General features: G+C 43.5%; 3 protein-coding genes and 1 long non-coding RNA gene across 6 annotated transcripts in view; all 4 read left to right on the top strand.

Annotated features, from left to right (window-relative positions):
- LOC306931700 overlaps positions 1-11,665 on the top strand; it is a 14,248-nt gene extending 2,583 nt beyond the window's left edge. The window contains exons 3-4 of the long non-coding RNA XR_013791039.1: positions 6,466-6,642; positions 8,297-11,665. This is a non-coding gene — a long non-coding RNA (uncharacterized lncRNA). The remainder of the gene's footprint in view (positions 1-6,465; positions 6,643-8,296) is intronic.
- Positions 11,666-25,999: 14,334 nt separating this feature from the next.
- Positions 26,000-73,466, top strand: LOC306931617 (uncharacterized protein). Of its 3 annotated transcripts, none has more exons than XM_079513076.1 (11): positions 26,000-26,761; positions 40,691-40,867; positions 44,127-44,306; positions 44,945-45,337; positions 45,430-45,507; positions 45,655-45,723; positions 57,031-57,096; positions 57,287-57,349; positions 57,482-57,547; positions 57,641-57,715; positions 72,390-73,466. In XM_079513076.1, exons 1-11 carry the CDS (start codon positions 26,104-26,106, stop codon positions 72,806-72,808), a joined length of 2,244 nt encoding a protein of 747 aa, XP_079369202.1. In that variant the 5' UTR covers positions 26,000-26,103; the 3' UTR covers positions 72,809-73,466. The 3 variants fall into 3 exon arrangements, with proteins under 3 accessions (XP_079369202.1, XP_079369200.1, XP_079369201.1); XM_079513074.1 differs by lacking the exon at positions 72,390-73,466 and adding an exon at positions 58,460-60,948; XM_079513075.1 differs by lacking the exons at positions 57,031-57,096; positions 57,287-57,349; positions 57,482-57,547; positions 57,641-57,715; positions 72,390-73,466 and adding an exon at positions 50,295-51,994.
- On the top strand, positions 64,167-68,281 carry LOC306931430 (piggyBac transposable element-derived protein 4-like; the record flags this gene model as incomplete). The annotated part of the gene is made up of 5 exons (XM_079512831.1): positions 64,167-64,212; positions 65,111-65,176; positions 65,515-65,580; positions 65,674-65,748; positions 66,382-68,281. The coding sequence occupies 5 exons, from the start codon at positions 64,167-64,169 to the stop codon at positions 68,031-68,033; spliced, it is 1,905 nt and encodes a 634-aa protein (XP_079368957.1). The 3' UTR covers positions 68,034-68,281.
- A 9,297-nt stretch (positions 73,467-82,763) lies between the features above and the next one.
- On the top strand, positions 82,764-142,088 carry abcc2 (ATP binding cassette subfamily C member 2; the record flags this gene model as incomplete). The annotated part of the gene is made up of 32 exons (XM_079512170.1): positions 82,764-82,811; positions 89,712-89,885; positions 90,211-90,357; positions 91,708-91,848; positions 93,194-93,319; positions 93,543-93,598; positions 95,101-95,347; positions 97,468-97,646; positions 98,948-99,125; positions 99,782-100,036; positions 100,548-100,613; positions 102,194-102,331; positions 103,252-103,398; positions 104,786-104,870; positions 105,744-105,810; positions 106,735-106,861; positions 107,495-107,671; positions 108,188-108,355; positions 108,750-108,933; positions 109,836-109,980; positions 111,413-111,515; positions 112,090-112,309; positions 114,289-114,443; positions 115,220-115,375; positions 126,689-126,888; positions 129,242-129,368; positions 129,543-129,644; positions 133,000-133,143; positions 133,465-133,623; positions 137,138-137,304; positions 137,684-137,878; positions 141,156-142,088. 32 exons carry the CDS (start codon positions 82,764-82,766, stop codon positions 141,289-141,291), a joined length of 4,719 nt encoding a protein of 1,572 aa, XP_079368296.1. The 3' UTR covers positions 141,292-142,088.
- Positions 142,089-144,179: the final 2,091 nt, after the last annotated feature.

Below are 144,179 nucleotides of genomic sequence, written 5' to 3'. Positions count from 1 at the left end.
GCTGTTGTTCCGTGGCTGTGCACACATATGAACGGGTGAAGATCATAGGAGGAGAAGAGTCAACTTCAGGGCCGGATTTAGCCAGCCCCACTCAGGTGGGCAGACAGAATTGTAAGGGGGGCGACTCCGCCGGCGCGGGTGGGGTGTAGGGACAAAAGTATTATCACGATATTTTTTCAAGCCGTATCACGATAAACGATATTATCACGCTATTTTTTTGCGCGTTTTTGAGGGGCGCTAGCCCCTCCTATATACGGATTTAATGTTTGTTTTTAATTCAATGTTTGTTTTAAAAACGCCATTGACAATGAAGAGAAATTAATGTTTGTTTTGTCCCTAACACAAACATTAAATCCCATTAACAATAAAGAGAATTTAATGTTTGTTTTGACACAGTTTACATTACAGCATTACATCACATCATAGCAATCAGAGCGCCCCTCACTTCACACAGGTGTGATTTACACTAGTACAATGTAACACAAAACTAAAATAAATACCATTTAGTAGACCCTCCAGAAAAACGCGGGCAAAAATATTATTATTTAATATTGATTATGCGATGGAATATGCAGGGTTTTATGTGAATTTATGCAGCAAAATATGATATATAATATAATCACTTTTGAAAAAGTGATTAACCTACACCCTATGGTATTGGTTCTCAAAGTGGGGTCCAGCAGTTCCAGGAGGTCCCCAGCTAAATTTATGAATATCATAAATATCTATTTAACCACTTTAATCATACACATTGGCTACTTGAAAATAGCCGATCTACAAGCTCACACACAATATTTTTTCAGATTGGGGTCCACAAATACATATTAATTTAGGGGTCCTTGATTGAGTGAGCAGAGCCATGCAAAACGTCTGCCTTTCATAATTTTCAAGGCAAAAAAAGCAAAGCTTTGTCAACACTCTGCCTTAATTTACTGCTCTTCAAGGCAAAAGGAATACCTCATGTCATTCCTTAGATAAGTGAAACTCCGGTTTATGTTGTGGTTTTACTCTCTATTAGGGATTTAAAATGTTATGCTTGCAAGTGTTGATCCCATCTGCTTCCATGGAATACTATAAGGTTTTGCTGAGTTGGTTTGCTGGATAAGTTTTTGAACGTGGCGACTGAGTTTACAAAGAGTAGGCTATCATCAATGGACGCACGTCGCATAAAGTAGGATTCACTTTAAATTGTCATGAAAGTTTCTTGAGTTTTGGCGGAGCTACATTATAGACTGAGCAAGGGAGGAGAAGACTGACGGAGTGTACAGCGCAAGTCAGCACACACACACACACACACACACACACACACACACACACACACACACACACAGCGTGTGTTTTGCAAACTATGAAGTGGCTGTCGGCGAAACCGTAGGAGTTTGAAAATATTTCAAAATAATGTTCGTCCTTGTCCCTTACGGACGGAGAATCCGAAATAGTTCCATACCACTGCTGTACAGTTCTTTTTGGGAACTAGCCCTTCCTCAACCTCCACTCGCTCGACATCTGAGTATAATTGCCTGTCCATTTCTTTCGTCTTTCTTTACACATTATTCTGTGCGCCGTGTGCGGAGCGCAGTGAGTGTAGACAAACTCCTGCAGTGCTTCCCTCTCTGCTCAGAAGAAAGGGGCGGGGACTTTGGGAGTGCTCAGAACCCACCCGATCTATAAGCAAACAATGCCTTGCATTGCGGTGCAGTAGCGAAGCGTTGTTAGCTTGTAGATTTGTTATTTTTGGTGAACGAAACCGTCGTACTGCAGAAGTATAAATTACACATCATAGAACGTGCATGCGCTGCATCTGATGGAGTGAATTTATCGTGATGGAAACGATAACTCTAAAAAGCCGTATCTCTGGAGACGTTGTATCGTCCCGACGATATTTATCACCATATCGAACAAACCCACATTGGGTGGGCAGGACGCACGTTTGGGTGGGCTATGCCCACCCCTGCCCCCCCCTAGAACCGGCCCTGAGTAACACAAAAGGTTTTCAAAGAACCTTTTGCCAGACGAGTAGGATACAAAGGCTGCCTGAAAGGCACACATTTGCATTCCAAACACAGGCAACGGCCAATCCGCTGCCTGTGTTTGTCCTTTCTTTTTTTGTTGTGATTCCCTTCTCGCGTACCAGCGGCATATCCGTGGACCGGTGGCTGGGAACCTCTGCTTTAGAAGAGTATACTCATCCTATCAAATGAATACACTCATGACAAGTAGGCTCGTCTTAAGAGAGGGCAGGCTACTTGCTGCCACCAGGAATGCGGGGGACATGGGCTGTGATGAGCTTCCCCCTGTGGACAGGGCCATGGCTGCTCTGATCCATTCTGGGGATGGAAGGTGCCCCCAGTAAGAACTGTCAGGTGATGGATCCCTTACTGGCTAAGATGCACAAAGCCATGGCTGCTCAGACAAAGCTGGCCAACACAGGGGCTATTCTGTCTCTATCAGCGCCAGCTCATGCGGGGGCATACGTGACGATCGGCCTTGACCTCGAGGAGCTGCAACAGCTCGCCTCCATGTTCCCCAAGCTGTTCAAGGAACAGGCGGTTGCAGCGGGCAGGGCGGCGGCAGCCCTCTGTTCAGTGAGGCGTCATCTACTACTGTACCAGTCCCAACCAGAGAAGCCATGTTTGGCCAAGGGGCCAAACATGGCTGATGGCCGAAGGGGTGTGCATAGGGAGCCGGAGGTTGCACACACAGAGCAGACTGAGGACCTTCAGGAGGAAGAGCCCCCTGAGGACTTAAGCAGGGCCTATACCTGAATGCCACTAGGCGGGGTAGTGGAAGGCACGCTGGTCGGCGCGGAGGAGCTTGACGCCAAGCCTCCCGACAGCCACCGCCTTCTTCCTGACGCCTGCAGGGACCTGGCCCTCCACCTGGTCCCTGCAGCCTGCCACAGGGCCTGTGCAGCTGCGGACCAAGGGGTGGTCAAGTGCGCCTGTCTTCGAATCCCTATACAGCCCCTAGGTCTACCGTCGGTTTTTAAAAGCTGTCACCTTCACCAGTCAAGTCAGTCTTGCATCTGGCAGACTTGAGTGGCTTGAGTGGCCATTTACCCCTGTGGTCTCTGGCCCTGGCGTCTTGCGGGGCCAGGCTCTGGGTAGCATCTGATGGCATCTGGCTGTCCGGCTGCTCCAGGGGTTGTAAATATGTTGTAAATATTTATAAGTGAACATAACTGTACATATTTTAAATTGAACATACTTGCAAATATTTTAAATTCAGTATGTGCTGGGTCAGCGCTGGGGCTCTGGGACTGTGGTACCAACCAACCTTTTCAAGCCCAAGAGCCCATTTTATTCCCAATTGTAAGCCAAGATCTACCACTAAAATATGTTTAAAAAACACGCTATTTCTGACGGGCTCAATGCATGTGCACACATCCACACAGACTAGTTGTTTAAATAATAAACACTGATAGTTATATAATCAATGCCTAAACGTATTTATAAATATTAGGACACAAATACACGTCTTTGTTGCGATTCTTTTTAAATAAAACAAAATGCAAAGGACATTAAATAAATTGCTTACAGATTTATTCTCTTCAATGAACAATATTTAGTTTCTCAGTTTGATAAATATTCACATTTACAGATATTCTGTTCAAATGACAAATGCATATGAACATTTATGGTTCTTTGAAGGGAGCCGGATCTCTGGGAGCCATTCCTTTCAAAGAGCCGTTCAAAAGACTGGCTCATTTGTATATTTATATATTTTTAAGAAGCATTTGTTGTAAGCATTCTAAAAGGTGGCACCACATCCCTCTGCTCTGACAGTGAGATCACAATTTTCTATTTACCCTTTTCATAAAATATGTTTGTAAATTAAGCTACCTGTACACTGTACACAATAAATAAACCCTAAGAGGGACCAGTGAACTGCCCTGGGGTGCATATAGCTGCTTACTGGTTGTTTAACAGTTAAAGGACCACTTTTCAACCTATCTTCATAATGTGTCCTCAGTAATAATCATGATACAATGGCACAATTATTTTCTACTAAGTCTGTGTCTCATAGGAGGGCTGTGGGCAGTTCAGAAACCCGTCCACCAGTGACATCGTTAGGAAGAATTATTTTTAAACAAGATTTTATTATCGTGAGAAAGATGGCTTCCATTTTTGCACTGCAACTTTTCAGGACTAGAAAGCCTTAGTTTCTATTAGCTTGGGTTCCCCATCGATGATGTCACTGGTGGACAGGTTTCTTAACTGCCCACAGCTCTCCTATGAGACACAGAGTAGAACAAAAAAAATGCCATTTTATCATGGTTATTAGTGAGGACCTATTATATGAAGATAGGTTGAAAAGTGGTGAAGTGGTCCTTTAAACCCTGGAGAGGCCTGAACTGTCCTTGGGTGTAATATATCCCAATTAAGTGTTAATTTAACTGTTCGGGATGAAAAGCAGTTGTCTATGACTCTGAGGTTTTATTTTAGCCACAGGCTAAAAAACTATGCATGTGACAACTAGAGCTGGGATCGGGTCGACTTTATACAGCCCGACCCGGGCCCGACACCGACACCTTTGTGTCCGACCCGAAACAAGCTCGACCTTAATTATTAATATATATGCGCCCGACCCGGGCCCGACACCGACGCTTCCCCCCCCCACAGCTTGCCTTGCCTGACTGTTACGTTTAGTCATACCCCACTGTCTTGTAAATTACCATGAAATGGGACCAGATTGATTTGACATCGGCAATTCTGCATTGGCAATATTTAATCCACACAGCGTGGAGCGGGCAGCTGTAGGCTACTTTTGGACTGTTCGTGCAAAGTTGCAAACTCTTAATAAAGTGCTATTCAATCAAACAATCAGCGCCAGCGGCAGGCGATTATTGGTACCCTAATTTGCCGTGGTCCATGGGCACGGATCGAGTTATTTACTCATACTCAACTGTTCACTGTTTAACAGCTAATAAATCAAACTATATTAATCCAACCATCGCAGTTTACATGTTGTCATGGAGGAAGAGGATCACATCCACCGTGGGTGAGTTCAACCTAGGCTAACGCCGCCCTCCTCTCTTCAGTGGTTCTTCCAGCTGCGCCCCATATGTAACCTCAGTCCCTACGCTCATTCTGTAGCTCCTGACCTACAGAATTAGTGTAGGGACTGAGGTTCACATGGGGCTACGTTCGCTGCTGCTGCTTGCGTTGCAAGCTTGCAACAACAAGCGGTGTTGCTGCTTGCGTTGCAAGCTTGCAACAACAAGCGGTGTTCCTGCTTGCAGTGCGTTGTCACACTGCACCACGCGTCCTGGTTAACCAGGAAACACATAGAGAGACAGACTAGTCGGATCGTTTTTTTCATATTTACACTTTTCTATATATCAACAGCATGGCCGACCCGAACCGAATCCCAACCACCAATTATGGTAATGAGCCCGACATGTCGGGTCCCGACAGGAGGAAAGGAGGAAATACAAGGGGGAAAAAACTGTCCGGCGATCGGACAAAAATGCTTTTTATTAAACAATGCGGAATGCACAGGTGTTAATAGCCGAACCAGGACAATTATATGGTCCACGTGTAAACTGCAATAAAAGTCTGTCCAAAACAACACACCTTATCTCGCGCAAAGTCTTTTTAAGGCATTTACCAATGCACTGGATTTTACTTAGTGTGCTCTGTGCACACATACTGTAGCAGCCTACATTATACGATGGCCATTGTACTTCATTTGTAGGCCTTTATCGGCACTGCACCGCTGAGCCTGCTGCCTACCACACACAGTCCGGTTCCGTGCGCTCCGATGATGTGCTGCTGGGCTGGCTCTGGCTCTGCAGCCGCGTCTGTGCTGCTGCTGCCGATGTCTCGCCTCACTCCCTTGTAGCTCCGGGTTATGGTCGGTCACCCAAATGACAACTTGCAGACTGTCTGCCATATGATCCACTCCACGGCAAACACACATGCCCTGTACGTGCGTGTCCACTGTCTCCCTGACCCCCGCTGGTTCAACTTGCTTCCCAACAGTCGTAGCCTTTAAACCGAGCCGATGCCCGCAAGCAAATACACATTCTGTTGATGGCTGTGCGTCTGCCAGGCTCCCACTGCGTGATTGACTTTGATGAAAGCTTTGAACCCCTGGTTGGTTACATTGTAATCTTTGTTCTCTGAGCGAAGAGGTCCCCCGCAGGGTTTTGAGTGGTTAAGTATGTCCAGTAGTACATTTTTCAAATTTGCCATTGCAATAGAAAAATTATTAATGGCAATAACAAAACACTACCAAACTTGATGTACACTTGCTGATCCTTGCTTCAAGAGGCTTGGGCAGCCTCCTCTCTACTCTCTCTTGGCTCCTCCAAAAGCAAATTAACATTTGAGATGCAAGACATTTCCGGGTAATGTTGGAGGACAGAGTGCAGAGGAGGCCACGTGGCAGAAATTAAGGTATTGGAATTGGGCTATTGAGTTGCTCTCTCCTGATGTTCTCCCTCCTCTCTCTTCCTTCTAGACATCACACTCCTTCCTGTGTGTACAGAGGTTTCATCTGAACAGCAGGAGAGGAACCCCAGTCTGGTACAGGAGGAACCAGAACCTCCACAGGTTAAAGAGGAACAGGAGGAGCCAGTTCAAAGACCAGAAGATGGTGATGGGTCAACATTGGCATTACTAGATGGGACACTCTCAGGTAAAAAAAAACCCAATCACTTAATTAGTACTAATGTAAAAACATTGGTGATGTTTTGGAATGTGGACCTTCATAAGATAAACAACACATGTAATGGGCTAAACTTCATTAGGATGTCATTGTGCCTTGCGGAGGCATTTTTACTTGTAATGCTTCTTGTGTAGTTATTCACCCAATCATTAGTTTCATATCCATTTGATAGTTTTGGGTTAGTAAAGTTGGTAAAATATTTCCATTTTGCCATGAGCTTCAGCAAGATTAAAACGGATAGGCATTAATAAGCTTTGAGCTTCAGCCTATGCCTTTTCGATCAACCAAAAAATGTTCCATGTAATGTCAATTGCAGACCTGCCAACCTGCACGCATTTTGTGTATGAACCACGCAATTCTAGGTGTCTATACGCAGGTACGAACTGTGCAATAACAACTACACAATTTCGGGGGATGCAGGGTGAAATTCTGTGAAATTAGCCCCCAACTGCTTCTGCCAGAAATATGACATTCGGCTCGTAGTGAACTCTTGCAGCCTGATTGAATGCATAGCTCTGCATGAGCTCATAAGCTCAGCTCAACACTCTAACACAGTACACAGATAGATAGATTAATATATTAATATTATTTTACAACTTCTAACCGCGCAGATAGGTTCTGTCTCATAGTGCCTGTTTTTGCTTCGGTGTAAACTGTCGTGAAGGGAATGTGCACAGCTGAACTACAAGCCCACAGCGCATTGCATCAGCGAAGCATTGTAGGCTTGCAGATCGGCGGGGCTATCTCAGCTTGCTTGCCTGTGTCTGTATGTGAGTCTGTGTGTCAGTGTGACAAGAAGCAGTCAGGAGCTAGGCTAGGCAGCTAGCTCCTCTCTGCTTCAGTGCTTCTACGGACGGACAATGTAAATATTACATATAAATCTTCGCTGTTGTCATAATCAAGTGAATTTTATGGGGGGGAAATTGTAAGGGAGAGAGTGTCTGACTGAGAGGAGTCAGTCAGTACTCCAGCCTTCCTCTGTGCTAAATCAATGGTGAGAGAGAGCGAGAGCGGTGTTGGGTGTCACAACATAGATTTCTGTGTAAGTGTGTGTGCAGTGCAGTGAGAGTGCATGCCGTAATGTAATATGTGAAATGAATACATCATAAATGTACTGTATGGTCTATCTTATCAACAATGAGCAGCCTATGTGAATAGTTATACAGACTAGGCTATATAATACACACTCAATGAAGTAAATTAATTAATTCACATGCATGGTCTATCAATAGCCTATGTGAATGAATATACAGACTAGGCTCTTTTCCGCACGCGCAAGTGGTATTCATGGCAATATCCCAAGGTTGGCAGGTCTGCAATTGTAATGATTTGTTGATGATGATCGAAAGAAACTAAACTAAAGATATTATTCTGTATCTGTATCTCTGTATGTTACGAGGCCGCATTCACAGCTAAACACATGTAAACGTCCTGGTATGGGACACAAATTGAAAATTGCAGGATAATTAATCAACTCCATGTCCCATACATAGGAGCTCATTGAAGGAAGTTTATGTAAGAAGATAGATAGATGGATGAATTATTTCACTAGACATTATTGCACAATCGATTAGAAAACACAATGAGTTTTTCTCTACTGATGTTACCTCTCCTCTCCTCCTAGATTTCCTTCTCCTCCCTGTATGGAAGGAGTTTTCTCCTGAACAGCAGGAGAGTAGCCCCAGTCTGGTCCAGGTAAAACTAGAACCTCTGCAGATTAAAGATGAACAGCAGGAGAGTAGCCCCAGTCTGGTCCAGGTGAAACTGGAACCTCTGCAGATTAAAGAAGAACAGCAGGAGAGTAGCCCCGGTCTGGTTCAGGTGAAACTAGAACCTCTGCATATTAAAGAAGAACCGCAGGAGAAGATGCTCAGTCTAGTTCAAGAGTATCCAGAGCTTCCACAGATTAAACAGGGACAACAGGAGAAGAGACTCTGTCTGATCCAGGAGGAACCAGAACCTCCACAGATTAAAGCAGAACAGGAGAAGCTACTTCAAGGACCAGAGGAGGGTGATGGGTCAATGTTGACATCAGTGGCAGTGAAAATTGAAGATGAAAACAGAAAGTCGCCTCTAGCCAGCACCTCAACTCGACACGTGAAGACACAATCTAGTGTAGAGCACAGTGGAACATCACAACCAACTAGGCTCTTGTCTTCACACAGTTCTGAATCTGACACTGATGACAGTGATTACTGGGAGGAGACAACAAAAGATCAGTCCGGATTAAACGAACTGAAATCAAACAAAAGAAAGACCTATAGTTGTACAGAGTGCGGCCAAGTCTGTAATTGCATGAGTAATCTGAAAAGACACATGAGGATTCATACAGGTGAAAAACCCTTCATGTGTACAGTTTGTGAAAAATGTTTCCGTGTAACTTCAAGTCTGAAGACGCACATGAAGACTCATACGGGTGAAAAACCATTTCCTTGTACAGTTTGTGAACAAAGATTTAGTGATAAAGGAAGTATGAAGAGACACATGAAGACTCATACAGGTGAAAAACCCTTCACTTGCACTTTTTGTGAACAAAGATTCAGAAACACTTCACAATTTCAGGCACACATATGGACTCATACAGGTGAAAAACCATTTAGTTGTACAGTTTGTGAACAAAGATTCAGAAAAACTTGTCATCTGAAGACACACATGAGGACTCATACAGGTGAAAAACCATTTGCTTGTACAGTTTGTGAACAAAGATTTAGTCGTACCTCAAGTCTGGAGGACCACATGAGGACTCATACAGGAAGTGAAAAACCATTTCCTTGTACATTTTGTGAAAAAAGATTCACTCGAACCCCAAGTCTGGAGGCACACATGAGGACTCATACAGGAGGTGAAAAACGATTTCCTTGTTTAGTTTGTGAAAAAAGATTTGATCAAACTTCAAGTCTGAAGGTGCACATGAGGACTCATACAGGAGGTGAAAAACTATTTCCTTGTTTAGTTTGTGAAAAAAGATTCGATCAAGCTTCAAGTCTGAAGGAACACATGAGGACTCATACAGGAGGTGAAAAACGATTTCCTTGTTTAGTTTGTGAAAAAAGATTTGATCAAACTTCAAGTCTGAAGGTGCACATGAGGACTCATACAGGAGGTGAAAAACTATTTCCTTGTTTAGTTTGTGAAAAAAGATTTGATTATACTTCAAATCTGAAGGTGCACATGAGGACTCATACAGGAAGTGAAAAACCATTTCCTTGTTTAGTTTGTGAAAAAAGATTCGATCGAGCTTCAAGTCTGAAGGAACACATGAGGACTCATACAGGAGGTGAAAAACGATTTCCTTGTTTAGTTTGTGAAAAAAGATTTGATCAAACTTCAAGTCTGAAGGTGCACATGAGGACTCATACAGGAGGTGAAAAACTATTTCCTTGTTTAGTTTGTGAAAAAAGATTTGATTATACTTCAAATCTGAAGGTGCACATGAGAACTCATACAGGTGAAAAAACTAGGGATGGGGCTCGATTAAAAAAATCTAATTAGATTTTAATTCGAAATTTGTAATGAATTAATCTAAATTAATCGTATTTTAATCAAGTATGAAGAGACACATGAAGACTCATACAGGTGAAAAACCCTTCACTTGCACTGTTTGTGAACAAAGATTCAGAACAACTTCACAATTTCAGGCACACATATGGACTCATACAGGTGAAAAAACATTTAGTTGTACAGTTTGTGAACAAAGATTCAGAAAAACTTGTCATCTGAAGATACACATGAGGACTCATACAGGTGAAAAACCATTTGCTTGTACAGTTTGTGAACAAAGATTTAGTCGAACCTCAAGTCTGGAGGACCACATGAGGACTCATACAGGAAGTGAAAAACCATTTCCTTGTTTAGTTTGTGAAAAAAGATTCGATCGAGCTTCAAGTCTGAAGGAACACATGAGAACTCATACAGGTGAGAAACCATTTGCTTGTATAGTTTGTGAAAAGATATTCGATCGAGCTTCAAGTCTGAAGGTACACATGAGAACTCATACAGGTGAAAAAACTAGGGATGGGGCTCGATTAAAAAAAATCTAATTAGATTTTAATTCGAAATTTGTAATGAATTAATTGTATTTTAATCAGATGTCATTATTTGACCTTTTAACTATGAAACCTTGCGTTTCATAGTCACTCACAATCCACATACATGGGGAAAGCCCCCATGCATATATTGTGCCCAGGTCTCGTGACATCATTAGGGATGATAGTAAATCAGGGATCATATAGATCCCTGACATAGATCCCTGACATAACAGATTTACCAATACCAACATTTTAGTTAATAGGCCATAACCGTTTAGTTAGAAACCAGTCATCTGGTGGAGTGTGGGTTGGACGTGGGTCCTTGTTGAACTCCTACTTGGGAGTCGGACTAACCGAATGTCAGCCCCATATGGCCCCTATGCTATGTTTTTCAAATCAGCCTCATGGTGGCAGTATAAGAGGCCCAGTCACGTCTTTACCTATAACTGCACGATATGCATACAAGTTTGTATGCACACTCCCTAGAAGCCAAGGAAAAACATCTGCCCTGCATTTTTAAAATCTGCCTCTTATAGCACCACCAGGAGGCTGACTTATGTGAAACACATGTTTTTTTAAATAATTAGTCCTTCAGATTGTATCCAAATATCAAGCTTAATTTTGAATGCATTCACAGGATATTAATAGGCCTACACCTGAAAGAATCAGTCATACAAAATGTAAACATATACTGTATTCAGGTGCACTGCTGGTTTCATCGCAATGCATTAATATAACAACTGCTAGAATAGATTGCTTGTTTTGTTGTTTAAGTTACTGTTTTCCCTAGTTTGTTTCTTAGTATGTTTATTTGATTGTATTGATTTGCATTGTATCTTTTTATATGGTCACTTATGTGTTTACACAGTATGGTTTTATCAGTTTGTATATCATTGTGGACTGTAGATGTCGGACTCCGTGTAAAACTGCCAACAGATCCTGCTTATTAAAAAAGCCATTAAAGATAATTTCAAACAGAGGGTGTCAGATCATGTATTCAATACAAATATACAGTATTTCATACTAGAGAAAGAAAAGGTAGCGATCCAAGCACTCAAATGTTTTAAAATGAGGAGAGGGCATGGCAGGGAATGATAAAGACTCCTGTGTGAGTCGAAACATTCCCTTTTCTCTAGCATTCCAGTCCCACTGATCTTTGAAGCACCAGTCTACTTTACTTTTATACTTTGATTGCACCTTGATCAAGCAAGCACCTGGTTGATTCTCTCTTTGTCACAAATATACTTCACCTTCACATGTTGAGCCAGTGTCATGCACTGATCTAAAAGAGATTGAGAGATGTGTTTTGAGCTTTTATATCTGCTGTGTTCGGTGCATGACAGGCACACCCAAGCCCTAACTCAACAAACCAGTTGAAGTTCACTGCCATTGGGCTCTGCTGTAGAAACATGCTCTCAGTTTTCACCGCATCTCAGCAGGTGAAGATCATACTCTTTCATTTACAGAGATGCAACAATAGCCCGATATGCAAGACCTTGGTGACCGTACAAAGGTAAAAGTCCCCTTTAACAAGAAGAAACCGTAAACAGAACTTTGGGGATCAAATTGCAGCATTGCTGTCACAGTATTGATGGGATGTGAGATGGAAAGGAGGAGATATTGGAGCTTAAAGGGAAACTTCACCCTTTTTGCAAAATACATTTGAATGGAGATTTAGAACACTTTCCTGGGGGTGTTCCTGTGTGTAGTATGTGGTTTTAGATATTTTAGATTTTTTCACTTACTTCCTGGACTACAGCAAGGACTGTCTAAAGAGGACGAGACACGAAGACCGTACGGGCGACGCCATGTTGCTTATGGTGCTCCATGGAAGGAAAGAAACATGCGCAATGGGCTATATGCAGCCAACACTTCCGCGTTCAGCTTCCTTGGTCTTAACTGCGCATGTTTCTTTCCTTCCATGGAGCACCATAAGCAACATGGTGTCGCCCGTACGGTCTTCGCGTCTCGTCCTCTTTAGACAGTCCTTGGACTACAGTATGTTGTCTCAGTAACATCAGAGACAGCTGGGCTCACTACTAAAATCTAAAATGTCTTACACCACATATTGCACACAAAGGCCCCCAGGAAAGGGTTTTAAAGAAGAGAAAAAAATGTACATTTAATATTAGTGTTACATTATTAATATCTTAGTCAGTGTTTTGGGGGCCCATTTGCAATATGCCACAGCCCACCCATCTGAACACCCATCATTGCAGCCTTTCGGTTGCTGTGTTAAGGGACACTTTTGCAACCAGGTCTTATTTTAATGATATTTGGGAGAAAATAAACACGTTCCTGTGGTTTTTATGTGGGTAATATGTGTTATTTTAGTATTTCAAAGTGTCCATGATGTCATGGACACTGGGCTCCCTTCCTTCCTGGACTAAAATTCCCATAATGTGTTGGTGCACTGCTCCTCCTTGTGGATAGGGGGAGGGCTGTCTTACGGTGTTTCCAGACCGGGGCAGACAGGCGTGGCCGTTTTCTGCTGTCTGCCGGTGTCTTTTCCTGGTTTTTAGACAGCTGGTGGATGGAAAAGCCACCCATGCGGCACGCTGGGACGTTTTTCTGGGAATCTGGCCGTTGTGGCATTCAGCCGTGTGGGTGGAGCTTCTTTTCCATCCACCAGCTGTCTAAAAACCCGGAAAAGACGCAGAAAACGGCCGCGCCTGTCTGCCCACGTCTGGAAACACTGTTAGACAACATGTAGAGTAGACCCTCTAAGAGTAGACCAAGGAAGCTTTGAGAGAAGGAAAGGACGTGGTCACGTGCCTGGGCTGCACCATGGCGTATGTCTAATTTGCAGCTGAGCATTCTTCACTTGCACAATGTAGGAGGTGGGACTAAGGGGGACTTCCTGTTGGGATATCACCCCTGTGTTTGCTTCCTGTCCATCGGGAGTGCATGTAAGTCAGTAATTTTCTACGGACAATTATAGTATTTTCTCGTCACTTGTAATTTTTTAAATTACGTTTAAAAAAACCTTTTATTCATATGGTTCATTCATTTACCATTCGTTTTTATCGTAATGTTTTATTTAGGGTTTTTTTCTCAAGGGGAAAGTTGTATGCTCCAGTGCCTGTCTGTGCTGCTGCACTATACATACAGTACAGTGGAATACAGTACGGTACAGTACAGTGGAATACAGTACTCCACTGTACTGTACTGTATTCCACTGTACTGTATTCCTGTATGTATAGTGCAGCAGCACAGACACTGGAGCATACAACTTTCCCCTTGAGAAAAAAACCCTAAATAAAACATTACGATAAAAATGAATGGTAAATGAATGAACCATATGAATAAAAGTTTTTTTTAAACTTAATTAAAAAAATTACAAGTGACGAGAAAATACTATAATTGTCCGTAGAAAATGACTGACTTACATGCACTCCCGATGGACAGGAAGCAAACACAGGGGTGATATCCCAACAGGAAGTCCCCCTTAGTCCCGCCTCCTACATTGTGCAAGTGAAGAATAGATGTGGTAACGCCCTGCCTGCCTCTGATTGGCCTACCGACACTGCCCGTCTTGACTGTCCTCCGAGATGCAAGGTTACTCCGTGGTGGGAAAATAATACAAGAGAATGACAGCTTGGCACGCGCGAGAATGCGAGAATGCAGCCTTGTAACTAACTTGTAAAGTTTTATTTTTGTAGAAGAGCAAAACTAATATTGTTTATGCCGTTTGCTTTGATTGAATAATTGATTCTAAATAAAGTGTTAGTGTTCTAAGTGTTGATTATCGTGTATTAATCTAATTATAGTAAACTAATACTATCATACTAAAAAGGATAAAGGTGAAGGGACAAGAGACATTTTTACAGTACAATAATTGTAGGAGCAAAATATACATACAGCCAAAAAATATATTTTTTTGTTTATTATATTTATTTATTTTTTCCCACGCTTGGTTTTCGATGTTCCACTTCCCATTTGATGAGCTCCTGCTGTGTGTCTGCTTATCAATTTACGTATGTCAGCTGTGTGTCTGGGCAGTGGCATTCAGTGAAAACAATGGGGGTGAGCTCTAGGTTAGATGCTTAAGCCATTTAAACAGTGTTTTTTTAAGCATGCGCTTATACCGTATGGGAGGATTTGCGCTGCCTGTCCTGGAATAGTTAACTTTAATGACATGGATCGAAAGGCATTTGAGGGAGACTGCATGCTGCAGCTATATTCAAGTCTCCCAGGTAGGCTACTGCAGTGCAATCTACAGCAGGTCGATGTCTTTCTCGAGTTACATCTCGTCCTTTTAAGGATAAACCTGATGCGTCGCTCGAATGCAGGCCCGGTTCTTCCTACAGGCCGACGAAGCAACGGCTTCGAGCGCCATGGGGGAGGGGCGCCAAAAAAAAAAGAAAAAAAACATTTTTTTTTTTTTTTTTTACATTTTTTTTTTTTTACTCTGTCCCAACTCTGTCTGCACCGTGTCCCCCCAGCGCCCCCCCAGTGCCTCCCCAGTGCCTCCCCAGTGTCTCCCCAGTGCCAGTGTCCCGCCAGTGCCTCCACAGAGCCTCCCCAGTGTCCCCACAGTGCCTCCCCAATGGACCCCCAGTGTCTCCTCAATTTTTGGGACAAAGTAAAAAAGGTAGGCTAACCCAGCCAGCCCACCACCACCAGTAGCCTACCACTGTACCACAGCATTCATTGACAGCCCTGCAGGGAGGCAATCGAATAAACGTGCATGGTCACCACAGAGACAGACAGAACAGGAGGAGGAGATGCAGCTATTTGCAAAACAGCATTTACACGGGCTGTGCGCGTCCAAACTCATTCCAATGACGTGTTGTTATTTAATTCATGCTTCACAGGTTCAGGTTTTCGTTCACTAATCTTGTTGTATATAACACTGACAGTTGCATGACTTGTACTGCGCACGAATGGGTAAAATTAATATAGTAGGCCTAGCCTACAAACGTATTCCATGCAACTGTGATGTCATGTAGCCTTGGTGCGTGTTCGTGGACATGACAGCCAGACAAGCGAGGCGAGAGGGAAACCGTGTAGGGTAGGCCTACAGCTATTATTTAATTTGTGTGGGTGTTCGTCCTTTATTTATTACAAGTACAACACACCAGTTGGTCTTGCAAGTTGCGTGTGCATGCGTGCGTCTGTGTGTGTGTATGAGAGGGGGGGGGGGTGAGGCCACCTATGCCACCAAAATGTGGAACGCCCTACCAAGACATGCGCATCCCTTGACTCCTTCAAATCCGCTCTCAAAGGGCACCTACGGACAGCTGCAATTCGAAACTGGCCCCGTAAAATCTGAATCGCCCCCTACCACCCACCCCTTTACCCCTCACTGTAGGCCTATTGGCTATATTTCTTTTCCCTTTTTTCCGCCTTTTATGATGAATTCCCGTTCTGCTCTTTGGCTTTATAGAAGTGTATATTTCTACGTCTCTAAATGTTTTGATGAATTGAACAAGGTGGACCCTCTTGTAAACAAGTGTAATGCTTTATTGGGTTGTCCACTCACAGTTAACAGTCTTTGTATTGAGTTGTGCTTGAATTGTACTGTAATTCTGCAAACTGTTAATAAATATTTCAATCAATCAATCAGAGATTGTGTCGTTATATATGTAGTGAGTTGAGCTTTCCTAGACATGTGATGTGACTCCCCAATCACCCATATTCAGGACAGCTGTGACACCTGGCTGCTGACTGAATAACGGCCAAGCTACACCAGGCGATTTTGCGTGCGTGCGTATGCGTTTACTGCGCGCGTTTACTGCGCGCGTACAGTGCGTTTGGATAGGACCAATATATGTCAATGATACCAGCTACACCAGACGCACGGATACCGCGGGCCATCCTACGCGTGCTCTAAAAATAGGATCGGTTCTAATTTTTTTACGTGCGTATGCCCCCATGCGCGCGTATCTATATATCCTCCCGGAAGGTCCCGCACGAATCCGTCGCGCGCCACAGATCTGGTGTAGCGTGCAGTGCGCTTACGTCAAACGCACATGCCCGGTGTTAGCCTGGCTAATTAGCCAGACTAATATCACACAACACTGTCGCTGGTAGGCAACTTTTTTTTGCCAACGGCTGATTCGGTCTGGTTTATTAACCAGGCTAGCCCGGTGTAGCTTGGCCGTAAAGGGGAGCCACACCCGGCCATCAGAGTAGCTGGCTGGCTTGTTGTGGTTGCCTGGTGGTGTGTTGGGTCTAAGAGACTCATTGATGGTATGCACGGTTTCATGTGTTTGATAAATGTAAATAAGTTTTGAGCAAAATATGAATGTTCCTTAAATCTTGCAGGGCAGGCATTGACAGTGGGAATCCCAGATTCCCTGGGATAGGCGGCTGCTTCCCCCCACATGTCGTAGGCTTAAGGCCTTGTCTGCCATTAGCTGCTGATGGTTCAGTGGCATGGCGCCTCAAGTCATGGCCTCGTATGCCGACTGCATGCGGCGCCCTTCAGCTCCGGTTCGGTGTCATGCTGCGTTTATGGACCAGAGCACTGACGTCATGGCCTAGTGTGGCCCTCTTAATTCGAGGTAAAGAGCTGCCTATTGTATTTGTATGTTTTAAATTGTAATAAGTATTGGTTATTAATATTGTCCTTTTTGTTTTATTAGGAGGAGCTCTTTACCTCTGCTGTTTTTGTCCCTATTATTTTGGTTATATGTTTTGTTTATTGTTTGTGCAAACCAGCTGTTTTAATGATTTAACTTAACACAGCTGACGCGAATCGCGTATCAATACGTTATCAATTAATCAAACGTCGGGTGCGGATCACGTATCAATACGTTTCAATCACTTTTTTATAGAATACTTTCATTCAACTTTCTATGCACCCGGACAATATATAAAGTAGCTCCGATCGCACCTTCAAAGACCCGGTCACGTGATCAAACCAAAACTTATAAAAAGCCCCGGATACCTCGATTTCGCTGTGGGAGTTGGAGAGTCATTGAGACAAAGCGTATACGTATTTTGAGCAGAGCAGTTGAGTTGATTTAGCGATTTATAGTAGCATTTAGAGTATAGCCGTCCGATTTAGTAGTAGTAGTAGTAGTAGTAGTCTTTAGTGGTAGTATTAGTAGTAGATAGTAATAGATTAGTTTATTATATAGTTATAGTTTAGTTGTTTAGTCCGTCCGTTTAGTTAGTATAGGCCACACGTTAGTTTTTTTCCCCCCCAGTTAGAGTTTCCAGTTAGATTTCAGTTAGTAGTAGCAGTAGGATTTAGTTATTTAGTTTGGATCAGTGTTCAGTGTTGAGTGTTTTGTTTCGTCAGTCTAGTCAAGTGTAGTGTTAGTTTACTGTTTGTCTCTTGTCTCCCATTTCCCCTGTCCCCGCGTCTTGTCGCCATTTTGCGACATGCCGCCTAAACGCCGCGTTCCCCTCCCTGGTCAATCCTCGATCGCGTCTTGGCTTCTCAAGAACAAGGTCGAGGACGAGACTGACTCGGAAGAAGAGGCTTCTGCTTTCGAGGAGGACGATCCGATCCAGGCTGGGCTCAGCCTGGATCAGGCTACGTTGTGTCCTGGGACCAGTACACAACGTGGGCAAGCAACCAGCGTTGTGGCGCCGCCACCTCGGCGGAGTTCTCGAGTCGCAGCAGCGGCCGCCGCTGCATCTCGTCCCCCGACGCTCTCTCCCTGGGAGAAAGTGATCAGGAGGAAGAGGAGCTCGTCGACCTCCATGATGAGTGGAATCCGACTAGAGAGGACCTCGCTCAGTTTGCCGAAGAAGGCGGTAAGAACCTCCAATTTGCAATTTTACTGTAGACGTTAGTCTACTGTGCTACCTACTAAGCTAATACTGAATCGCGTTTTGTTACTGTACTTTCTAATCTACTGTAAGTGTATCCCACTGGGAGAGGAGACCCTGTTGCATCTGAATCAATTATAAGACGAAAATATCGAATGTATTGTTGGCGTGCGTTATACTGTAGCTGCATCATGTCCCTTATCCCATAATGATGAAAGAACGTGTGTAGTCTAGATGAATCAATTATATATATTATGAATACATTGTAATATTGAATACGTTTTCAGACAGGTCAGGGTCAGAGTCAGACCCAGGCGAGTGGGTTAGAGACGCGTGGTCAGACGATGACATGGATGAGTTTGCCCAGGCACCCCATGGAGGTATGAGAACAGCATTTTCTAAATGTTCAAACACTTAGATTATAGCACTATATATGTACTGTATGATATGATGTGCATGCGTGTTCCTGCTCATTCTGTCCTTATCGACTTAGTGTTATTATATGGCCTCAGCTGCCTGACTCAGTGACAGCATTTCTGCATAAGCATATTGATAACCATGACATGATTGTCTGCATCAGAAGGACTGACTATGTACAATATGATATGATGACATCACTACTGCATCAGGGGACTGACTATGTACTGTATGATATGACGACATCACTACTGTATCAGAGGGACTGACTGTATGTACATGATGATATGATATGCATGCGTGTTCCTGCTCATTCTGTCATGGTTATCATGGTTTGCATGCAAACCATGATAACCATGACAGAATGAGCACAAAAATAGCAGATCTACAAGCTCGTAGCGCGCCACTGGTGGCGCGCTACGAGCTTGTAGATCTGCTATTTTTGTGCTCACAGTAGTGTGAGCACAGTAGTGATGTCGTCATATCATACAGTACATAGTCAGTCCCCTGATGCAGTAGTGATGTCATCATATCATATTGTACATAGTCAGTCCTTCTGATGCAGACAATCATGTCATGGTTATCAATATGCTTATGCAGAAATGCTGTCACTGAGTCAGGCAGCTGAGGCCATATAATAACACTAAGTCGATATGATACAATAGATTTCATGTACACATTTTGATATTTTACTGTGATTTCATTTCAGCCCTGTCTGATGATGACCACCGGCCTTCAACCAGTGCTGCTGCTGCTGCCGTTTCACACGGATGGGGTGAGTTTAGAATGTGATCCTAGTTTACTATGCACCACATCCAGTACAATGTAAATTCAATTTCACAATGCAAACACATGTACTATTGTACTGACATTCTATGCAGGCTAACAATATCTGCATTTGATATCTGTGCTTATTGTAAGTCGCTTCGATAGAATTGATAAAATGATGTACATATTTGATATTTTACTGTGATTTTTATTTCAGCCATATCTGATTCTGATGACCCGTCATCACAGCCACTACTCGGGGCTGCTGCTGCCGTTTCACACGGATGGGGTGAGTTTAGAATGTGATACCAGTTTACTACGCACCACATTCAAGTACAATGTAAATTCGGCCCCCTGACCGCATTCCTGCACCACTCACTTCACAAGGGTGTGATTTTTTTTTTTTTTTTTTTTAATTTTTTTTTCTTTGATTTTTTTTTGTGACTTATTTATTTTATTTTAGATTTTTTTTTTCTATCTATACACTAAATGTCAATTGTAAATTGTAGGTCCCTGCCGAGGTGGCCCACTCGAGAGTGTGGCAGTGGAGAGAGGTCACCCTGACGGAGCTGAAGAACTTCTTCGCCCTGTACTTCCTGACCGGTATCCACATATTGCCCAGGCTGGAGTTGTACTGGAGCATGGACGAGGTGCTTTCCACCCCCTTCTTCAACAAGACAATGTCCCGTGACCGCTTCCAGTTGCTGTTGCGGTTCATCCACTTCTCGGAGAATGGGGCAGGGAACGAAGCGGACAGGCTGTATAAGGTGAGGCCAGTGTTGGACTATTTGTTGGCCAAGTTCAAGGAGATGTTGACGCCTACAGAGAACATCTCTATAGATGAAGGAATGATGCTCTGGAGGGGGAGACTGGCCTTCAGGGTTTACAACCCTCAGAAGCCAATAAAATACGGCCTGAAGTCTTATATTCTCTGTGACAGCAAGACAGGTTACTGTTATAGCCTCAAACCTTATGTAGGGGAAAAGTCCCAGTTGATTCCCACAGTAGAACTCCTAATGGCTGACTTGACACATCAGGGTTATCGACTTTATATGGACAACTATTACAACAGTGTCAAAATGTGTAACCATCTCAGAGGGTTGGGAACACACGTTTGTGGGACTCTTAGAAAGCACCGGGGAGAACCTCCAGTAATCAGAGACGCCACCATCAAGAAGCTGGCACCTGGAGAGTCCATCATGCGCCACAACAAGAAGGTCATGATCATTGCTTGGAGGGACAAAAAAATTGTCAAGGTTGTGTCTACCATGCACAAACATGAAATGGTCAGAGTCCTGGAGAGGGAAAAAGGGAAGGCGGTCAGACGAGAGCTGATCAAGCCTGCATCCATTGCAGAGTACAATAAGTACATGAATGGGGTCGACCGTTTAGACCAGATGATATCGTACTATCCCTTTACCCGGAGAAAGATGAAGTGGTATAAAAAGTTTGTGATGTATATGTTCTCCATTGCTATGTACAATGCATTCGTCCTCTACAAAGATGCCAAAAAGGGGGAAGCCAAGTGTCTGTTGCCATTCCTTCTCAGCATCGTGAAGTCATGGGGCAACTTGCGGGATGTGGGGGTGGATCAGGTGGGTGCAGTGGGGGAGGATCAGGTGGGTGCAGTGGGGGAGGATCAGGTGGGTGCAGTGGGGGGAGAGCAGGTGGGAGAGCAGCTGGGTGCAGTGGGGGGGGAGGAAGCCCCTAGGGCCCGAAGGTCAGTGGGGGGGGAGCAGGTGGGTGCAGTGGGGGGAGCCCCTAGGCCAAGGGCACCACGCCAACCACGCCAAGACCCTGGCAGCAGGCTCCATGTGAATCTTGGAGACCACGAGCTGATCAAAATTCCCAGAACGGGCAAAAAAGTGTTGCCCCAAAAGGTGTGTCGGGTTTGCAGCGTTGGGGGTAAGCGGCATGAGACACGCTTTTTTTGCAAAGCCTGTGGTGTGCCCATGCATAGAGGAGCGTGTTTTCACAAGTACCACACCAAGAAGTTTTACAAGAAGTAATTTTGTTTTGGTTTTTATGTTTATTTTGACTGTGAACTTTATTTTATTTATATTGTGTATTTTGTATGATTATTGCAGTAAGGGACCACTGATATAGTGGGCATGTTGTACTTTCCATGATTATTGCAGTAAGGGACCACTGATATAGTGGGCATGTTGTACTGCTCATAGAAGCACTTTTTTTTTATGATTATTGCAGTAAGGGACCACTGATATAGTGGGCATGTTGTACTTTGTATGATTATTGCAGTAAGGGACCACTGATATAGTGGGCATGTTGTACTGCTCATAGAAGCACTTTATTTTGTATGATTATTGCAGTAAGGGACCACTGATATAGTGGGCATGTTGTACTTTGCTCATAGAAGCACTTTATTTTGTATGATTATTGCAGTAAGGGACCACTGATATAGTGGGCATGTTGTACTTTGCTCATAGAAGCACTTTATTTTGTATGATTATTGCAGTAAGGACCACTGATATACTGGGCATTTTGTATTTAGCTCAGACGCACTTTATTTTGTATAATTTTTACACTAACTGTATGATTACTATTTACTACAGTAAAAGCCACTGATATACTGGGCATTTTGTATTTAGCTCAGACGCACTTTATTTTGTACACTAACTGTATGATTACTACAGTAAAAGCCACTGATATACTGGGCATTTTGTATACTAACTGTATGATTACTACAGTAAAAGCCACTGATATTCTGGGCATTTTGTACAGACCAAACTGTAAATAAAAGGTTTACATGACTTTCTGCCTCTGTCCGTATATAGCGAGCTGTAGAGAACAGAGTTTCACCGCTCACTTCACAGGGGTGTGATTTTTATTATTACAGTAGAAGTTTACAGACCAAACTGTAAATAAAAGGTTTACATGACTTTCTGCCTCAGTCCGTATATAGCGAGCTGTAGAGAACAGAGTTTGACCGCTCAATTCACAGGGGTGTGATTTTTATTATTACAGTAGAAGTTTACAGACCAAACTGTAAATAAAAGGTTTACATGACTTTCTGCCTCAGTCCGTATATAGCGAGCTGTAGAGAACAGAGTTTGACCGCTCACTTCACAGGGGTGTGATTTTTATTATTACAGTAGAAGTTTACAGACCAAACTGTAAATAAAAGCTTTACATGACTTTCTGTCTCAGTCCGTATATAGCGAGCTGTAGTGAATAAGTAGAGAAGTAGAGTTGCACTGCTCACTTCACAGGGGTGTGATTTTTTTATTATTACAGTACAATTTTTTTCCTTATGAAAGCAGAGAGTCTTCTGTTTCATACGGTATATAGTATTTATATGTCGCTATAGGCCTTATTTTGTGAATATTGAGGAGTTCACGTCCATGTCTTCTCTGAAGTTATCTGGTGGGCACAAGCTGCATTCAATAACCAATTACTGTCTAACTGTAGATGGGATCAATGTTTACTGTTTTCCTCGTAAAAGTACACATTCAGGGCTTTCATTCGGTGTATAGGATGTATAGGATATTTATTGGGTTCAATTTTATATCTGCCTGTCAATGTCTCTGACTTTAAACCATCCATAACTCTGCTCGCTGTTCAAGATAACCACTTCCAGGCAAATGCAGGTGTTGCAAAAAGGTCAATATCTCCAGAATGGAACATGGTAAAATCAAAATGTATTTTTTTAATTGAAGTGGACAAGTTCAGCTTTCTTTTGATGTAGGCGTGTGATTCTCGCTATAAGAGAACATTTTACTGTGGGCCCCCGAACAAGGCCTTTGTGCAATGTTAAATGGCAGCAACATCCAAATAGGCCTGTTGAGATCTTCCAGCAATCAAAGTGTTAATAGTAGTTCCTCATAACAGTGTACATTTGGCCCAGATGTGCCAGTATAGCAGGTATCAGATAGCAGTCCGACAGGTGGTAGGCTGTGTTTGGGATTTAGTATAGTCTGCATGCTTATTCCCAGTTTTGTAGTGACTGTTTAAAAGTATCTCTTGTCTTGCAGTGATTGAAGAGTGATGTGTGTCTTGCCGTGTGTGGGCTCTTTGGTGGCGGTTAGACATTTCCCTTCTCTCGCCTCACTCCCTGCCTCTCTCCTGTGTCAGGACATTTAAAACCCCTGCTACTGGTATAGTATAGCATATAGGCCCATAACTGTCATATTTGTAATCCCTTTTCATATTTGACTTTGATATTGATTTTAGTAATGAAGTCACTTTTAACTAAATGGCATTTTGCAACTGATAAATGGATATTCTAACCTGATATTTATGCTGTCTTGAGTTATAAATAAAACAAAACGATATATTTTGTATAACTGGAAATGCATGTCTCTGCTCCCCTTTATTTCAACCCTGTGGGTATTCATTATGTATCATATACTCTCTGGGTGAAACTCCCAGAGTGGCGTAGTCTGGCTCTGGTTCCGGGCCTTAGTGCCCAGGTCACATATACAGGGTAGCCTATACAATTATATACACTTTGGTCGGATAGGGCATAAAATCACAGTGGTGGAAGACGCATTCATATTTTTGTCACCTATTCTTTTTGAGCGGTGCAGACACACACACACACACACACACACACACACACACACACACACACACACACACACACACACACACACACACACACATTAACTATTAACTGTAGCCTATATATGATGATTTGGTACAGTACAGTACAATAACTGTCATTTCTCGACCGTTTCGGACGTGGGGCGGCTCGCCGGAACTGGGCCGGCACCTTTTGATTCGCATGTCTTAATGACTGTTGATAGGGCGTTCCACATTTTGGTGGCATAGGAGAGAAAATAATGTAGTCCCTTGTTTGTGCCGAACCTGGGATGCACATGATTTGTTGCACTCCCTCTGGTGTTGTGGGTGTGGACTTCGTTAACATTAAGGAAGTATTTAGACAGGTACATGGGTGTCTTGGTGGTGTAGCGAATCTTGTGGACCAGACCCATTGCAAGATGCTGTACTCTGTCATCGACCCTAAGCCATTCCAGCCTGTCAAAGTGGGCAGGGGTGAGGTGGGTTCGGGGGGTGAGGCCAAGTAGAAGCCTGACCAGTTTGTTTTGGGAAGTCTGGAGCCTTGTTTTAAGGGCATTTGAGGTACCAAGAGGTGCATGCATATAGTCAAAGAAACCTTGTACAAGGGCTCCTGTTAGGGTCTTCAAGGTGTTTTTGTTGACCAGTGAGGAGATCCTGTAAAGGAATCTTGTTCTTTGGTTGACTTTTTTGATTACGTTTGTGGCCATTTTATCACCGGAAAGGTTAGCCTCCAGGATGGAACCTAGGTAGGTAATTTCATCTTTGTGTGAAAATATTGTCACCAACTCTAACCAAGAAGCCATCTGCCTTGCTGAGGTTACTATTTGATTCAAAGAGAATGGATTCAGTTTTTCCCAGGTGTAAAGATAGTTTGTTATCAGCGAGCCAGGTGCGGATTCTACCGAGTTCAGAGCTGAGGGCCTTTTCAACATGCAGTTTGTTCCTGTCCGAGACTAGCAGTGCTGAGTCATCTGCGAACAGGAACAAGTTGCAGTCTTGTTTAATGTAAATCGCTCTGGATTAAGAGCGTCTGCTAAATGCCTAAATTGTAATTGTACACACACACACACACACAGAGTTGCACCACTCACTTCACACAGGTGTGATTTTAATTTATATATTGATCTGTCGAAGCAGCTGAATATGCTTGTAACACGTATGCTGGGTTACGTAAGTAAACGTAACATACAATATAAAAAGTTAAGGCCTACATTCAAAATGTGACTTGAGTAAATAACTCAAATTTAATTTTTTTTAATAGGCCTACCCATTTTTGTTTTGTGTTTTCACTATATACAAAGCACTTTGTGAGATCTCTGATCTCTTTGAGATGTGCTATAAATAACATTTACCTACTCTGTAGATAGACCTATTTCTTCACTCTTTTTTCCTTAAAGTGGATTTTTTATAGCCGTTTTGCTGATTCACTGCCTTTCTTGCTATTACTGTTGCCTTTCTTTTCTTTTTTGCTTTATGGTTACATTATGTTTGCTTTTACTTTCTATTCTTGCTCTGTAAAGCACTTTGAGCTGCATTTCCCGTCATGAAAATGGCTTTCGGTTGCCTTCAGAATAAGATCGACGTAATGTTTTATTTAAAAAAAAAAAAAAACATTTATGATATAGGCCTATGTCCTTTTAAATGGCTTACAGATTTAAATTGCCTATTGATCCCCATTAAATGGCACTATATTTCCGTTTAAATACCTAATGCATTGTTTTAATGTGCAATTAATCGTGTTTGTTTACTAGAGGGTACTTTTATTCTGAAGAGATCGGCCACCGGAAGTCTTATCCGTGCTCCCATGTCCGTGTTTGAGGAACAACCGGGAACAAGTTAACAACTCTAAACACAACACGTGTGGCGCCTGGCGGACATGGGCTCAGTTCTGTTGTTGCTATTCTCCGTGAAGGCGAGCTATTATTAAAGTTCTCTGGCAGCCTGTGTCATGGCAGGATCATTCACAAACACAGCATTGGCGACGGCTGATTTTTTTCTCCCCCCACCTAACTCCTTCCTGGAATTTCCGGGCGAGCCTCCAGTACCATGGACTCGCTGGAAACGGGGCTTTGAAACATGGCTAGTAGCTATGGGGCTAACCGCCGTTGGCGCAGCCCGCAAAAAGGCGCTGTTGCAGCACTGTCTGGGAGCGGAGGGTCAACGGGTGCTCGGGACGTTGGAAACCGGTCCCGATACCGCCGACTATGACGGAGCCGTGGCGCTTCTGAAAGGCCACTTCGCGGCCGCACAATGCGCCCTTCTCCGCCGTTTCTTGTTCAGACGACGACGCCAGCTTCCCGGTGAGTCTGTCCACCAGTATGTGGCTAACCTGCGGGACATGGTGAGCTCGTGCAAGTTCGGCGCGCTGCAGGATGAAATGATCCGCGACCAGTTGATTGAACACACAAACAACGCAATGGCGCGTGAGACACTGTTAATGGAAGAAGACGAACTGTCGCTGTCCGAGGCAGTTACTATTGCCTTTAAAGTTGAGAGTGCAACAGCTGGGTGTGCATCTACGCTGGCCACATCCAGCCGGGCAGCCTCGTCGCATGCTTCAAGAGCCCAGAACTGCCCTGCCTGTGGCGTGTCGTGCCGTAACTGCGGTAAGCAAAAACATTTAGCTGCTGTCTGTTGCTCCGGCCCAGGAGCCAGTTGCATCTTGCTTTTTTTTGCATGGTCAAGCCTCTCTCATCAATGAGAGAGTGGGAATTGTACTCTTTTACTCTCGATGTATGTGCATTAGGCCTATGTCTGGATAAACTAGTCCAGTAGCGCGTACAGTACATACACATATCTAAATTGTAATTTAATGCAATTATAAAGAGTTACTTTAAAGTAATTGTGGTTATTATAATTAAAGATGGCTCTTGTATTGTCAGTCGTCAAATCAATTTCTGTAGGCCACTCACCTACTGTACTTTTAGCTTTTTAATTGATCCTATGTTAGTAAATCTCCCCAAATCTACCAGAATACTGGAAATTACATCTACTTTGTTACAAATGTTCTGGTGGGGGACCCCCGACCAGGGGCGTAAGGTTCTTAAAACGTCAGGGGGTGCTCCCCAGCCCCGCCTCCCAGCCCCGCCTCTTCCCCCCCCCCCCCCCCCCGACGCGGGGAAAAACGATTTTTTTTTCGTTTGGTACTTTATTTAGTTTGCTATTGAACACAGTGCGCTTTCAGTTCACAACAAACACATTAAATTGTTTCAAGGTTCAAGGTTCAAGGTTGTGCTTTATTGTTACATCTTGTGTACAGGTACACGTACATAAGAGTAAAACTTATTTTTGTTTGGCTTCCTTCAGACAATGCAGCAGCAATAATATAATACGACAATATAATACAATATAATACGACATCAAAACAGCAACACACAGTCTTTCGTAGAGTTGTACGTGATCCAGGTAAATGTCTCTTTCCAGATGGGTTGATATTTGCGCCCCCGGACTGCTGGCTGCTGCGGACGACACCTTTCTTTTTTAGAATTATTAGCTCTTAAAAGAGCCGTTGTGTTGGCGCTGACAGTGCTGTCCGCCTCGGCAGCTACGTTGTCGGCGGCGGGCATCGTGATCTTGTCGGCCGGGGTGGCCGCGGCGGCGGGCATCGTGATCTTGTCGGCACCTTATTAGCATTTGAATGAATGAATACCTGTTCGCCCAGACAGTGGCCCAAGCACCTAAAGGTGTGTGGAATGTGCCTACGTGTCTTGTTTTTGTTTTGACTTCAGTGTTGCCACATTGTGTGAGAGAAATAAGCCAACCCACCTCCAAAAACCAGGGAAGGGGATCTTCAGCCCTTGATTACGTGACAAAATGAGGGGATATCTCAGTGGGTGCTATTTGGCTTATTAATTTTTCAGGGGGTGCCCAAGCCCTCAAGCACTCCCATAGTTGACGCCGTTGCCCCCGACCCCTGCTTGGGGACGTGGTCGGTGTCACCCCCGAAACATCCCCTCCCCCCCTTGAAAAAACAAGAAATGATCACATAATGGTATTTGTCAGTTGAAAGAAGTGCTGTCTCCGTTGTGTTCTCCCCCATATTACTAGTGTCACTCCCAGTGATGTCTTAAAAACGAGTCAGTTCTGTAGTACGGGTGCTGCAGGCTTTATTTCTTGCCTTCTTTCAATAAGCCATAACAACAACGTCAAAACTGTCAAATACAAACACAATGCACAGTGATCAGACTCAAAACAATAAAGCATAAAGCACATACAGATAATGAACACAAAACGCACATAAAACAAGTATTCACCTCACTGGCTGCACGTAGGATCAAAGGGAATGAAGTGGTTTCGAACCCATATGAACATGAACAACCATGCAAACTGAAAGGAAACAAAACGATCAATAAACCTCATCATGATATACAACATATAACTCAAATATTGACAAATAACTTAAACCATTGATGCAGAAACAACAAAACGAACCTTAAACTTGTGACACGCTGTCTTCAAACATTCCGTCTGCCTGTAGCACAGACGGAAGCATATCATGCTTGTGTGAGCCTTGTCAAAGATACCCATATAAGGGCAGGGCAGCGGAAATGACGCAACCAACTTCCGTAAACCAAAACAAAAATATATTTTACCCAAATAATTAAATAGTAAACAAAAACATAACATTACGGCAGTTACAACTAGTATGATTGTTTATCAACCTCCGTTGTTTGCGTGCGGTCTGTTTATTGTGAATTATTGCACATAGCCAAAATGCATTCATAATATTAGGCCTGCCTATCCTTTCAGTTTCATTTTAGGGAGAGAGTGACACACTCACACAAGCAATGATAATGCATTTGCAGGCAGCTGTTGTTAACTACCTGTCTTGCGCTAAACACTGAGCAGCGCTGGTTACTAAATGTTACACTGTCTGATGTGTGGATTAAACTGGATTTTTGTTTGGTTAACTCAAGATGATAACAGAAAAGCGTGGGCACTGGACAAAGTGAGTTGTCTTGTCTTGGTTGAGACTGTGTGTGTGTGTGTGTGTGTGTGTGTGTGTGTGTCGCTGTTCTGGGAGGGGAGGGGGGTCCTGCGGTTAAGAATGTCACTGTACTGACACGGAGGTGCTCAATCAATTATATTCAAAGGAGCTTTATTTGCATGAGAAAACAAACGTTTACATTGCCAAAGCAAGTGTCACAATACAATAAAAACAGTTGAAAATGGGTAAAGTATATACAGTTGGAGTTACAGCATTTTGTAAACAGAGCTATGTCACATTGCATTGTTCTATACATGTTATAAGAGGGTATAAAGCTTTTTTTTAGCAGCATTTTCTTTGCAGTCACTTTGGGACAAATGGCAGCATTCTTACTCAGGATTTAAATGGTATACAGAAAAATGTAAGATCTGTTTAAAGGTAGCAGCTCTGTTTACATGTGCAAGGTCCAGCGGTCTACTTGGTACAGATGGTAGTCCTTAGGGTGGTTGTATTCCATTGGCTAAGCAAAGCAAAGCAAAGTTACTATATTTACCCAGGGTAACTGGACTAAGCATCTGGACTAACGCGCCAGTCCGGGGATACGAACTGGCGACCTTCCGGTATCAAGACCGCTCCGCTCCGCAAACCGTTCGGCCACCGGCTAACCTTTAGCACAACAGTTCACAAATCTTGCTGCTGTGTGCACAATGCACATTGTTGTATTTCTCCCAATAAGAGTTTTTGGTCATAGTTTCAAACTCACGTTAGGTGTGTAATCTGTGGGAAGTAGGCCTATGTGTCTCTGATGTATTGGTATAGTGGGCAGTTGGTTAGAAAGTGTAGCTCTGTGTGCGGGGTCTGTCTGTGGTGGCCTTTCTCTATATATTAAGGGAAAATTAGCTTAAGTGATGGCAAATCTGGAAAAAAAATGCTTACCACTAGCTTTCTTCACAGATGTGTTCATAAAGGTGTCTACTATCACAGACAAATTTGTTCCAACCCAACTCCCTTTGGAAACTTTGTGACAGCTGCTGAAAGTTGGGGTACCATACAACCATTATAAGGCAAAATGTTATAAATTTCATTATGCTTTAAGTAGCATGTGACGTGTCAAACTAGGGGTTTTTCATCATTCTGAATCCATTCCAAGCATTAGTTTTGCACGAAAAACACTCATTGGGCTAAAAATGGCCATAGCCGTCATCACAAATGTGATGAAATCAGCACATTTGGGCATATTTGGGCAAGTGGCTATGGCCAAACTAGGGGTCAAACTAGGGGTTTTTCATGATTCTGAACCCGTTCCAAGCATTCGTTTTGCACGAAAAACACTAGTTTAGGCTAAATTCAGCCATAGAACTTGCCCAAATGTGCCCTAATGTCCCCAAATGTGCTGACCTCATCATATTTGTGATGATGGCTATGGCCTTTTTAAGCCCAAGGAGTGTTTTGTGTGCAAAACTAATGCTTGGAATGGATTCAGAATCATGGAAACCCCCTAGTTTGACCCCTGGTTTGGCCATAGACTCCCTAGTTTGGCCATAGCCACTTGCCCAAATGTGCTGACTTCATCACATTTGTGATGACGGCTATGGCCATTTTTAGCCCAAGGAGTGTTTTTCGTGCAAAACTAATGCTTGGAATGGATTCAGAATCATGTAAACACCCTAGTTTGACACGTCACATGCTACTTAAAGCATAATGAAATTTATAACATTTTGCCTTATAATGTATTGTATGGTACCCCAACTTTCAGCAGCTGTCACAAAGTTTCCCAAGGGAGTTGGGTTGGAACACATTTTTCTGTGATAGTAGACACCTTTAACACATCTGTGAAGAAAGCTAGTGGTAAGCATTTATTTCCCAGATTTGCCACAACTTAAGGTAACTTTACCTAATTAATAGACCGATTCAGAAACGGGTCTCATGGTCGCAGGAGATCAGGATGAACCTGTGTAGTTTATGGCTGCTCCAACAGTAGTGGCAACATTCCAAAAAAAACTAAAACGGAATGTCAAAATATCTACCGCGGTGGCTGAGACCAGAGCCATGGAGTAATGGTTGAGACCTCATACTTTAAATGCTTAGTATGAGGTATAAAGTACAGCAGCCTTGTGTTTCTAAAAGAGAAAGATTGGGTATTGGGTAAGACTGATGTTATGTATTTTTCAGGACCTTTCACTGCTTTGTCTCAACCATTACTCTATGGCTCTGGTCTCAGCCACCACGGTAGATATTTTGACATTCGTTTCTTTTTTCTTTCTTTTTCTGAATGTTGTCACTACTGTTGGAGCAGCCATAAACTACACAGGTTCATCCCGATGTTCTGGGCATCTTTGTAATGTTAGTGTTAGTAAAAAGCAGGTAAAAGAGTAACGTTTGAGGCAGACCAACATCAGTCACTTTTCCACTCACTGTAGTAGAAGAGGTGCGGGTTTAAACCGCAGATATGTCGTCTCCACCTACAGGAAATACGTTGCCTGCGACCATGAGACCTGTTTCTGAATCGGTCTATTGCAAGGCTGTGTTCACTGAGTCTGTACCTAGTAGGCATGTAACGATTCACTCAACTCACGATACGATTCGTATCATATGAGGTTCACGATACGATTTTTCACGATATTAAAAAAAATCACACCCGTGTGAACTGAGTGGTGCAACTACACATTTATTGTTATAGTTACTATGCCTAACATCTGTTGAGGAATAACTATAAAGATTGATTATATAGAGATTGATTCACTCTTACGTGATATCTGTGATGTCAGTGACGTCACATACTAACTATAGCAACCATGCTCGTTTTTTTGGTTGCTAACCATAGCAACCATGCTCGTTTTTTTGGTACGAACAATATATATTTTAAAGAAATTACCGTTTTTTAAATTTTATATAATTTATCTCCCCCCTTGAGATTTTTTATTTAACTACATTGCAAAAAAGTAGCATTACTTTTGACAGTGCAGAAACATAATTGCCTTACTTGATGAGTATCAACGACCATCATCACCTGGGCACAGTCACAGACACACAGCTCCCCTCTAGAGTGCTCTAATACTGAAAGTGACTATCATTTCTCTCAAAGCACTTGAATATGATGGAATATATGACTAAAGCTCACATTTCACATCACACACTAGCCCCCCCCCAAAAAATAATAATAATAATAATAATAATTGAAATGAATCAATTCATATCGTCGGGATTAATATCGATATATATCGATATACGATATATCGTTACATGCCTAGTACCTAGTCAATGCTTTCCTAAGTTTTGGGTAATTTACCGTGTTCAGGTTCTATGGTATTCAGTACCTGAATGGCGACTCACAATCTCTCACAGAACAGCAGTATGGCTCCATTAGTCTACTGCTTCTGTGGTGTAATGTATGCAACAAGAATGCTTCCTCCATCGAAGAACGAATTCATGCAAAGCAAACTTTTTTGGTTTGTTACTGCAGCGCAGTAAAGAAGTTGTTTGATTTAAGACTACTTTTGTGTTTGTGTGTCTAAAACTCTCATACACTATAATCACAGCTGTTCTGTGTGCATGCACACATATAGGCGCGTGTGCATACAATGTAATTAAAATGCTGTGGTACCGAAAAACTATTCGCCATTACACCACTGGTGACGGGCAGATGAAAAGATACACAGATGCAAAGCTACACAGCGTATTTGTAGCTTTGTGTCTTTGTAGCTGAAGTAAAACCAGCTCAACATTTTTGTAGCTTTTGCAGCAGCTACAAATGGGACGTCGGATGTATCTTTGTATCTTCATGTCCCTGGCTTCCGTTGAAAACAAATGGTAGACTGCATCTTTAGCCTATACATTACAAAAAATGAAGCTGTTGCACCACACATTAGTACTTATAATGTATCTCAAGAATGTCCCTGCTACCACCCTTAGATCTCCATATACTGTATGGAGCATTGCAGCTGGCCTGTTCTGAAATTCCATATGTTGAATTGTTGATCTGACCTCATCAAACCCTGTACACTCAAGACAAGCTCCTTATATGGCCAGTACAGAATTCCTTCCATGTTGATCTGACCCCCCATGCCAAAGTGCCAGCGCTGGCCCGGCAGTCTGCCGTCAATGAGGCGGATGCATGCCCTCAGTCTTCCCTCAAGCGTCTCACGTGCCCTCAGGCGCCTTACTGGTGACAGACATGCAAAAGTGTAGCTTTTCGGCGAAAATCGCCGTTTTTATTCCAAATAAGGCACTTGTGTGATTCATGCAAATCCGTTAAAAAAATGTTTGGGGGGGGTGAGGGGGTCTGTGGGTGGGGGTGGAGCCCGAGCCCGCTGCCCGGAGCATTCTCTGACGGACTCACGAGACACGAACTGTAATGATTCTGAACGATATTCTGCTTGTATCTGGGCGGCATCATGATCATGATGTGCGCCACCGCTGGCCGCTCCGCGAAAAAAAACCTGTTTGTGTGGACGCGGGACTCGGCGGGACTCGCCAGTCAATCCCATAGTTTAGCTACTAGTTAGCATTAGCAACGTTAGCACCTTGCGTTATACTGTCTGTGGTGTGGACCATGGTGTGGACACGCCGGCGTCAGTTTCTCTCGCTGTGTGTGTGTGTGCTCGTGTGTGTGCATACATGCACAGTGATGTAAATAGGGTGCGTTTTGCGTCCCAAAACGCACTTTATAGTTATGGGACGCAATAAACCATCAGCCTCTGCATCCTGTGGACGCAACTTATCCTGGCTGCACTGAAGACTATGGCACTCTCTCGGTCACACACTGTTCTACGTGGAAGTCTAGCACTCTTTCGGTCACACACTGTTCTACGTGGAAATCTAGCACTCTTTCGGTCACACACAGGCTGCAACATCGGGTCTCATCCATAGAGTATATCTCATCACAACCCAATGCGCGACCCGTGAAGTCGGGGGGAAAATAATAAAAGAGAGAAAAGAAAAAGACGGAGTGACAAATCGTTAGCAACAAGCTATGCTAACAGACTGGTGGTGGTGGTGGTGTTGGCTATTAGCTTGTTGCTGCTGCTGATTCAACGCACTGATTGAACTTCACTTCATGTCCGCCTGTAACGTGAACGAATCCTGACACCAGCGCTGCAAAAACAGACAGATCTACAAGCTCTCAACGCGCTGCAAACGGCGCTGCAGAGATGGGCGCATCTGCGGGTTCTCAACGCGTTTGTTTTTGCAGCGCTGGTGTCAGGGTTCGTTCACGTTGATCTACAAGCTCTCAACACGTTGTAAACGGTGCAGAGACAGGCGCATCTGCAGGTTCTCGCGTCGCGTCAGCGGCGCGTTGAGAGCTTGTGAATCTGTCTTTTTTGCAGCTGCCATTCTTCCCTGTAGACAGGGACTCAAGTGACTTCTAAGTTCCACTTTTCCAAATAAATTATTTTACATCCACAATGGCAAACCTATTTGCATTTTGGCTAAGTACAATAATTGCAACTGCAACTTTTGGTTGGTATATTAAGCTATGTTAAATCCACTGTTGCCCACTATTAGTATTTCTTACTGAGTCGTGCTTGCTAATACTACTAGCCTACATACAAATATATACTGTATAGGCCTATTTGATATTTTTATATATTTTTTTTTATAAAAAAAAAATATTATTTTTGAGTGGTGCAACCACTCCCTTACGGAGCTATGTAGACGAGTGCATATATGAAAAAAAGGCACCTTACCCTAAAAAAATTGCAACAGAAGGTTTCTCAACTGTTTTTTGTAGTAGTATGTGTCCTTAATAACATACTAAAAGTTTACCAAAGTTTGACCATGCGAAAGGTGTTATTTTCAAGGTGGCGTCCAAGATGGCGTCCGGAATCATTAAAATAGCCTAACTCCTTCATTATTCACCCTAGACAAGTAATTTTTGTGTCTAACCCTATGTTTTTGGGGTCTAGGAATCCATTGAACTTGTCCAAATTGCAGAGATACATTTAGATAATTAGTGTTCTTTACCATACTGTACTGTACTATACCGTACTGTACTGTTCCATACTGTACTGTATTGTTCCATACAGTACTGTATTGTTCCATACTGTACTGTATTGTTCCATACTGTACTGTACTGTACTGTACTGTACTGTACTGTATTGTATTGTTCCATACTGTACTGTACTGTATTGTTCCATACTGTACTGTACTGTATTGTTCCATATTGTACTGTACTGTTGCAGACTGTACTGTTGCAGACTGTACTGTACTGTACTGCACTGTACTGTACTGTACCGTAATGTACTGTACTGCTGCAGACTGTACTGTACTGTTGCAGACTGTACTGTACTGTAATGTCCTGTCAGACTGTACTGTACTGTACTGTACTGTACTGTACTGTACTGTACTGTACTGCAACACACTGTATTGGACCATACGGTACTGTGCAATACTGTACCATACTTTTCCGTACTGTACCATACTTTTCGGTACTGTACCATACTGTGCTGTACTGTAGCAGACTGTACTGTACTGTACTGTACCATACTATACCGTTCTGTACTGTACCGTACAATACTATACCATACTGTACTGTGCAATACTATACTGCTGCGGTGTGTGTGTGTGTGTGTGCGCGCACAGTGGAATGGGGTGTGGCCTAAAATGTGATGTGATTTGCAGCACTGTGAAATGTTGCGCAATAACATGGTTTTTCATGCAAATGCAAACTGTACAGTAATTATGACAGTTGCATGGATGCAAAGTAGTGCGTTATGTCTGGACACGCATGCCGGTGGTGTTATGCATGGTGAGATGTGGGCAAACGGTGTGGTTTGGTAGGAGAAGGCGGACAAAGGCAGCCGGATAAACGGGGTGCGTGTGTTTTAATTAGGGTGGCAGGATTTTTTGGACAACTTTTTAATACATTAGGAAGGCAATCAGTAGGAGTGTGCAAAGAGGGTGATTATGGAGGTTGGTGCAGAGCTGTCAGAACCTAAGTCTCTCAATAACCACATTATCAAAATACTCCTTTGAAACAGGTTGATGACTATTATTTGGGTTCATATCTTCTTCCCAAAAGGACTTTCAAACTAAAATGGTAAATGGTGCATTTATATAGCGCCTTTATCCAAGGCGCTTTACATAGATTGTGCATTACATTCACCCATTCACATGTACATTCATACACCGATGGCGGCGGAAACCATGCAAGGCACCAACCAGCACATCAGGAGCAATTAGGGGTTCAGAGTCTTACTCAAGGACACTTCGACAGAAACTCTGGGGGAGCCCGGGTTCGAGCTGGTAACCTTGTGGTTACCAGTGAAATACATTTTGCACTTAAACCCCAAACTAGTACAGTTTCGGGAATAAGAAGATGCCTGTGACAAGTACATCTGAACCCTATCCGTGCCACACTCCACCACCATCCCTGCGCCTATACACCAACTACATACATTATGATAGCTCTGTACTGACTTGAACACCCTCTCTGGGCCCATAAGGGGGCTTTTCTCTCCACTGTATCCCCACTGAGGAGTCCCATCTTCCCCATAGACCAGACAAGTGGCCATTTGTTCCTACTAAGTGTGTTTGCTGCAAAGACTGAGCTTGTAGATCGCCTATTTTCACAATGTTTGTCCCGACCCCCAGTTTGGGAACAACTGCCCTAGGGGACTTGGATTATTATTATTTTGCCAGACACCTTTACAAACAATAGTGAAGACATTTCTTGTTAAGAAATTTCTTCCAAGATGTGTGTAATATTCCCAGTCTATCACTTGGCAGCCATGCTTTTACAAATGTCACAGTACCAACCATTAATAATGAATGCACTCCTTATTGGTATGGAATCAAATCAAAATAAATCTCCTGAAAGCTTCAACAAAATGTGAATTATGTGTATAGGTGATGAATTCACCAATCCTGGGCATTACGGCATATAGAAAAGGGAGAAATGTCCTATTACACTGTTATAACCTTATAACCAATTGCTTTATTATATAATTGTACTTGTAATTGCTTGACTATAATTTAAATATGCTAATTGGATTCCTAGATCACCAAAACATGGGGTTAGGCACCAAAATGACTTGTCTACCGTGAATAATGAAGGAGTAATGGCCTTTTATGGAACTGGGGGCGGCCATCTTGAAAATCTGACCTTTCGCATGGTCAAACTTTGGTAAACTTTTAGTATGTTATTAAGGACACCTAATACTACAAAAAACAGTTGAGAAACCTTCTGTTGCAATTTTTTTAGGGTCAAACCATAATTGCACCCGACTAATGTGTGTGTGTGTCTGGGTATGAGCACAAAAATAGCATGGTTGTTTTTCACCATCTGTGCGCAACCTAACGCACACACAAACACACACGCACGTATTAACTGTATATATGATGCTTTCGGGGGGTGCCAATACATTACAGTGACAGTACAGTACAGTAGAGGGACCGCCACACGGTAACTGTCATTTCTCAACCGTTTCGGACGCGGCACGGCACGCCGGAACCGGCCCCGGCCCGGCCCCCTGGGCGCATTCCTGGGGGTCTGGAACTCCCCCCCCCCCCCCCCCCCGCGAACCCCCTCACGGAGTTGCACCACTCACTTCACACAGGTGTGATTTTTTTTGGGACTCATAGGAATTTTTTGGGACTCATTTGAATGACCACCTGTGCATCCCGGGACCCATTACATTGAAAACCTATTTACATCACTGCATGCATGCGAGTAAATTAATAAAGCACGTGCACGTGTGTGCATGCGTGCGTGCGTGCGTGTGAGTAAATAAATAAAACGCTTGATACATACAACTTGTAGTCCTACACCCCCCCCAGGGCTTATATATACTAAATAGATATATTAAAAAAGAAAACATGCAGCTCAACTGTTGAATAAGGAGAGGATGTTACTCTTATCTACATGTCTTAAATTGACCACGGCTAAAATAATGAAGTAAACTGACCCTGTTCCAAAACTATTTTTATTATAATTTATTATTTTGCCAGTGAATATAATTTCTATTTGACATGATGTGAAGAGTGTAACTATAAGGGATTTTGAGATGGGAGTGTTGGACCTGTTTTTAAAAATCACACCTGTGTGAAGTGAGCGGCACTCTTACAGTATCATCATACATCATCCATTCATTGTCATTTTTGTGACAATGAATGTGTAGGACAAAAATAGCCGATATATGACAATTATTCTCCATTCATTGTCAATGGCATTTAGGAAAAATCTACACTATAGCTGAATATAGGAGGGGCTAGCACTCCTCAAACTGTTGGAGTAAATTAATTGTTCTATGACTATCAGGAAATTAATGTTAACATCTTGCTCAATACTGACTATAGATTTGTACTGATTTAGTAAATAATCATCTGTCATTTTTGAGTGGTGCAACCACTCTACAGACAGCTACAGTATGTGTGTGGCTGTGTCCCTGGGTCTGTCCCTGGCTGTGTCCCTGTGTCACTGGGTCTGTCCCTGTGTCCCTGGCTGTGTCCCTGTGTCATTGGGTCTGTCCCTGTGTCATTGGGTCTGTCCCTGGCTGTGTCCCTGGGTCTGTCCCTGGCTGTGTCCCTGGGTCTGTCCCTGGCTGTGTCCCTGTGTCCCTGGCTGTGTCCCTGGGTCTGTCCCTGGCTGTGTCCCTGTGTCTCTGGCTGTGTCCCTGGGTCTGACCCTGGCTGTGTCCCTGGGTCTGACCCTGGCTGTGTCCCTGTGTCCCTGGCTGTGTCCCTGGGTCTGACCCTGGCTGTGTCCCTGGCTGTGTCCCTGGGTCTGACCCTGGCTGTGTCCCTGTGTCCCTGGCTGTGTCCCTGGGTCTGACCCTGGCTGTGTCCCTGTGTCCCTGGCTGTGTCCCTGTGTCATTGGGTCTATCCCTGGCTGTGTCCCTGGCTGTGTCCCTGGGTCTGACCCTGGCTGTGTCCCTGTGTCCCTGGCTGTGTCCCTGGGTCTGACCCTGGCTGTGTCCCTGTGTCCCTGGCTGTGTCCCTGGGTCTGACCCTGGCTGTGTCCCTGTGTCCCTGGCTGTGTCCCTGGGTCTGACCCTGGCTGTGTCCCTGTGTCCCTGGGTCTGACCCTGGCTGTGTCCCTGTGTCCCTGGCTGTGTCCCTGTGTCATTGGGTCTATCCCTGGCTGTGTCCCTGTGTCCCTGGCTGTGTCCCTGTGTCATTGGGTCTATCCCTGGCTGTGTCCCTGTGTCACTGGGTCTGTCCCTGGGTCTGACCCTGGCTGTGTCCCTAGCTGTGTCCCTGGCTGTGTCCCTGTGTCCCTGGCTGTGTCCGAGCACGAACATAGCGTTATAGTGTTTGTTCACCACCAAGTGTCACTGTTGCACAGCCTAACACACAGACACACACAGGCCGGGGAGGAGGGCTAGTACAGTACAGGAAGTAATTAATTTGAACATCTTTCTACATACTGAGAGCAGGGCTGGACTGGCCACAGGTCATACCGGGCATTTCTTTTTTTTTAAGATCAGGCCGCCAGTTGATATTAACCTGCGGGCCGCATTAGGTGAAGGTGGGGGCCACATGTGGCCCTCAGGCCGCCAGTTGATATTAACCTGCGGGCCGCATTAGGTGAAGGTGGGGGCCACATGTGGCCCTCAGGCCGCCAGTTGATATTAACCTGCGGGCCGCATTAGGTGAAGGTGCGGGCCACATGTGGGGGCCCAGTGTGGAGGGATGGTATGACAGACTGACTGGTATAAACAGTGCCCCCAGTGGGGAGGGATGGTACGACAGACTGAATGGTATAAACAGCGCCCCCAGTGGGGAGGGATGGTATGACAGACTGACTGGTATAAACAGCACCCCTGGTGTAGAGGGATGGTATGACAGACTGGTATAAACAGCGCCCCCAGTGGGGAGGGATGGTATGACAGACTGGTATAAACAGTGCCCCCAGTGGGGAGGGATGGTATGACAGACTGACTGGTATAAACAGTGCCCCCAGTGGGGAGGGATGCTATGACAGAGAGACTGGTATAAACAGCGTCCCCAGTGGGGAGGGATGGTATAAACAGCACCCCCAGTGTAGAGGGATAGTATAAACAGCGCCCCCAGTGGGGAGGGATGGTATGACAGACTGACTGGTATAAACAGCGCCCCCAGTGGGGAGGGATGGTATGACAGAGATACTGGTATAAACAGCGCCCCCAGTGGGGAGGGATGGTATGACAGGCTGACTGGTATAAACAGTGCTCCCAGTGGGGAGGGATGGTATGACAGAGAGACTGGTATAAACAGCGTCCCCAGTGGGGAGGGATGGTATGACAGACTGACTGGTATAAACAGCGTCCCCAGTGGGGAGGGATGGTATAAACAGCACCCCCAGTGTAGAGGGATGGTATAAACAGCGCCCCCAGTGTAGAGGGATGGTATAAACAGCGCCCCCAGTGTAGAGGGATGATATAAACATCCCTCAACTGTAGGCTGGGGGCCACATGTGGCCCCCAGCCTACAGTTGATATTAACCTGCGGACCGCATTAAGTGAAGGTGGGGGCCACATGGGGGCCCCAAAGTGGGTTTAGTACTGATAAACACTTCGCCCGCGGCACAGCGCCGTGCCCCGCACACTGTCACCTTTTTCACCTTGGGCCTGTTTGCATGCCTGTGGTGAATATGTCTTAACATATTTGTCTTTTGTTCTTCCCCAGAAATGAGACAAACCGCAAAACGTGTTTTGGATGATGTCCCATCGAATGGAGTTGGAGAGACGGTCAAACGGCGAAGATGCTCGCCAACATCCACCCAAAGCTCTGTACCTAGCAGCACCATTAAACAGGAGGTGATCCAGGAATACCACGCCTACATCAAACTCTCTGGACATACTGGTAAATTCTGACACTGGAACACAACGTTTTTGGTCCTGCTGTTTATACCAACTTTGCTAGTATAGTTATTATATTATAGTTAAATTCGAGGTTTGGGGCACGGTGGCACAGTTGGTAGTGCTGTCGCCTCACTGCTAGAAGGTCCTGGGTTCGATTCCCGCTCGGGACGCTGTGGGTGCTGGCGGCGTGTTTCCTCCTCCGCGTCATCAGTGCCCATACCCGAGGCGGGGTTGGCGAAAGGGCCTTTCTGTGTGGAGTTTGCATGTTCTCCCCGTGTCCCCTAGGGTAGGTACCCTCACAAAAAACATGCTGTAATCCTGGTCTCCAAACTGCCTCCCCCTGGCCAGCCGGGGCGCCTGATGGAGGGGAAAGGAACTGGTTGGAATAACGTGTTCCTTCCACACGCTACGTCCAATCAGGGAAACTCCCCCATATCAGGTGTAAAGGAGCAACTTGGACACTCAGGCATGAAGGAAGCATGAGTTCAAGTCCGTTGCTCTCCCCATGTCCCCCATATATTGGGGCTAGGTTGGCGGAGGGTGTGTAGAGCCCAGGATCACATTAGATAATTGACACAGGGGTGAAAAATGGGTTACAAAATCGTGGGATGAAAATTATAAGAGAAAATAATTTGAGGTTTGATTATCGATTTGAATCTCGCAGTTAGTTTATACTGAAAAAGATTAATAGAAAATTGTCGTTCACATGTGTTTCATGAGTTTGTATCTATATTCATGTGTAGCGGACCGGCTGGATAATAATTGGGTAAAGCCGACTGATGAGTCTGACGTTTCTCTTTAATCAGAACCCAACATAGAAACTGGAAAAATGACATAACATACATAGGCTACATCAATATAACATTCCATAATCAAAAGGCATAATACATTTTCCATAACATCCATGAGCATATACATCACAAAACTATACAATATTTAATCCATCATATCAACATGCAATATAGAAATAAATAACCCTCAGACAATACATACAAACAATAAGACTAATTACCAATATCCCTCATACAAGATTGACCAACAATAAAAGTATCACTAACTAGTTGTACGAACGCTTGTTTTCTATTGTTGTATTGTTTATTGGATCTTGTTTAGTCGATACACTTAATTGTTTTAGCTCATGCTCATTTGATTTAGCTATTTTGTCTCATCTGTTTAAGGAAATAGGTAGCTGATATATTGCACTTTTACCTTAGCGCTAGGTATACTCTTGGTTGCTTGTTTTTGCAGAAAATGCACTAAAGACTTCTGGTGATTAGTAGTTTTTGTTCCCTACCTATGTTGAATACACTTATTGTAAGTCGCTTTGGATAAAAGCGTCTGCTAAATGACTGTAATGTAATGTAATGTAATGTATCACCTTTTCCCCCCTTTAGCTCGGTGCTAAAGTGGCTTGTGCAAAACAGTCTGTTCCAGGGCTCGTTTGGGCCATCCGTCCTTCCTTTGCGGTCTGACCGTCCGTCCGTCCTTCCCTTCCTCAAATAAACTTCTCCATGTTTGCCATTACCATTCCTCTCTTGTGGCAAATCTGGCAATATCTGTTCCTCTACCAGCGAGGTGGGCAAGTGACAGTTTTATTTAGCTAATGCCTCCTTCTAGCCCCATACTGGGTGTCAGCACCACAGGTGATCTTGATCTGTGTAATCAGTACCAGTTTGTGCAGGAAACAGTCAAAATAAGGCCTGAGACCTGACATTTGGACAGGAAGCGTTTCAAAATAAAAGCCTTAGTAGGGACAACACATTGTGACAATTGAAACCCCCCCATGTGGGTCCGTTACATCATGTGCATGCGTCACATGTACATGTGGGAGAGAGGGAATGCAAACTGACCCAGTGCAGTTGTTTGTCATCAAGGTCCTTTATGCAATACAGTCTCTCAAGTGTCTAGAGACTCACCCACACATAAGAAGGCCTACGTAAAATAATCACACAACTTGTAATGTTATGCAAACCATCCAGGTAGAGGGCTTTTGTTTGTTTTGATCGCTTTTGTTCTAGGTGTTGGTGCAGCTTCAGAACTAGTGGAGCTCAGCTGCAATAGGCTCCGCCTTTAGCTTACCCCTGGTCCCCAGCTAAATGATACCAAATGGACCCTTATCAGGGTCTGTAACTCTTCGCTCGCATTGGAGATACATTTTCTGTGACTACCTGAAAGCTATTGAAAAAATATGCTGCCCAGGGGCTGATTTATTTGTTTACTCTGGCAGTAAAATTAATTACAATAACAAAACAGTCACTCAACTCTTCCGCTGAGGAGACATGAATGCCGCTGAAGTCAGACCGAGGAAACTTGTCCAGACTAGTCAAAGTAAGACTACTTAAAACACTCATATTGCAACAGACTAGCATTTTTCATCTGCACAAAGATAGTCTGCCGACGAAACATTATTTTCCCCCATGAAAATTGCAGAAAGCGCTGGTTTGCAGTGTTGCCAGTTCAGCTTATTATAAGCGACTTTGGGCTAGTTGTAACATAGCTTAATATTCACAGTTGCCTGTTGCTTTATAGTTTGGGCTTATTTCTGAAGTGTAGTTGCTTATTTGGGCTTGCTTTCATGTTTCTTAAAACAAATAATTGCTGATGTAATAGGGCGCAAGTAGTGATACTGGCTGCTTCTTTTGGATTTGTTTTCATAGACATGGTCGCTTGTTTCACTCACAGAATCTGGCAACACGGAGTTGATTTGGAGACTGGAGTTGATTGATTGGTATTATATATATATTAATTGAGAGTTGATATTGAGAATATGGTATCTAGTTCACACTACACAGCCCTGAAACATGACAAGCAGACTACAAGTCCACTCTACAGTGGAGTAATTTACCCCCCTCATCACTACAACATGGATAGGGTCGCTCCCGACATCGGCAACCGACCGGACATGTTCGGTTCTTCATCAACGGGTTCCGACGCGTCGATAAGGCGATATGGACGGCAAGCGACAGAAGCTTCTCGTCGGGAGTCTCCTGCCGACACGCTCACGACTGGCGACAGCCGACCGTCGGGGCAATGTGGAGTTGGCTTTACACTCGCTCCAATCAGCTTGGGGAGCATCCTCCCTATAGGCCAGTCAATCTAGGCCAAAAAGGGGCATGACCCAGAGGAAATTGCAATAGTAATCGTTCAAGTTATTTTTTTAATGATCCATAGGGTCATCCCTATGGATCCCTATCCCTTATTGGGATTGGGCTATTGAGTTGCTCTCTCATGACATTCTCCCTCCGCTCTCTTCCTTCTAGACCTCGCACTCCTTCCCGTGTGTGAAGAGGTTTCATCTGAACAGCAGGAGAGTCAGCCCAGTGCGGTCCAGGAGAAACCAAAACCTCCACAGGTTAAAGAGGAAAAGGAGGAGCCAGTTCAAAGACCAGGGGAGGCTGATGGGTCAACAGCGACATTACTAGATGGAGACACTCTCTCAGGTAAAAACAATCACTTTATTAGTACTAATGTAATAATCATTGGGTGTTGTTTTTGTATTAGGACCTTCGTCAGATAAACGACACATAATAGGTAATCAGTGTTTCCTGCAGGAACTTTGCCTAGGTGCTGGCCGGGGGGGCGGGGGGCTCTCTGGCGCGCGTGCTGACATTTTTATTTATTAATTAATTTTGATTAATACATTTTTTGCCCTAAAAATTTGAGAAGAGAAGTTGCTTCAACGCATCAAAAAGAAATGACAATGTATCCTTGAGCAGCTGTTGTTGTGATCACGTGGTCTATGGTTCACTTTGATCGGCATTTTGTTTTGATATCAAGTTGTGTTTGTGTGTTTTGTGCTTTTTAAAAATCACACATTTTGTCACAGGTTGGGGAAGAGTGCCACTTAGCATAAGCACAAACACAAAAAAAAGAAACTTGTGTAATTCGGGTCTGGCAAAAAAAAACATTTAGGGCCAAAACTCGGGAAATTCGGGTTCGGCAGAGAATGTGTTACTTAACACGACCCTGGCCTGTTAGGTTTAGCCTTGTAATCCAAAACAAGCACCCACAAGCCATCCACATGAAAGGAATTAGCAATCAAAACAGAAGTTTATATAAAGGAAGTCTGCCTTACTAGTCCCTACAGTCCCTGCCGAGCCCATCCGTGGATGCGGGCGAGTCGAGAGCAGACGTCCACCGATCCTTCCGGGCCCTGGCCAGTCAACCCTGCATGATTCTTTTGCTGCTGTTCCCGAGCCTGACACTGGATCGGAGATATCCGACGACGAGGCGGACACATCACTAGCTACTCCGAAGACTGCAAACCTGCTTTCCAGACCCGGTCGGACTCGTCGCAGTGGCAGAGCGGTGACCAAACGGAATGTTTTGGAGAGTCCATATAACTCCCAGATGTCTATGTCCGACCTATCGGACTCAGATGGTAATGTCTCTGATAAGAGTTGGAGAGCTCCGAGCGAAAAAAAGACCCCCGGGAGACGGCACAGGCGTGGTGATGCTACATTTATTACCGGTAATTAGTTTTCTTTTTTTATCGTGTGAGATGACTGAATGTAATTTTATTCTAAGTAAAATCGATTTGTGTTTTCTTTTTGTACGTCATAGTATTTTTAAGCTCTGGAGACTCTGAGTCCTCAGAGAATGGTGGTGATGAAGATGATGCTTCAGGTGATGTCACTGGAGGTAAGATTATTTGTGTATATTTGTTGACTTTGTTCCTTGCTTTTCACACCCACATGGCATTGACTGTTTCATTCAAGTTCGGGTGTAAATATATATATATTTTTTGTTTTTGTGCACATCATATAACTATTTGATATGTGTTTCCAGATGCTGAGATGAGGGAGCCTGCCTCACCGCCCAGATCTGTTCCTATTCCTGCAACAAAGACAGGCAGAGGTAAAAAAAAGAAAAAGGCTACTGCTTACTTTTTCACTTACACACAAATGACAAAATGGCGGCTTCACACTTTCCATCATAACGACTCGTGACTAGGGTTGGGATTCGTTAGGATTTTAACGGTTCCGGATCCTTCCCGGATCCCTCTTAACGGTTCCGGTTCCTAACGGTTCCCTTAACGGATCCTAATATTATTTTTTCCCCTTTTTTTCTGACATAGATTATGCTTATATTATAACTAACCTAACCAAGTACATAATAAACACACATTCATTAATTCAATTATTGAAAATACACTTTACAATTATGAGGTGGCAGTGTGGCACTATTATTTAAACTTCACCACCACCACCACCACCAGCTAGACACCACAACAATATCATTGTTGCAATTTGTACTGTATATTGCAATTTGTACTGTATATTAAATATAGCCTACAGTACACATTGCAATAATGATATTGTTGTGGTGACAAATGTTGTCTTTAATGTTCAGATTAATTTAATATGAAGGACCCCTTACCCTAATGGAAACAAGCCATAGTGCTTTCTTGGATTATAAAATCGTTTTAGCAGACCTTGTATTGAACTGTAGGCTACGTTCCTGTGCTTTTTTTCTGCAAACTGTTCATAAAGTAATCAATCTATGGAGGTATGCACCTAAACGCTGGGCTCTCAACAGCCACGCGATTAATTTAGAACCAAATCAAAAGCAGTTGAGTTGCTTATAAGTGCAGACAAATTGATTTGGCTCTATACTATAGTGAACGTGATTCATAAAATATCAGACAGAAAGACGTCGAGTCATTGGCGTTCTAAATTAACACCATTAACAACAGTTGTACAATACGCCGCGGCCTAATGAAAAGCTCTGTAGACGACAGTAGTTTTTATTTTCTATTACGTTACTAGCCTGGGGAAAGTGAACGAGCCTTGCATCATCCTCGTCCCCCGCCGGCTAGCTGTGGTGGAGTTGCGGGGAGAGCGGGCACGGCTTTCCGCATGGCTCACAAACGCGATGCTCCTAGATTATTCTCGTGAGTTGTGGACTCGTGTAGGCATATTGATTTTGAGATGTTTCCTCAATGTGGACGTGGTGCAAAACTGCAACTGGTACAAGTTGCAACAACCTTTGCAGCCAGGGAACTATAGCATCGCATTTATTGCACTTGCGTGCTCAGCCTCAGAGTAATTTCCCTCTCTGTTAACCACACTTTGGAGATCTCTTCGACATACTGTCCCAGTCGCTCCGCGGCGGTCGCTGAATGCACAGAATAGTGGGCGTATCCTCCCCGACCCCACTAACTCACTCATGTAGGTTGGGTGACGTCACCCCAGTAACTTGGCTCTGCTTGCATGCATGCACAGACACAGCGGAGCTAAATGACGACTGATGAGATCCGTTTGGGGAACCGTTAATAAAAAAACGATGGAACCGGCTCCGGACCCGCAATGTCGGAACCGGGTCTGAAATGGACCCGGTTCCGAATCCCAACCCTACTCGTGACCACTTCTGGTATGTGATGTTTCTATCTACAATGAAGAAACTGGGTTCTTGCACTGTCACTTTATTCAAACTGGTAAGAGTTGGCAGCATACACATTCTATCTAGGGTCTGGAAATGTTTGTGTGGTAGGGGTGTCGCGGTATACCGGTATACCGGATTTCGGTAGTGCCGTGGCAGAAACAGCCACGGTGTGATTTCCGAGCTTACGGTATTTTAATGCAGCGTCGGCAGGCGATGCATGCTGCGCATATGCAGCGCAACTTCACTCGAGTCGCAGACTAAGGTAAAACATTTTACCACACAGCTGCGGTAGATTGAAAAGGTTCTTCCTACCTGTGAGTGATGCTGAAAGAAACCCATATCCAATTTAAGAACACCCCCCCCCCCCCCCCCCCCCCCCCATCCCAAACAGTTGGTATTGAGTTGTGCTTTCATGGGAAATGTACCCATTCTGCAAACTGTTAATAAATGCTTCAATCAATTAACAAATCAGTCCGACGGGTCCATTGCAAACAACGGAGAGCTCAGCCAACATGTACAAAGTGTCAACAGACGAACATACAGTACATAGCGTTGTGCACATGCGCACCAGAGCATGTGAGCGGCGTGGAGCGGGAGCGGCACGAGGAGTGGAGTGGGTGCATTTTTAATTGAGCGCTGAGCGGGTTTTAAAATGGGTCAGAACGGCTTCCGGAGCGAGAACTGTCCTCCGTTCCGAGCCGCTCAGTGCACACGGCACACGTGTAAAAAGTGTTACAAATAAGTGTTTAGAACCTAAACTTGGATTTAGTGTGTGCAGACTGCAGAGCGCATTTACCAAAAGTATGAAAGTGTGCTGAAAAATTGGAACATTCATCAACGCGTGATTCGTGTGGTGACCGGCAGTGCCAGCAACATGATCAAGGCATTTAATCCCTGACGTTGAAGGAGAATGATGATGAAGTGGTCGTGGAGGAAGAGGAGGATATTGCGGAGGAGGAGGAACCTGCACTCTCACAAAACCAAGTGGACGCGGTTACTAATAATGTAGATGCTATGGTAAACCAGTACTTAATCGTGTCAAGTTTACACCTGCGATGTCCAATTCATCTGCTTCAGTTAGCTATCAAAGGCGCAGTTAACAAGCATGATATCAATCGCCTGTTGGTTAAAGTGGGAAAGCTAGTGAACGTGTTTTTAAACGTGTCAGTGTTTAGATTATAAACAGAATAAAATGTTTAATCGCCGGCAACACTTTTTAAACACATAAATGTTTATGCTCCGACGGCCTTCAGGCAATAATGTTGTTTAATTGGCCAATTTCAGGAAAATGGCATTTTCTTTTTTTTCGACATTTTTTGCTGCCGAGTGGGCGTATCTGAGCGGATCGTGGAGCGCCCGTTGCGCAAATGAAGGTGAGCGCTGAGCGAGCAGAGAGTGGCGTGGGGGGGATCAACATGAGCGAATGAACGAGCCGGACAAAAGCCGCCGAGAGCAAAGAGCGGATTTCTCGCCCGCTCCGCGCCACTCACATGCTCTGATGCGCACTAGCCTGCTGGAGAGTGCAAGGTGCATGTACCATAAACGGTAATTAGGGGGAGCCATAGTACAGTGTAATACAGTGGGGAGTAGTTATTGATTGAATTGAATAATTTATTGGCAGAAATGTAATCAGTACAGGGTAAGCCTACAGTCAAACACACGTCCAAAGGGATCACCGAAAAAAAGTCTTGTTTCCATTCAGGTCCTGGGTATTAAATTCATAATCATGACATGAAAAATAACAACAAAATTCAAATCATCATAAAAGGTAAAAATAAGATATGTACAAGTTATTATAAGGAGGTGGCGGTAGTCACTAGACTAAGGGAATCATTTGGAATTATGGAACAGCTAAACTGATTTCATCAAAGTCTAACTTCACTACAATATTTTAAATGGAAGCTCAGAACCATTTGATGAATCAAATCTAACAAACACATTTAGCTTTTTAAATGCCGTTGCATGACTAATGTGTGGGGACTGGAGATAGTCATTATCATCTAGTGGTTGTTATAAATCATAGTTGCGCGTATATAACAGTAAGTAATGCATTTATTGTAAATACATGTAGGCCTATTGTAAATATATATGTATTGTATGGTAATTATGCATTTCTATTAGGGCTGGGACTCGTAATTAATTTAATTACAGGCTTTGTAATTAATTAATCGCATTTTAATTGCATATCATTATTTGACCTAAGAACAGTGAGAATCATTTTTGAGGGGTGCTAGCCCCTCCTACATCCAGCTTTTAGTTACCGTCCACAAACATCCAACAACTTTATTGGGGGGGACACTAAGCAACACACTAAGCAATACAATTGGGGGACACACTAAGCAATACAATCCAATAAGAACAGTGGAATGAGCTATCTGGGGACTGGGGAGTACATTCCACAGGGCTGGGTGTGAACTAGACTAGTCTCTTGAGACAGACTGTTGACTCCGTCAATAAAGGAAAAGAGGGAACTGTATTTCTTGACGATGGGTTCTCAGATTGTCGAACGTCAGCCCCATATGGCCCCTACGCCGGCTATGTAGCTCTACATAGCAGAGGGAGAGGTTTCATATGGGGCTAGATTCATGTTAGCTTCTACATGTTTCATTCACATCATGTACACCGGAGGCTTGATATGCTGTAGTGATATGCAAAATCACCACAAATGCTAACGTAACCACATTAGCTAACCAGCTAACGTGAAGCTTACGTTAGTCATTCCCATATGGAACCCCTCTCTCTGCTGTTGCACACAACCATGCTTTTATGCACACTTCCATCCGTTCGCCGTTTAAATCTAAATGTCCTATCAACGGGGCCAAGCAACGCGTTATCTGGTTCTCGTTTGCGTGTGGAGTTTGTTATTAACACTGCTGCCTGCTGCTTCTGTGCCTTGGTTGGTGCATCAGCATAAACGGTATGTGAAACTCGTCCAGTAAGAAACGTTCCACGTAATTTTTTTGAACGCGATCATTTTTCTGTAATGAATTCATCATAATTAACCCGTTTTAAGTAGTCCCGGCCCTAATTTCTATAATTTTCAGGTAGGGGACGGTGGCCTGTGCGTGAGGAGCCTATTTCTCCTGGGTGGCGGGGTGTAGAGGAGGTGGCTTGGCAGCCTGAAGACATCCCCTTCACAGCTAGACCTGGGCCGATCAACAGTGCTGCAACCCTACAGTCAGACCAGCCAGTGGACTTCCTCAGACTGTTTTTGACTGATATGTTGCTGGATATGATTGTGGTTCAGACCAACCTCTATGCGGAGAAGAACTTTACCAAGATGACACCTATGCCAGTAATGCCAAGCTCCAGATTAAATGAATGGGAGCCTGTCACAAGGGAGGAACTCAAAACCTTTCTTGGTCTGTTTTTTCTGACTGGTATTGTTTGGAAGCCTCAGCTGGAGCTCTACTGGGCTCAGGAGGAAATTACAACAACCCCATACTTCAGCAAGGTTATGGCTCGCAATAGATTCCAGCTCATCCTTCGGTTTCTTCACTTCAACGATGCAGTAGATGATGATGACAGGCTGTACAAAATCCGCCCTGTCTTCAGCTATCTTGTGAGCAAGTTCCAGGAGCTGTATCAGCCATCACAGAAGATAACTATTGATGAGGGAACCATTTTGTTTAGGGGACATCGCGGTTTAGAGGGGCCATTGAAGAGAGGGTTAAGGTCTTATATTCTGTGCGACTCAGAGACTGGGTACTGTCACAACATGCGGCCGTACTGTGAAAAAGGGTCCACTTTAGTTGAGATAGTTACCTCGCTCCTAGGAGGCCTAGAAAATCACGGTTATAAACTTTTTATGGATCATGTCTATAATTCGTTTGACATGTGCAAACTGCTGCTTGAAAAGAAGACCCATGTCTGCGGGACACTCAGAGGAAACAGTGGCGCGCCACCAGAAATCCAGAAGGCTTCCACTTCAACCCTGAGTGTGGGGGAAAGAATTGTTAGACACACAGACAAGGTGATGGTGATGGCTTGGAGGGACACCAAGGTGGTCAGGATGGTCACAACTTTCCACCCAGATGTGATGGGAGATGTTCGGGGGTGGAAGAAAGGTCATGGTCAGGTTACTGTATCAAAGCCTGCTTGTGTCACAGAGTACAACAGTGGAATGAAGGGAGTTGGCCGGCTTGATCAAAACCTTTCATACTATCCCTTCAACAGGAAGTCTTACAAATGGACAAACAAGTACATTTTATATATGTTCCAAATATGTATTTTCAATGCATTTGTCCTGTACCAGAAGAAAAATCCTGAGGGAACCTTTCGAGACATGCTGTCCTTCATCGAAAGTCTTGTCAAGGCATGGACTAGCCCGACAAAAGCAAACAGAGCACCAAGGCAGGACCCTCGGTCCAGGCTCTCTGCACACATCCCACCTCTGCCAACAAAACATGTTGCTGTGAAGATTCAAGCGGCACCCGGCGCCCGCAAGCAGAACCCAATGAGGGAATGCAAAGTCTGCAAAGTGAAAGGCAAGAAGCGGAGTGAGACGCGATACCAATGTGCCGCTTGTTATATGCCATTACACAGGAAGATCTGCTTCACAACGTACCACACAGAGTTTGACTATGCAAATCAGAGCTGTGTAGGGTCGACCTGAGAAATGTATTTTATCTCACACACACACACACACACATACATACAGGGGTGAAAACAAAATTCTGACCAAAAAAGGCACTTTGTACTTTGTTTGAAGACAAATACTGTAAGTATTGAAGTCAGAAATAAAAAGATCAAGTGAGTTCCATTCCATTTGAGCTACTAGAGTGGTGCCTGTTGGGCACTGGCCTACTTGTTGGAAATGCATGCCCCACCCAGTTATTAGGTCTGTGTCCCTTTTTATGCCCATATATGGAGTTATTTTGTCAGGCATGCCCAAATATGGAGTCTATGCAGATTTCAGAACATCATTGTGATGTCAGAACAGGCCAGCTCCATAAATGGAAATCTAGGGGTGATCAATTGGCTAATTTGGACCCTGTCCAGAGCCTGGTCAGAGGCTTTTGTGCTGTTCTGGACAACGGTGTATCCCACTCTAGGCCGTGGTGGGGAAATTATGAAGTCGGTGGGGCGAACGGTTTTCAAGTTTTTACTCCTGGGATTTTATACTGGGGATAGTGGGGGAAATTCCGGGAGGAAAAACGGGTCACGGAGCGTCCATATATCATGACAGTTACTTATTACTACCAGTAGGTAGAACCAAGGTGTCTGGCTTTACAACCCAGATACCTTGCATAGCTTTACCAAGACCACCATTCCAATTAGCTCCGTTAAACATCCCGGTTTAAGTTCGGATCGGACACCACTGCAGCGGGTCCTAACCTAGACAACCAGCACTTGTTAGAGCTACCAGGGGCACGGTGGCACAGTCGGTAGTGCTGTCGCCTCACAGCTAGAAGGTCCTGGGTTCGATTCCCGCTGTGGGCGCTGGGGGCGTGTTCCCTCCTCTGCGTCATCAGTGCCCATACCCGAGGTGGGGTTGGCAAAAGGGCCTTTCTGTGTGGAGTTTGCATGTTCTCCCTGTGTCCCCTAGGGTAGGTACCCTCACAAAAAACATGCAGTAATCCTGGTCTCTAAAACTACCTCCCCCTGGCCAGCAGGGGCGCCTGATGGAGGGGAAAGGAACTGGTCGGAATAACGTGTTCCTTCCACGCGCCACGTCCGGCCAGGGAAATTCCCCCCCGTCGGGTGAAAAGAAGCAGCTTGCACTCCTCATGCATAGGAGGCATGAGGTCAGTCCGCTGCCCCCCCAGGTTGGCAGAGGAAGTGTAGCGCCCAGGATTAGATAATTGGCACTGGGTGAAAAAACAGGGTTGCAAAATCGTGGGATAAAAATGAAAAGAAAAAAATAGTTAGAGCTACCGGCTCGAAGGACCATATAAAATAGCTCTAACTAGTGCTGGTTGTCTAGGTTAGGACCCGCTGCAGTGGTGTCCGATCTGAACTTAAGGCGAGACATGGTAGGTGAATAGGGAAAAAAAGTTAGCTAATAGCTATCACAATGAAACTTCTCCAGTTGATTACTTATATTAATACTAAGATTTCTTGTATTACAAGTTTTCTGAAATTATGTTTAAATTAGGCATTATATGCACTAATTTGCATACATTTCGGGACGATAAATCTGAAGATCGGATAAAGCCAGGTTCAAAATGATTGTTTCATTTGGTTGACATATTAGAGACAAAGAAAATTACAGAAGGGATTTTAGATATATCTAATTATCACTCCACAAATCAGAAAATAGTGTCAACAGGCATAAAAAAACCAATTTTTGGCATGTTTTTAGGTATAAAATTTGATGTAAATCAGGCTCTGAATGATATATCAACAAACCCATCTGTAAATATATGCAGAATATAGTTATAAATAAGACTGGAAAGTTTGGTCTATGTGAGTGCAACTGAAGTGGAGATTCTTTGTCCCAGGTATGAGGAAAACCCATTTTGAGCAAACAGCCTTTAAAGAATTGTATTGTAAAATTCCAAAACGTTTTATTTGAAGCCACTATTTTGAGACAAAATATCTCATCCAAACCTTGGCAACAACATATAATGCCATATATCATTGGAAAGGTCTGGACCTCGAGCTGACTGTGGTTTGATCCAAATATGGTCACTTCCTTTGTACCAACAACCAATCATGAAAATTGAGAGGGTGGATTTTCACCCAGCAAAACGAGCTGCCATTGGCTAAAATAAACTACTAAAATAAACATCTAAATCTTTGTTTTGAATGTTTATTTTGCTTTAGTTTGAAAGAAAACATGTTTAGGGAGCAAAAAAAGAAAAATCATGATTTCACCTACCATGTCTCGCCTTTAACGGAGCTAATTGGAATGGTGGTCTTGGTAATGCTATGCAAGGTATCTGGGTTGTAAAGCCAGACACCTTGGTTCGTATGTGTTGAGGGGTTCTTGATCTTGGATCTTGTGTCTTGAGCATGGTGTCTTGAGTCTTGTCCTATGTGCTGTATCCTGTATCCTGGGTCTTGCTTGGGTCTTGTAGATTTGAGATCGTTGGAGATACCGTGTGCGTGGCTTGGTATCTGAGGTTTAGAGGCTGGGATCTGCCTTTTATAATGCGCAAGTCTAGTGTCACGATGATATCACCACTGTGTATATCCATCTTTGGGGTTTCTACATTAATCTGATGTCAGCACTGGATATCGCCGTTGTCTCCATATATGGGACTATAGGTTATCCCCATATATGGAGTTCTAAGTGAAAGCCTTCGTAACACTAATGTTCACTCGAATGCCTATAAGTAAAAAAACTGAACATAATAGAACCTTAATTTGAGCTATATTGTGACATTGTCATCATAATACAGAATAGTATATGGGTCCTGAGAGTGTTCTACACAAACGCAAATATCTCTGAATATTGCTTCCAGATTTTAGATTTTAATAGTATTTTAGTTCTCTTTTAACTAGCATACTAAAAGCCAGTGAAACGACATTTCTTTATGCATTTTATGTATCTGCTGAATGACGACAAAGTTATCTATCTATCTAGAAGGCTGGTTTGGGGGAAACCAAGCTGTATTGAACTGCCTATAACTAAAGAATGGGTAAAGAGGAAAGACTCCTTTCATTTGTGTCATTGTCATCATATCACATAATATTGTATGGGCCTTGAAAGATTGGTGAAAATGGCCAAATGGTCTGGCAGGGAAGGGCCATGGACTGAAAACGATGCCAGCCGTCAATGTGTTAACCCTTAAAGCGCCAAATACGTAAATCTGCTTTAGTCTGGCCGTCCGCCAAACACGTAAGCTACGTAAAAGGGTATTTTCACCGTGGTAAGCTGCATTCAACTCTCACGCATCCATTACTGTGAATTACAAACGGCTACATCAAAGTATACCCAGATCACATGATCATATCACACCAGGTACAAAGTAGCCACTTATATCTGGTTATTTCAGTAACAAGTCAAAACTAGCAAGCAGCAGAGAGAGCGAGAGAGAGGAGATGGAAGAGATCAGAGTTAGTTATTTTGTGTTTTATTTAGTTGATGTGTAATTATAGTTGAGTTTTAGAGTTGTTATAGTTTTAAAGTTGAGTTTATAGTGTAGTGTAGTGTAGTTGTCGGAGAAGAGAGAAGTCAAGGCGTGATCACGTGTTGGCTCTGATCCACACACACATAGTTTAGTTTTAGAGTTGACTAACTAGTTTAGTTTTTTAAGTCGACAGTCGGAGAGGAAAGAAGTCGAGGGAGAGAGAGAAGGGCGACAGAGGTGTGTTTGTGTCCGATAACACTGTAAGATAGGAGGATAGCAGAGGACTGTAGCAGCCATGTCGGGTCGCAAATTACCAGCAAAGCATAAAACACACCGTTGGATCCCCGCCAGAGAACGATTCATGATGTGATGCAACTGATAAACTGACCCGTGCTTCGGAGCGGGAGAGAAGTCCCAACGAACCAAGACATCTCCCAGACACATCTCCCAGCGCCAGCGAACCCCGTCGTCCTCATCCCATGAAAGAAGAGAAAAATTCAGCCCGTCCTCCCATTAAAGAAGAGAAAACGTGAGCTATCCCGACTGCAGCTGTGGAGCCAGCGGTGTCGCCGGTGTGTGAGCAGCCTCCTGTTTGCCTATCTGTTGATGATGTCCCCAGTCTGCCCACAGACAAGCTCCGGAGAAGTAAAAGAAAGTCTGCTGTCCGTCGGCCGATCATCCATGATAAAGAAAACAAAAGTGAGATAGGTAGTGATCGTGATCCAGATCCGAGTCACGATGCAACTTAGTCCCAGACCTCCGTGCCCCTCGCAGTATTCCACGGGTATGTACCATTTGTTTATCGTTAGCCTACATAGTTTCAGAATACAGATAAAGTATCTTCAGTCACATCATGTCATCATGTGCATGTCTGCCTGCACGGCACGGCTAGTCCCATACGGCTGTGTCCCATAGCCAGTGTAGATCGGTAACCATGCCGACGATCCCACGGGCAATGGGATAACCTTTACATATGTTGCAGCCTGTCCAGTGTTGCCAGTGTTTGTGGGAGAAATTAGCAACCAGGTCCAGGAAAGCAAGGCAGAAATAAGCAACTATACAGTATATAGGTTTAGAGTGTCTAGTATAGTTCAAATACATCAGCTATTTCTTGAGGAAATGAAATAGTGGAATATTTAATGGATTGTTTTGAGATATTCATAATCAAACACCTCAAAGCTGGTACTGGGGCTCCCTGGTCCCCTGGGGTAAGGAAAACATTGTTGGGTTTCTTGACATGAAAATGAATAAAACAAGCCAAAGGTCGCTTATGAAGAAGCGAACATGGCAACCCTGGTAGTTATGTGAGTGAGACGTTCCAAGCATTCTGACTTTTAGGGGGAGTGTGTGTGTGTGGGGGGGGGGTTATTTGATTGCTGCAATTGCTGCTTATTGTAAGTAGCTCTGGAAGAGCTTTGATACAAAAACATAAAGGGATACAGCCCTCTTTAGGACACAATAAAAACATTGATCATTTTTATTTCAGACTGGGTACATTTCAAACGGGCAGCAGTTTTTGGCACGCGTCAATACAAAAACTGCTACTTTGTGGACAAAACCATGATAAAGCACTAAGACTTGTTTACAACAGGGTCCACCATTTTCAGTTCATCAGAAAATAGACCATTTACAGCATGAATGTAATAGTAGCAGCATAGCAAAATCACATGATTGCAGTATATAATAAAGAAAGTAACTACAACATGATGACAGAAGAGGAGCGTTTTGTAAATTGTTTTTATGTACTATGATTCTATTTCAGATGAGGTGGAGTTCGCTGGTGGGGAGCTCACGTCACATTCTTTGCAATCTGTTGGCCGTTGCAGAGGTAGGAATCTTTTGTACAATACAAACATTTAGACCATGATTGAACAGGATATAAAGAATTTTCAAAAGACACATGTCACAGTCACATGATTGCAGTATATCAAATATAAAAGATTTACATGAGAGAAGAGCGTTTGCTAAATGCCTACATTGTAAATTGATTGTGTACTATGATTTATTTATTCTTTCAGATGAGGAGTTCGCAGGTGGGGAGCCCACGTCTCATTCTGCCCAATCTGTTGTCCATAGCAAAGGTAGGAAAGGAACCTTTTGTGCATCGTTATGTCTCTGCCTGTTGGGTTCTCACCCTGATGTGATCAGGGTGAGGGAAAAAAAGATTTTCTGTTCATCATACCAACTATTTGATCTATTACTGTCACATCCAGATCCAGAGGATGGGGAAGAGGCTTCCATGTCCACCGCTGCAGTGCCATCTGCTAGCTGTAGCAGAAGTAAGAATTTACTTTTTTTAGTCAGACATGTAAACAGCACAGAATACAGTCAAACATTTACCACACAATAAAATTTATTTCTATCATTTTCAGGTGGTAACAAGCGAGCTCAGATGTCCACACCTTCCACTGCAGTCCCACCTGTTCGCCATGAAACCAGTAAGAAACGTAAGAAACTTTTCTATGCATCACACATTTAGCACAAAATTGAGTGGTGCAGCCACTCCAAGGAACAGCAATGCGTTTCCCTATGCCCCTATGTCTGTCCGTTTAGGGTACCAACAGGTGACAAAGTGGCACTGTTGAGCTTCACAATGTGCACGGGTCGGAAGCAGAGTTTTTAGCAGGCATTACGTGATGTCGGGTGTGACATTTCAGTACAGTACAGTAGAGGGACCCACACGGTAACTGTCATTTCTCGACTGTTTCGGACGCGGTGCGGCTCGCCGGAACCGGGCCAGCATCCTGGGGGTCTGGATTGGGACCCCCACACGGTAACTCTGTCATTTCTCAACCGTTTCGGAAACGGACCAGCACACCGGAACCGGACGAGCCCCCTGAGCGCGTTCCTGGGGGTCTGGATGTTCCGGGGACCCCTACATTGTAACTCTGTCATTTCTCGACCGTTTCGGACGTGGGGCGGCTCGCTGGAACCGGGCCAGCATCCTGGGGGTCTGGATGTTCTGGTGACCCCCCCGGGAACCTCCACACGGTAACTCTGTAATTTCTCAACCGTTTCGGACGCGGGCCGGGTCGCTGGAACCGGAACAGCCCCCTGAGTGCGTTCCGTGGGGTCTGGATGTTCCGGGGACCCCCACACGGTAACAGTAACTATAACAAGAGTATAGTTGCACCACAAGGGTGTCACAAGGGTGTGATTTTATGGTAATGATGTATTTCTATAATTTATAGGCAGGCCAGATTCAGTGTGGTCTGACCAGAAGACGGACTGGCATCCAAAGGACTTCCCCTTCACTGCCACTCCCGGGCCTCGCGGTGCTGCAGCTGAACTCCAGTCAGACAACCCTGTGGACTTCCTGGAGCTGTTCTTGACAGATGAGCTGCTCAAACTTATATGTCTAGAGACCAACCGTTATGCTGACCAGAAACCCCCAACTGACCAGCCACATTCCAGAAGCCGCGAATGGCAACCAGTCACAGTGATGGAACTGAAACGTTTTTTTGGGCTGCTTTTCTTGACAGGTCTTGTGCAAAAGCCAGACCTGGAACTGTACTGGGCGATGGAGGAGCCAACAGCCGCCCCGTACTTTAGCAAGACCATGTCCAGGAACAGGTTCCAAATCATCTGGAGCAATTTGCACTTCACCAACAGTGAGACTCTTGACAAGAATGACAAGTTGTGCAAGATCCGCCAAGTGTTGGACTACCTGCTCTCCAAGTTCAAAGAGCTGTACATGCCAGGCCAGGACATCAGTATTGACGAAGGGACGCTTCTCTGGCGCGGTAGGCTAGGCTTTCAGGTTTACAATCCGGCCAAGCCGACATCGAGTCGAGTTGGCATCAAGTCGTACATCTTGGCATGCAGTAAGACAGGCTTTTGTTTTGCCATGAAGCCATACAGTGGGGAGCCTGTTGTACCTTTGAGTCATTTTGATGTGCCTTTGGTACAAGGGGTGGTTGTCTTCCTGCTGGAAGGTTTAACCGGTTTCGGTTACCGGCTATGGATGGACAACTATTACAATTCTGTGCGCCTCTCTAAGTTTCTCCTGGGTCTGCATGTCCATACATGTGGCACCTTACGGAAACACAGAGGGGAACCAGGCGCCATCACAGAGTTGACCATGGCTATGATGGAGGACGGAGAAACGGTGATGCGTCATGACGACAATGTAATGGTGGTGGCATGGCGTGAAAAGAGAGTGGTAAAAATGGTCACCACATTCCACCAGCATGACATGGTAAAGAACCTGAAGAAGCAGACAGGCCAGAAAGAGAAGGTGGCAACCGCAAAGCCAGCATGCTTTGCTGAGTACAACCACTGCATGAACGGCGTTGACAAATTGGATCAGAATCTGGCGTACTACTTCTTCGTGAGGAAGACGTGCAAGTGGACGAAGAAATTTGTCATGTATCTCATGCAGATCTCTGTGTTCAATGCTTTTGTCCTTTACAAGGCAAAGAACCCGGCCAGCAGTAAAACCCTGTACCAGTTCATACTGAGTGTGGTGACGTCGTGGACGACCCGGACCACCCGGAGAGAGAACAAGACAGCAGTCAAGGAAGGGGAAGGGGTCAGGGATGAGTATCAGGATCAGGATGAGCCCTCATACTGTGCAAGGGCACCATACCTCCACGACCCTCCTTCCAGGATGGATGGCAACGCTGCAGCCCACCTACTCTTTCGGATCCCACCAACGGAGAAAAAGAAGTACCCAGCAAAGAGTTGCAGGGTACATGCCAGACACGGGGTGCGCAAAGAGACACGGGTTCAATGCAAAAGCTGTAACATCCCCTTGTGTAAAGGGATATGTGCCTATCTGTACCACACTAAACTCAACTATCAAGACTATCCTCTAGACCAGGGGTTCCCAGCCTTTTCATACCCACCACCCACCATAGAAAATATCTGACCCAAGTACCACCATAATAACTGAGCGTACAGGAGCGTATACCTGCCCCATCCTATTCAGCTATTCAGGAAAATTGATTATTTGAATCGTTTTTTAGTTTCATTCCATTTTCCTGCTGCTCTGAAGAAACTCTGTCTAGTCAGCACAATGGATATTATTTCTAATGTGATTAATCCTTCCTCAAATCTTCTATTAACGGCTAGGTGTGCTGTCATGTTCATTTCAGCATGGCTGAATAGCTCCTCTGTGTACCACCAGATGGGGGCTCAAGTACCACCAGTGGTACTAGTACCAGTGGTTGGGAACCACTGCGTCTAGACTAAACTGTTTTGTTTTCTCTCTCTACATACACAAACAGTGTTGATTTTGATTTGGACAAATTTTGTATTAGTTATCTGTACTAATGCAGTGGTTTTCATATTATTTCCCCTTTTTTTTTTTATCCAGCCATTGTGCCATGGACCGCCATTTGATGAGATTCAGACTCAGACCCAAAACATTAGATTTTTCCCACAATTCCATGCTGTATTGATGTTGGCACCATAGGAAGGTCCATTTGGTTTTATTAGCATTTGAGCCACAAATCACCATTTGATCGCAGGGTCAATTTGGTTTGATTTTGTTATGACTGCATTAGATTGTGTCCACAATTCCATGCTGTATTGATGTTGACACCATGGGGTCCATTTGTTTGGATACGATTTTGTCCACAATTCCATGCTGTATTGTTGGTACTGTACAAAATGAAAAAAGTACCACTTTGAATGTTTTTTTAATACATAGTAAAGTTGATGTGTTTGTGGATAAAATAAAAGGGTCACTGTCAGATCACAGTGCTGCCTGTTATGTCTATTCTATTCCCAGGTTTTTGGTCAGACGAAGCGGTATTCAACTGCGGATATTTACATAATGGAACATGGTAGAAACTCACTTTTTTATTAAAGTAGACACTAATCTGATCTGATCCCATTTCTAAGATATAGCATGTCCACAAAGTCCTAACAGAATGGGTGTATAATTGTTTCAATGTCATAAATTGATTTCTGCCAAAAATGCATCCACAGAACATCTTCTGCCATACATCAAATTCAAGATTATGATGTCTACTTGAATACAAAAACAGTGAGTTTCTAGTATGTACCATTGTGAGAAGTCAAACAAATTGGTGTCACAAAATATTGTTTGTTGAAAAACCATGCTGCAGTTCAGTGGCTGATATTTCCATAATGGAACATGGCATGGGTATGTAGGCCTAGCAGAACCTAGCATATAGCTATTTGGAACAAAGACATTTATTTATCGCTGTACTCTCTGAAAAGTATTTTCAGACTGCTGTTTGTGTGTAAACAAGCTGTATTCAATTGTTGATCTACATAACAACATTTTGTATTTTTCCCCATGAAAGCAGACATTCTAAGAAAGTCCCACCACAGAATATTCTATAGATTTCTAAAAAAAAATAGTCAAAATGCTCAAACCCTGGCAAAGCTATGTTCTAGTTGGACAGAGCCCTGGCGGGTTAATTGCTGCAGCAGCTCTTGTTATCTAGTTGCATATGCATTTGACATTTCTGACAGAAAATGTGTATTTAGTAAAATATCTCTACTTTTCCAAGAGCTGCACACAGATATTCTCTGATATTCTCTGATAAGATATAACCTCATCGTCAGCTCTGTAGCAGTGGCCGGCAAACTGTGTTCTTCTGGATCGGACTAGTGAAGAAACAAGGGGAAGGTTGCCGTATATTAGATTAGTCGATGGGTGGCTCTTCCAAGACAGATTGTGCGCTCTCATTAGAAGGCGGGTGTAAGTGCCATCCAACCGTTTCTCTAGTTTCTTTGAAAGTGTCCATGTCTCGGAGCCATAGAGTAGAATCGGCTCAACGGTCGTCCTAAATATTTTTACTTTTAACATTTTAATAAGCCGGGATGACCAGATCTTATGCATGTCATTGCAGGCTGACCAAGCCATACCTTTCCTAGTTTGAAAGTCCTTTTGGGAAGAAGATATATATGAACCCAAATACTTGTAGGCATAGGCTCTCACGCCTACCGGTGCCATTTTGAATGTGATGGCGGTGTTTGAGTGTTTAGTGCACACTGCAAAATGACGGACCATTTTTCGCCGGTTTTTCGTCGTTGAAAGCTGCAAATACTTCAGCATATGCTCTAAAGGTAATAAAAACAATCTCTGCAGCGTAGAATATTTTATTAAATAGCGGGTAACACGTTTTATGGAGTCAAACTGTTAATACTTTTGATGCACTGTTCCTGTTCTGCTATATGCCTTTCCGTTGGCCAGGTATGGTAGTGACTCATCACAATCAAAATGGCGCACCCCCCAGGTGCGAGGTTTGCATGCCCTATTATCTAATGTAATCCTGGGGAGGCAGCGGACTGACCTCATGCTTCCTTCTATGCATGAGGAGTCCAAGCTGCTTCTACCTGACAGGGTAGTTTCCCCGGCTGGACGTAGCGCGAGGAAGGAACACGTTATTCCGACCAGTTCCTTTCCCCTCCATCAGGCGCCCCGACTGGCCAGGGGGGGGTAGTTTAGAGACCAGGATTACTGCATGTTTTTGTGAGGGTACCTACCCTAGGGGATACGGGGAGAACATGCAAACTCCACACAGAAGGGCCCTTTCGCCAACCCCGCCTCCAGCATAGAGGGAGCATGCCCCCAGCACCCACAGCGTCCCTAGCGGGAATCGAACACAGGACCTTCTAGCTGTGAGGCGACAGCACTACCAACTGCCACCGTGCCCCTAAGAAAATCACATTTATGGGGTTATTTTACACAAACGGAAAGATCTGGTAAAACACCTTGTGCCTTTATGGAGATGTATAAAGCAGCTGCATGTCTCTCAGTGCATTCACATTCCGCCTCCCCTGGAGCGGTGGAGCGTTGCCATAGCAACTGGACCAATGTTAAAAGGTGCTGTGACACTCAACCATTATATAGGATTAGTATACATTGGGCGCCGTAGGCCTATATATATATATATATATATATATATATATATATATATATATATATACACGGACCTGGGATATGACGTCCCAAAGCGTCGGGGTCCGTATATATACGGACATGGGAAAGAAATAATTAAAGACCTGCACTGCTCCTTGCAGGTCAGAGAGTTGTGTGTGTGTGTGTATGTTAATCTTAATTGTCCAGTCCTGCACTGTTCCTCACAGGGTGCCCGGTGAGTATGCGTTTGACAATATCCAGTTCTAGTGTGTGTAGTCTGTGTGTATCACCGCCCAATACTGCACTGCTCCCTGCAGGGCAGTCGGTGTATGTGTGACAATTTACTACCACACTGGGGGGAACAAAGTTACGGCTCAGGGTCTGTCCCAAGGAGAAGTTGTCGGAGAAGAGAGACAAGTCAAGGCGTGATCACGTGTTGGCTCTGATCCACACACACACACACACACAGTTTAGTTTTAGAGTTGACTAACTAGTTTTTTAAGTCGACAGTCGGAGAGGAAAGAAGTCGAGGGAGAGAGAAAGAAGGGCGACAGAGAGGTGTGTTTGTGTCCGATCACACAGTAAGATAGGAGGATAGCAGAGGACTGTGTAGCAGCCATGTCGGGGCGCAAATTACCAGCAAAGCATAAAACACACCGTTGGATCCCTGCCAGAGAACGATTCATGATGTGATGCAACTGATAAACTGACCCGTGCTTCGGAGCGGGGGAGAAGTCCCAACGAACCAAGACATCTCCCAGACACATATCCCAGCGCCAGCGAACCCCGTCCTCATCCCATGAAAGAAGAGAAAAAGTCAGCCCGTCCTCCCTTGAAAGAAGAGAAAGTCAGCCATCCCGACTGCAGCTGTGGAGCCAGCGGTGTCGCCGGTGTGTGTGAGCAGCCTCCTGTTTGCCTACCTGTTGATGATGTCCCCAGTCTGCCCACAGACAAGCTCCGGAGAAGTAAAAGAAAGCCTGCTGTCCGTCGGCCGATCATCCATGATAAAGAAAACAAAAGTGAGATAGGTAGTGATCGTGATCCAGATCCGAGTCACGATGCAACTTAGTCCCAGACCTCCGTGCTCCTCGCAGTATTCCACGGGTATGTACCATTTGTTTATCGTTAGCCTACATAGTTTCAGAATACAGAAAGTATCTTCAGTCACATCATGTCATCATGTGCATGTCTGCCTGCACGGCACGGCTAGTCCCGTAGATTGGTAACCATGCCGACGATCCCACGGGCAATGGGATAACCTTCACATATGTTGCAGCCTGTCCAGTGTTGCCAGTGTTTGTGGGAGAAATTAGCAACCAGGTCCAGGAAAGCAAGGCCAAAATAAGCAAGTATACAGTATATAGGTTTAGAGTGTCTAGTATAGTTCAAATACAACAGCTATTTCTTGAGGAAATGAAATAGTGGAATATTTGATGGATTGTTTTGAGATATTCATAATCAAACACCTCAAATCTGGTGCTGGGGCTCCCTGGTCCCCTGGGGTAAGGAAAACGTATTGTTGGGTTTCTTGACATGAAAATGAATAAAACAAGCCAAAGGTCGCTTATGAAGAAGTGAACATGGCAAACCTGGTAGTTATGTGAGTGAGACATTCCAAGCATTCTGACTTTTAGGGGGGGGGATGTGATTGCTGCTTATTGTAAGTAGCTCTAGAAGAGCTTTGATACAAAAACATAAAAAGGGATACAGCCCTCTTTATGACATTGATCATTTTTATTTCAGACTGGGTACATTTCAAACGGGCAGCAGTTATTGGCACGCGTCAATACAAAAACTGCTACTTTGTGGACAAAACTTGTTTACAACAGGGTCCACCATTTTCAGTTCATCAGAAAATAGACCATTTACAGCATGAATGTAATAGTAGCAGCATAGCAAAATCACATGATTGCAGTATATAATAAAGAAAGTAACTACAACATGATGACAGAAGAGAAGAGCGTTTTGTAAATTGTTTTTATGTACTATGATTTTATTTCAGATGAGGTGGAGTTCGCTGGTGGGGAGCTCACGCCACATTCTTTGCAATCTGTTGGCCGTTGCAGAGGTAGGAATCTTTTGTACAATAAAAACATTTAGACCATGATTGAACATGATATAAAGAATTTTCAAAAGACATGTCACATGATTGCAGTATATCAAATATAAAAGATCTACTACATGAGAGAAGAGCGTTTGCTAAATGCCTACATTGTAAATTGATTGTGTACTATGATTTATTTATTCTTCTTCATTCTGCACAATCTGTTGGCCATAGCAAAGGTAGGAAAGGAACCTTTTGTGCATCGTTATGTCTCTGCCTGTTGGGTTCTCACCTTGATGTGATCAGGGTGAGGGAAAAAAAGATTTTCTGTTCATCATACCAACTATTACTGTCACATCCAGATCCAGAGGATGGGGAAGAGGCTTCCATGTCCACCGCTGCAGTGCCATCTGCTAGCTGTAGCGGAAGTAAGAATTTACTTTTTTTAGTCAGACATGTAAACAGCACAGAATACAGTCAAACATTTACCACACAATAAAATGTATTTCTATCATTTTCAGGTGGTAACAAGCAAGCTCAGACGTCCACACCTTCCACTGCAGTCCCACCTGTTCGCCATGAAAGCAGTAAGAAACGTAAGAATCTTTTCTATGCATCACACATTTAGTACACAATTGAGTGGTGCAGCCACTCCAAGGAACAGCAATGTGTTTCCCTATGCCCCTATGTCTGTCCGTTTAGGGTACCAACAGGTGACAAAGTGGCACTGTTGAGCTTCACAATGTGCACGGGTCGGAAGCAGAGTTTTTAGCAGGCATTACGTGATTTCGGGTGTGACATTACAGTACAGTACAGTAGAGGGACCCACACGGTAACTGTCATTTCTCAACCGTTTCGGAACCGGACCAGCTCACCGGAACCGGACCAGCCCCCTGAGCGCGTTCCTGGGGGTTTGGATGTTCCGGTGCCCCTCACACGGTAACTATGTAATTTCGGGGCGGCTCGCTGGAACCGGGCCAGCATCCTGGGGGTCTGGATGTTCTGGTGACCCCCCGGGACCTCCACAAGGTAACTCTGTCATTTCTCAACCGTTTCGGACGCGGGCCGGGTCGCTGGAACCGGAACCGTCCCCTGAGCGCGTTCCGGTGAATCTGGATGTTCCGGGGACCCCCACACGGTAACACTAACTATAACAAGAGTATAGTTGCACCACAAGGGTGTCACAAGGGTGTGATTTTATGGTAATGATGTATTTCTATCATTTATAGGCTGGCCAGATTCAGTGTGGTCTGACCAGAAGACGGACTGGCATCCAAAGGACTTCCCCTTCACTGCCACTCCCGGGCCTCGCGGTGCTGCAGCTGAACTCCAGTCAGACAACCCTGTGGACTTCCTGGAGCTGTTGTTGACAGATGAGCTGCTCGAACTTATATGTCTAGAGACCAACCGTTATGCTGACCAGCAACCCCCAACTGACCAGCCACATTCCAGAAGCCGCGAATGGCAACCAGTCACAGTGATGGAACTGAAGCGTTTTTTTGGGCTGCTTTTCCTGACAGGTCTTATGCAAAAGCCAGACCTGGAACTGTACTGGGCGATGGAGGAGCCAACAGCCGCCCCGTACTTTAACAAGACCATGTCCAGGAACAGGTTCCAAATCATCTGGTACAATTTGCACTTCACCAACAGTGAGACTCTTGACAAGAATGACAAGTTGTGCAAGATCCGCCAAGTGTTGGATTACCTGCTCTCCAAGTTCAAAGAGCTGTACATGCCAGGCCAGGACATCAGTATTGACGAAGGCACGCTTCTCTGGCGCGGTAGGCTAGGCTTTCAGGTTTACAATCCGGCCAAGCCGACTAAAGTTGGCATCAAGTCGTACATCTTGGCATGCAGTAAGACAGGCTTTTGTTTTGCCATGAAGCCATACAGTGGGGAGCCTGTTGTACCTGTGAGTCGTTGTGATGTGCCTTTGGTACAAGAGGTGGTTGTGTTCCTGCTGGAAGGTTTAACCGGTTTCGGTTACCGGCTATGGATGGACAACCATTACAATTCTGTGCGCCTCTCTAAGTTTCTCCTGGGTCTGCATGTCCATACATGTGGCACCTTACGGAAACACAGAGGGGAACCAGGCGCCATCACAGAGTTGACCATGGCTATGCTGGAGGACGGAGAAACGGTGATGCGCCATGACGACAATGTAATGGTGGTGGCATGGCGTGACAAGAGAGTGATAAAAATGGTCACCACATTCCACCAGCATGACATGGTAAAGAACCTGAAGAAGCAGACAGGCCAGAAAGAGAAGGTGGCAACAGCAAAGCCAACATGCTTTGCTGAGTACAACCACTGCATGAACGGCGTTGACAAATTGGATCAGAATCTGGCGTACTACTACTTCGTGAGGAAGACGTGCAAGTGGACGAAAAAATTTGTCATGTATCTCATTCAGATCTCTGTGTTCAATGCTTTTGTCCTTTACAAGGCAAAGAACCCGGCCAGCAGTAAAACCCTGTACCAGTTCATACTGAGTGTGGTGACGTCGTGGACGACCCGGACCACCCGGAGAGAGAACAAGACAGCAGTCAAGGAAGGGGAAGGGGTCAGGGATGAGTATCAGGATCAGGAAGAGCCCTCATACTGTGCAAGGGCACCATACCTCCACGACCCTCCTTCCAGGATGGATGGCAACGCTGCAGCCCATCTACTCTTTCGGATCCCACCAACGCAGAAAAAGTACCCAACAAAGGGTTGCAGGGTACATGCCAGACACGGGGTGCGCAAAGGGACACGGGTTCAATGCAAAAGCTGTAACGTCCCCTTGTGTAAAGGGATATGTGCCTATCTGTACCACACTAAACTCAACTATCAAGACTATCCTCTAGACCAGGGGTTCCCAGCCTTTTCAAACCCACCATAGAAAATATCTGACCCAAGTACCACCATAACTGAGCTTACAGGAGCGTATACCTGCCCCATCCTATTCAGCTATTCAGGAAAATTGATTCTTGTAATCGTTTTTTTTGTTTCATTCCATTTTGCTGCTGCTCTGAAGAAACTCTGTCTAGTCAGCACAATGGATATTATTTCTAATGTGATTAATCCTTCCTCAAATCTTCTATGAACGGCTAGGTGTGCTGTCATGTTCATTTCAGCATGGTGTACCACCAGAGGGGGGCTCAAGTACCACCAGTGGTACTAGTACCAGTGGTTGGGAACCACTGCATCTAGACTAAACTGTTTTGTTTTCTCTCTCTACATACACAAACACAGTGTTGATTTTGATTTGGACAAATTTTGTTTTAGTTATCTGTACTAATGCAGTGGTTTTCATATTATTTCCCCTTTTTTTTTTATCCAGCCATTGTGCCATGGACCGCCATTTGATGAGATTCAGACTCAGACCCAAAACATTAGATTTTTCCCACAATTCCATGCTGTATTGATGTTGGCACCATAGGAAGGTCCATTTGGTTTTATTAGCATTTGAGCCACAAATCACCCATTTGATCGCAGGGTCAATTTGGTTTGATTTTGTTATCACTGCATTAGATTTTGTCCACAATTCCATGCTGTATTGATGTTGACACCATGGGGTCCATTTGTTTGGATACGATTTTGTCCACAATTCCATGCTGTATTGATGTTGACACCATGGGGTCCATTTGTTTGGATACGATTTTGTCCACAATTCCATGCTGTATTATTGTTGGTACTGTACAAAATGAGAAAAGTACCACTTTGAATGTTTTTTTAATACATAGTAAAGTTGATGTGTGTGTGTGGATAAAATAAAAGGGTCACTGTCAGATCACAGTGCTGCCTGTTATGTCTATTCTATTCCCTATTCCCAGGTTTTTGGTCGGACGAAGCGGTATTCAACTGCGGATATTTACATAATGGAACATGGTAGAAACTCACTTTTTTTTATTAAAGTAGACACTAATCTAATCCCATTTCTAAGATTTAGCATGTCCACAAAGTCCTAACAGAATGGGTGTATAATTGTTTCCCCAAACTCTGTTATGTCATAAATTGATTTCTGCCAAAAATGCATCCACAGAACATCTTCTGCCATACATCAAATTAAAGACTATGATGTCTACTTGAATACAAAAACAGTGAGTTTCTAGTATGTACCATTGTGAGAAGTCAAACAAATTGGTGTCACAAAATATTGTTTGTTGAAAAACCATGCTGCAGTTCAGTGGCTGATATTTACATAATGGAACATGGCATGGGTATGTAGGCCTAGCAGAACCTAGCATATAGCTATTTGGAACAAAGACATTTATTTATCTCTGTACTCTCTGAAAAGTATTTTCAGACTGCTGTTTTGTGTGTAAACAAGATGTATTCAATTGTTGATCTACATAACAACATTTTATATTTTTTCCCCATGAAAGCAGACATTCTAAGAAAGTCCCACCACAGAATATTCTATAGATTTCTAAAAGTCAAAATGCTCAAACCCTGGCAAAGCTATGTTCTAGTTGGACAGAGCCCTGGCGGGTTAATTGCTGCAGCAGCTCTTGTCATCTAGTTGCATATGCATTTGACATTTCTGACAGAAAATGTGTATTTAGTAAAATATCTCTACTTTTCCAAGAGCTTCACACAGATATTCTCTGTATGTGATGAGGCCACATTCGCAGCTAAACAGATGTAAACTTCCTTCAATGAGGTGGCATGGGACACAAAGGAATTTAGCAAACACTCTCAATACAGTGACGTACAGTATGCAAGAACAAATGGTAATGCATCAAATACATAAACTAGCAAGAACAACACATGGTAATACATCAAATACATACAATAGTCATCAAGGATCATACGTAAGCTACGAATGTAACATCTGTCTAACAGTGGAATATCTATCATAATTTTTCGACTGCGGTCGAGATTGTGGATTTCACAATAACACTCCAGACTTACCGGTCCTTCATTGCCATTCCCAGTTCCTGCTTACTGATGCCTGTGTCCCTAGCGATGATATCAGGGAACGACAGTTTTCTACCTCTGGTCTGCTTTGAGGCAGGACTCCAGAGAAGAAGAAGATATAACCTCATTGTCAGCTCTGTAGCAGTGGCCGGCAAACTGTGTTCTTCTGGATCGGACTAGTGAAGAAACACGCGGAAGGTTGCCGTATATTAGATTAGTCGATGGGTGCTCTTCCAAGACAGATTTTGCTCTTTCATTAGAAGGCGGGTGTAAGTGCCATCCAACTGTTTCTCTAGTTTCTTTGAAAGTGTCCATGTCTCGGAGCCATAGAGTAGAATCGGCTCAACGGTCGTCCTAAATATTTTTTACTTTTAACATTTTACTAAGCTGGGATGACCAGATCTTATGCATGTCATTGCAGGCTGACCTGGCCATACCCTTCCTAGTTTGAAAGTCCTTTTGGGAAGAAGATATATATGAACCCAAATACTTGTCGTCATAGGCTGTCATGCCTACCGGCACCATTTTGAATGTGATGGCGGTGTTTGAGTGTTTAGTGCACACTGCACAATGACGGACCATTTTTCGCCGGTTTTCCGTCGTTGAAAGCTGCAAATACTTCACCGTATGCTCTAAAGGTAATAAAACAATCTCGGCAGCGTAGAATATTTTATTAAATAGCGGGTAACACGTTTTATGGAGTCAAACTGTTAATACTTTTGATGCACTGTTCCTGTTCTGCTATATGCCTTTCCGTTGGCCAGGTATGGTAGTGACTCATCACAATCTAAATGGCGCACCCCCCGAAACCTCTGGGAGGCAGCGGACTGACCTCATGCTTCCTTCTATGCATGAGGAGTCCAAGCTGCTTCTACCTGACAGGGTAGTTTCCCCGGCTGGACGTAGCGCGAGGAAGGAACACGTTATTCCGACCAGTTCCTTTCTCCTCCATCAGGCGCCCCGACTGGCCAGGGGGATGTAGTTTAGAGACCAGGATTACTGCATGTTTTTGTGAGGGTACCTACCCTAGGGGATATGGGGAGAACATGCAAACTCCACACAGAAGGGCCCTTTCGCCAACCCCACCTCCAGCATAGAGGGAGCATGCCCCCAGCGCCCACAGCGTCCCTAGCGGGAATCGAACACAGGACCTTCTAGCTGTGAGGTGCTAGCACTACCAACTGCCATCGTGCCCCTAAGAAAATCACGTTTTAAGGGGTTATTTTACACAAACGGCAAAATCTGGTAAAACACCTTGTACGGAGATGTATAAAGCAGCTGCATGTCTCTCAGTGCATTCACATTCCGCCTCCCCTGTAGCGGTGGGGCGTTGCCATAGCAACTGGACCAATGTTAAAAGGTGCTGTGACACTCAACCATTATATAGGAGTAGTATACATTGGGCTCCGTAGGCCTATATATATATATATATATATATATATATATATATATATACATACAGACCTGGGATATGACGTCCCCAAGCGTCGGGGTCCGTATATATACGGACATGGGAAAGAAAGAATTAAAGACCTGCACTGCTCCTTGCAGGTCAGAGAGTTGTGTGTGTGTATGTTAATCTTAATTGTCCAGTCCTGCACTGTTAGCCGGTATGGCGATATTGCGGTTATTGCACCCAGCCCTAGTCTGCAATTCTGATTGCAATGGGAAGTGTGTTCCATAGTTCTGGAGCCAGAAGGGAGAAGAGTTTGGGACGTGTGGAGTGTTGTCCCGGCATTTTTAGTGAATGTTCTTCCAGCTTCCCTGCATTGGCTGATCTGAGTGCGTGGGAGGGTTTGTAGGGTCCGATCAGACTTTGAAGGTGGGGGGATGCCATACCTTGGGTTGCTTTGAAGACCAGCATCAGTTTTCTACTATGTGCAGGCAGCAACCGGCAGTCAATGAAGGGAGTGGAGAAGGGGGGAGACGTGTGAAAATGTTGTCTGGTTGAAGACCAAGCTGCGGCATTCTGGATCAGTTGGAGAGGCGTGTGCATGCCGGTAGGCCAGTAAGGAGAGAGTTACAGTAGTCAAGTTTTGATATGACTGATGTCTGGATAAGGAGCTGGGCGAGGTGAGGGAACCTGGGTTAGGAAGGGTCTAAACACAAATTGACAGTTGCAGGATAATTAATCAAACCCATGACCCATACATATGAGCTCATTGTAGGACGTTTCTGTAGATAGATAGATAGATAGATAGGCTAATTAGTTAATTAATTGAAACACTAGACATTATTTCAAAACAATTCAATGTGAAGGAGAATCAAACTTATCCAATCAGAAAACACAATGAGTTGCTCTCTGCTGATGTTACCTCCCCTCTCCTCCTTCTAGATGGCCCGAACCTCCCTGTGTGTAAGGAGGAGGTTTCCCCTGAACAGCTGGAGAATAGCCCCAGTCTGATCCAGGTAAACCTAGAACCTCTGCATATTAAAGAGGAACCGCAGGAGAAGAGCCTCAGTCTGGTCCAGGTGAAACTAGAACCTCTGCATATTAAAGATGAACAGCAGGAGAAGAGCCTCAGCCTGGTCCAGGAAGAACCAGAACCTCCACAGATTAAAGCACAACAGCAGAAGCTACTTCAAAGACCAGAGGAGGGTGATGTGTTAATGTTGACATTAGTATCTGTAAAAATTGAAGATGATGAAAACAGAAAGACGTCTCTAGCCAGCACCTCAACTGAACACTTACAGACACAATCGTGTGTCTTGTGGATAGTACAACATCACAACCAACTAGTGCTGACCAGCTAGGGAAGATCAGTTGGGTTTAAAAACACTGAAATCACACAAGACACATGTGGAAGGACAAAGATTTACTTTGAGCAACAAGTTGCCCCAGGACCTGAAATCGTCAAAACAAATATTTAGAACAACTTCACATCTGAAGGAACACAGGAGGACTTATACAGGTGAAAAAACATTTATGTGTATACGTTGTGAACAAAGATTCCGTTTAACTTCACATCTGAAAAGACACATGATGACTCATACAGGTGAAAAAACATTTATTTGTACAGTTTGTGAACACAGATTCAGATCAACTTCAGATCTGAACCAACACATGAGGTCTCATACAGGTGAAAAGCCATTTCCTTGTACAGTTTGTGAACAAAGATTCACTAAAACTTCAAATCTGAAGGGACACATGAGGACTCATACAGGTGAAAAACTATTTCATTGTACAGTTTGTGAACAAAGATTTAGTCAAACTTCACATCAGAAGAAACACATGACTCATATGGTGAAAAAAGGTTCTAGTTTGGTCAAAATACAACTATTGAAATATCTATTCATATAGGAGTTAATTCTATAGTTTTAACTGTTCTTTTTGTCCTTTTATTGCTTTTTTTTCCAAAGAGATGAGATGACATACAGAACAAATGTATCACTCATTGTAATAAAAACATTATTGTCCTAAATACTGAAGCTGATGTCACCATGATCATTACATCAACACAATTATTCTCTCACACACACACAATTCCTTTTCATGTCCCATTTTCATCCTGTTGTTTTCCCTATCACAGAAGTCATAGGGCTTTTACAAAGAGACCCATTTGGGGGCAGTGCATTTTTATTTTATATTTTTGAAAAGCCTTAAAACCACATGGCTACAGCATTTTGAGGATTACACAATAAGTTAAGCTCTCTGAACAGCTTCCTACCTATATGGGTTATGTGCCTCATCCATAACATGCCCAAATTCGTGCATGTACAACTTGCTGGTCTCAACTGCGCATGTTTCTTTCCTTCCATGGGGCGTCGCCCGTACGGTCTTCGTGTCTCGTCCTCTTTAGACAGTCCTTGTCCAAAACGAGGAAGAAGAAAAAAGTGACCCGCTCACTCCCATGACTCTTCATAGACATTGCATTGTGACTCAAATACCCAGAAGCCCTGAGAAGAGTGTCAGTTATTTATTTCCGGTCATGTGATCCAAATGTTTGACGTATCACACGGTGTATGCGGAAAACCTTGTATGTCTTAAAAGTTATAAAACGGCGAATAAACACATCTTAGGTAAAGGGAGGGAAAGATATGTTATCATTGGCCAATTCCTCACACTATAGTGGCTTGATCCTTAAGGGACATTAGCAGAGCAGAATCATCAGTGTACAAAAATAAATCACAGTTACAGACATCTGTCAAATTATAAGGCTGGGCATGTAATGCTTCCTTCAGGAACTCATTCCATGATATTAGGGTTGGACAAAACACAATTCTTTCCTCTACCCTTTGTTCGTGCCCTGTCAGCATGCACGTGTGCACACACAGACACAATCAGAGGAGCCCTCGTACAAGGTTTCTTCGACTGCATGCACCTCTTGGTACCACAGCACCTCAAAGGCCCTTAAAACAAGGCTCCAGACTTCCCAAAACAAACTGGGCAGGCTTGGCCTCACCCCCCGAACCCCTGCCCACTTTGACAGGCTGGAATGGCTTAGGGTTGACTACAGAGTACAGCATCTTGGAATGGGTCTGGTCCACAAGATTCGATACACCACCAAGATACCCATGTAACTGTCTAAATACTTCCTTAACGCTCCTATCCCACCAAAATGTGCAACGCCCTACCAACAGTCATTAAGACATGCAAATCCCTTGACTCCTTCAAAACCGCTCTCAAAGGGCATCTACGGACGGCTGCAATTCGAAACTGGCCCCTGTAAAATCTGAACCCCCACCCCTTTTTCCCCTCACTGTATATGTTTCTTTTCCCTTTTACCTCCTTTATGATGAATTCCTGTTCTGTTCTTTGGCTATATAGAAGTGTCTATTTGTACGTCTCTAAATGTTTTCATGAATTGAACAAAGTGGACCCTCTTGTAAACGAGTGTAATGCTTTATTGGGTCGTCCACTCACAGTTAACAGTCTTTGTATTGAGCTGTGCTTGAAATGTACTGTCATTCTGCAAACTGTTAATAAATATTTCAATCAATCGATCAAAGAGCTTTGAATGCTCCAGTAGACGAGTCTACTGACCTACCAAGATCTCGGTATAGGCTGCATTTTGTATGGTTGGTCACATCTACCAGCGATGACGCACGTTGTCAACTGACTACGTGGCCGCACTGGCCGGTTAAAACTGATATGAGGTGGCCCGGACGGTTAGCTCAACCGTCTGGGCACCTAGGCTGGAAGGCGTTCCGCGGGTTCGACTCCCGAGCCTGACGGCCTTTGCCATGTGTCACTCCCCATCTCTCTCCCCCTTTCCTGTCTAATTACTGTACCCTATCAATAAAGGCTAAAAACGCAATCATCACTGATGAGAGGGCTGATGTGACTGATGTAGCTCAGTTGGCAATATTTGCTTTACAAAACTTCACTTGAAAATGTTTTGTTCTACTTTCAAATGGTTTATTGGTGTGCATTGAGTGCATTGTTTGTTTCACCTCTCTCATACCAAATATCTTAATAATTAATGTCAATAATTAAAGGTGTGTGTGTGTGTGTGCGTGTGTGTGTGACTGTGTGTGTGTACACGCTGCGTGCACACACAATGCTGTGCATATCATTTGTTATGCGTTCTAGGGTTCGTGTGGTGAGTCAATGACTATGCACCTGGAATGTGGGGGGAAAAATGTCCCCTATAACAAGAAGAATTTTTGCTGTCACAGTATTGATGGGATGTGAATGCATGGAGATGGAGAGGAGCTTGAGGAGTCATGGGAAGTCTAGGCCAGCAATTCACAACCTGTAGGCTGGGGCCCTCTGGTGTTCCGTGAGGATATTGCAAGTGGCTCCCCAAACATTGACTAAGATAATGAATTGATAATATAACATTAATATTAAAGGATAATTCTGGAGTAGCCATTTTCTTACCGTAATCTGACGATCATATATCCAATAGCGAGGGGTAGGCTACACGTGAAATATTACTTAACATGCAGGCCAGAGCGCAGTGAAGCTCAGACCATGTGAGCTGTGTACGCAAAATCGCTTGTTTAGATCGCTTGAAAATTATAGTTTTTTCTACACATTCTTTTGTCTTTTATAGTGACCAAAGACATGCAGATATGTTTTGTCCCAATGGGGCTTCTGTAACAAGGCAAGAGTGGTTAACGCCATGTTATTAGTGTCCTTAATGTATGGAAAAACGCTGCTAATATTCCGAAAAATACTAGGTTGGGGGTTTTCCGTACAACGTTTCATGAATCAGATATTGGATCATGGTCTGAAAAACATTTTCAATCTTGTCCAACTATTTTCCACAGGCTCTGCAGCTCTCTTGGCCTACAGGAAGTTCTCAGCACTCCATCAGCATGCAGACGGCAGGGAGTGTACATCCAGATCTGTGGCGCTAGACGGGTTTACTGCTCACTTGTCGGTGCTAGAGGCCCAGTTCCCCAGACAGCCTGCTGAGCTGTGGAGAAGTAGCAGGATCCACCTGAGTAGGCATCTCCAAATGGACCATCCGACAGAGCCAGTCAGCCTCATCCTGACTGCAGGTCGTAAGGCAGAGAAGACTCTGCACTGCCTGGCCCGAGGCCTGGCCTCTGCCTTCTCCTCCGCACTCAACGCCTCCGTCCTCCACATTGACCAGTAAAGCCCACCTGGACAGTGACCAGGTCATGCTGGACATTGAAGACGAGCTGCGGGGAGCTTTCGAAGGGGACAAGCCTGTGGCTGTAATCCACCAATTTGAGGAGCTGCCTCCAAGCTCCACACTCATCTTCTACCGTTACTGTGACCACGAGATGGCTGCCTATAAACAGGTGTTCTTGGCCTCCACGGTGCTGCTTCCCCAAGAAGAGGTGCAGGAGCAGCAGAGTCTGAAGGAGGTTGAGATGGTGCGCGATTATAAACAAACGCTTCATAGGCACTGACCAACAGGCTGGCTTTACTAAGATGGATGTGAACAAGCTCAGTGGACTGGAGCCGCATTTCACACCGTATCCTGCCAGTAGTAGCAGAAGATGAGGTAGAGGCGAGCAGAAGGGATGGCGGTAAACCAGCCTCTCGAGCCAGACTGTAGGCTCACACACTTCTAATTTTTCAAAAACAGAATCACTGAAAATGAGAGGGAGTAAAGTGGATGCCCCGACTTTTGTTTTGTTTTGTTTTAGCAGTTGCACAATTTTGTACTGTAAATCTAATTTGTTGAAGCCTATTGCTGCTTAGCAAAAATATAAATCCAAAAATATATTTTGAATATATTTAAATATATATTTTGGTGAAACGAAATGACGAACACATAACATCTTCCGTTAACGGCATTCAGGAGGCATAGTTATAGTTACACACTCATCATCATCATTCAGAATTTGTGGAATGTCTGGCTTGAGGTAACCTGACTCCGCCAGATGGGGCAGCAGCAGTGTACTCTCTGCTGCCCCATCTGGCGGAGTCAGGTTAGGCTTGAGGGACTTTTGAAGCAAAAGGCTGATGCACACCGGCTCAGAAGGCTAGTGACAGGTGCGTAGGGCAATAGAGCATATATTAAAAAGGGGTATCTTTGAAAAACAAAGAAAAGGTCCCTCACACTGTCAGACACTTGCCAAAATGTTGCTCTTTAAAAAGAGCAACATTTTGGCTTGAGGGACTACCAGTGCACTTACCTGGCAACTTTAAGGATGTCGGGAGGATATACCACTTCAAATGAGCTTTGTTCCTCTAGTCTCCCTGAAGGAGTTCTGGAGAAAAGAGCAGCTGAAATACCAGAGAAATGATGCGGAGGCTGGCCTTCGTTATAGTCGAACCACACCAATGGGCATGGAGGTGAAATATCCGAAGGTCGCATCGGATCTTCTGAAGAGCAGTGGTGGAAAGTAACTAAGTAGTTTTACTTAAGTACAATTTTGAGGTATTTGTACTTTACTTGAGTATGTCCAATTTCCAATACTATTATTTCTACTCCACTACATCTCAGAGACAAATATTGTACTTTTACTCCACTACATTTATGTGACAGCTTTAGTTACTTTGTAGATTTGGATTATTACTACAAAACATACACTAACGACTTAAGCCATATACATTTTGGCCATTTGAAAATAGCCGATCTACAACGTCACACATTGTGAGCTTGTAGCTCTGCTATTTTCAAAATATTTTTATACAATTTAGAGTTGTGAAATGAGACATTCTGCATAATGAATACTTTTACTTGTGTACTTTAAGTATATTTTGATACCAATACTTTTGTACTTTTGTACCTTTGTAATTTTAATTCCGGTCTTTTACTTGTAACAGAGTACATTTCTACATTGCAGTATTGATGCTTTTAATTAAGTAGAGAATTTGAGTACCTTTTCCACCCCTGCTGAAGAGCTGATCCAACTCATTCCCAAAGGAACCAGTCATTTGAGCGAGTGACCTGCGTGTTTGTGTACATCCCCCCTCGGCCGCTGGAGCATGTCTGCAAAACCGTTACATTAGATACAGGTACTACAACACATCACGTTTAAGAATAAGAAATGTTACTCATAGTATATAAGAATATAATTTATTAATTTATTTATTTTTAATAAAAGATGCTGCTTTTTATACCTTTGAACTATAGTTCATTCACAAGGTCTACGGCAATGTTGCACCCCGTTAGTGCGACGTCCCGTTAGTCCGACGTACGTGGTCAGTTAAGACTCCCCCGTGGCTTCCACGTGAGGTTTAGGTTTAGGGGTGTGGTTAGTAATGTCACATTATTGGGGCGTCGGACTAACGCTACGCACCCCATCCAGGTTTCTACTGCATTGGGGCGCTAGCCCCTCCAATGCACAGATGTGTGTGTGTGTTTGTGATTGTGAGTGTGTGTGTGTGTGTGTGTGTGTGTGTGTGTGTGTGTGTGTGTGTGTGTGTGTGTGTGTGTGTGTAAAATTGATTTGTATAGAGGCAACTCAAGTTATTTGTCATATCTGCCCTGTGCAATTTTTTATAACGAAGCCTAAATATGTTCCAATGTTCAATGCCAAAAATACAATTAGATCGTCAATTATAATTATTTGTGCGGCAATTAATTGTCAACATACATTGACCCTATTTTCAAGCGGACAGTACCTATGTTCCCCAGGTTCTATGTTCACTACCCCGCAAAAATGTTTCTTTGTTCCCCGCTTACAACAATAAACCCTTAACCCTAATCTTAACCCATTTAGATTAGACCTGAGGACGATTCTACGAATGCCATCTAAATCCTAACAGTTTTCTGAAAAACCCATGTTTCTATGTCAGTGGTTCTCAAACATTTTCATGTCATGAAATGACATTTTCATGTCATTGACATGACATGTCATGTCCGCCCCCCCCCCCCCCCCCCCCAGAAGCAAAGATTTTAGTTAAAAACGTTGAAAGAACATATATTGAAAGATTTGCGCCACATTTTCACGAAAAATAGCAGATCTACAAGCTCGTAGCGCGGCACCAAGTGCCGCGCTATGAGCTTGTAGATCTGCTATTTTTCAATAGCTAAAACCTGGGGAACATACGTGTATGGATGACCTTTTTTCGTGTGGCCTCTGACCCAGAAAAGGTTGAGAACCATTAGTGGTTTATTACAGGGTCCCGGGTCACTGCAGATGGGCCTTTATTTGTTTCTTATCATTTTTATCCCACGATTTTGTAACCCATTTTTCAACCCCGTGTCAATTATCTAATTCTAATGTGATCCTGGGCTCTACACACCCTCCGCCAACCTAGTACCCATATATGGGGGACATGGGGAGAGCAACGGACTTGAACTCATGCTTCCTTCATGCCTGAGATGGGCCTTTATGATGTTGCACGAGGTGCGGTGTCACACCGGTTGTCCTTGGGTCAACAGTACGCACTTCACTCTGTCAGATTACACACCACATGAGTCGTGACACTGACACCGCATGTTATCAAACATGCGGTGTCACGACTGAATGATTAACCATGCTGTGACACTATCTGTAGGGAGAGGGGGATCCTCCCCCACAGCACTGGCACAGTGACTCACAAAATGTGTGTACTGTGTATACTAGGCTACAATCCTCAGTGTTCATTTAGCTCTGAGAGTATGTAAATGGACCAAAATAACGCATTTATTAATCAATAATTATTAATTATATTATATTAAGTCATAATATTATTCTGCAATGGACCATTTAGCAAAATTGGTAGGCCTACATTTTGAGCTTTAAAGAGATATTTCACTTAAAATAATGTGGTGCTTGATTCAGTATTTAGATATTAATGATGATATTTGATGTTAATTTTGGCTGCCCCGCCCCCTACTTATACACACCCATTGTAACTTCAAACTCAATTTCAACCGTGTTAAACACCCGTTCTTGCTTCTGACTGATATTGTCCTTCTAATATGTGAGGATGTATGGATTCTTGTTCTTTTCATTTCATTTTTTAAAATTACAATGGGTTTGTATAGGAAGGGGGAAGTTAAAATAAATATCTAAATACTGAATCCAGCAACTTAAAAAACTGTCTGGGGTGTTCACATAAGCCTGAGTAGACGGTGGAATGACCCATTTTCTAAGTGAAATATCCCTTTAAGTATATTTTTATCCTAAGACTTATTACAGTAAAATTGTCAGCATTGTCGCGTGCGCACGCAGTCTTTAGTGGTTTTACCCCAACATTTTATTTACCTGCCATAGTGTCAACCCCTTACCCCTGTGTAAGGGGTAAGGGGTTAGACTATCTAGCTTGGGGTTCGTCGGAAAAGTGGTTCTCAACCTTGTGGTTCGCAACCCCCCAAAATAATCATATTTGATCTGGGGACCCTCATATTTGAACTGGTGATCCCCGACAATAATCATATTTGAACTGGGGACACCCTGATAAGTACTTGGAATTATAGGAGTTGAGGAATTACATTTAGTTTGACTCAGTTTAATAGCCGATCTACAAGCTGGTTGTGAGCTTGTAGATTGTCACAATGCTTGCTTCTTTCTTATATTACTTGACAATTTCACCAGTTTTTGTGTATAGTTTGTTGATTACTTTTGCAGTAATCCTTTTTTTGGGGGGGTGAAGGTGTGGTATGTGTGTGTGTGTGTGTGGGGGGGGGGGGGCATGAGGTTGAGAACCTATAGGCTACCATATTTGTAAACGGAGATACACAATGTACACAACGATAAGAGAGGAGCTTTAGTACTTTACTGTACTACTGTCATAAAGCTAATCTGTACTCAAATCAATAAATACCAGGCCAGGCTTGTCAGAATACAGTATATGACGAGACCAAGGATGAATAAATGCCAAAGATGAATAATTACCTACTGTAGAAGTGAATAATTATTTGACAATATGTAATATAATAGAGAAGTAGGCTCAAAACCTGGGGCGACATGCAGGGCCTTCTCTGTGGCCGCCCCTACCCTCTGGAACGCCCTCCCCAAACAGATCCGGGATGCCCCCTCACTCCCCACCTTCAAAACCGCACTAAAAACCCACCTGTTCAGACTAGCATTCCCCAGCTGATGTGTTTTTTAACTTGTTACATGTAATGTTTTTACTGGTTTTATTCTTATTTTCTTTCTTCTAATAAAGTTGTCCTCATCTTGTTCCCCCCCCCGGCCCCCACACATGTAAAGCGTCTTTGGGTATTAGAAAAGCGCTATAGAAGTCCCAGATATTATTATTATTATTATTATTATTAGAAGGGGTCGGGGAAGAGTAGTTTGACAGGGGGACTGCCCATAATAATTCTGACATTAGTCCGACTATATGTGGCTTTGTGTGCGGTTAGGGTTAGACTACGTGGCTTTGTGTGCGGTTAGGATTAGACTATGTGGCTTTGTACTTTCAATAAAATTAGTCTTTTTCTTCCTCTTTTTAAACCAAACTTGAATGGCACCTTCTCCTCTGTTCCCGTTCAAATGGCTTGCCCCTGTACAGTAAAAAAAAGAGCATTAAATTAACTCTGAATGTACAATGCAATGGGTCCATTTGGTTCCATTTTGCACCCTCTCAGAGCAACAGACCCCTACGTGTCCAGTTGGTGCCATTAGTACACTCTGAGTTAAGTTAAATTAACACTCAGGATGTCTATGCTTATCAGACCTGATAGGGAAGTCAGATCTCATGAGACGGAGAATGCAGGAGCAGCTGCTGCTGCACAGGAAAAAAGGCCCCTCCGGCTACAGCCCTCCCAACCCCATTTCCTCTTTTGGTGAACAATTCACACAAACAGCACCAGTGTGGAGGGAGGGCTTTGTAGTTGAAGTCGTTTAAAGTCCTCCTCTTTCCCTTTCCCTTACTGTCACTCTCCTCTCTCTCTCTCACAAACACACACAAGGTTTGCTGGCCTATAGTTGGCTGGACTTTAGACAGACTGTAGTAGTCCCAGTGTAGATTCGTCCAGTCATTCTGCAGAGAGTCGGGGGGAAGATTATTACATCTGTTGGGTGTGTGTGTGCAAGTCTGTGCATGCTCGTTGTGAGAGTGGTTCAGTGAGGCAGATAATTATTTTATCAAAGACAGAATAATATTCTTGAGGTTACAAAGAAGAACCCCTCGAGTCAGGACTTCAGTTAAGCATTAACACTGCTCTTCAAAGACCTCCGGTTCATTTCTGTTTCTCTCTTGTCTATTATGGCGAGCTTGCGAGGTCTGCCTTCTGTTTAAAAATGCTCCATGGCTCAAAGTCCTTTGGAGTGCTCTGATTTATTGTGGAGTGCGTGTGCGGGGTCAGGAGTGAACGTGTGGGCCGCTGTCTAAAGCGGGGGACAGTGAAAGCGACTGGTTGTATGGTCATCCAAGGGACAGTAAAGCCGTTCATCTGGGACCATGCCTGCTGCTGAAGCCCTGGAGGAGTTCTGTGGTTCAGTCTTCTGGGTGAGTGGGTATGTGATGTGATGGGACTGGGGCCCTCACTGTGGGAGATCAGTAGAACACACTGTTTACTACAGCAGGTGATCAGGTAGTATCATTACTTTGAGCTGTTGACGGATCACAGGCACAGTCCATACTCGAGTTAGAAAAGTAGGCCCACTTTGAAATAATACTATTAACACCGTAGTATTTAAACCACTCTCAAGCTGGTGTCCCTATTTTGGGCATGACAGTATACAGTAGTTGAAAATGTTTTGAAAATTTGGGGAATTTAATTTATTTATTCTCACAAATAGCGAGAATAGCAGATCTACAAGTTCACAACTTGGTTAACTTGCAGAGCTGCTATTTTACTAAGTGGTTAAAGCGAAATGATATTTAAGAAAATAGTTTACAAACAAATAAATAATAATAATGACTGAGCTACACATAGACAATCAGTTACTTCATTGTAAACAGCAAAATCATTCAGTGTTTTTGATGACAATTATGTGTGTCCTTGTTTTGGGCATGTCACTATCCATTACAACAGTGTGTTAGCTGTTCATGCTTTCACATACAAACTTCTCTTCAACTGGGATTTCAGATAATGATCCATAGATTGTGTGTAGAACGTTTCACGCAAATCTCTCAAAGATCCAGGCAGAAAATAAGGTATAAGCATTTTTCAAACTGCTCAAAATGGCGGAATATCTGAGGGCGGAGCTTAATTGTCAAAGCGACAGATGTGTTCCCCATGAGTCAAGGAACATGTGGAAACAAGTGCCATCACATTTGGCCAAACGAGTTATGCCTGTTGAAAGGTTTCATTTTAAAAAAATTGCTATAGTGCCCCCCTTTGGCCAATTGGAGTAAGACTGCTTTCAGTGCTATCTGGCATGACCCTCTACTATACTGTAAACTAAAGTGACATAAGCACATGACGCTGTATGAGGCAGAAGAAGAATTTTCACAAAACAGCAATTTTCATTGGCTCATAAAAAGCTAATTTTTCACAAATAATGTACTACGATTTTTTTGTCCCTATAGGTCCAAAGTTCACGTGTAGACATTTTTGTGCATTTTGATCAAAGATCCTGGGAGGAGATACATTTGAACTGTTTTTCATATAATTCAAAATGGCGGGTGATCTAAAGGTCAGAGGTCAAAAGTCAGAACACGAAAGTTGTTCGGCATGAGGAGACACATACTGTATGTGTATCAAAGTGTCATTGCCAACGGTCAAACGGTTCATGACCTATGCACATTCAAAGTGCTATAGCGCCACCCTTTGGCCAATGGTCATGGGCTTCGCATAGTCACCGTTTGGCATGGCCCTCTACCAGATTCCTGCTATTTTTGAAGGAGAAGAAGAAAAAAAACACAAAAACAATAAGTGACCAAAGTTATTTTGTGACTTCTTGGTCCCTTAATAATAATAGCATGTACATTTAGATGTCTATGATCACCTTTTGATCTGCCACATCATGACCTTTTACCGTACCATCCATTATTCATTAAGCTAGGATAGGTTAAACATAGTCTCGCGTAGCCAGACAACTATATTCCACAATGACCGGAAGCATTTGAAAATTGTGGAACAGTCTGGCCCACAAGACTAGCTTTAACATGATTATGCATTACTGACTCATGACTGAGCATTTCTGACATGACTCAGCATTTCTGACATGACTGAGCATTTCTGACATGACTCAGCATTTCTGACATGACTGAGCATTTCTGACATGACTCAGCATTTCTGACATGGCTGAGCATTTCTGACATGACTCAGCATTTCTGACATGGCTGAGCATTTCTGACATGACTCAGCATTTCTGACATGACTGAGCATTTCTGACATGACTCAGCATTTCTGACATGGCTGAGCAATTCTGACAGCTCTGTATTCATGAGATACAGAGCAATCAATACTAAAAGTGTGAGTGACTCAGGGCAGGAGTTTCATGGAGGCCACTATGGCCTGCTGCTGCGCCCCTCAGTATGGCTGTAGTTTCCCTCAAAATAATCCTATGTTCTGAGGCCGCAGTGGCCTTGATGTGCCACCCACACTGCTCTAGCTGTTTTCAACTCTGTACTCTTTTCCTGTCAATATAGGCTGCAGTGTTTAGACAGCAGCAGTGACTTTTGTTGAGAATCGTATATAGAGGGTATGTGCATGCATAATGTGAGTGGCAAATCGAGTAGCAACGTTGTTTAATGCAATCAGATATGACTTTTCTGTTTGGATGTATGGCCTGTTAAGGCCAGACAGTAGTTTTTTGCTACTTAGTACGCGTTCCCGCATAACAATAGAGCATACCCTCTATTGTAGTCGAGTGACATCCTGTGCACATAACCAGTGTGGGGTTCGATTTTGAGCATGATGTGAACGACTGCATGGATTCAGGATTCATATTCTCAGTCCACATACGACTGATTTCAGCTGTTTCCCTGACCAAGATGGCCGCTCCATAGACTTCTGTGATAACAGCGATCTTAAAATGCCATTTTCTCTGAATCCTTTTTCAGATTGTGTTTGATCAAAACCGGGATGTTAGCGGCTCATTATTAAATTGTTGGTACCTCGTGGTTACAATATTATGAAGGATGGAGTGCGGACCGGGAGCGACAGCCCCCTGCTATTCATTTCACTGGAAGTTGCTCAATGGTGTTTTGAAGCACCCAAAAGAATGCTCTACTTTTAAAAAAAATCGATTTGGAAGTGCTCAATGTTAAACCCCAGCTGCACGTTTACTCATACTAAATGCACGGGCCTGCCGGCAGTCCCAGCCTTGACCAGTAGGGTCGAGCGCTTGGCCAGCCCTTCTGGGGGCTTGGCAGCAGTGAACAACAGAGGCCTCCCCACCCCCCAACACACCCACCCCCCGCCCTCACTTACGTCCATTCACATCATGCATGAGATGAGGCGGCAAAGTAAAGAAAATACAGCTTGTTGATGAAGGTCAGGTATTCAACACTACTTTTCTTCGTTTCTTCTATGAGTTCAACGGCAAGCCTGATATGCTCTGCGCTAATGGCTTGTGCAAATAAGCACTACAACCTCAATGACACTATGAGACACTAAATGATAGATCATATCTAAGTGTCTATAGTTGAAGACAGATAGCCAACCTTGAAGCAGCTGTGGAAAACAAAATCTGTCAGCAAGTTGTGAAGGCCAGTAATTGCCCACAAAATGGCTAAGCCATATTCTGAAGGGGAGTTTGTCAGAGAATGCATGCTGGCCGCCACTTAATTGGTGGCCCCTGAGAAGGGACAGGCATTTGTTAATATATAAGTTAAGTCATTAATTGCCTTCTCTGTTGCAACTGATGAGAGGGCTGACGTGACTGATGTAGCTCAGGCAATATTTGCTTTACAAAATTTCACTTGAAAATGTTTTGTTCTATACTTTCAAATGGTTTATTGGTGTGCATTGTTTCACCTCTCATACCAAATATCTTAGCCTGAAACTATAATACCTATAATTAATGTCAATAATTAAAGTTGCTACTCTTCTTCATAATACACACAATTTGTAAAGTGATATACTGTATGTATTATGATCAGTGACTGTGAATAGTGTTTTTCGTGAAAAACTAATGCTTGGAATGGAATCAGAATCATGAAAACCCCCTAGTTTGACATGTCACATGCTACTTAAAGCACAATGTTGCCTTATATTGGTTGTCTATGGTGGGATATACAAAAATGTCCATAACGTTTTTTTCGCGATATTTCCGGCAGAGCAGACGGACTGCCGGAAATATGCCGGAAAATATTGCCAACTGAGCTACATCAGTCACGTCAGCCCTCTCATAAGTTGCAACAGAGAAGGCAATTAATGACTTAACTTATATTAACAAATGCCTGTCTCTTCTCAGGGGCCACCAATTAAGTGGCGGCCAGCATGCATTCTCTGACAAACTCCCCTTCAGAATATGGCTTAGCCCTTTTGTGGGCAATTACTGGCCTTCACAACTTGCTGACAGATTTGGTTTTCCACAGCTGCTTCAAGGTTGGCTATCATTTTTCTTTGTGCGTTGTCTCATAGTGTCATTGAGGTTGTAGTGCTCATTTGCACAAGCCATTAGCGCAGAGCATATCAGACAGACACGTAGGCTTGCCGTTGAACTCATAGATAAATGAGGGCCAATGTCTTGAGTAAGGGCTTACATGCTTTAACTTTCTAGCCGGGGAGCCAGCACCAAAAGTTTGAGTTGTGATGTCATGACATGCTTTTTATTTGTGTCCAAAGGAGTCCTGTGGCAACTCACTCAGTGCCACAGCACGCCTTTGGACGCCTCCCCCTTAATGACCAAGTGAATAGAAAAAACACAAATAAAAAGCATGTCATGACATCACAGATCCTCTCAAATATTTGGTGCTGGCTCCCCGGCTATAAAGTTAAAGCATGTAAGCTTACTCAATACATTGTGTTCAAGGCCAGCATTCAGGCAATTACCTTACAATGTATCTCCACACTTTGCGGACATAAGCACTCAGCTACAGACAAGTAACCTGATTGAAGGACGAGACTGGCATGAGCTCAGGGGCATGCAGAGCTGCTATCTTTCAGCATCTCTGTCCCAAGGCCGTCAGGACCACAGGCTGTGCCAGGATTCAACCTTTTCATGCCGTCCTCTAAATCTTTCTTTGTAATTGGATAATTGAGGGGATTTAGATTTGATTTGATTTTGATTGAAGGACTGCCAATTTCTGTCTAATTTGCATCTGTTGATGATTGAGAAAAAGTTTGTAAAAGAAAAAACATTGGAATTGCTGGCAAGTAAACTGCATGTCTACAAATCTAAATTCAAAACTGTTGATGATTAAATACAGTTCATTTCAAGTACAGACTACAATTAGCCTATATTATTATTATTATTATTATTATTATGATTCATTATTTTTATTTTTTTTGTTAGCCTATTATTATTTTTTTATTATTATGTTTTGGTTTTAACCCAATAATCTTAAAGGTTAGTTGTGGCAGTTGTCTAGCTGTGGTCAGCTATGGACCAGAGCTAGCAGTTGCCTCACCTCTCCGATGTCTGAGTGGCTGGCTACGTGTGCAAGTACATAGGCTGAATCTGAGGGCGTGGTAATTAGTGATGTTTGGAAATACGACTCAAATAGGACCCTGGGCCAGACTGTCCAGGCTACTTCTGCATATTAATGCTGCTTGAGATAAGTTCTCCTGAGACATGACACTGTTGCCTGCCTGGTGTCTATAGTGGATTGGGCTCTAGAATAGCAGACTCAGCTCAAAGCTGGTACCTTGGTCTCTGTTACCTTGGTCTCTGGTAGGCTCAAGTACCTTGGTCTGTGTTACCTTGGTCTCTGGTAGGCTCAAGTACCTTGGTCTGTGTTACCTTGGTCTCTGGTAGGCTCAAGTACCTTGGTCTCTGTTACTTTGGTCTCTGGTAGGCTCAAGTACCTTGGTCTCTGGTAGCTTGGTCTCTGGTAGGCCTATAGAGCGTCATAGTCCCGCCCCTTTCATGACGACGACTGGCCCAGGAAATAATTCCCCATTAATTTTCCCCATAGACATTTCAAAAAGACATTTTTTTTAAAGACATTTAAAGCCTGGGTCAAGGCCAACTCGGATCGTGACAAATCATGTCAACAAACACAATATTTTGGGCCGTACAAATTATTACAAAGAAGAAAAACAACAACAAAAACTGTTGTACCCTGCCCTTTTTTCTTCTTTCTAATGAATTGTTCGCCCCAACAAATTGTGTTTGTTGTCACGATTTGTCACGACTTTAAAGGTCTTTAAATAAATACTTTTTGAAATGTCTATGGGGAAAATGAATGGGGAATTATTTCCTGGGCCTGTCGTGTCGTTGTCATGAAAGTGGGCGGGACTGCAATGCTCTATCTATACTATAGGCTAGGCTTGGGTATAGGCTGGTCTCTGATATCAGACTGGGCAGATGGCAATCTTGTTACCTCATGGCCAGCTGTGGCATGGGCTGTGGCTGGTGTGTCTGATTGAGGTGTGTCTGGCTGAGCTGTGGTCTCCCCCCCCCCCCCCCTCTCTCTGCACCTGCATGCACGTGATGAGCAGGGATTTGGGATTTCACCCATGAGACGCCTTTGATTACATGTTTAATGACGGAGACAAACAGCCTCTATGGTGTAATGTAGTGAGATCGTGCCGTGCAGAAGCCAGTGGTAGTTTAATGTTTTACGGTTTTATGTGGAACAACTGTACATTTTTCTTAATATTTTGTTTAATTTTTTTATGGCATGGCGTGTGTGTGTGTGTGTGTGTGTGTGTGTGTGTGTGTGTGTGTGTGTGTGTGTGTGTGTGTGTGTGTGTGTGTGTGTGTGTGTGTGTGTGTGTGTGTGTGTGTGTGTGTGTGTGTGTGTGTGTGTGTGTGTGTGTGTGTGTGTGTGTGTGTGTGTGTGTGTGTGTGTGTGTGTGTGTTCGATATCTGACAACCCAGGCATATTTGACAGCTATTGTGGTTGAGTCCAGGGAAGTGTCGGTATTAGAGATGCCCTGCACATTTTGACCGCCCTAGAGCAAGCCTTTTGTGACCAACAACCACTCTTACATACCATCTCAGAGCTAGGTTATAGGTGCAGCAGACTATTTGTTTTTATATTACTACCACAGACTGGTAGTTAGAGGGGTTCAACAAGTTGGGATGCCCAAAAATTAGGCAAAAAGGCTGGAAAAGTATCATGCTGGCTGTGCTATAAATGGAAGCTGCCTCATACCCAGATAGTACTGAGTGACTTGCTTATTGTATCATGAAGATGTGCCATGATTTTGTGAATGTAACCTTACTGCACCTATACTATGTGTGTCGCTGTATATTTCTCCTTTATGTGGATATTAAACAAATGTTTAAAATGTACGCGCTTCCTCTCTCCTCTCTCTGGGTCTGTGTACCGACGTGATGCCAGAACTCCACATACTTGGACAGAGCAGACCCAGACCTCCCTGTGTGTGTGGAGCAGACAGTGTTGGTGTGGATCCCTCTGGGCTTCCTGTGGCTCATCTGTGGCCCCTGGCACCTTGCTGCTCTGTTCAGGAGCAGAGGACCAAAACATCTGTCCCGGCTCTATGGCTGCAAACAGGTACAACATCTGTCCAGGCTCTATGTCTGCATACAGTCCAGTGTCACTCTATATCTGCATGATCGTTAGAAGTGGGAAGGCAGATAGCTGAGGAAAGACTATACGTCGTCGACATATCGGCAAACATCATAATGTGTGATTCAGTCATTGTCGACCTGACAAGGTATATAAACTTTGTGAACTAAAAGCTTACGAGTACCCTATTGGGTGAATAATTTTGTTGCACAATGACAGGTCCATCAAAATAAAAAGCTGACTAGTAATATATGACACATTTTTGGAAAACATGTCACACTCACATACTTCTCCTCGCTCACCCCTTCAGCTTATCGCAGGTCTGCTGTTCCTGACGGCCATTGCAGGTCTGGCCTTGACATTGGGACAGGATTATGGCCCTGGGACTGATGCAAATGCAACTGGGAGGCATGCAGCAGTGTTTTATACCAACCCTGTCCTGTTTGCTGTTTCATGGGTAAGTAGAGCAGATCTTAAATCAGACTATAGACCAATTATTTGTTTACAAACATTGGGACTGGACGCACGGGTGACTGTTTCATGTAATCAATTCCCAACAGATCTCAAAACCTGTTGTTTTGGGGAGTGCTGGTTTCAGTTCATTCAACCTCCTCTTGTGAGTTGGCTAGTGAGGTGCTCCCTAGGAGACATTTATACTTCAAAGCGCAACAGTGTTGCACACAGAGAACAGCTGATATCGCGCACTCAGATCAGCCAATGCAGGGAAGCTGGAAGTACCCTCACTAAAAACGCCGGGACAACGCTCCACACGTCCCAAACTCTTCTCCCTTCTGGCTCCAAAACTGTGGAATGCACTCCCCGTTGCAGTCAGAACTGCAGCATCACTCCCAGTCTTCCGCCGTAGTCTGAAAACCCACCTTTTCAGACTCCACCATGGCCCATAGCACTTACCCTACCCCCTTAGACAGCACTTTTTAGACTTAGATAGCATTTGATACAGACTTATAGCATGTTATGTAGACAGCACAATAATTGCATTGTATGTAGTCATAGCACTTCATAGTATATATGTACAACATAGTATAGTATATATGTATAGTTTATATGTACAGTGTCATTATATAGATATGTTCTAGCTACGTTCTTAGCTTACGCATGTTTCTTGATAAATGCTTTTTATATATGTGATGTATTCCCATGCTTTTGTTCTTGCTAAATGTAAGTCGCTCTGGATTAAGAGCGTCTGCTAAATGCCTAAATTGTAAATTGTAAATTGTAATATACAAGCTCACATCACATCACAGATGCGACTGTTGTGAGAGTAGAGGTCTGCGTGCGCGTACACAACAGAAACCAAGGACTATATATTTCAAGGGAGAGAGATCACAATAAAAATCCTAATCATTCTTCCTCCACACTGGGAGAAAAACAGCATCTGAAAGTTTGATGGGGCATTTTTTACATGTGAGTGCAGTTAGAACTTTTCCATTGCATCTTATGAGAGGAAGGGTTCTTGTGCTGCCGCTATGCGTGCGCATCCTGTTTCTTATCAGTGTGACGTCGTCTCTTAAGGCGTCTATTAGCCTGGGCCTATGTTAGTTAAACATGTCCATGTCAAGGAGCCTCAAGGATGTCCTCACTCCTCAGATAGGGCCCTTCTGGTCATTCCAAACTCTAGACCAGTGGTTCTCAAACCTTTTTGATGCAGGGCACCCTGTAAAGAACTGTTTTATTCACGGCTCCCCCTTTTATTATTATTATTATTATTATTATTACGGGACGTGAATATAAGTCAAAATAAGTGCCGTACAAAACGGTTAAACAAAGTATAATTGTTCTTTTCTAGCTACTGCTCATGTTGTGCCAAGAAGGACTACGCCGTCGAGACGGAGCCGTCGATTCAGCCACTCTCTTTAATTTCTGGCTGCTGCTGGTGGTGTGTGACATCTTCCCATTTCAGACCCTTTTGAGAGAGGCACTTAGACAGGTATGGACAATGAGACAACCACAATGAGGAATGTACAATATCTTGCAATCTGCAGTAGAGAGCTGTGAAGGACTCGCACACAGGAATGAAGTAATTGAAAAAACATGGCCCCTCAAGTATTAGGAGGGCAGTAGAGTCACTAGAACCAAGGATGAGTGTTTTTTAATAATAATAAATAACAATACATTTTATTTATAAGGTGCCTTTCAGGGCACTCAAGGTTGCCGTACAACAAGTTAAAAACAGTTGATACAAAACACTGTTAAGCAAAAGCAGACAATAATGTACAGCTTGCAGCAGAAAACACAGATCATCCATAAGCCTGCCTAAACAGGTGGGTTTTGAGGTGGGTTTGAAATGAGGTGATTGAGTCCATGTTTCTTATATCAGGGGGAGGGAGTCCCAGAGGTGAGGGGCAGAGCGGCTGAAAGCTCTTGACCCCATGGTGGACTAACGGGCAGGGAGGACTTTCAGTTTGATGGAGGAGGCAGACCTAAAAGACCGGGTGGGAATGTCGACATGAACAAGGTCAGACAGATAAGGGGGGCGAGGTTATGAATGACCTTGAAAGTATAGAGAAGGATCTTGTCAATGCGGTATTTGATGGGAAGCCAGTGGAGTTGGTGTAAAATAGGGGTGATGTGACTGATTCTGGTGATGATACGTGCTGCAGCGTTCTGGACCAGTTGGAGTTTATGGAGAAGTTTGTGGGGGAGACCAAAAAGAAGGGAATTACAGTAGTCCAAGCGGGAGGTGACAAGAGCATGAACCAGGATTTTAGTAGGCAGACCGGATGGTGTTGTTTATGTGGGTGTGGGTGTACTGTCGAGGATGACACCCAAACTCTTAACCTGAGGGGAGGGGGAAACGGAGGTGTTGTCTATGGTGAGGGTGAAACTGGTTTGCTTTTGAGGAAAATTATAAATAAAATGATTAGGCAAAGATCATGCTGTTCCCAACCCAGTTGCATAATGACCTACGTCACACTATGTCATTGTGTGACCTATAGGCCACAACAGGCTTAAGTTAGGTTTACAATTGCCGAAGTCAAAACACAAATTGGCCTAAGTAATTTAATCCTCTTATGTTATATTACTGACTGAGAGACATGAGCGTTATTTGTATGCCAACAGTCATATATTGTTATAAACATTTTTTCTGTTTTCTGAACAACTTGGGGGAAAAAACAATACAAAAAAAATAACGTAGGCCTATTACCACTATTTTAGCAAGGTGAGGAGGTGATGATATTAATTAAGCATTAGACTGAGGTCTGGCTTTCCGTAGAATGCAACCATTTCCTCCTGGACGGAACACAATCTTATCGCCCTTCTTTTATCGGCAGGGAGGATCGGTCCAAGATGTCCCGCGGTTCTGCCTTTTCTACATTGGTTTTGGGCTGGAGCTCGTAGGTCTTGCCCTCTCTTCATTCGCTGACATCCCTCTGGAAGCAGAGGAACTCATCAAGAAGGTAACCGAGCATCTGTCTACTCCTGACATGACCTTGAGTAATGTGTAGGCCAGGGCGAAAGCAGCTGTTCCAACACCAATTTTCAACATTTATATAACATATGTATTGTTTACGAGAATGCCAACATAGTTACTGTTCTTTCACACGAATATATATCCAGGAATTTAACATTATCTGATGCCCTGTAAGCTTTATTCATCTGGGCATTTTCTTTGTACCATAGAATCCAGAGGCCTTGGCACCATTTCTGAGCCGAATCACTTTCAACTGGCTCAACAGGTATAGCCGGCATTACTAATTTGTTATCATAAATGTGTTGCCATGTACAGCGATCAAGTGTTGTCTTAGTTTTTCTCCTTTTTTTCCTTTTCTGTAAAAGGGTAGGTGCAATAAGCCAAACTGTGGAATAAGCCAAACTGTGGTGCGTGCACCCCTTGTGGTGCGCGAGCACCTTCTAGGGGGTGCACGGCATGAAAAGGCTAATGGTGGTGCTATGGTTTTATTATAAACATATTAACATATTATGCCAATATATGGCAAGTATGCAGAATATAGCCTGTGCTGCATATATATGCCATATTCAGGTTCATGTGTATATATGTGTTATATAGGAAATACCCTGTATATAGCTCATGCCATTTATATTTCCATGTAGGGGGGTGCATCAGCTACAGTAGGTCAGGAGGTGCATGGCCAAAAACGTTTGGGAACCGCTGAGCTACACAGTATGGCTTCAGCCTATGCCTTTTCGTTCAGAAATGTGTTTTATTACGATTTATTATTTTGTATTAATATGCAATGGCAAATACTATGTTATAGGACCTAACTAAACTAAACTCCTAACTAAACTAAACAACCGTGTTGCCTGTGTCTTTCTGTCCTGTCCCCTCACCGTGTTGCCTGTGTCTTTCTGTCCTGTCCCCCTCACCGTGTTGCCTGTGTCTTTCTGTCCTGTCCCCCTCACCGTGTTGCCTATGTCTTTCTGTCCTGTCCCCCTCACCGTGCTGCCTGTGTCTTTCTGTCCTGTCCCCCTCACCGTGTTGCCTGTGTCTTTCTGTCCTGTCCCCCTCATCGTGCTGCCCGTGTCTTTCTGTCCTGTCCCCCTCACCGTGTTGCCCGTGTCTTTCTGTCCTGTCCCCCTCACCGTGTTGCCCGTGTCTTTCTGTCCTGTCCCCCTCACCGTGTTGCCCGTGTCTTTCTGTCCTGTCCCCCTCACCGTGTTGCCCGTGTCTTTCTGTCCTGCCCCCCTCACCGTGTTGCCTGTGTCTTTCTGTCCTGTCCCCCTCACCGTGTTGCCTGTGTCTTTCTGTCCTGTCCCCCTCACCGTGTTGCCCGTGTCTTTCTGTCCTGTCCCCCTCACCGTGTTGCCCGTGTCTTTCTGTCCTGTCCCCCTCACCGTGTTGCCTGTGTCTTTCTGTCCTGTCCCCCTCACCGTGTTGCCTGTGTCTTTCTGTCCTGTCCCCCTCACCGTGTTGCCTGTGTCTTTCTGTCCTGTCCCCCTCACCGTGTTGCCTGTGTCTTTCTGTCCTGTCCCCCTCACCGTGTTGCCTGTGTCTTTCTGTCCTGTCCCCCTCACCGTGTTGCCTGTGTCTTTCTGTCCTGTCCCCCTCACCGTGTTGCCTGTGTCTTTCTGTCCTGTCCCCCTCACTGTGTTGCCTGTGTCTTTCTGTCCTGTCCCCCTCACCGTGTTGCCTGTGTCTTTCTGTCCTGTCCCCCTCACCGTGTTGCCTGTGTCTTTCTGTCCTGTCCCCCTCACCGCCGCGTGTTCCTGTCTTTCCCAGCATGGTGACGAAGGGCTTCAAGGTGCCGCTGGTGCAGGACGATATGTATGACCTGAAAGAGACGGACACCACAGACTACCTCAGCCAGCACTTCCGGAACGTCATGCTGGTGGAGCTGGCGGCCGCCAGGGTCGAGCTCCGCAAGAGAGAGGCCAAGAGGCAGGAGCAGCTCCGAGAGAAGGACGTCCTGCAGAACGGCCTCTCCAATGGACTCGGGAAGGGAGTCAGTCAGGATGTGCTGATGATGGTGAGCGTGCTTATTTATAAGCATGCGGTTGTATTTATTCAAAGATTTGCACACATTTTCCACAATGTTTCAGAAATAGAAGATCTACAAGTGCATAGCGTGGCACAAAGTTAGTGGCACGCCGTGAGCTTGTAGATCTGCTATTTTTGAATAGTCAAAGTATAAAAATATGGTTAAAGTGGTTAAAATGATTGTGACGCTACATTAACAGATTTTCTTTTTTTTGCAAATAATTTGCCTGTGTGTGTGTGTGTGTGTGTGTGTGTGTGTGTGTGTGTGTGTGTGTGTGTGTGTGTGTGTGTGTGTGTGTGTGTGTGTGTGTGTGTGTGTGTGTGTGTGTGTGTGTGTGTGTGTGTGTGTGTGTGTGTGTGTGTGTGTGTGTGTGTGTGTGCATCTCTGTGTTGTATCTCTTATGTGGACATAAATAAATGATTCAAATGTGTGTGTGTTGACCCTTAAGGCTCTGTTGCCTCAGTCAACAAGTTACTACAGGTGGTCTATTTTAAAAGCATTCTTGAGTGATAAAACCTCACAATGTCCACTATATATATGACAGGATGAACTCACCGCTGGTGCAAACGGACTATCTTAAAGTGTCCCTAGGCTTATTTAGTGACTTAGTATCCTAGCTGACCTCTTCACTCAGGCTTCCCTGCATGTGACCTCCTATAGGCCGAAGTGATATGTGTACAATTATGACATATGTTGAGAGGCATAAGCTATCAAAATATACATCATAACACCCAGCACTCAGGACGAAGTTTTTCTCCAAAAGACGAAGTTTATTGACATGAAAACCGATTGCATCGCTCCACAGCCTAGGAGCGCCTGCTGCGCAATCCTCGATGTTGCGTAACAGTGGGACGTCATCGAAAATGTTCCCCCCCTGTTTAGCCGACGGAACGAAATCTTAAAACGTTAATAACTTGCGATCTAAATCATCCCCCCGCTGTCCAGTCGCTAGTCGCGTTAGATTTAATCATGCCTCCCGTTGTTGTCTATCGCCTTTAGAGTGTTTTGGCTACATTTAGCAGCTCCAGCCACATCCGGTATAACTTCCGGTCCGTCGGTAAAAGTGCTCCGTTGCTATAAATCGATTGGGCACTATGATTTAATGGATTAAATAACCCCGGGCAATTGGAGTGTTAAACAAACATTTAACTAAAGACAAACATTAAACCTGTATATAGGAGGGGCTAGCGCCCCTCAAAAATAAATCTGACTAACGATGATGTCATTGGAAGACTTGTTTCTGAACTGCCCACAGCCCTCCTATGAGAATCAGACAGAGTAGGAAAAGAATTGTGATATTTTATCATGAACATTAGTGACCAATTATATGAAGATAGATTGAAAAGTGGTGAAGTTGTCCTTTAACTTGACGATTTTGAAAACTATACATTTATAGTTATAGTTATGGCTATTGACGTAATGAATCAAAAAAGCCATCATAACTGTTGACGTAAATGACGTAAACGTTTTATTCCCTATAATCGGGGGCTTAATGTAGCAAAATGTAGCAACTTTTGGCCCGTTTGGCTAACGGCCGATGTAATCTACCTAAAACCGGACGAAATCCTCGCGTGCACACTCTCCCACGCACGCACGCGGTCTTTATGTGCATAGCTGCGTAATATGCGATATTTGGGGCTTGATTAGAGCTTAATTTTACTTAGTTATTAAAATAAACGATGATAGCTTAGCATCCCGGACATCTGACTGTGTAACACAGTGAAGAAAACTAGCGGATGTTGTGATCCGTTGAACCGGAAATGACATCGCCAGATTCGCTCTATTTGGTCAAAATCGGCATAATGGTGAAGTTACCGCCACCATCAGGACTGGGTATAACACTATAGGATTACCGTGTTAAAATGAGATATAGTGTGTATGTCACATTTTTTCTATTGGCATTAAAATGATGAATTTTAATAGTGCAGGTAGAAGGCACAATCCACTGTTAATTAGGGTGGCCATAAGAGGGTTATGGTGCTTGGTGTGCATGGCGATTAACTTTTGTACAGTAATATATAACCCACTACATTCACCTCATAATGATCATCTCAATTTGCGCCGTGCACTCACAATGCTTGAAGGCCTTTTTTCTTTCTTTCTCTCAGGAGGAAAAGGGAAAGACGAATAAGAAGAAGAACAAAGAGACGAAGAAAGAAGAGAAAGATTTCCCTCGGTCATGGCTCGTCCCGTCCCTTTACAAGAGCTTCAAATGGATTCTGCTGAAATCAGCCTTCTACAAACTTCTACAAGACCTGCTGGTTTTTGTTAGTCCTCAGATCCTCAAGTAAACAACACGCACGCACACACACACGCACGCACGCACGCACGCACGCACGCATACACACACACACACACGCACACACACACACACACACACACACACACACACTGGAAGCCCCTCTTATACTGTCAAATGTGTGGGCTTACAAGGCCATGGAGGTAATCAAGTGTTGTATGACTGCAGGTGAGGTGCAGTTAGCCTCATAAATCCCATCAATGGCCAACCTAAACGAGTGAAAGCACAGCATCATGTGTTTCTTCACCTCATGTTCTCCTGTCATCGTATCACTCACAACTGGCCTTTTTCCTGAAGATTATAGGGAGACCACCGCCCATTTTATGGTCTTGTTATGTTATGTTTAGGTGTGGTACTGTGCAATAAAATAGTAGTCATCAACAGTATTGCTAATGCACCTTGGTGCATATTGATCCACCCATTATTCATTTTATTGTTATGTGTCACGCCACTTCAGTGACACATAACATTGGTTCATTATTGATTGGGGTGCGGGCGTGCGACCCAGTATAGAATTAGACTTTGCGCAGTTGGTGTGGGTTTGTGGTGTGGCCCACGCTGATTGAAGGCTGGTCTAGACCAAGTTATCTTACTAATTACCTAATTAATTATGGGGTTGGGAGTTTAGCTTGTGTTGAGTGACAAACGTATTACTTTTGTTTGTTTAGGGTAAGTTATTTCATCAACTAAGTTTGATTTAATATTCTGGTTTTTGTTTTTCTTTTGTTGAAAACAAAACACGCTTTATGTTTGGCAAAAAAGGGCTGGTTGGAGTTTTTTTTTGTGAGTATAATACTTTGCAGCACCTTTTACTAATTGGCAAACTGATAAAGTTTGGTGGTCGTAAAATGGCATCTGGGGGTGAAGAGAACGACACTGACGTCCTTTTTGAAGATGATTTGTTAAAACTAAAGAAAAAGGAGTTGGTGGAGCTCGCTACCTCTCATGGCATCTCAGTGAGAGAAGCAGATACTAAATCAGGCATTTGGGCAGTAGTGAGACAGAAGCTGTGTGAGCGTGGCATACTGCGAACGACATCACGGGGTGGGCAAGTAAGTACATCTGGATAAAATGTTTAACATGAGCCATTATTAGGTTGAATATGGGTGAAGTCGTCCTTTTTAGGGTTAAGCGATAACTGTTCCACCCATGATGAACACCAGACAGAACAGAAGGATCGGTCAGAGATCAAAACAGGTTATGACCGTTCAAGTCAAGACCATTGATGTGGCATCCCAGCACATTGTGGCATCTCTCTGAGCTGAAGACGTGTTTCTGCTTCATTCTAGATGGATGATTATGTTCACTCAGGACAAGTCTGCGCACGTGTGGGAGGGCTACCTGTACGCAGTGCTGCTGCTCCTGGCGGCCATCTTGCAGTCTCTGCTGCTGCAGCAGTACTTCCAGCTGTGCTACGTCCTGGGAATGAAGGTCCGCACGGCCATCTTGGCCGCCGTGTACAAGAAGGTAAGTGTCAGTCAGTGGTGGACTGGCCTTTTGACACAGCGGGCATACATTGGTCATTACGGGAATTATGAGAACATAGAGGGATGTTTTGCAGTAAAAGTGGTGGTATTAGGGCTTGTTTATTTGTGTGTGCCGCGACTGAGCGCGGCGGTAGGAGTGTCTTCTATCTGCGGGCTGGTTGTAGTGCAGGTCGTTCTAGGCTAAAATATGAGGGCCAAAATGTTTGACCCAGTCCAGCCTTGATGTTGGTCCTTAGCAGGGACATTTTGTGTGGCCCCTGTAGTAATTTAATTGTAGAAAATTATTAAAATGGGATGGCATATGAAATGTGAAATTACCATAACCACAGTAATCCTTAATCATATTCATATTCAAGGGCTTTTGGAGATAAATGTCTCTAGTGTCTCTATAGTCACTTTAGACTATAGAGCACTGCAGAGGGCAGGTGTGTGTATCTGTGCCGCTCCGCAAACACAAATCTTGTATGGGGTCCCTGGCACAAAATATTTTCAGATGGGGATCCGCGGACAAATTCATTTGGGGGTCCTTGACATGGAAAGAAAACGACCTACCCGTGAGCCAATGCCGTCCCTGAGAATAAATGACCTCCTCTCCTCTCCTCTCCTCTCCTCTCCTCTCCTCTCCTCTCCTCTCAGGCCATGGTGGTGTCGAACGACGTCCGCAAAGAGTACACGGTGGGCGAGACGGTGAACCTGATGTCGGCCGACGCCCAGCGCTTCAACGACGTCTACAACTTCATCCATCTGCTGTGGTCGTGCCCTCTGCAGATAATGCTTTCTATCGCCTTCCTGTGGCTGGAGCTGGGCCCTTCGGTCCTGGCCGGCCTGGCCGTCATGGTCCTTATGGTGCCCATCAATGGCCTGCTGGCCGCCAAGTCCAAAGGCATCCAGGTCAATATGTATTTTGGTGTTTTTCATAACACCCCATTTACATCACAAAACTAAAGCATAAAATGTCACAGATCTGCAAGCATTTTGTTTTGAGCTTGCCGATCTTTTGCTGTTTTTGAGTTTTAATCATGAAAAGTAGACAGAGGTGACATACATTCTCCATCAGTGTAGTCAGTGATTTCTCTAGGGTAATGTTGTCGTGGTTACCACTACCGTGATGTATTATGCCCTTTAATGGGATTATCTTTCGCTCCCAGATTAATTTCTGTGCGTCAGGTTTGTCACTAAATAAAAGTGTTATTACAGTATTAGTTTGCAATGTTCTGCTTGAGCTAGGGTGCAAGGCAAGAGCAACATGGTTTTGATGTGCCTTGTTGTGCCTTCTTTTCTTTATTCAGCTATACAGTATGTGTCTGCTCCTGAGATGCACTGGAGCAGCCTGATTTGAACCTCCCTTTATTCCAATAAATGCATTTTATAAAGCATTTTGTTTCCCTCGTTCCCTTTTCAGGTGGAGAATATGAAATATAAGGACAAGAGGCTGAAAATAATGAATGAGATACTGAATGGCATCAAGGTCAGTGCCCTTTTCACATCTAATCAATACAACCAAGCAAAAAAAATATTATTGGTATTTGTGTGAATTCCATGAGAAATGAGCTGACCTATGCTCATGTGTGACTCTTTTTGATACAAGACTAACTGGCGGCAAGACTGTTCAGGAGAGGAGAAAAAAAGTTTTTCTTTTATATATTTTTTATCCAAAATGTTACTCAAATCTTACTCATTTTTAAACATCCAAAGTAGGCTACTATGTAAACTACGAAATTCGGGCTTTCATTTGGTATATAGATCGTGCGTGTAGGCCGTCTCTACGAAACGGTATCAAGCGAAAAGGAAAGGTCGGTCAATAGGCCTATCTCACAGCATTTCCCCGCCCCCTTTTAGAGCTAGTGGTGTTATTTTTTTTGCGGTCCATAGGCTTCCATGTTAAAAGAGGTATTTTCACAAGCCACAAAGTACCGTTTTGGAAAGGTAAGGTTTATTCTACTTATTTGAGTTGTTATACCATTGTGTTTTCTTCATATTATTATCGGTCTTTGACATTTTAACATTAGGAAATGTACTTAAATTCTCCAGAGAAAAAAAGTGTAAATGCCTAATGTTAAATGACACCACTATCTACCGGAAGTGGGCGTGGAAAGAGGGCTGTGAGGCCTATTTGATTAAACTGAACGAACAAATGTGTGGAATCGCGCACGCCGCACAATGCCTGCCATGCTTGGCAGAAACCAAATAACGTCTATGACTATACAATTATAAACACAATGGACACGAGGAAGTGGCATGCAGGCACTCACTTCTGCTGATTATAGGAAAATTACAAAGAGATGCGTATAGGAGAATAAGGAGAGATGACGCAGCCTTACTCCAAGGACATCTCCATGCAGGCGTGCGCCGCTCTACCAAACTAATTTGGCACGGCTTATGGGTATAAGTTACGGGTGGTTTTAAACTCCACTGTCGCTTTCCCAAAGGTGTGTGACCAAAATAGCAATTTAGGGGAACGCGTGCCAACACGCCCATGACCACACCTCACCGCACCGGGTGGAAACTGTTACTTTTCAGGATTCAAATTCAAAAACAGCATAAGTAGCAGATCCACAAGCTCAAAATGTGTTGCTTTGCCCAGCGTTTCAAGCTTGTGGATCTGCTACTTTTGATGCCTTTTGATGTCTTTGTGTGGCATAGTGTGATCAAGTATAGGGCGTTAATAGACAAAACACAAAAAGTTTAAATTAGGACATAAGAGGTTTCTGCCCGACAGCAACAGTATTATATAGTATACTACCATATGGTTACTATGCAGAACTTACCGTACTGGTTCAGTCTGTATGGGTAAGCACTAAGCAGGATGGGTGGAGGACTGGAGGAGGATGGTAATAGGTTTCTTGAAGTCTTTCCAAAACAAACAACACACTAACACACAACTAGAAATTCCAGGCAGAGTTCATTATCCTGCGCCCACCACCTGGGGATTGATTATTGGCTTTTGCTACAGAAAGTGCGGTCCTTTGTTCCTCGTGTTATTAAACACCCTTCCCTTTCCGCATCCTCACACTGCCTGCTCTGCTCTCAATGCCACCACCCCCACAGATTCTGAAGCTGTACGCATGGGAGCCATCCTTTCAGGCACAGGTGGAGGGAATTAGAGAGGAGGAGTTGAAAGTCATGAAGAAGTTCGCCTACCTCAATTCTGTCTCTACTTTCATTTTCTCCTGCGCTCCAGCTCTGGTGAGTGCAGAGACCATAGTAATGAGAGATACAAAGGGACAAGGGAAAAGGAAATTATGACATGAGAATGTCATTCTTTGACATTCATTGATTATGAATTGAATACCCAGGACCTGAATGGAAATAAGACTGCAAGGACATTTTTCGGTGATCCCTTTGGACGTGTGTTTGACCATACTCTGTACTGTTTACATTTCTTCCAATTGTAACCAAATGGACTTATAGGTTACTGAAATACACTTCACCAACAGTATGTATGTAAGATAAAAGCACAGCAACAAAAAAAAAACGAACAAAAACATATGAACAAAACAATATGTAGGCTATATGTATGCACAGTGCACGTACAATCGCCTGTCCTTTTGCCTGTTCAATCTCTCGGAGGCCCGACCATGCCACGACCCGACCATGTCACAACCAAACCATATTGTACTGCAATCCATTCAAGATGGTTGTTGTTGTCTTTCTCTTTTTGTTGTTTGATTTTTTTCCCCTTTTTTTTCTTTTTTCTTCTTTATTGTTTATTTTTCTGTATACATTCAAATACTGGCCAGTATGATGCCGAATTAGTGCTATTAAGTGCTATTCAATAAACAGAACTTAAAAAGAAAAAACAAATTAGTTGGGTGTCAATGACAGACACTCACACATAGACATATGACACACATTAAAACTCCACCTGGTTACACAATCATGTATTCTAATCAATCAAATAATGACTATGAGATGAGGTGACGTGACATGATGCGACGTGACGCATCGCAACGTGAGATGAGCTGAGATGAGATGAGATGATATGAGATGAGATTACATGAGATTACATGAGATGAGATTACATGAGATCTATGAGACAAGGACATGTTATGACCTATAGTCCAGGAACCGTATTTCTCAGTGTACTAACCGGTTTCTTTGTGCAGGTGTCTCTGGCCACCTTTGCAGTGTTTGTGGGAGTGAGCTCAGACAACATACTGAATGCTGAGAAAGCTTTCACCTCCATCGCTCTTTTCAACGTCCTTCGATTTCCCCTTGCCATGCTGCCCATGCTCATCGCTGCAATGGTTCAGGTATGGATTGGAGACACATTAGAGGGTATGCGCATGACATCATCATCATCATACCCGGAAGTTATGCGGGAACCACAGGCGTACATTTTGGCGGTGGTGCAATGCACTGGGGCCTAGATGACAGGGGGCCCATGAAGGACGGTGAAAAGAAATCCTGGGTACCGCATGAAGAGTAACACTGGTTTATAAACAGCTTCAAGTCAGTACTACTTCTGTGTTGCATACCAGTGGCATCACTGTCCAGTCCTTGGTATCTTTATGCCCAAACCGCACCAATGGGTGGCAGAAGTACAGCTCAAGGAAATGCTGTTGACGCTTTACAAATCTGTTTACATTCTCCGTGTATGAAAAAAGTGTTGTGATTGGTCGAAAAATATCGTATCCGGCGGAAATACATCTGACGGATGTTCCGGACCGACACTTCCGGCTTTGCAATCTCTACCTTATATTGTGACCAGGTTTTTCTCTTCGCAGTCAGATGAGTAAGGCTAGGACCGAGGCTACACTAAAGATCATTGACTGCCATTGATTGATTCATTCAAAACAGATCGCTTGGGTCAACTGTCTTCCGCATTTTGGTACAATGATGCGAGATGCAAAATTTGCATTGTGCTTATTTGCATTGTGGGCGTGGAATTCTCTAAAATGTGAATGTCATAATAGATGAATACCACCATTTCGACCTGGAAAGGTCTTCTTCATATCAGGGATTGCAGATCCTAGCAGATCGATATGATGCTAGACATCTGCTAGTGGGTCTTTTTGTTTGTTTGTTGGCTTGTTGTCCGGGGCTCATCTCGCAAACCACAAGACCAAGCAGTGTCAAAGGTGAATGCTGTCAGGCCAAACCTCCATGTATGTGAAATATTTCACATACATGTTTTTAACAGAAATCAGCGTGGGTTGATCTAAATGGGATCCAAGTAGGGATGTTAATAATTAATCGATTAATCGCCGTTAAGAAATTTGTCGGTTAAACGTAACAGTTAATAACTCATTGAATTAATCGAAACGTCTCTGCTTTATATGTGATGTGACAGACAAGACAGTGCACTTTTCATTTTCATACAAAGATGCCATTGCCTGGCCCTGTATCGCAAATGGTCAAATAACTATTTGATTAAGGAATATAATATGCCTTTTGTATTCTTTCTGTATATCAGCAAAGTGTAGATTTGTAACCCATTGAGGGAAATTAAGAATCTCCAAAAGAAATTAAACGCCGCTTATCAACTAACCGGTTAATCAATCGATAAGTATCAATTAACTATTAATGCATTCATCGATAATTCCCATCCCTAGATCCAAGTAATTATTAGACCCATCTTGTTCATCTTGTTCAAAATCATAATACATTTTCCATGACCCAGTTGCTTGTGTCTTTTAGACAACAGTGTCCAAAAAGCGACTGGAGAAGTTTTTGGGTGGTGATGACCTCGCCGATGACATTGTACACCATGACTCCAGCTTCAGTAAGCTTCTATACTCATGAGAGATGCCCGCATTGATGTGATAAAAGTGCATTCTACTCTTATATATACTCTGTATAACACTAGCTATGGCTATAGTGGATTATAAACATATAAATCACAGCACTAGAGTTTGCTGGAAACCATGCAGTTTCACAAGGATTCTGGATAAATGAGCGACCTTGGAGATGGTTCTACAGCTTTCAAAGTAGACTTTTATCTTCTAAAGAAGTGGAATGGCTGGCTCCCCGTTTAAACATCACACAGCTGTATACGGGCTATTTGCAATGTTGCAGTTTTCTTTCACATCAATGATCGTGTGTGTGTGTGTGTGTGTGTGTGTGTGTGTGTGTGTGTGTGTGTGTGTGTGTGTGTGTGTGTGTGTGTGTGTGTGTGTGTGTGTGTGTGTGTGTGTGTGTGTGTGTGTGTGTGTGTGTGTGTGTGTGTGCTTTATGTCATGCTTTGAACTAAATTAAGATCATTGCACTGATTGACTCAATCTCGCAGCATCCCACTGATGACCATTGTGTGTAAAGTTCAGAGAAGGTCGGGATAAATAAAGACTGGATAGATAGACAGACATGAAGCGAAGAATGAAAATAGTTTTTTGATTCAACATGTTTTGCTGTCACATTTTGGAAGAATCGATCCCAACTGTCTGTCTGTGTGTGTGTGTGTGTGTGTGTGTGTGTGTGTGTGTGTGTGTGTGTGTGTGTGTGTGTGTGTGTGTGTGTGTGTGTGTGTGTGTGTGTGTGTGTGTGTGTGTGTGTGTGTGTGTGTGTGTGTGTGTGTGTGTGTGTGTGTGCGTGCGTGCGTGCGTGCGTGCGTGCGTGCGTGCGTGCGTGCGTGCACGTGTACGTGTACGTGTTCTCTCAGACACAGCTGTGAGTGTCTGTGACGGTTCCTTTGCTTGGGAGAGGAAAGCCAACGCTATGCTTAAGAAGTAAGTGTCCTGCTCTGAGGCGACGTAATTTAGACACGTTTAAGCGTAGCATGGTGACGTGCAGATTTGTTTACTATGGTACAATAATATGGTCGTGGTCGCTGTCCACAGTTATGGAGGTGGGAGGATGTTGTTGGGGACACTTCTAAACGTACTACTATTATTATTATCTGGATCTTGTGACCATGTCTATGTCAATGTCAGGGTTTTGATCAATCATCATCATTTTTCGACCGCGGTCGAGATCATGGATTTCACAATGCCACACATTCGCAGTGCCACGGTTTCTCAAAGCAGGTGCCGTGACGCAAGCCCAGGGGTGCCTCAGAATACTTTCATAATATTTGGAATGAATCAATATCACTTCAGTTTAACCGCTCAGACCCTCTAAACTTTATGAAGCGGACCTGAGTTGCACTACAATTTATAATTTAAGTATATAAGCCAAGTATAAAAGTTGTTTTCAATCTGTCCTAATGGAAACACATATTATTTCTATAGATTGTGCTTGTGACATTTTATGTGACATAATGTGCTGCATTAAGTACAGTAAATGTAATTCAGGGGTGCCGTGAATGAAAAGGATATTTAAAGGGGTGCCCTGGGCCAGAAATCAGAACCACTGTTGTATGTTCTTGTTTATCTATATGTTTTAGACGTCTTCTTATCTGCTGTAGCATAAACTGCAGAGTTTGGGACATTAATATTATAATATTGACTTAGATGTGTCATCAGAGCTACATTTCACATAATTTTGTTTATAAAACAATGTTGCTGTGTGTGTGTGTGTGTGTGTGTGTGTGTGTGTGTGTGTGTGTGTGTGTGTGTGTGTGTGTGTGTGTGTGTGTGTGTGTGTGTGTGTGTGTGTGTGTGTGTGTGTGTGTGTGTGTGTGTGTGTGTGTGTGTGTGTGTGTGTGTCGTCAGTGTGTCTTTGGACATAATGCCAGGTCGGCTGGTAGCTGTAGTGGGACCGGTGGGGTCCGGGAAGTCTTCCCTGATGTCGGCTCTGATGGGGGAGATGCACAGTGTCAAAGGCTTTGTCAACATCCAGGTGAACTTTTGTAAACACGTTCTATGAATGCAATACATACTTATTATTAATGATTATAACAACATATAATTATAGTTATAAACACTCATAATCATAATGATGTATTAAAGCACATTTTAAAGCATTTTATAATTACTTGTAGGGAGATTATAATGCAATTGACCTTGTCATCATCATAGAATTATAGAATGCTATTATGTTTATGTTTATGTTATGTGTTATGATAATAGTAGAAAACAAAAATGAGCAGTCTGTATAATACAGTTAGCCGGGTGCACAGCTGAAGATTCACAGAAAGTTATAGAAAGTTATAGCCAGCACTCCCAATCCTCTCAAGGAAGGCTTGATGGTGAAACGCAAGACATGCAATTTCAGATTGTTTTCCCATCCAACAAGGGGAAAAATGCATTAGGATGGGCAGAAGTTCAACTTCAATTTATAGTAGGATAGGATGACTCATCTGGAAGGTCTGAGGAAGGGCTTTGGCCCGAAACGTCACCACATTAAGTAAAGATATTTCTGGGAGCAGTAAAAGGTGTGCAGACTCTTTTATTTTTGTATCTAGGAGGACTCTTCTACCATTTATTTTCAGTCTTGCCTTCATGCCTTGCAACCGTATATGTTTCTCTGTAGGGATCAGTGGCTTATGTGCCCCAGCAGGCCTGGATACAAAATGCCACTGTGAGAGACAACATATTGTTTGGCTATCCCCATGAGGACAAGAGGTTTGCAGAGGTGCTCGATGCATGTGCCCTGGCTCCCGATCTGGAGCTGCTACCTGGAGGAGACCTCACGGAGATCGGGGAGAAGGTAAGAGAGATTTCTCTTCTCTTCTCTTCTCTTCTCTTCTCTTCTCTTCTCTTCTCTTCTCTTCTCTTCTCTTCTCTTCTCTTCTCTTCTCTTCTCTTCTCTTCTCTTCTCAGCAATCTATTGTGCACGCGCATTTTCCATGCATTTTCACGTGGAAATGTGTCTTTTACTTTCCCTCTCCACACGCATGAAAAAACTGACATAGGAAATTAACCAGGATAAGGCGCAGATACTGTGATACAGCATATGTATTAGGCCTAGTAACAGAAATCTGTTTTGATTAAAATTATTATAATTTTTCCCCTCCTTTCCGAGGAGGGGGGGGGGGGGGGGGGGGGTGGTTGCCCTTTAGGATCCAACCTGTTCAATAGAAACTCAGCACACAGGATGTCATATAACCAGCCCTTGTCAATCAAAACTTTTTTTTTTAATGTGATGATTGTTGTTGAGTGATTTTTAAGATCCCTAACACAAAGCATATTCTATTCTATTGTATTCTTCTATCTTCTCTTCCAGGGAATCAACCTGTCTGGGGGACAGAAGCAGCGTGTGAGCCTGGCCAGAGCAGCTTATAGCCAGGCTGATATTTATTTGCTGGATGACCCTTTGTCTGCTGTGGATTCTCACGTAGGCAAACACCTCTTTGAGAGAGTGATTGGACCCAATGGGCTTCTAAAAGGCAAGGTCAGTGTTAAGACCAAAGTGTCTTTTTTGTTTGTTGCAAAGTATGAGCAAAATGTCCACCGTCACTGTGAATGTTGTTCGTCTCTGTCGGGTGGAAACCTCATATGGTTGCTTCATGCCACATTTCGAGATAGTGGATCTGCTGCTTTTGTGTGACGCTGTAGTATGTAGGCCGTTTACGGAAAAACACAAAGTTAAAATACGGAGATAAGAGGTTTCTGCCCGACAACAACTGTGTGTGTGTGTGTGTGTGTGTGTGTGTGTGTGTGTGTGTGTGTGTGTGTGTGTGTGTGTGTGTGTGTGTGTGTGTGTGTGTGTGTGTGTGTGTGTGTGTGTGTGTGTGTGTGTGTGTGTGTGTGTGTGTGTGTGTACACGCACGTGTGCGTGCGTGCAGACACGTATCTTGGTGACTCATGGAGTGGGCTTCCTGCCCTATGTGGATGAGATCGTGGTGCTGGTGGACGGTGTGGTGTCAGAGGTGGGATCCTACCACAGCCTCCGCGCCAGCAAGGGGGCGTTCTCCGAGTTCCTTGACACGTACGCCAAAGAGGCAAACGATAAGAGCCAGCAGCAGGCAGGTCAGTGCATATTTGTCTGTTTTAAAATACGTAGTGATTGAAATGAAAACTTCAGTAATGGATGTTGACATGTCGGACACAGCATAATTATTGGAGATAATCGCAGTTATTGTTTCAATGGTCATAACCATATCCATGTTGAAAAATGTGAATATTTCTCCAAACATTTAGAAATAGCAGATCTACAAGCTCAAAATGCGTCACGATGTGACGCGTTTTGAGCTTTTAGATCTGCTATTTCCACTATTCGTGTTTTTGTTATAGTATAAAGCTATTACATTATGCAAGGTTGTTATCATTATGCAAGGTCATATCTGCCCTTTTGTTCGCTTAAGCCTAAAAACCAAACAGAAACGTAACGGCAATTATTTAATCGTTGAGTAAACCGTCGTACTCATGCCAGGCCTACTTATTACCAGCTCTTAGTGAGTGTGTGGGAGGACTGCCCTACTTCTCTAATGCCTCTCCATCGTCGTCATTGTGTGGGAGGACTGCCCTACTTCTCTAATGCCTCTCCATCGTCGTCAGGGGCGTCATTCATTCACCCCCTAGTTTTCACATCTCAGTTATTTTAAATGCACATTAATTGTCCCGAATAGTTTTTGCAGATGAATATGAATTCATCGCAATCGATGTCCGTCCATTTACATCTGTATGCAACCATTCATTTATTAACCACTTTAAACGTGGCATCCCTATTTTGGGAATGTCATTATGGGCGAACCTTTTCAAACATTTTCTCTTTTCGACCTCAAGCAAATTGTGAAAATAGTGGCTCTACAAGCGTCAAGTTCTCAACAGAGCTCGTAAGATCCACTATTTTAGAAATGGGGCCATATGGTAACTTTTGTTTCATGCCAACCCCTATGTCTTTCTGAAACGACGCCCCTGCTTGTGGTCAGACCATGCTGAGGACCAGGAGGAGGGTGAGGAGGTGGAACTCATCCCTGACACGGAGCAGCCTCAGGCGGACTGCGCTCCAGAGGACGTGGTGTCTGGCACACTGAGGAGGGAGAACAGCATCCGCCGCAGCCAGCGCAAGGGCAGGTATGCACGGTGGATTTTGACAGCAAAGTTTGGATGTAGTTTTATATATTATTTTAGTCATAATATGGGCCCTATCTTGCCTTTCCATAAACTGTTTTGTTAAATTTTGAAAAACTCGAGATCGGCTAGTTGAACTATTTCAAAATGTTTTTCAAAATAGTAAAATATGGCAAAAAGGTTTAGGGATAAAGGGTAGGGGTAATCCTATAAGCGCAAGATAGGACCCTGAAAACAGTAATAAAATCCGTTTAGTTTTATCTCTTATTTTAGTCATCTGAAATGTTTTTAGTTGTTTTATTACACTAAATACCATTAGATTATAGTCGACTAAATCTACAGTTAATTTAGTCGACTAAAATGCATTTTTGGCTAGGCCGTAATGCTGTTGAAATGCCTGATGTACAAGATCGGCTTTTTCTGAGAGTGCTCCAGCACACAACGAAGCATAAAATGACTTGTCTGTTAGTTCTACTCTTTGTTGATAAAATTGTCAATATATTTAGTCATAGTTAGACATAGTTTGTATTTGTCTCCACCAGCCGAAGGCATGGGGAGAGTATGTTTTGCACTCAATCCGTGTGTGTGTCCGTCCGTGTTTGTGTCCGACCAGGCTGAGGAAGAATGGCTTTGTTTTTATTTTGTTTTTATGTAGATTTCGTCAGTGAAAAAACATTTTTCGCCATAGTTTTAGTCAACGAAGTGGAGTTCAGAGCGGGGTTTCTCAAAGTTGGTGCCGGGATGCAAGTTCAGGGGGTGCCGCAGAATTTGTCAATATCACTTTGGTTTAACCACTACTCTATATTTGGTAAAACACACCTGAGTTGCACTGTACTTACTACTTGGTGAGTTATTTTTCCATCTACACCAACTCCCTTCACCAAAAATAGCAGATCTACAAGCTTTTAGATGAGCTATTTTTGGTGAACCTCAGAATAGGGAGGCTGTGGTTCAAGTGGTTAAACGTCAAGTTATTTTCAACCTATAATGGAAACTGATATTCTCTCAAGTTTTTTTTTCCTACGTGACATACTGGGGAGAAAGATTTGCATAGCCAATTAAATGTACGTACTGTGATAAGGCATACGATTCTAAAGATTAATCATCATAATTTTTCGACCACGGTCGAGATCGTGGATTTCACAATATTACGCCAGACTTCCCGGTCCTTCATTGCCATCCCCAGTTCCTGCTTACTGATGCCTGTGTCCCTAAGTTGTATACAGGGGTGCCCAGAGTTCATTGATTTCTACTAGGAGAGGAAATGAGTGTGTTGATGAGAAATTGAGAATCTGTCTCTGTTGTGACAGATATTGCTGTTTATCTGTTTTGTATCTTCCCTCTCTCTCTCTCTCTCTCTCTCTCTCTCTCTCTCTCTCTCTCTCTCTCTCTCTCTCTCTCTCTCTCTCTCTCTCTCTCTCTCTCTCTCTCTCAGTGTCAGACTAAAGAAGACAAGTTCCATTAAAAAAGCAATCGATGCTGATAACTCAAAGAAAGGCCAGAGGCTGATAGAGAAGGAAACCATGGAGACCGGACAGGTAAAGCAGGACTTGTGGCCATGCACGCATTCAAGGAAAAAAATAAGTCAATATAGCATTAAAATCAGTTTAACCACTTTAACCATTAGTACATTGGCTATTTGAAAATAGCAGATCTACAAGCTCACAACGTGTCGCAGCACAACCCTTTGTGAGGGTGTAGATTTGGTATTTTCCAAAAAAATCTGGAAATTCATTTTGAATATATATATATATATATATATATATATATAATTTGATGGGCGCTAGCCCCTCCTATATGCAGCTTTTGTCCCTACACGTCTCATATTAGCCATTGACCATGAAAGGAGAAATTAGGTCATATGTACCGTCAAATATGACGTAAATTTGTGGCAACACAAACATTAAATGCCATTGACAATGAAGGGAAAATTTACGTCATATGTAGACGAGCAATTTATTTTTAATTTTTTACATTTTAACAACCCAAATGGAGGGGCCCTGGGGAGTCCACGGCCAAATCAATATGAATTTGCGGGAATCCATGACATGAGAAAAAAAGAAACTGCTCTAACAAAGCCCTGCCTTCTTGTCTCATTCATGTTTTGTTCAGGTGAAGTGGTCCGTGTTCCTCCAGTACCTGCGTGCTCTGGGCTGGGGCTACTCCGCCATCATCATCGTGATGTACATGATCCAGAACTTTGCCTTCATCGGCCAGAACCTCTGGCTGAGCGACTGGACCAACGACGCGGTGGATTACTACAACATGACCTACCCCGCCTGGAAGAGGGACACCAGGGTGGGAGTGTTCGGAGTCCTGGGCGTGGCACAGGGTAGGAAGCCCTGACTTATCTCCATATTTATTTTTGAGGGGTGCTATATTCATCTATTAGTATCTATTTTTGTCCTACACAAACATTAAATTCCCGGCATTGACAATGAATGGAGAATGTTACGCTTAGAGTCTATTTATGTCCTACCTTCCTTCTTTTCTTTTCGGCTTTTCTCTTCAGGGTCGCCACAGCGAATCATCTCCCTCCATCTCACCCTGTCCTCTGCCTCCTCTTCTCTCACACCAACTAACTTCATGTCTCCTTCACTACATCCATACATCTTCTCTTTGGTCTTCCTCTAGGCCTCCTGCCTGGCAGTTCTAACCTCAACATCCTTCTGCCGATATACTCACTATCCCTCCTCTGTACGTGTCCAAGCCATCTCAGTCTGGCCTCTCTGGCTTTATCTCCAAAACATCTGACATGCGTTGTCCCTCTGATGTACTCGTTCCTGATCCTATATCCATCCTTGTTACTCCCAGAGAGAACCTCAACATTTTAGTCTCTGCTACCTCCAGCTCTGCTTCCTGTCTTTTCGTCCTACACAAACATTAAACAGAGCAAATAGGCATAGTGTCCATTTTACGTCATGATGATGTACTATGATAAGAGCATCCCTCAATTAACACAGGTGTGATTTTTTATTTTTTTAAATTAATTAATGCCCCTACTTCGTCATACTATTAGCGGGGGGCAGACTTGTAAGAAATCAGCAAGATTTGGCTTTTGGTGACTAGTTTCTGAATTTTTGGTGTGATGTTAGGTATGGGTATAAGGATTTCAAAAAGCTGTGCAAACGCGTTGGGAGCGCCCCCTAGTGGTCTGTTTGTACAGACTCAAATATTGGATACGTATAGGTATGGTTGTCAGAGATTATTATAGATTGTCAGTGTACATCAATGAAAGTAATAAGGTACTTCCTCAGGCATGCCTTAGGAAGGTCCGGAGGGACCGAAACGTTGCTTCATTAAATAAGACAATACTCTTGTGCCGAGCAGATACACAGTGTGCGGGTGTACCTTATTGCTTTCATTGATGTCCACTGGCCTACGCACCTGTGCATACGCCTAATTTCTAGTTCAGGATGTAGGAGTGCAGGATGTAATTTACACTTTGAGGCCCTTGAGGGACTTCATTTATTTGACTGCATTTTTTTAAATAGTTTATTTAAAACTAAAAATTCTCTCTCACACACTTGCCAGTGTGCCAGTGATCACCCTCCTTTGTGCCAATGTTGGCACTGGTGCCTAAGGTTGCCTACCCCTGTGCTAAATAACATACTAAAACAAACAACCAGAAAAGCATCGTTTTCAAGATGGCGTCCACGGTAGCTAAATTGAGCTAAAATGCCTATAAACTGGGATTTAATATGCAAAAAATCATAACAATTATGCACTTCGTAACTACTTTTTGAATTTTGGCATGGTGTTAGGTATGGGCATAAGGTTTTCAAAAACCATTGCAAACTAATTTGGCTCGCCCCCTAGTGGTCGGTTTGCAATGAAACCACTATTAGATATGTCAGTATATGGTTGGAACCCCAAATAATTGATATAATTAACAAATGTTTGCACTCCCAACGCGTTTGCACAGCTTTTTTAAATCCTTATACCCATACCTAACACCACACCAACATTCACCAAAAGCCAAATCTTGCTGATTTCTTACAAGTCCGCCCCCCGCTATATACAATGTCACACAAAAGCATGAAAAGTAGCAGATCCACAAGATCGAGCTTGTAGAATATATACGAAATATTCGGCAAGCAGTGTGCAAACGTGATTCCATTTTTTTACGTCCACAAAAACACAATGCACCAGTGTGCAACCACCTTTATTATATTTACATATGCTCATGTTAGCAAATGTTGCAGATAAGGCAAAATCTCTTTTTTCTCGTATTTGGCACTCAGAGCCTTGGAAGAAAAAGACAAAATCTCGTACAAATGCTTTCTCTCTGTGTCTGCGTTTCTTTTTCAGGTCTCTTTGTGTTCGCTGGCACGCTGGTGCTTGTAAATGCTTCCATCAATGCATCTCGTGTTCTCCACACCGCATTGCTTCGCAACATGCTGCGCGTTCCCATGATGTTTTTTGACACCACACCCACTGGCAGGGTGGTCAACCGCTTCGCCAAGGTGGGAGCTAATTATTTTGTTGTATTGCACTGGGTCCCAAACATTGGCTCAGACAAGACCCATTTGTGGGTCACATTTGTATTGTTCCCTTTATTTTTTGTTTCCTACGTTTTGTTTTTATGTATTATCATTATCATTATCATTATCATTATCATTATCATTATCATTATCATTATTATTATCATTACCATTATTATTATTTCAGAACATATGAATTCAAATCTAAGAAATTCCATAAATTAGAAAATAAATGTTTAAAAACTATTGAAAATAGCCGATCTACAAGCTCCAGTACACAAGGGTGTGTACTCTTCACGGGTCCCCCAATTCCGTAAATACCCGAAAGGATCTGTGTTTTATCACAATCACTTGGAGCTCGGATCTGTCGGATCTTGTGTAATTCCCGAGTGGATCCGAGAAGACCCGTGGGCTACTGTGTGTGTGTGTGTGCAGCTGTGCGCTGATCAGGAGAGCAAGGCAATGCAGTGCTGTTTAACTTGTGTGATGTTTTAGGCTGACCTAGGATCAGGCAGCAGCAACATGAATGGCTTGTGTATCTTGTGTGACGATTATGCTGGCTCACAACCCCAGACCGATGAACTAAAAGTCTAATATCTCCCCCGGACTATATCCCTTTAGTCTAGTGGTTAAGATGTTATTTTTCCACGCGGGAGACCCGTGTACGATTCCAGTGGTTCCCAATATATATAATATATATTAAATGTAGGACAAGAAAATGGGATTTGGGCACTAACCTATTCCATTGTGTTTGGTAGGACATATTCACAGTGGACGAGGCCATCCCGTACTCCTTCAGGGCGTGGATCTTGTGTGTGATGGGTGTGCTGGGGACGCTGTTTGTCATCTGTCTGGCCACGCCATGGTTCACCGTGGTCATCATCCCGTTGGCTGTCATCTACTACTTTGTTCAGGTGAGCTCAGGAACTCTACTGTACCTCATTGTTGAACTCTACTGTACCTCATTGTTGAACTTCTCAGGAACTCTACTGTACCTCATTGTTGAACTTCTCTGTGGTGTGGAGAAGAAAGCAGAGCACTGGTTCCCCAAAGCTTTTTGGCTCAGAGAACCCATGTAAATAACTTTTTCATCCACTGCACCGTGAATTAATTTATAGCACCTTACATTTATATTACATACAGTACGTAAATAGGTAAATCTTTCCATTAAGACATCATTCTACAATTAAGTAATTTTACAATTGTGGCCCCCTACCTAATCTGGTTGAATACCCATGTACCACAGCATCACATGCATACAAAGCAGGTTAGTCTACAAGTACTGCACTGACATATCTGACTTACTGATGAGTGTTCAAACACATTGACATGAAGTCAGTTGTTGGGGTGGTGCTCTTGGATTTCAGCACAGCCTTTGACCTTATAGATCATGAGCTACTACTCATGAAACTATCAGCATAGCATATGGATTCAAAGATTCTGCAATTGATCTATTGAAGGGCTATTTACTAGTGAATAGGAAACAATGGGCTGTATTTTGCGTGTCTTAAATACCAGGTCTTATTACATAACTTAAGACCTGGAGGCGTGATCAATGCCATTTGGCTATTCTGAGTGGCCAAAGAGCATTGACCACGCCTCCAGGTCTTAAGTTAAGTAATAAGACCTGGTACTTAAGACACGCAAAATACAGCCCAATGTGTTATGTTCAATGGTTCCCTTTCAAAGATTGAGACACTTAAGTGTGGAATTCCGCAGGGAAGCTGTCTTGGCCCCCTTCTTTATTCTATTTTTGAAAATGATATGCCATATGTATTAAAACTAGAATTTCGCGGGCCTTCGGCCCGCTCATCCCAGAGTTGCGTTGCCCCGCGTTGCGATACAGAAGTCCACAGATACAGAAGTCCACAGTGACACGCGTTGTATGCAGCTGTTTTGTGTTGCAGCGCGTGCGCGCGCGCGCGTGTAGTGTTGTTGTTATCCATATATGCGCCTCGGTTCGTCCCGTTTGTTCCACGCCAGGTGTCGACGCAGTCGTTTGTGCGATTGGCGTGTTTGCATTATTGTAACTGTAGGCATACCATATTCTGAATTACCAAAAAGGACACATGCGCGCGTGCATGTGGATGTGGATGTGCTCATGCGCGTGCACGTCGTGCACGCCGTGCATGTGCCGTGCGTGGGCGGTTCTGTTAAATTGAGATGTCAAAAGAATCTATAGCCTAACAATAAATGGATCAAATATGCTCTGTATTAGGCAGAGGCAAGGAGGCAACCAGGTGCTCAGGAGGTGTGTAGGTATAAAGAATGTATAAAAATGGTAAAAAGGTGCTCCTGGGATCAATCGGGATAACAACACGATGAAGAGAAAAGAGGAGATCCGGGCACACTTGATGTCAGAAGGAGGAAATATTTTATTAAACCGACATGTTTCGACCTGTTACGGTCTTCATCAGGGCTAACAATACACAAAGCAACAAACTCATTAAATAGGGCTGGAACCAGGTGGGGACCAGTCCAGTAATTACAATTAACCACTTAGAAAATGATCACGTGGTTCAGCTCATTACAACGTTGTTACAATAGGAACAATCAGGCAATCATTAAGTAGAAAAAAAGGAAAAAGAAACAAGTGAAAAAAAGGAACCAACACAAGAAAAAGTACACTTAAAGCTATATACATACATTAGGAGGCTACACCATTAAAAACAAATATAGATGCAAAAATAATCCATAGAATATAAAATGTATACCGGAGGACACAGACAATAGTAAATTAAGCACAGGTCAATAAAGAGCCCAAATTGACCTATAAGAAACACATGAAGTCTATGTCCTCATTCAGGCCAGGCGGGGTAATCGCATCCAGGGTGTGAATCCAGAAAGTTTCTCTCTGGTTCAGTCTCCTGATGCGATCACCCCCCCTGGTGAGAGGTTTTATGTATTCAATACCAGTGATTCTCAACAAAGTGTCATTATTGTCATGACAGTGACTAAAATGTCTGGCTATAGGGTAATTAGAATTATTAATACGAATGGCATATTTATGCTCAGCCAGGCGGTCTCTTAGGCGGCGCTTGGTTCTGCCTATATAAAACACATCAGGACAAGGACATGTGAGACGATAGACCACATGTGTGGTACTACAATTAATGAAATCATTGATTTTATATATCTTCTGTGTTTTGAGGTCTGAAAAGGTTTTTGCCTGAAGTACATTAGAACAATGAGGACAATTCATACATTTATAGGTCCCTATGGGTTTGTGAAGCCAAGATGTCTTATTATCAGGAGGAAGATAACTGTGAACCAATTTGTCCCTTATTGTAGGAGCTCTCCTAAAAGAAAAGATGGGAGGTTCAGGAAACACACTGCGGAGGGATGGGTCACTTTCTATAATAGCCCAGTTAGATCTGATGATGTTTTGTATACGTGAGGCCGCAGTGCTGTATTGGGAGACAAAAAAGGGGCGGGGTTGACTATGGTTAGTGCGCTTCCTTTTTACCAGAAGCTCAGGACGGTTTATTTCAAGTGCCTTATTACGTGCACACGAAATATTGGTGGGTTTATAGCCCCTCTCCCTAAAGCGGTTGCCCATATCTGCTGCCTTAGTATCAAAATCGCTGTCACAAATACGGCGCAATCTTTGAAATTGGCCAAAAGGGATATTTTTAATTAGGTGTGGCGGGTGGAAAGAATCCGCTCTTAACAGTGTGTTCCTTGAAATCTCCTTCCTATAAATCGTTGTGTGAAGGTTCCCCAAGTCATCTTTGTAGATGGTCAAATCAAGGAAATTAATGGTCTGCTGCGAGTATTCAATAGTGAGTCTGATGTTTTCATTCAAAGAATTTAAATAAGTATGGAATTGTAGGAGTTGTGTCTCAGACCCACTAAACACCAGCAGCAAATCATCAATGTAACGACCGTACCAAGTAATATATTGAAACCAAGGATTAATAGGATTTAGCACAAACATCTCCTCCCAATGGCCCAGGTAAAGACAAGCATAGTTAGGAGAGAAGCAGGAACCCATCGGTACACCGATAATTTGTTTGTACACTTCATCAGTAAACAAGAAAACATTATTATGAATAATCCATTCAGTTAACATAAGGATAAACTCAGTAGGAGGTGAAGTCTCTCTGTCGGAGAGAAAATGTTTCAAAGCATGTAAACCTTCCTTGTGATCGATGTTAGTGTACAGTGACTCCACATCCATGGTGACTAGAAGTTGTGACTTACAATTACCCAGGCTAGCAATTTTATTCAACACATCGGTTGTGTCCTCAATAAATGAAGGAAGCTTCTTATTAAAAGGCTTAATATAAAAGTCAATAAATTTAGAAGCAGGTTCACTCAAAGTACCGTTGCCTGATATAATCGGGCGGCCAGGAGGATTATCAAACGGTTGTTTGTGAATTTTAGGAAGTAAATAAAAAGAAGCGGTCATAGGACACTCAACCGAGAGGTATTTAAATTCTTGTTCAGAGATCCAATTGGACTCCCTGGCGTTAGTTAAGAGAGCCCGGAATTCTGACATCATGTTGCCTAGGGGGTTGTTAGGAAGTTTAATATAATGTTTAGAATTCAACTGTCGTTTCGCCTCAATGATATATTGCTCTTTGGACAGAACAACAACAGCGCCACCCTTGTCCGCGGGTCGAACAATGATATACTCATTCTTAGATAGTTCATTAAGAGCTAAGCGCTCCTTGTGTGTCAAATTGTTTTTGGGTTTAATACCCGAGTCATATGTGTCACCAAACAGATTGTCAATGTCATGATCAACTTTCCTGGTGAATGCAATGAGAGAGGGATTAGAAACCAAGGGAGTGAAACGGGATTTAGGTTTAAATATAGACGAGGGGACAGGTGGCAATTCAGTGTCTGTCTGGGTTGTGCCAGAATCAGAACTCGAAACGGGACTTGTAACAGGGGTCGGGTTCGGGAAACGGTGGGTATGTTCAGATTGGTGGTGATGCCATGTCTTTAGATGTAAATTCCGATAAAAGCGGAATAGATCTATCCTGGTATCAAACAAAGTTGTATTATACGTGGGGGAAAAAGACATACCTTTCGCTAGCACACTCAATTGATCACTGCTTAGGCTAACACCAGATAGATTAACTACCGATAGTGTTTCCTCGGCTGGCTGCGTAGAGTTGTTTGTCGTATCGCCGTCCGTAGGGATGGGCGCTGCGGCTGGGCCTGGGCGCCGCCTCCTCCGACCCCTGCGTGTGCGTCGGTGTCTGGGATGGCTGTCGAGGTTGTGCTCAGGGACAGGGTAGGCCACCCTGGGTCTAAAAAATTGCCACGGTCGGTAAGCAGATTGGAAACTGACTCCTCTTCATCTCCACTACTGGCGATGTTGAAAGAGACGCTCCTGTCTGACCCGGCCCTGGAACGGTGTTGTTGATTCTTATTATGGTGCGGCGTGCGTGGGGTCCGTGGTGGCTGCACCCACTTGTAGACCCGGTCCAGTTGGTAGTCCTCCAAATCCCTTCTGAATTTATCCACCTTCGAATCCTTCACTTCAACCTCCAATTTGCGAATCTCAGCCCGGATTTTATCATCAAAAGGAACCCGTAGATCCGGTGCTATAGTGATGGACGATTCGAGGTTTGCGATCCTGTCCTTAAGTTCATCCCGCTGTTTCTTGTATTCCTCAATCAATAACAGCATTAAGTCCATGGAACATTTATTAAGGATAGCCTCCCATTTAGCCTTAAAGCTGGCATCGGGAGTGGCAGCAGGGAACTTTTTGAGAAAGACACAATCTCCCACTTAAGTTTCATGTCCTTTTCCAAAAGTTTTCGTAAATCATGTTCGGTCTTTTTTAGATCAAACGAGGTGCTCACGTCTTCAGGGGTTATGAGGGAATCTGTTACAATGATGCTTCTTCCCTCCTCATTGGAATACGAATGAGATTGCATAATGAAGAGTCGAAAAAGATAAAATCTCCAAACACAAAATAGAATGTGGAGCAACAAACTTGGTTGAGGACAGGTCCCGGTTCTGTCCACTGGTAACAAGGCAGAGGCAAGGAGGCAACCAGGTGCTCAGGAGGTGTGTAGGTATAAAGAATGTATAAAAATGGTAAAAAGGTGCTCCTGGGATCAATCGGGATAACAACACGATGAAGAGAAAAGAGGAGATCCGGGCACACTTGATGTCAGAAGGAGGAAATATTTTATTAAACCGACATGTTTCGACCTGTTACGGTCTTCATCAGGGCTAACAATACACAAAGCAACAAACTCATTAAATAGGGCTGGAACCAGGTGGGGACCAGTCCAGTAATTACAATTAACCACTTAGATTAGGTTAATTAGGTTTACATGCTTTGAAACATTTTCTCTCCGACAGAGAGACTTCACCTCCTACTGAGTTTATCCTTATGTTAACTGAATGGATTATTCATAATAATGTTTTCTTGTTTACTGATGAAGTGTACAAACAAATTATCGGTGTACCGATGGGTTCCTGCTTCTCTCCTAACTATGCTTGTCTTTACCTGGGCCATTGGGAGGAGATGTTTGTGCTAAATCCTATTAATCCTTGGTTTCAATATATTACTTGGTACGGTCGTTACATTGATGATTTGCTGCTGGTGTTTAGTGGGTCTGAGACACAACTCCTACAATTCCATACTTATTTAAATTCTTTGAATGAAAACATCAGACTCACTATTGAATACTCGCAGCAGACCATTAATTTCCTTGATTTGACCATCTACAAAGATGACTTGGGGAACCTTCACACAACGATTTATAGGAAGGAGATTTCAAGGAACACACTGTTAAGAGCGGATTCTTTCCACCCGCCACACCTAATTAAAAATATCCCTTTTGGCCAATTTCAAAGATTGCGCCGTATTTGTGACAGCGATTTTGATACTAAGGCAGCAGATATGGGCAACCGCTTTAGGGAGAGGGGCTATAAACCCACCAATATTTCGTGTGCACGTAATAAGGCACTTGAAATAAACCGTCCTGAGCTTCTGGTAAAAAGGAAGCGCACTAACCATAGTCAACCCCGCCCCTTTTTTGTCTCCCAATACAGCACTGCGGCCTCACGTATACAAAACATCATCAGATCTAACTGGGCTATTATAGAAAGTGACCCATCCCTCCGCAGTGTGTTTCCTGAACCTCCCATCTTTTCTTTTAGGAGAGCTCCTACAATAAGGGACAAATTGGTTCACAGTTATCTTCCTCCTGATAATAAGACATCTTGGCTTCACAAACCCATAGGGACCTATAAATGTATGAATTGTCCTCATTGTTCTAATGTACTTCAGGCAAAAACCTTTTCAGACCTCAAAACACAGAAGATATATAAAATCAATGATTTCATTAATTGTAGTACCACACATGTGGTCTATCGTCTCACATGTCCTTGTCCTGATGTGTTTTATATAGGCAGAACCAAGCGCCGCCTAAGAGACCGCCTGGCTGAGCATAAATATGCCATTCGTATTAATAATTCTAATTACCCTATAGCCAGACATTTTAGTCACTGTCATGACAATAATGACACTTTGTTGAGAATCACTGGTATTGAATACATAAAACCTCTCACCAGGGGGGGTGATCGCATCAGGAGACTGAACCAGAGAGAAACTTTCTGGATTCACACCCTGGATGCGATTACCCCGCCTGGCCTGAATGAGGACATAGACTTCATGTGTTTCTTATAGGTCAATTTGGGCTCTTTATTGACCTGTGCTTAATTTACTATTGTCTGTGTCCTCCGGTATACATTTTATATTCTATGGATTATTTTTGCATCTATATTTGTTTTTAATGGTGTAGCCTCCTAATGTATGTATATAGCTTTAAGTGTACTTTTTCTTGTGTTGGTTCCTTTTTTTCACTTGTTTCTTTTTCCTTTTTTTCTACTTAATGATTGCCTGATTGTTCCTATTGTAACAACGTTGTAATGAGCTGAACCACGTGATCATTTTCTAAGTGGTTAATTGTAATTACTGGACTGGTCCCCACCTGGTTCCAGCCCTATTTAATGAGTTTGTTGCTTTGTGTATTGTTAGCCCTGATGAAGACCGTAACAGGTCGAAACATGTCGGTTTAATAAAATATTTCCTCCTTCTGACATCAAGTGTGCCCGGATCTCCTCTTTTCTCTTCATTATGCTCTGTATTAGTTATGTATTTATTTAAAGCAGTGGCTGTGAAAGGTGTGATCCAGGGACCCTCATGGTTCCTTGAGGGGGTTCCAAATGGACCCATTATAGGTCTGTAACTGTGAGAGTGTAACACATGGACCCAAATGGACCCTTACAGGTCTGTAACTGTGAGAGTGTACAAATGTAACCAAATGGAGTGTTGTATAACTGTTAACTGTGATACTGTAGAAATGGAATGAAATGGGACTGTTATGGGTCCATTTGGTTTGACTCTCAGAGTTATGGGGGTCCTTGAAATTAAGAAGTTTGAGAACCTGTATGCAATGGCTTATCTGTTGTAAAAAGAGAGACCAGCCTATTCTCCAAACCATCATATGTTATGCTTTGCTAGGTTGTACGAAATAATATTGGGTCATTATAATTTGCAGGACTCACCGCGCGCACAGCTGCCTTGTCTGTGTTGACATGACATGGGCTTGCAGGACAGAACTTGTATTTGTGACAGACACATAGTTCCTTTGCAGACAATACAATGTGCTTCTCATTGGTCAGTCACAAAGCTAAGAAAACAGCAGCCTACTTTTTCTGCATGTCAATGATGAGATAGTTCTCCGCTGTCTGTCTATCTGCAGACAGCGGAGCAGCCAGCGAGCCTTTCTCTGATCTGCGGTCGGGACCAGTGGTAGTGGTGTGAGCGTGCAGCGCATGCAGAGTTATGAAGAATACACATTCCGGGGTTCGGGCTGAAAGTCCACCTCTCACAGTGTTTTGCCACTACGAACCATTGAACGTGCATTGTAATACACATTGGTGTGAATGGTCTGTGAGCGTAGCGATACACTACAGGCGATACGTGTGAAACCCCGGACATTTGAAGGAATGTATAAAACCACCCGGACTGGCCGGACAGGCCCCCAGAAGAGGACGTATGGTAAACTGTGTATGTAATCGCGGCGCTGTCCATCCAAGTTAGAATGAGTGTGTGTGTGTGTGTGTGTGTGTGTGTGTGTGTGTGTGTGTGTGTGTGTGTGTGTCTGGCTGCCCTGTGTTTTGCAGCGTGGGGATCGCCATGTGAGGGGGCTAGCCAATAAGGGCCCTGTGTTGCATGTGGAGAATTCTGTAGGTTAGTGTGTGTGGTGCAGGCGAACGGGGTGGTGAGAACATGAGGGGGATGTAGCACAGCAATCGGTGACCCCTACATTAAGCTGTGTTGCTCCCAAGATGCAGTGCAAATGCGTGTTGTAAGCAACCGTAGCCAATGGGAAAACAGGATGCAGTGTTGCCAGGTCCGCGAATTGTAAGCGAGTTGTAAGTAGCGTGTTGAATGGCATTTTTTCTGGGCTTGTTTTCATAGACGTGGCAACAAATTAGGCGGGGGTGTCGGTGCTTGTGGCGTGTTTGTGTTTATTATTGATATTGATATTGTTTGCGAGTGTGGACGGGAGCCGGCTTTAGTGGCAGTGCGATGACAATTTTTACGCGGCTGGTGTCGAGTGTGGCCGTGCGGCGCGACATGAGGAGATAGCCGTGGATCGACGCGGAGGGTAAGGCTGTGTCGTGTTAGTGTGTTGTTGCAGTGTGTGTTGCAGCGTGTTGCAGCGTGTCAGTGACGTAGTAGCTGGTGCCTTTTGTTCCTGTGCGTGCTTTTGGGCACATGTTTTCAATTGTAATATAGGATATGCAGGTATGGGGATTTATGCGGATGACACGACTATGTATGCACCGTCAGAGAGTATTGAACACGTCAATGAGGTGCTTCAACTAGAGTTAAACCTGGTTTCTGAATGGATCATGGAAAATAAACTGAAGTTGAATGTCTTAAAAACTAAATTAATTGTAATTGGTTCTAAATATGCTCTCAGGACAGATCAGAAATGAAGCCTCTCTATGCAGGGTGCTACAGTGGTGAGGATGAGTAGGAAGGAGTGCTCATCTGCTAACTAATTCAACAATCAGACTTGTCATACAATCTCTAGTTCTGTCAAATCTGGACTACTGTCCTGTTATCTGGTCTAGTGCATCAAAGCAAGAACTTAGTAAACTTCAGCTTGCTCAGAACAAGACTAGTGTGGAATGGATGCTATGCATGCCAGGCTGTCATGGATGAGGGTGAATGAAAGACTGGCATGCAGTCTTATTCGGTTTTTAAAGTGCATTCCTCACAGAAACCCTTCAGTTTTTTCTACAGTTATTATCTGCAAATGAAAGACATGATTACAATACTAGACATGCACTAAATTGTCACTTTACTTTTCCTCTGCCCGAAACCAATGCACTTAAGAAAATGTCATGTACAGAGCCATTGCATACTGGCGTGTGCTCCCCCCACATTTGACTCTAACAAGAAATATACCTACATTTTGTTTCAAAAGGAATCTCAAGGCAGCAATAATCAGAAAGGAAATTATATTAAATTAGGTTCTTATTTTTTGTATTTTCGGACTGACAAATATTCTTTTATTTTTTTCTTTTCTTTTTACTGTTATAAATTTTGTTTTTTAGGTGTGTGTGTTTGTTCACAAACATTGATCATGCTGTACTGCATTTTATGATTTGTATTGTGATGTTATTTTTGCCTGGACCCCAGGAAGAATAGTCTCCACTAGACCAGGGGTTCTCAACCCGTGGGTCGCGACCCCTCGGGGGGGTCGCCAAATTATTTTGGGGGGTCCCCAAATTATTTCAAAAAGAAAAGAAAAAAGGGCTGGAAAGTGGAAATGAAGAGTTTACACATAGTACATGCATACACCTTCCCTATTTATTGATGGTGTATTGTCTCTATTATTAAGGTTAATGTAGCAGTCAATTTATATTGGGGGTCGGGGGGGGGGGGGGGCGGGGCGGGGGTCCCGAGACACTGCCAAAGCATTTCCGGGGGTCCCCGGCCAAAAACGTTGAGAACCCCTGCACTAGACTAATGGGGATCCTTAATTAATAAACTAAACTAAACACAAAAGTAGAAAAAGTAGCAAATCCACAAACTCGGATTTGAGCTTGTAGATCTTCTACTTTTGCTGTTGAATGCTGAATTTGAATCCTGAAAAGTCACATTTTTGAACATAATATGGTGTTTCCACTCGACAGAGACGATACATACAACACATTTATTTATTCATTCATTCATTAATTCATTCATTCATTCATTCATTCATTCATTCATTCATTTATTTATTTTCAGAAAACTTAAAAAAAGGATTTATAAGGTTTTCAGAATCGGTCTCAGGTCTTGATGGGTTAAGGAAAAGTACGTAGCAATACCACAGTGTAAAACAAGAAAAGGTCCTCAAAATCTTAATTCAGTCAAAGTACAAAAGTGTGTTGGTATGAATTAGGGTCACACACTCACTACGTAAAGTAGCGACTCAAATTACTTAGCAGCACAACAGGATGAGAGTGAGAGAGCTCAGCATATATCAGGCATAATTACAAATGTTGATGATTTTCATTATTAATCATGATTTTAAATCGTAAAGACTGCCATCATATCATATGTTGATCTAATATGACATATGACTTTAAGTATGAATCATTAATGTAATCGTAATGACAATATACTTCATAATGTATTAGTTGATATATCATTTGTATTAATAATCAAAATCTGCAAAGTAGCTAGTGAGTAAAGCTGTCAACAAATTGTAAATAGAGGGGAGGGATCTGTTAGTGGCTCTTAGATGGGTGCTCTTTGGTGATACAGGTAAAACAATATAGACAAAAGGTATCCTTCCTCCAAGTTGTACTGCTTGTCAAGGTGTAAGTTGCAGACTTGAAAAGAAAAGAAGGGAATCCAAGGCACTCCGTCTTTGATGAAAAATTAATTCGTTTATTTGATGAGCAAGGCAAATAAATAACAGGACCTACGAGTTTCGACCAAAAGGTCTTCGTCAGGGTCTATCTGAGATAGACCCTAACCCTAAGCTAATTCATTTTTCTGCTTGTCAAGGTGTAAGTCTGCAACTTACACCTTGACAAGCAGTATACAGGAAGGATACCTTTTGTCTATATGTTTTTATGTTTTTTACAGCAAAGATGCTGGGGTTTAAATGGTTAAGTACAGTACTTGATTAAACACAACAGTGACATTACACCACCTCTGTCTTGTGTCTTGTGTCACACACCAGCGTTTCTACGTGGCAACCTCCAGGCAGCTGCGGCGTCTGGACTCGGTGTCACGCTCTCCCATCTACTCTCACTTTGGCGAGACCGTGTCCGGTCTCTCTGTGATCAGGGCCTACGGGCATCAGGAACGCTTCCTGAAACACAACGAGAGCTGCATCGACGAGAATGTGAAGAGCGTCTACCCGTGGATTACCTCCAACAGGTCAGGGTTCAAACAACTCCATGCATATAGTCTCACATACTGTAGCCCATCCAATATGTACAGACATCTGCTGCTATGCTCACACCCCTTTATATCTTACCTTACTCAGGTACTATGTGTAGGTCCTTGCCTTGAAAAGGTTTGAGAACGAAGAAGCTATTAAAAACCATGGGATTCTGTGTCATAGTTTCTTCAGTCGAGGACCGGTTGAAGTAAAGCACTTTTAACACTGCGGGCAACAAGCCTGTTAGAATGTTTGGACCAATAGTCAGAAAAGCCTCATTCAGTAATCTAGTTGGGATATTATCAAATGGGTAGGAAGAGGATTTCATAATGTGAAATTGTTTCTGCTAAGATCATCATTACATAGAGAGCTTTCGCACGGCAGGGAGCACAGCAACACAGAGGACTATGGCCTCAGGGGAAATCTGCAATTAATTAATGGAATGGCCCCTATTTCTGAGTAAAATGATGGAGAAACTCCCATGTTTTAGAGGATATCTCAATATCTGGTTTAAGCAGCAAGATTATTGAAATTGACCAGAGTGGCTTTAGCAATTGTTGAGTTCAATCCATTCAAACCGAGAAAGCATCTGTGTAATTTTATATTATTCACTTTGTGCCACACTGCAAGCCCGTATACATCTGCTATATTTTTTAACATTGTTCAATAAGTGTTTCAAGGTGAAAGAGTTTCAAGATCCTTTGCACAAAATACTTTGGGAGCTACTGATTTAGAATTACCAGGCAGTGGTTGCATGATGGGGGGGGGGGGGGTGGGGGGGTTGCAGCAGAGGAACTTGGACAATGGTGGGGATGTTCATTGTTACAGTAGAAGCTGCTCAGTTTAAAAGTTCAAAAGGGAGCTAAAGTTAGCAGGCGGCACCATTCCATTCGTACCAGAACGGAGAATGTCTCTCTTGTAATGAGCTGGAGAAAACCTAGCCTGGCAAGGTCTGACTAATATCACTACATAGATATTACTAGTCTGGAATCTCTATGTGGAACCTGCATTTCCAAGTGGCAGATAAAAAAAATTGTGATAAACCTGCCTCATATTTGCATACTGATTCCTGATTGGTCCCTCACTACTTCGGAGGGAGTTGTCGTAACTCTGTCTTACTCTATGGTTCTGGTGATGATATAGGGCTCCATTTTCGTCACCGCTAAACCCCTTATCCCTAAACTTCTTTGCCTTTTTTTACTATTTTGCTAAACATTTTTGAATAGTTAAAATGGCCAGTCTACAATCTCACAACGTGTCAATGTAGATTGGCTAGTTGAACTATTCAAAAATGTTTTTCAAAATAGTCTAAAAAAGGCTAAGAAGTGTAGGGATAAGGGGTTTACTAGCGGTGACGAAAATGGAACCCTAGGGCTCCAATTTTGCCGTTTCCCGCGACGCGGCCCGCAATGCACCCGCCACCCTTGTCGCTTCATACCATTCCGTAGAGACGGCCTACACGCACGATCTATATACCAAATGAAAGCCCTTACACAGAACTTTGACATTTAAAAAATGAGCGAGATTTGAGCGAGTTGTGACTCAGTGAAAAGATGAGTGTTCTTGGCTCTGTGGGGTGGGAGAAGCAGGGTGCATCACAAGTGAGACTTCAAGGCAGCAGCACATCACTCTTCCATGGGCTAGACCGTAAGGCTATGAAGCAATATAGAACTGGGCATAACGGGCAATGGATATGGGATCTCTTAAAGGCAATGGCACGTGGACTGGTGATTGGTGTAATTATTGTAATGCCCAAACCACACCTATGCATAATATAACGGGTAACGGAGGTGTTTTGGGGATTTAGACAGGTAACCAAAATACCAACTTTAGTGGGGGAACACCCCTTCCCCACTGCTAAATCCCAAAACAGTGTATTTAGAAAGATCAAACGAAAATGGAGCCCCTAGTCTCCCACTGTGAGACTGACCGTGAAACATCCAGTTGCTAGGTGACCACCAAAGGCATGGGCAGAGTTCCAGGAGAGAGAATGCAGGAATTGCCTCCAATAATGTCAGTCAGGTGTCAGGTCACTGTTTGATTGTGCTACAGGGAACAGGTGGGATGGTGACTGCAATCAGGCTGATGTACTTTGTGGAGGGGGACGTGGGCGAGAAGAAAGCCTGGCATGTCCCTCACTCTCTCTGTGTGTGTGTGTGTGTGTGTGTGTGTGTGTGTGTGTGTGTGTGTGTGTGTGTGTGTGTGTGTGTGTGTGTGTGTGTGTGTGTGTGTGTGTGTGTGTGTGTGTGTGTGTGTGTGTGTGTGTGTGTGTGTGTGTGTGTGTGTGTGTGACTGTGTGTGTGTGTGTGTGTGTGTGTGTGTGTGTGTGTGTGTGTGCGCGCGTCACAGATGGCTGGCCATTCGTTTGGAGTTCTTGGGGACGCTGGTGGTGTTCTTCTCCGCTCTGTTCGCCGTCATATCCAGAGACACCCTGGACAGCGGCACGGTCGGCCTGTCCATTTCCTACGCCCTCAACGTCAGTCCTCATCTCGCACACACACAGCTTACAGTGCGCTGTTGCAGTGCACTGCGCATTATTTGTGACCATGTCATTTCACAAATGTTGCCTGTATGTTTAAGCTCTTTGAGCATGCGAAAGGCGCTTTGTAAATAACACTTGTATTGTGATTTGACTGTCGCTGCCTTGTAGGTCACCCAGACCCTCAACTGGCTGGTGAGGATGACTTCAGACCTGGAGACCAACATCGTGGCGGTGGAGAGAGTGTGTGAATACTCCCAGATTGAGAACGAGGTATGTTGAAGGACGCTGGATGCTCCTCTGCACCCTCAAAGCCACATGGGTCGGGGACCCTAGCTGTGACTACTATGACAACTATATTAACTCGTTCACTGCCAGAGTAAATACATAAATAATCCACCCACTGCCATCTTTTGTTTAGTTTTTTCCTTTGCTTTCAAGTAGTCACAGAATATTTACCGTATATATCCTGTATGATCGAGCCCCCGATCGCTGATAAACATGCATTGTTCTGCGCTTTTTACTTAAATGTTTTCGTCAAAGCGACCATGCCTTCCATAGTAATACCCAGAAATGCATGTTTTTTGGTGTGGTTAATGTGTTTTAGAAAGTACCCATCAAACCCCGGGTGGTTTTGTGTACTTCGTCGCTCGTGGGCAGAAACCTCTTATATTCATAATGATTTAATTAATATGCCCTACTTGATCATACTACAGTGCCAAGTATCAAAAATAGCATATTATTTTGCTATTTATTTTAATTTGGTTCTCAGATGAGTATACTCAGGCCTAGTTCACACCTACACAACAAAAGTTCGGTCCGTGTGTGATGCCTGATTGCTTTTTGATTGCTGCTCCAATTCATTTTCAATGGGAGTCACATGGTTTGACCAAACATTTTTGTTTGATGAGGGGGGAGCAATCAGCAATCAGCGATCAAACACAAATGTTTGATCAAACCATGTGACTCCCATTGGAAAAGCATTGTGGTGGCCAAAAAAAACAAAACAACGAAAACATTGCTTGATTGGTGTTTGGTACGTGTGAATGAGGCCTAAGATTGGTGTGATGTCATGTAATCAAAGTCTCATCAAAGAGTAGCATAATTATAACACACCGGATACATGCATAATGCATGTAATACTCACACTCTGATTGGACTACAGACCAACGTGCCCCAGCTGTTTATGCTGGTCTTTGATTAGGCTTTGATTGTGTGATGTCGCACCATGCAATGAACCTCTGTTGCCATGAGGCAACAGAGGTACCAATGAGGCATTGGGTACTGTAGTGGCTGATAATAATTCCCATTAAATTAATCAACCGGCAGGCTAAACCTGGGAGCTAAAACAAACTTTGTCGCGCCATAAAAATGATAAAATGATTCATGTCCAAATGAGCTCAAGTTTAAAATGTTTACTAGTTCAGTGCACCGAATATCATAATATACAATTTCCAATAATAATAAATATGTGCAAAGAATCTAATTTAAACAGTGAGCAAATACCAAGTAAATGAACCAAAATGACCAAATAAAGTGTGAGTGCGGTCAACAAATTGTATCGCTCCCAGCTCACCCTGCCTCCAAGTTCAAGCAGCCCAAAGGGCCTTGCAAACGGGGAGCGATAAAACGCGCCTATAGTTCATTTTCAATGAGACCTGCGTTTTTGCTCGGAGAAGTCGCGGTGCGACAACGTAAGCGTATTTACGTGAGCACGGTCCCGTGAATTTGTTTCCGCGCGTGCTCGTTACGTGCACACGCCAGACCTGGATTCTGTTTAGCTTTTTTTACGCTTGCGTTGTTGCGCCCCTCTTCAGCAGACCTGGAGGAGACCTGTGTGACCCACACCCATCACCAACCAAGTGTGAAAATAACTATAGCACTCTTTGGCTCCTACAGGTACCTTGAGCACATTGAGCCTTTTGACAGTTCAACTGGCTTTGCAACCACTCACATTAGTTGTGGCATTGTTATTAAAGCAGCACTATTTAATACTATGGACATATTATGTCCCTTACAATTATAATGTTACATGTTTAAGCAATAACAATCATCCTTCCATAAATGTATAGAGTCAGGGGAGGTCCGTGCTGCTTGACTGATTGTTCTGATATGCGCACCAGGAGCACACTTGCGTATTACGGCCAGGCTACACAGGGGATGGAACGGAACTGTACCGACAATTTGTCCGTCCCGTGGGGAGTCCCGTATTTACTGTTTTTTTCCTCTGAAGGCGAGGTGAAGGGCTGCGTAACCCACACGGACACAAAAATAGAGCACTTGCGTGTAGAAAAAAACAGATTCACGTGCGGAGCTTACCAAACCTGCCCACCACACCCGTGTGCTCGGTGTTCCATTAATTATGGTGGCAGCGTACCGTTGCGGACTCCCGCGGAGCATAGCAATTCCGCGCCCAGTGTAGCCCGTGCTGGCCCTAAGTTTGCATTTGCATTGCAGTGTGCTCGGGGAGACAATGAGTTTCATCCTGACATTTGATAACGCTGACGAAGGCCACACAGGCCGAAACACGTTCGTTATCAATGTCAGAGGTAAATAAATTCATATCAAAAGGACATACAATGAGTGCTGGCATTTTCTTCATTTCATCCTGACATTTGCCAAGGCACCAAGGCAGAACTGCCAGACAAAGCAGAGACTGCATGGCCATTGGCCAATCACAGCGCATCCTCACGGACATGCTTGTTGAAACTCTTGGGTAATGGAGTCAAAGAAGTGGCCACCGACACCCCAAAGTACATGGAGCTGCTTCAATCATTTTTTGTCCCCATAAAATGTAGCCTACACTTTAACATTGCACATATATATTATATTATAAAGCAGGCTAATTTCTTTCTTGTTCTTTCTTGTTTACTTTTTCATCTTGTTGATCAAATCTTGACTACAAAGATAGACATGAATGGTGCAGTTTGGCTCCAAGGTTCTAACAGGAGATGTTTTGACAGCTTTGTGGATAAAAATCAAGCACTTTTAAGGGATGCTATTTAAAGCAGTGAGCCATGACCCCATGGTCAATGCAAGGTGCAAGGTTCCAGGAACCAACATCCCATTCCTAGGTGATTATATTCACGAGTCAGGCCAATGATAACATACAATGATAAAACATAACATTTACAGCCATTCAGGCATTTAGTAGGCACTCTCATCCAGCCTGACAAAATGGCAAGGCCAGAGTAACCCTATAGTCAACAAACAACATGAATAGAGTGCAAAGAAAACAAGTCAGTGCTAAGTAACCGCCTATCTCCATATTATATAAAGTGTAATACATTAATTCTTTACTTCATCGTACAAGCTTGTGCAACGCATCACATAGTAATGCATTGTGAGTTTGTAGATTATCGGTAGCTATTTTAGAGTTTTTTTCTTTAAAGTGGACATGCACGTGGTTAAGTCTGCAGGTTTTTATAAATATTTAACCAATGAAAAGTAGAGCTTGTGACTAAATAATATCTGCATTGTGCCCAGTGGAACACGGGTTAATTTGATCTATTTTCTGAAATGGAAGTATGGAACAGTTTTGGAAATATAAGGTTTCTACCTGACATTGCCAAGAAGAGAATTGTCCAGACATTCCACTCAGCATCCACACTGTGCTGTGCTTCCACAGGCCAAGTGGATTACTGACAACCGTCCTCCAGAGAAATGGCCCACAGAAGGCCGGCTGCGCTTTGAAAACTTCAAGGTCCGCTACAGACCCGAGTTAGACCTGGTGCTGCATGGCATTACCTGTGACATCCACAGTGCTGAGAAGGTGTGTGTGTGGGTGTGTGGTGTGTGTGTGTGTGTGTGTGTGTGTGTGTGTGTGTGTGTGTGTGTGTGTGTGTGTGTGTGTGTGTGTGTGTGTGTGTGTGTGTGCGTGTGCGTGCGTGTGCGCGTGCGCGTGCATGTGCGTGCGCGGTGCATGCGAGAAATGTTGAATTAATCATCAAATCAATTCAATTCAGTTGTGAAAATAACCGTGTCAACAAACAATATTGTAATCAATGCTGGTCTCTCTCTCTCTCGCTGTCCCTCTCCCCCCCCCCCCCCCCCCCCTCTCTCTCTCTCTCTCTCTCTCTCTCTGTGCATTCAGATTGGTATAGTTGGTCGCACTGGAGCAGGGAAGTCGAGTCTGACCAACTGTTTGTTCAGGATCATCGAGGCGGCCGAGGGCAGCATCCTCATCGATGGCACGGACATCTCCTCCATAGGCCTTCATGACCTGAGGAACCGGCTCACTATCATACCACAGGTTAACACACACACACACACACACACACACACACACACACACACACACACACACACACTTACTTGCTTATGGCAGTCCATCGTTGTCGATGATGACTTCATATCTCCTGGGGGTGGGGGGGTTTCAGCGCTTGTTGCGCTCATGCGCCCTCATGTGGCTGTTTAGACCAATTCTTGATCGCAACCTTGTCCATATGTGGGGCAGATGTGTGTTGAACCTGGTTGGACAGGTCTTGCAGCGCGCTCATGCCGCTGCCTGCGCTTCTCTGCGCGCCTCAGGGATGTCTTTGCCTCCAGGTGGGAAACACCTGTGAGGCAGAAAGAGCGCCAGGTGTCTCGGTCTGCTGCTGTCCTTTCCAGGTTTGAGGGTGGAATGTTGCAGTCCTTGAACAGCACCTTCATGTGGTCCTTATAGCGCTTTCGCTGTCCTCCTGCAGACCTCTGGCCGGATTTGAGTTGGCCGTAGAGGACCTGTCGAGGTAACCGGACTGCAGGCATACGGATCACATGACCTAACCAGCGGAGCTGTCTGCGTGCCAGAATCACCTCTATGCTGGAAGAGTTGGTGCGTGTGTAGATCTCCTCATACTGTAGGTCATGTGGTGTTCCCATGTGATGCCCAGGATCCTTCGTAGACAGCGGATGTGAAAGGCCTCTAGGGATCTTATGTGCCGTCTGTATGGTGTCCAGGCTTCCGAACCATACAGTAGTGTGGATACACATACTGCATGGTAAACTGCTGCCTTGGTTGAGGCCTTCAAGTTTTTGTTGGTGAAGACCCGTGACCTTAGGCGACCAAACGCGGCGAAGGCAAGGTTGATGCGGGCTTGGATGTCCGCATCAACATTACAGCTGTCGGAAAGGATGCTGCCGAGGTACTTGAAGTGTGGTACCGTTTCCAGAGGGGTGTTGTAGAAGACTGGTGTGGGAGTGTGTGTGGAGCTTGGTTGGTGGACTCTTTGGCCCTCATTTATCAATCGAGTGTAAAATCTGCCCCAAATTCGAGTGTAGGATTCGTAGTACACCCACGTTGGGTCGGCATTTACAAAGTGATCGCAGACAGCTGTTTCTTCCTTAATTTCGTTCGGACGTTTATAAATGTGATGGCTGAAATCTATCTGGCACGCCCTATGAAATCAAGCCTCGCCCTCGTTTTTGCGACATGAACAACTGCCATACGACCTGGAAACCATGGTTACAGGAAGAAAAAAAAGGTTCCCTCGCTGCCCCCTCTCTCATACACAGACGCACGCACACGCAACTAAGGCAACTTGCAACTTGTTGTATCTTAAATAAATAAACCTGCATGAATTAAATAAAGCTGTATAAAGGCCTACCCTGTCTGTTTCTCCTCTCGCTTCGCTTCCCTTGCTGCCTGCCTCACCCCCCCCCCGCACGCACGCACGCACATATCGCAATTTGCAAGCAACTGTCACTGTGTGTTGTTAGTTGTATATTAAATTATTAAAGTCTTTTTAATTTAATATACAACAAGATATATTAGTGAACGAAAACCTGAACCTGTGAACCATGAATTAAATAACAAATAGGCACACACACGCTGCTGTTTTGCATAGGTGCTCCTCCTGTCCTGTCTGTCTGTCTCTCTCTATCACTGTGGTCCGTCCGTGACCGTGACCAACTGACCATGCACCGCACGTTCGACAGTATTTAGATTGCCTCGCAGTCGCTGCAGTGGCTGGGCACTGGTGGTGGTGGGCTGGCTGGGTAGCCTACCTATCTCCGATGCTGTTCCCACTTGCGCTGGCACGGTACATTTGGCATTCGAGCGACGCGTCGGGTTTATTAAACGAGGAGGAGATTGCACATGCCGTAACTCCAGAAAGACATCGGCCTGCTGTAGATTAGGCTACAGTAGGCTACCCACGTTGGGACTCTCCGCAGCTGCAGCACTGCACTAGCCTATAGTACTCTCCAACGTCCCGTCATGGAAATATTTCAGCCCACATCCTCGCATGTATGCGCTCATGCAAAACACTGTTTAAATGGCTTAAGCATCTAACTTGCAACATTGTTTTTAATTGCGCGATTTTAATTACTTGTAAAGTTGGAAATCTCCTACTAATTTCATATGACACAAAGACACATCTTATATGTATTTAGCCCATATATACCTATACAGTTTTATATAAACATTTTAGGAGTGAATACATATGTTTAGATGCCTGTGACAGCCTCTCAGCTGGTCAAACAATGCTGCTCCGCTGTTCTACGACAGAAAAACAGGTGAGGACAAAGCGTACGACAGGTCCCGACCAGACGTGGTTTGTGTCTTGGCACAAGATCAAAATCAAACGTTGGCGCAAATCGTAAATGCCGAAAATTGCGGTAATTTCGGCGTACACCCATATTTTGGCGTACGCACGGTTGATAAATGAGGGCCTTTGTGTCTTCTTGATATTAACTTGAAGACCGACAGCTCTGTACGTGGCAGCTACCACATTGAGGGCATGCTGAAGGGACTCGGGGGAGTGAGCAATCAGCGCGCAGTCATCCGCATACTGGAGTTCGCGGACTTGGAGGGCAGTAGTCTTTGTGTATGCCTGGAGGCGTCGGATGTTAAATAGATTTCCATCCAGGCGGAAACTAATGCTGACTCCATTCGTGTTCTCCAGACGTTTATGGGTGATGATTGTAACTGCTGTGAGGAATAACACACACACACACACACACACACACACACACACACACACACACACACACACACACACACACACACACACACACACACATGCATGCACAGTTGCACACACCCACACACATGCACATACACACCAACACGCCAACACATGCACGCACACACGCATGATATGTTTGATGTTATGTTATCTATGCTGCTGCAATGCTGCATTGTCTGAAGGAAGCCAAACAAAAACTGGTTTTACTTGTACACAAGATGTAACAATAAAGTACAACCTTGAACACGCACGCACGCACGCACGCACGCACGCACACACACACACACACACACACACTCGTTAATTTGGACATAAAATTCTGATTTAGTCTTAGTCTTTTTTAGTTGTAGTCATTTTAGTCTCAGTCTAGTCTTAGTCGACTACATATCTAAAAATCTTAGTCAACAAAATTAACACTACTTTAAGTTATTTTGATTAACACACCATTTAGTTTGGTCATATTAGTCATATTTTAGTCATCTAAAATGCTTTATCTAGTCTTAGTCGACTAAATATAAAAACATATTTTTAGTCTTAGCCTAGTCAATGTTTGGTTTGGATTTATAGTTGTAATATGAAACATGTCTTGTTTTCATTTTAGTATATCAAATGACAAGAAATAAGTACATGACCTTGATCCAGTGTTGATTTTGACAGAAGCTTCTGCTTTAGTCTTAGTGTTCATTTGTACACCATTTCCTATTTTAGTCATCTGAAATTGTTTAGTTTCAGTCTAGTCTTAGTCTTATTAACACAGCTTTAAGTTTTTTTTTAAAGTGCTTTTTCCACGTTCTTTTTGGTGTGTATGGATTGCAGGACCCAGTGTTGTTCTCTGGGTCGCTGAGGATGAACCTGGATCCGTTTGAGAAGTTCACGGACGAGGACATCTGGCGCGTTCTGGAGCTCTCCCACCTGAAGGACTACGTTGGAGGCTTACAGGAAGGATTACACCACGAGGTGGCAGAGGGCGGAGAGAACCTCAGGTGGGTCCATCAACACAACAGTCCCCCGCGTAAGGTTTACTGACCAGATGGAGGGTGTAATGTGTTGGGAACACGAGTGGAAGAAGTTAGTCCAGGTAATTGACAGACCACGGATATAACGTCAACACGGCTGGTTTAGTTAGCAGCCAGTAATGTAAACATTGACCATATGAAGCCAGATCAAACGGCACTAATATATTTAATCAGCAACAGGAACATACAATAGTGCCATTTCTCGCGACAACATACTACAAGAATAGTAGTGGAAGTGACTGAAGCAAAAACAAAGGGAAGCACCGCCGTGTGATGCCAACTGGCATTGCATATGCCAACCACATTGTTACATCAATGTGTCCGTGGTGTGCTGTGTCCTCCGCAGCATCGGCCAGAGGCAGCTGCTGTGTCTGGCCCGGGCCCTGCTGAGGAAGTCTCGCATCCTGGTGTTGGACGAGGCCACAGCGGCCGTGGACCTGGAGACGGACGACCTGATCCAGGCCACCATCCGCCAGGAGTTCTCCGACTGCACCGTGCTCACCATCGCACACCGCCTGCACACCATCATGGACAGCTCCAGGTAAAAAAGATGATTGTTCATCATAGGAGACATGGGGCCCTATTTTTGTCAGTGCCTTATCCCTTATGCCTTCTTCTTCTTTGCCTTTTCTTCTACTAATAACATTTTTGAATAGTTTGAATACCCAATATAGAATCTCACAACATGTCGATGTAGATTGGCTAGTTGAACAAATAGGAAAATAGCACCCATATTACTGTACACGTTGCACATTTCATTATGGTCGTTGTCAGGTAAAAACCTTGTACGCCAAAACCCTTGCTTTTCAGGGAACGGAGAAAGAAAAGAATAACTCTATCCCAATAGATCCAATGTTGTTGTTAATACTTTATTACACACGCATGCACGCGCGCACGCACGCACGCACGCGCCATTGCATCAAATCAAAAGGCAGTGCTTAAAGCCCACAAAAAGGGCACATGCGTGACGCATGCACGCACGCCATGCGTCGCCTGCGCGCACAACATTTTAGATGTTTGTCTTTTGTTTCACTAATTAGGCTCAGCTCAGCTGCGGTGGTTGAGACTTCTTTCATTCTTCACAAACGAGACTAAATGGATGCAGTGGCAGTTATTATTGGCACAGGCACTGTCAGTAGGGGTTAACAATACAAACAACTCTTCTTAATTTGACCTGGCTGGTTGACGTGGTCACTTCATTTAGGCACTTTTGGTCCGTTTTGGAGGAGAAGAAGGCGATGATTCAATAATGAGAGCCGAGCCTGCTGGGCAGGGCATATGAAGCCTTTCATTGCTCGCTGGCTGCACGCTGCAGTCACGTTGAGAGAACTCAGGGAAGGGAGGGGCACACGAGGGAAAGGGAGCATCTAGCGGGCACATGTGGGAGACGTGACATCTGGCAAAATTACACTTTGGGGCATAAATAATGTTAGAAGCTTTAAAGCTTAAGCTTTAAACACGGTGTACAAAAAAACGAACTTTCAAAAGTGGTGCTAGAGTCTAGCACCACCTAGTGTCTATCTGACTGCACACGCCCATGTAAAAAGGGCACACCATCTTCCATCATCATACCAACATCCACTGCCACAGTACCTACCAAGACTGTACCTCAGAATAATTATGGTAAACAATTTCCTTTCCAAACAGCTTTCTTCCTCCCCACTACAATCTCTCCCCCCATTCAAGAAGAAAATCCTTGGGGACTTCATCCCCTGACCTGATCATTTTATCTCCTAAATCTCATTCCTGTGCTATTCACAGCTTCGATGGCACACCTCTGCAAAGAGTTGAACACACTAAACTGTGCTCAACATACTGAATTATTGGTCCCTGTTATCGCTGCTTGCAGCTATATTTATCATTATTAGGGCGTGCCTCCTGGCGCTCTATGAGTTTTTGCATTTTGACGATTAATGCTGTATATTATCTGACAATATTTACCTGCACAGTTAGATATTTATGTACACACTTCTGGAATGGCCACATATTGATAAGCTTAATGCACTTCTTAAACTAGATATTTTAATTTGTTGCTCACTATAGACATCATTTGTATTATGCAGGGGGGGGGGGGGGTGCTACAGGTTTGAGGAGTTCTTGACCTGGGCCTCGATTGGGCCTTTTGAGAAACCAAAAATACACAGGGAAGACATAACATATTTCAATATTCTAACCACACCTGGGGGTCACATAGCACATGACAAAACATATGGCACTCCATCTTTAAGTTTGGGGGGAGCATTGCCATGGATGCATTGATGGGAATATGGAGATCTTGTATTCCGAGGTTGGGTGTATACAGATTCAGCAGGCAGCAGCTGAAGGGAATTGTAATGTAAATGTTTTTATTTTTTGCCGATGGCTTCCCAGATTGGGTGTGATGTAATACATTGTATTGCTGTTGTTAGGCACTCGCAGACCATACCACAACAACGTTTCGCTGCTTGCACCGAGTGGCACATAAATGGTAGTGGTAAATGGTGCATTTATATAGCGCCTTTATCCAAGGCGCTTACATACATTGTTGTGCATTACATTCACCCATTCACACACACATTCATACACTGATTGCAGCGGAAGCCATGCAAGGTACCAACCAGCACATCAGGAGCAATTTGGGGTAGTGGTAATAGTTCACATTATAATGATTTATCTCGCTCTCTCTCTCTCTATTGCCAATTAAAGATCATTTTAGAAGGTGCAATTTGGTGTGCTGCTTTGTCTATTTCTATGTCACTGGGTTTGATGGATCCAGTAAACATCCAATTTGCCGTTCTTGTCGTTTTTTATTTTAAAAGCTCAACTAAAAGCAAGAGTGTAAGTATAGTAAGTATAGGTCTTGAGCTGTGCTTTAAAAATGTCTACAGTCTTCCTGTCGAAGGTATTGTGGGTGTTTGTTCCACTCCATGGCCTATTGTTTGTTCCATTCAATGGCCTATCTTATACTTCGTAATATGACAGTGTCACGCAAATATAGCCAATCTACAAGCTCACAATGCAGGTTGTGATGCGCACTGTGCAATACAAGCTATTTTTGCAATGTTTGAAAGATTTTTGTTTTTTATGACAGTAAAAAAAACAAACAGTTATATGTACTGTAGTAATACAAAAACAGAAGAAAAACATAACTAGGAGGGAAGGAAGGGGAAATAGTGTTATTCTCGATAAAGACATGTGAGCAGGCAAGGATCTACTTACTGTAAGGGGGGGCCAGCCAGTAGTCTTTAGTAATGACTCATTACATAGTGATATCATAAAGAAGGAATCTGTCTCACTTCTGGTGGAACTGATCTACCTTTCATAGAGAAGGATACTCTTTCATATGATGCTGTTCTGTTAAGTAAATTATGCCATTCTGTGATTGATGGTACGTGGGCTGTTTTCCATAATTGGACTAACAGTCTCCTGCCCAGCATTATGGCTGTTTGGATCCATTCCACGTATGTGGAAGGAGTTACATCTTTAAGAATAGAAGGATCTCCTGAGTCCTTGTGACTCAATAAAGGTTCATGCATATTTTTCTCTGGTTCCGTTGTGAGCTTGAGCTTGTGACTCAATAATAACTGTTTTTGCCCGATAACAACATAATTATGATGTGTACATCGTCGCTGTCGGGCAGAGACCTCTTATCTCCATATTTTAACTTTTGGCATTTAAAAAACGCCCTACTGGTTCATACTACTGGCGTCACACAAAAGTATCAAATTTAGCTCGAGCTCATATAGATCTGCTACTTTTGCTGTTTTCATTTCACAATGAGGTTTCCACCCTGACAGACGATTATACATTTCCCTCCTCTTTCTCCCTCTCTCTGACAGAGTGATGGTGCTGGACGCTGGTAAAATCGTGGAGTTTGACTCCCCCAGTAACCTGTTTGAGAAACAAGGACACTTCTATGCCATGGCAAGAGACGCTGGGATATCCGGAGTAGATGTCACTGTCACAGTGCTTTAATCATACGCCTGGCCATTTACAATTTTACTCTATTTCAGTGGTTCCCCAAACTTTTCAAGTCGAGACCCAAAAGAGAGATTAGACGTTTGCCCGGGACCCAAACTAGTGCAAATAGCAGATCTATCCAAGTTCTTGTGAGCTTGTAGATCACCTATATTTTCACTACTTGTTAATTATTAGTATATTAAAGTTGTATTAAACAGGTTTAACCCATTAAAACCGGGAAAGCATCTGTGTGTCACTTTAGATTTTATAGTTAAGTTGGCTATTCAAAAATAGCAGATCTACAAGCTCACAGCGTGTCACTTCGATGCAAGCTTGTACTTTGTTTTGTTTTTTTACATTTTTGAAAGATCAGATGGGGGGGTCAGTGACCAAATGTACCAGTATATCAATTTGGGGGTCCTAAGCACGAACAAGTTTGAGAACAACTGATTTAGAAGGCATTTGTAGAAACGGCATCAGGTCTTATGGTTAAAGTGATTGTGATGCTATAATATAATAACTAATTTTGCTGGGGACCCTGTGGAACACCCGCAAGGACCCCCGGAAGTACCCGGACCCCACTTTGAGAACCAAACCTGTGGAGAAGAACTGTAGTTCAACATTCAAAACACACATCCGTGTGGTTTAAATATGAATGACTGCATTGCAATGTGAAGGATTTATTAAATGCAACGTTTTTATTTATAGGCTCTCAACATTGAAATCATATTTTGTTTTTGTATGTGAATAATATCAATTCTGCTTGATTTTGTTTGTTAAACTGTAGCAGGATTAAACACTGCTGAAATAAATACCGGTAAATATGAGTTCAGAAACTATAACGAACTGGTCTGTTATCTATGCATTCCCCTTAAGCCAGGGGTCGGCAAGTATACAGTAAGTTTGGCCTCGGGCGAAACTTTTTCAATGACATCAGATGCTGAGCCAGAACACAATCAATGGCTAATTTATGACCTGGAACTTGTAACAAACAACCTTATTATACAACAATAATAATAACTATTGTTAGAGGTTAATACATAAAGATTTGTGCGGTATAACAATTGATATAAAAGCATGTGAAATCAAAAGTTAATCAAAAGGTTTCAAAGGAACATTTTAACAACTCATTATAAATCATTTAACAACTCTTTCATGGTTCAAGGCCTCTCAGAATGGAGAGAAACTCATTTAAGGCATGTGAAACACAGCTGTGGTTTGTTGAGAGGTTTTTTATTCAAAAGTCACAAGAGGAAAGTTGGCAGTAAAAACAACAATTAAAAGAATGGAAATGTAACTATTTGTTCATCCTTCCCAGCAAGGTTATAATAGTTTTGGGTTTTTCATTATAGTTTAGTGTTTTATATCATTTTAATCGTTGATCGTTGTCACCTGTACAACAAGGTATAGATTGTAAGGATCGGGCATTCGTGGAATGAGCAATACTGCTAAATATGTGGGTAAGCACCTCCAACAAATGTGCCAAAATGGCAAAATGGTTGGTATTCAACCCTTGCTTTAAGTTGCTTAGTGGATTGGATGATTGCACTCTCCCATAGTAATAAGGGGAAAAACACTTTTTTTCCACTCAGTGTTATGGAACTCAGTAGTGGGTAGAATATCCAAAATCAGCCACAACAGCTTGGCACCTCCTCATCCTGTTCACCAACCTAGACACATTTTGCTGTGGGATGGCATCCCATTCTTTAACCAGGTTTTGTTGCAAGTTAGTTAGTTTAATTTATTGTCCACCTGTGGAAATTTGTCTTCGGTCTCAACAAGAAACAGCAACAACAACAGCAACAACACTTACACAAGTATTTTCATGGCAAAAATGCAGGTCAACAGTGGCAAATACATTAAAAAACAAATCTAGCGAGACATTGTATCATAGTGCCTTGAATGAACTCAATTAGGTGAGTCATTTATTTGGACATAACATCCACTCAAGAGACCCAAGACCCAGAAATAGCTAAAACCTGATGGTTTGTGATGTGTGGCATCGAAATTATGAGTGGATCCCCATTTCTCTATGGCTCAAAACCATAAGCCTTCTATGGTAAGTACAATACACTACTGTGTGACATTCTAAATTAATACTTAATGAATCAATTAGCAGCTTATTCTCAATTTCATATATTTATTTACTTTTTTGAACAGTGTGTGTGGCGATTTTGACTGACTGGAACCACATTGTTTTCCATATAGCTTCTGATGATTATTCATTAAGAACGGCACACAAATTGTTGTGTATTACACAGCATTACTGCATTTATTTTAGACTGTATGGGCCTATAGAATACAATAACAATGTCATTGCTGATGCTTTTAGGTGTAGAGATATTAGGACTACCTGATAATCATAGATTATAGGCATTTTACAGTATTAATAGATCAGAATTAGAAGTGACAAAAACGTTCTGCTTTTTTTTTGCTTTTTCTATTTTCTTTTTTTACTTTTTTTTTTGCAGGTAAACAAAAGTACAGTCACAGTGTAAGGGTTCGTATTCATCATTAATAAGCAACGTATTCCAGTCCATTAACGAGTGCATTGTTATCATCAGTGCCGTCCTGTTGATTTCTATATTCAATCCATTTCTCCCATTTTTCAGTGAATAACTCCTCCACAATGCTCAGCCACTGCTCACAAACTGGAGTTTCTGGTTTGTACCATAGCCTAAAGGCCTACATATTTTATCATATGTTTCTGGTTGCTTTGTGTATAGGGCTCCTATAGACAATCAAATATGATTTAAATCCCAAATTGGAAAACGGTGCAGGATTAACTTGGCACTCGCTTTTTCAGGGAAGGTTGCACTATTATAACCTTGCTTCCCAGTTTCATCAATTCAAAGCTATTGCTTGCTGTCCATAACCTAGAGTCCTAACCTAAATGCCACTGT

Source organism: Electrona antarctica (assembly GCF_951216825.1).
Source record: "Electrona antarctica genome assembly, chromosome: 10".
NCBI lineage: Eukaryota > Metazoa > Chordata > Actinopteri > Myctophiformes > Myctophidae > Electrona > Electrona antarctica.
This window is presented reverse-complemented; position numbering and strand designations above follow the sequence as displayed.

Bases quoted from the DNA above. Each gene is read 5' to 3' on its own strand.
- LOC306931617 (XM_079513074.1), top strand. From the start codon at position 26,104: ATGGCAGGATCATTCACAAACACAGCATTGGCGACGGCTGATTTTTTT. The intron at 45,338-45,429 runs GTAATTAGTTTT...TGTACGTCATAG, and splicing joins TGATGCTACATTTATTACCG to TATTTTTAAGCTCTGGAGAC. The intron at 57,548-57,640 runs GTAAGAATTTAC...TATCATTTTCAG, and splicing joins ATCTGCTAGCTGTAGCAGAA to GTGGTAACAAGCGAGCTCAG.